The sequence below is a fragment of the Danio rerio genome, chromosome 3 (assembly GCF_052040795.2).
Source record: "Danio rerio strain M-AB ecotype USA chromosome 3, GRCz13ab, whole genome shotgun sequence".
Lineage (NCBI taxonomy): Eukaryota > Metazoa > Chordata > Actinopteri > Cypriniformes > Danionidae > Danio > Danio rerio.
This window is the reverse complement of record NC_141023.1, coordinates 67,739,320-67,883,498: the sequence shown is the minus strand read 5'-3', so window position 1 is coordinate 67,883,498 and position 144,179 is coordinate 67,739,320. Positions and strand designations below refer to the sequence as shown.

Genomic DNA, 144,179 nt, shown 5'->3' with positions numbered 1-144,179 from the left:
CTTAATGGAAAAAATTTATTATAAAATGTATCTCGGAACAATCAATCAATGCAACAAACAAATGTCTAGGGATATTGAAGATAAAGAACTTTACATAAGATTTACACAAGATACTTTACATAATACAAGTAATGCAAAACATAACCATAAGATTAAAAAGTTAATGAGATGGCAGGTCTTTACATGAGGATTCCTGAGTAGCCACAGCATCCTGGGGTAGCACAGCAACTCTTATTGATATCATTGATGAGTAATGCAGGCATCCAATCAGGATCTACCACATACTCCAATCTCGCGCTCCTGAAAATGTCCCTCCATATCTTTTCATCAATGTTGTTTACAATATCTATTATTCGGTCCGTTTCTGGGACAAAATTAGCTACATTATTGGTAAAGTTTTAAATAATAGTGAAATCTTCAAGAAAAAGATGGACCCCCTTCTGGTTTAATACAAGCTCTCCACAGAAGAATGCTGGAGCTCAGACAGAGTGACCATTGGGTTACTAATCACCTCCCTGACTAAAGTCCTTTTCCCCAATCACTCAGCTTAGATGGCCGGACAGTGCTAGAAAAAGTCCTGGTGGTTAAACATCTTCCACTTACGGATGATGGAGGCTGCTGTGCTTATTGGAATTTTCAGAGCAGCAGTAATGTTTCTGTAACCTTCCCCAGCCCTGTGCCTCCAGACAATCGTCTTGGAGGTCTACAGACAATTCCTTTGTCTTCATGCTTGGTTTGTGCTTTGACATGCACTGTCAACCCTGGGCCCTCATATAGACAGGTGTATACCTTTTCAGATCATGTCCAATCAACTGAATTGATCATAGGTGAATATTCATACTGTAACATTCATATTAATGCATATTTATGCAGCAAAATACTAATAACCTTAAACGGTTTTAAACTAATACCATTCATCGATAAAAATGCATACTTTCGGTTAACGGTTAAATGGTCAATATGAGCATCTCTAATTGACCCGACACTGATTATGTCTATGGTTTCTCTCCAGTGTGGATCCTCATGTGTTTATTAAGGTTCGATAATTGTATGAAACTCTTCCCACACTGAGTGCAGGTGAATGGTTTCTCTCCAGTGTGGATCTTCATGTGTTTATTAAGGTGTGATGACTGGCTGAAACTCCTCCCACATTGAGTGCAGGTGAATGGTTTCTCTCCAGTGTGGGTCTTCATGTGTTGATTAAGGTTTGACAACTGTATGAAACTCTTCCCACACTGAGTGCATGTGAACTGTTTCTCTCCAGTGTGGATCATCACGTGTTGATTATATGATGATGATTGGCAGAAACTCTTCCCACACTGAGTGCATGTGTATGGTTTCTCTCCGGTGTGGATCTTTATGTGTTGAGTAAGGTCTGATGATTGTATGAAACTCTTCCCACACTGAGTGCATGTGAATGGTTTCTCTCCAGTGTGGATTTTCATGTGTCTATAAAGGGATGTTGATTGGCTGAAACTCTTGCCACAATGAGTGCATGTGAATGGTTTCTCTCCAGTGTGGATCCTCATGTGATTCTTAAGGCTGCTATTTCTTCTTAAACTCCTTCCACACTGGGTGCAGGTAAAACAATTCTTGTCTCTTTTCAAAATATCATCAGTCTGTAAATGATTTTCCTCAATTTTGACATGGTGTTCCTCCTCTTTAATCTCCTCATACTCTTCTATTAGGTCTGAAATAAAAAGTTGAGTTTTTAGTAAGTCGTAGAAACTCATCAAAAGCTGAAGTGAAGACACTGGAAACACCGGCTACACAAACTGTAATGTTGGTGCCCATCATGTTTCGTTCGATTAAATCTGAGTTCACATTTGTAAGGGGCCTATTTTTAATATAGAATATAGCAAATGCGTCAGAATAAAGCACTGAATATTTTTTAACAGAAATGACAGAGCTGAAATGTGCACCAATAAATCTGCAATATTAGTTTAATCTTAGTGAATGCAGGCCCTTTTGCGATGGTGTACACAATGTTAAACTTAACATTTAGCTGGCACTTGCACAGCTGACAACTTTGTGATGATTAAATAAAGGATTAAAACCTCTCACACTTAACATGTTTAGATTCAGTGGCAAATACGGTTACCTGAACACCTTATTTTTATATTATTTAATTTATTAAACTTTCACAATCTTTTCCTTTAGGTGGTTTCCAAAATAAAATCTGTCAGGGTTGTTTTCATTCTCTTGTAGCAGTGAACATTTAGCAGTGAAAACAGGTCGCATGCCAACATTTCTAAACACTCGCACAAATGCCCCAAAATGTATTTTGAAGTCACATAGAAAAAAAATTCAGACCAAAGACCAAAATGGCTGCAATTTCGAGCCCTGTGTTCGAGCATAAGGATGTGCTTCAGTGCGCATGGCACACACAAGGCTAGAAGTCGATTATAGAGTTTGTGATCATTTCATTTGATCTCTGACTGCACGTCTTGGAGACTTGTGTAAAGAAAAAGACAAAGCTGTCAACTGATCACCACCTGGCAGTGAGCTGGATCTACTGGCAGAGGAAAGGACCGGACAGACCTGGCAGGCTCAAATGCATCATCAGGATCTTCTATGTGTGAACTACATATCAGAAGCATTTTTAACTCTCACTTTCACCAGTTCCCGGCAGCACTCCACAAACCCAGTGGTGGACACTGTAAGGGATACCATTAAGCTGAAGGAGGAGTCTTACCAGGCTTGGCTAGCTTGTAGGACTCCCGGGGCAGCTGATGGGTACCGACAGCCCAAGGATGCTTTACGGGTGGTTGCATAAAACTCAGACCTGGGAGGAGTTTGGGAAGACCATGGAAGAGGTCTAATTGTCATCCTCAATGAGAATCTGGCAAAACCATCTGGTGCCTAAGGATTTAGAAGCGGTTCCACACCTCAAGTTACTGAGGTAGTTTGAAAGCTCTGCAGGGGCAAAACAGCAGGGATGGATAAGGTCCATCCTGCGTAGCTCAAGTCTCTGGATGTTGTCGGGCCGTCTTGGCTAACATGCTTCTATATCGAGTAAGGGGACTGAACCTCTACAGTGGGCAACTTTGGTGGTGGTTCTCATTTTTAAGGAGGAGGACCAGAGTGTGTTCAAACTGGATTTGATTTCTGAAAGGATTCTACAGGATTTAAACTCCACTAATTGCAGATGATGCTGTCCTCTTGGATTCATGGGACATTGGGCGTGTACTGGGATGGGTTGTTGCTAAGTGTGAGGTGGCAGGGATAAGCCCATGGCCATGGTGGCTGACTGGAAAAAGGTGGCTTGCCATCTCCAGTTTGAGGAACAGTCCTTAAGCCAGATGGAGTTCTAGTACTTTGGGGTTTTGTTCATGAGTCAGAAAAAGATGGACTATAAGATTGAAAGGCAGATTGGTGGTTGATGTATTGGTCTGTTGTGGTGAAGAAGATGAGCCGAAAGGGGATGTTTTTAATTTACCGGTCTGTCCAAGATCCTACTGTTACCTATTGTCATGAGCGAACAGACAAGATCTGCAATACAAATGGCCAAAATGTTTCCTTCACAGCATGGCAAGGCACATCTCAGAGATAGTGTGAGGAACTCTGTCACCTGGGAGGAGCACAGAGTAAAGCTGCAGCCTGTCTCAGATGTTCATGGACTCCTACCTAGGGAGGTGTTCTAATTAAACAAGACAGTGAGAGTCCCCTTTATATAAATGATGAGTGCAAATCGTATATAATTCCGTTTGAAATATCCATTGAACAACAACAACATCAGAAAAGGCAGAATAAATTAACCAATAAGCTGACACTTATCTAAACATGAGATGTTAAGATGGTAATTATAAACTCTTTTTACCAACGAGCAAATGCAGGGATGTCCAGACTCGGTCCTGGAGGGCTGATGTCCTGCAAAGTTTAGATTCAACCCCAATCAGACACACCTGAACAAGCGGATCAAGCTCTTACTAGGCTTTCTAGAAACATCCTTGCAGGTGTGTCCAAGCAAGTTCGAGGTAAAATCTGCAGGACACCGGCCCTCCAGGACCGAGTCTGGACACCCCTGAGCTAATGGAAACATTTTACAAATAGTGTTTTAATATTGTAAAACTTAATACCTCCCACTCTGCTAAAATAAGAAAAAAAAATCATCAAGTTTGTATTAGATTAAAAAAGGAATTGTAGTAATCTAAAAAGACACTTGACCTTGAGAGTAAAGAAGCTTTATTTAAAAAAAGAAACTAATTCACAAGACAAGGCTTTCCAAACTTGGGGTTTTGGTATACAGCAAACTAAATTGAAGAACAAACTAAAGTGACTGAAATTATGTTATTTTTGAGTTCATTTAAGCAGTTAGAAACAGCTTTCCAAAATTTTGGGGGAATTGGTTTTGGCTCCTAAACACCATTGAGCTACCATTGGCCCGTGGCAATTACACAATCAGTGGGTGTCTCCTGGGGCTCCGCCTTCTTTGAGGTGTGGTGTCTTCCCAGTGATTTGTTTCTCATTCAGGAAGTCAGACAGAGAACATCATTCAAAACAGCAACACTAGCCACATGAACACACTGGAGAGTGGAGCAGCAGAGCTGTACAGATGTATCCGCACCTGTGCGATTACTCGCAGAGATTTTAAAGACTCGGAGGGGGAGTACCGTAAAGGTGCTGTTTGCCAGATGTTTGTTTTGTTTTCTCTCTCTCATCATCATGTTTCTTAAGCTGCACTGAACGAGTGAAACTGTGTAGACGTTGATCATGTCTGCGGTTTCCTTACAGTGAGAATCCTCTCATGTGTTTTAGGGTTCCTGATAGACAAAATTTCAGTGTGAACACTTGTATGGTTTCTCCCCAGTGTAAATAATTTAATGTGTTTTCAAATGTATTAACCGAATAAACCTTGTCACATTCTGAAAACTTGCAAGGTTTCTCTCCAGTGTGAATCCTCTGGTGCCGTTTCAATTCTCCAGCTGTAATAAATCTCTTCTCACACTCAAGACGCATAGACTCCCACACCAGTGTGGCTCTTCATGTGTTGATTAAGGGTTGATGATTGGCTGAAACTCTTCCCACACTGAGAGCATGTGTACGGTTTTTCTCCAGTGTGGATCCTCATGTGTTTATTAAGGTTTGATGAGCAGCTGAAACTCTTCCCACACTGTGTACATATTAATGGTTTCTCTCCAGTGTGAATAATCATGTGTTTATTAAGGTCTGATGATTGGTTGAAACTCTTCCCACACTGAGTGCATGTGAATGGTTTCTCTCCAGTGTGGGTCTTCATGTGTAGATTAAGGTGTGCTGACTGGCTGAAACTCTTTCCACACTGAGTGCATATGAATGGTTTCTCTCCAGTGTGGGTCTTTAGGTGTCTATAAAGGGATGGTGATTGGCTGAAACTCATCCCGCACTGGGTGCATGTAAATGATTTCTCTCCAGTGTGGATCATCATGTGTAGTTTAAGGGATGACGAGTGGCTGAAACTCTTCCCACACTGAGTGCATGTGAATGGTTTCTCTCCAGTGTGGATCCTCATGTGCTGATTAAGGTTTGATGATTGGCTGAATCTCTTCCCGCACTGAGTGCATGCGTGTGGTTTCTCTCCAGTGTGGATTTTTTTGTGTTTATTAAGGGCTGATATTTGGTTGAAACTCGTCCCACACAGAGTGCATGTGAATGGTTTCTCTCCAGAGTGGATCCTCATGTGTACATTAAGTGACGATGATTGGCTAAAGCTCTTTCCACACTGAGTGCAAGTGAATGGTTTCTCTCCAGTGTGGATTTTATTGTGTTTATTAAGGGCTGATAATTGGCTGAAACTCTTCCCACATTGAGCACATGTGTAGGGTTTCTCTCCAGTGTGGCTCCTCATGTGTAGAGTAAGGGCTGATGATTGGCTGAAACTCTTCTCACACTGGGTGCAAGTGTATAGATTCTCTCCAGTGTGGATCTTCGCGTGTCTATTAAGGGATGATGATTGTCTGAAACTCTTCCCACACTGAGTGCAGGTGAAACAATTCTTGTCTCTCCTTTTCAAAATACCATCAGCCTGTAAATGAGTTTTGTCCTCAATTTTGACATGGTGTTCCTCCTCTTTAGTCGCCTCATTCTCTTCAATTAGGTCTGGAAAAAAAATCTGTTTTTATTAAGTCTTAAAAACTCTAAAAGGTACTGCAACATTGATTACTCAAACTGTTATACTGATGCACATTAATGTAAAATAAATCAGATCATATTTAGTTTAGTCCGTTACACATATACACATTCAAGCAGATTCTTACATGACTTTACTAAAAGTTATTCTGGTCCTATTGAGGAGACACAGGTTTAAAAACTATAAATGGCCTTTTTTTATTCATTTATATTCATAATTACAACAAAATGTTTTTCTAAAATTTGTAAAGCAGACAGGGAATACTTTCTCATTCTGTGCCTGACTGGCAAACACATGATAAAGTTCTAGGGTAACAGCAAAACAAACAGCTGAATGTCTGTGAATATTTGCCTCACAGACATGATACATACCTGTACAACATCTGGGATGTTCACATTTTCCCCTTCTGTGCTGTTGGGTCGTTTTCATCCATTCTGGGGTGATTTTGAGGGTTAAGGCTGATTTATACTTCGGCGTTGTGCACGCGTATGTTCCGGCGCAGCCTACGAAGGGATGCATAGCCCTTGCCATAGCCATCGGTGACAATGACGCACACCTCTCATAAAAATTTAACTACACGTCGCAACAAAGCTCTGTGATTGGTCAGCTTGGTAGTGCTGAAAAATGGGGGCGGAGTTGAAAGCCGCGCTAAACAGCTCTCCGTCCACACTATCCACTTGTTAAGTGTGACGTCAATATCCAATCACTTTGCTCTAAAGTTAGGGGCCGCTAAACCATTCCACACTTTAACATGGCGAGCGGGGGCGAAGTGAGGCAACAGTACAAGGATGCGCCGGCGTCTTTCAAATCTGCGGTGTGCGGACATTTCGGTTTTGCCGTTGAGTATAATGCCAAAGAAAGAAAAACGGTGAACAAAAAAATAACTGTGCAAGCATCGTTTTACATGTGTGTAACAATGACCACACATCTGCAGCGCCATCACCCAGCAATATCACTGTCTGAAGGCAGGAGAGCAGAGAAGCTAATAAAGTCCTACAAAAATCAACAATTACTCGCTGAATTCTTCTAGTAAACATACCCAACTGGTTCCGAGACACAGATAAAAATAACCAGTGAGTGGGGTGTTCATTACTGCTAAAAATTCACAGCTGTTTTCGGTGATTGGAGATGTGGGCTTTTGTCATCTTATAAAAGCACTCAATCCGAGTTACAGACTACAGTCTCACACTTTTTTTCAGCACCAAGATAATTCAGGTTTATTTATGTTTACTAAAGCACAAATATGTTTATTTGAAATGGTCAATTTATCTTTATTAACTTCACATGCGTGTTTATTTTCTAAATGTAGGATTTAATGTGTTCCCCAGTTTGTACATGGGCGACCAGCAGCTGTGAGATTTCAGAGTTAATTTTTTTATACAATACACTAGGAACTACTCTACTTTTCTTGGCTTTTAAGTCAAAGGAGTATTGCAATAAATTGTTTTTATTTTTTTCTCCTTAACCTCTTACTGTTCTTATTGGCCAAATATAGAACGACAAAATAAATAAATAAATAAAACATGTGTCAAGCCACGAGAACCGAACCAAAAACTGTTAAAAAAAAAATCAAGGTATGTATTGAACAGTAGGCTAACTGTACTGTTGCATATATATACACACACACACACACATGCCTAATATCTGATGGCAGATATGCCAAAGATATTCAGTGTTAAATTATTGGTGTCTGTGATGCAGCAGGTAAATAGACCTGTGTACACTAAGGTTTTATATAAAATTCACTGTAATGCGTTAAGACTAAAAACGGGTCATAAACAAATATTTTCTTAATTCAAACGAGAAGCGCAGGGGTGGCCAACCCTGTTCCTGGAGAGCCACCTTCCTGCAGATTTCAATTGCAACCCATATCAAACACACCTGCCTGTAATCATCATGTGGTGTTCAGGTCCTAATTAATTGGTTCCGGTGTGTGTGATATGGGTAGCAACTGAAATCTGCAGGAAGGTGGCTCTCCAGGAACAGGGTTGGCCACCCCTGGAGTAGGACCCAGAAACAGTATTCCTTACATCACCAAACGTGATGACCTAACAAGTGGATACAGCTCGATGAAGCGTGTTTACAAGTGTGAAGTTGCGTGAAGGAGCTCTAGATTGAAACGGTTGTTTTGTGTTCACTATATGATTAAAGTTGTTGCACGTCTGCCGAGTTTGAGCCACTTGTACATTAAGGGTTTAGAAAAAACAAAACACTAGAAACAAAAAAAAACTCAACATAGAAGAACATAAACACCTCACTGCCAGCTAGCGTTTCAGAAGCGTGATTGCAGAGCAACACAAATAGCGCACAGAAATATAAATGCGCGACTACACGCATTACATGCGCCGTGGATCACGCTGATCACTCAACGCAGAAGTATAAACCAGCCTTTCATTTGGCCACAAATTTCTCTCTGTTTCAGCAAACAGACTGATTTTTGGAAACATCTTATTTTGACATATTTTGGGAAAATGCTTTGGAATAAAAACAAACTCAATGCACTCCCAACTTGACTCCCTTTATGTTATATTCATGGCATATTCATTTATTGCGATATATTCCATGCACACCTTCTTCAAGAAGACGTTATGGTAATGTTAGATGTGCAAACTAGCATTAACCAGGCGGAGGAGGCTAACGGTAGTGCAGCACAGACTGGATTCATCAGGTTATCTTAATAGGAGTAAGACAGACAGAAAAAAAACCCTAAAGAGGAGAGAGACTGGACAAAAGAGGTATAGTGTGTGTGATTTTGGATACTTTCAGCTTTATGATCATGTTGACCTATGCTGTTTGCCTACTTTTCAACACGAGGACAATAGAGAAGATACAGGGAGAGGAGGAGGGAGACAGTATGAAAACATTAATAAGTCATAAGTGTGTGTATTATGGACTCAGATCACATTACATCACACTTAATGTAAATCAGCATATTGTTTAAAGGGAATGAATAAACAGGGTAATTTAAAAACCATTATGATGAATTAGTTTTAAAAAAGCTCTATATACACATATTTGCTATCTGCTTTTAAGCCTGATTTCTGTGATGTTTGAATGCCCATATTTTTCACAAACACAACACATACATGCTGCTTAGATATTATTGTAGCACAGTTTATGATTAATACAGTGTAATCAGACTTTAGCCCCAATATATTATATTTTTATAAATGTATTTATAAGAAACAGAAAACAGCAGAGGTGTCAGGGAGTGCCGACACTTCTCCTCAGAGCACAGAGGGTTAAATGTTTAACAAACCTCCTTTCACTGAGCATTTGATCAGAACATGGGAATAAAAGACAACTGAGCTTCAGTCCCTATAGTTGACCTTGTGAACAGAAAGTGTGTTTATTTCTCTCTGTCTTTATAGAAAATCATTTGTTTCTGTACAATAAATCAGATCAACTGTTCAAAGCTTTTCCTCATGACTGTTCTTCAGGCTGATTAATGAAGAATCAGGAATAAACACCAACCTATTTGTTGTTCAGTGTCTTCATGTTTAATTCTGCAGGGTTCTGGATCACTCATGTTCTCGCTGTCCTTCAATAAACTCTTCACTGGAGCCTGATGGGAATATCACAGTGTTTACAGCTGAACTGGAGGAGGAGGAGCTTCACTGGAGGAGGAGATAATTATTATAATTAATATTCTGTTCGCTTATATTTATATTTTAATGCCAAATCAGCAGCACTGGCTATATTCATGACGACACTTGTATTAAATATTCAATATATAATTGATGATCATAACTGTTTCTGAAACATCATTAATTGGTTAAAAACACACAAATAACAGCAACACTGATAAAGTCTTATAAGCTCTTTCAGTCTGATCAATGATCAATATTGTACAATTCCTCCAGAAAACACATTTTTAAACATTTGCCTTCAAATATTTCCTGAATAAAAACATTCTCTAATATCATTTACAAATATACACTCTATTAAAATATGTTTCACCATCAAAATATTCTCACACAAGTTACACATAGGTTTCTCTTCCCTGTTCAGTAAATATGTGTGTAAGTGTTGAGTGGCCGATTCTACATCTCATGTGTGCAGCGTGATCATGTCTCTGATTGCCTACAGTTATCTCTCAATACTGTAATACATTCATTATTAAGTGTTTTATACTATTATACTAATCCCACATTCTGTTTCACTGCTAAATAAAAGCATTTGCAATAAAGTTAAACATTTATAAAACAAAAACTATTTAAAAATGCTGTTAAAACAAAATAACCCATTTAATGTTCTCTATAATGTTGCCGTTTTTATTTCTATTTTGGAAACTTTATTATAAATCTATTGTTTGTATGAATGTTTTGTAGACTATGAAATAAAGATTGATTATATTAATTGTTATGGATTTATTTCTCTTTAAAGTTTACACAAGCAGATATTCAGTTAAAAAGATCAATAATCAATATTAAACAGTATTTAAACACTCTTAGGTCTACTTCTCATATGCAGAATAGTCAATATGTAAATAACCCAGCATCAAATGTAGTAAACCCAGATCTCCTCAGCTGCTACAGGCCTCTCCAGTCTTACATTTCTACGCTGTAACAGATGTGTTTGTTGGGAAGTTGTTTACAACACACCTCTGAAACAAGCACTTAGTGAAGGAATGAGATGGAGACACAAATGAAAGGTGGCCAGATAACCCGTGAGTAACGCATTACAGAAGTGTTTACAGCCTAGCATCGAGCTAAAAACAACAGACTATATTAGCATTGAGCACATATGTTAAAGCAGTTCAACCCGCAAGATAATTGCAGCAAATCTGCGAACGCTACAAAGGTCAGATATAATACACTTACTTTGAATAGACGCACAACACCCAAACAGAAGTGGAGTTAAAGCAATTCAACAGCAAACAGCAAACAGCAAAGCTCTGCACTCTCCGCCTCACACTGAGCGCCGTGGGCGGGGTGTTTGCCTGCACGCTGATCAGAGAAAGCTGATTGGCTGCCTGTATATCAATCAGTCTCTCGGCAACACAGGGGCTGTTTCTCAATATCAAGTACGCAAAGTATTGGACTTGCGTCCTTGGAAGTTCAGACTTGCCTAATTCAGACTTGGAAGAATAAACTCCCGAGGACGCAAGGACACAAGACGGGTACTTCTTCAAATGAAACAGCACGGCAGTACTTTATAACGTCACTTACCTCACCATGCATGGATTCATAATTTTTACTGTACGTAATGTTACATTAACAATAAAATGATTTAATTATATCAAGCACGACCCCATAATTAATATAATATTAATATTATAAATCTACATTTTTTATTTAAGAAAATGCACACATAAATTCATATAAATGTGAAGTAAAATGAGTTACTATACACAGACACGTGTCTTTGATTATCAGATTTAATCAACTACAATAATAATTATACAAGTATATTCAATAAGAAATAAAGAAATACACGATAAGAAATAAAGATTACGTCAAACAATTTGGTAAACAAAGACAAACAGCGTACAACACGGTAACAAAATAAAGACAATTATAACAGGTAACAAAATAACACTGCCAAAATAATACACCTGAGGACAAGTAATAGATTTATAAGACCAAAAACTGCCCGTTAGATGTTCACAAGATTTATTAAATATCACGTTATGACTACAATAGAGTGATGAGATCTAGTGGTACATCCGAGATGGACTGGCCGAAGTAAAGCTCGGCGGGGGAGCTGATGACGGAGCTCGTAGGCTGAGAAACATCATCAAAGACGCGCTATCTTTGTAAATAAACTGTCGATTCGAGTTTAAAAAAACTACATTCTCGCCCGAAAAACTGTTAAAACTTTACTTAGTGACACAGTAAAGGAGTATTTTTAAAACTGTGAATTTTCTCCTCCACCATTAGCGTTTGCTGGTTTAGCTCCAATGTAATCTGGCATACTGAGCTTCGCAAGTTCGCACACGTCACTTCTTGATGCATCCTTGGCCAAAGGGGCAGAGCAAGTACACATCCGGGAATTTCATCTGTACTTGGCTAGATGTGAACTTTGAATTGGAACAGTACTTTGGCGAAGGTTGATGATGTTTCATGAGGACACAAGAACGCAAGTACAGACAAGAACGCATATTGAGAAACAGCCAGGGAAACATTTGCGTTCAGAAGATTGATTCTCCTTCTTCAGTCTCTTCAGAGGAATATAACATTGTTTCTGTGCAATCCCTGATTGTATAATACCGTCAGTCAAGTCTGGCCATAAAGTTTTTTACATTATTTTATATTTGACTGCACAAATGTTCTCAGTACATGTCAAACAGAGACATTCACTCAATTATTAATGGATCTCAGATTTCTTTACCAGTTTTAAGAATAATATATTCACATGGTGGCGCAGTGGGTTATGGAAGCCCGTTCCTGCCACTGAATAAAAAAAATAAAATAAAGTCAACAGTACGAAGATGGCTTTAACACCAAGCGGAGTCCTCAGCCGTCAGATGTCACTTTACAGCAAATTGCGCAAATCCCGTCACGTCTGTGGTTTTGAGGCTGTTTACGCAGGTCACGTCATTCGTTTTATGTTGATTGGATTCAAATCTGATCATTTAAGACTAGTCAGGGACGCATTCCCGATGAAACTGTACGGGTGTAATTATTTGTCTTTAAACAAAAATTAATTTAAATAAAATGAATTATGACCATGTGACGCAGTGGCACAGTAGGTAGTGCTGTTGCCTCACAGCAAGAAGGTCGCTGGTTCGAGTCTCGGCTGGGTGAGTTGATGTTTAGGGTTAGGGTTATTTTCTGAGTTTGCTCACTTCTGCTCCATTCAGTGTCTGTCCGCAGCAAATAGAAAACAATGTAATGATGTGACGTGCCGCAGAGGTGCCGTTGATCAGATGTTTATGAAACTGTTCTTCTCTCAGATGTCATCATTGTGTTTATTAGTACATGCAACACAGCACATTTACAACCCCACACACTGCAGTGTCGGCGTGTTGGAAAACAGTATACCATGTTTATGATGCAGATCCAGGACAGAGGTGATCAGTATCTGCGCTGGTTTCACCATCAACTTGTCTCTGTCAAACTGTGGCAAGCTATATGCTTTTCACTCGTTACATTTAGCTTTTTTGGCAAAATGTGTCTGCAGGCAAGTGTGGTTGCACCTGTTGATGCAAAAGTAAAATAATAATTTTTTACAGTTTTAACTGATATCATTAATCGGTTAAATTGCATCCTTTTGGTTAACGATTACACGTTCAATATGAGCATCCCTAGTAGACACTGATCATGTCTATGGTTTCTCTACAACACAGTTGTCAGACTCAGTTCCTGGAGGGCCGCAGCTCTGCACAGTTTAGTTCCAACCCTAATTAAACACACCTGATCAAACTAATTGAGTCCTTCAGGCTTGTTTGAAACCTACAGGTAAGTGTGTTGGAGCAGGGTTGAAACTAAACAGTGCAGGGCTGCGGCGGTTCACACCGCGGCTCTACAATGTGAATCCTCTCATGTGTTTTCGGGCTTTGTAAATCTCTGAATTTCTTATCACAGTGTGAACACGTGTACGGTTTCTCTCCAGTGTGAATCCTCTGGTGCCGTTTCAATTCTCTAGATGTCATAAAAATGTTCTCACAGTCAAAGCACATATACTCTCACACCAGTGTGGATCCTCATGTGTAGACTAAGGGATGATGATTTGCTGAAACTCCTCCCACACTGAGTGCATGTGAATGATATCTCTCCAGTGTGGATCATCATGTGTTTATGAAGATGTGACGAGTGGCTGAAACTCTTCCCACACTGAGTGCACGCGAATGGTTTCTCTCCAGTGTGGATCTGCATGTGTTGATAAAGGTTTGACGATTGACTGAAACTCTTCCCACACTGAGTGCATGTGTACGGTTTCTCTCCAGTGTGGATCATCGTGTGAATCTGAAGACTGTTTTTGCTTCCCAAACGCTTCCCACACTGAGTGCATGTGAACGGTTTCTCTCCAGTGTGGATCATCATGTGTTTATTTAGGTGTGATGACTGGCAGAAACTTTTCTCACACTGAGTGCACATGTATGGTTTCTCTCCAGTGTGGATCATCATGTGTTGATTAAGGTGTGATAATTGGCAAAATCTCTTCCCACACTGAGTGCAGGTGAACGGTTTCTCTCCGGTGTGGATCATCATGTGGATCTTAAGACTGCTTTTGCCTCCCAAACTCTTTCCACACTGAGTGCAGATGAAACGATTCTTGTCTTTCCTTTTCAAAATACCATCAGTCTCTGAATGAGTTTTCTCAAATTGGACATGATGTTCCTCCTCTTTACTCTCCTCTTCCTCTTCAGTTAAGTCTGAAATAAAAAAAAAAGTTGAGTTTTTAGTAAGTCATAGAAACTCATCAAAAGCTGAAGTAAAAAGACACTGGAAACACCGGCAACAACTTTCAAGTTTACACTTAATACTAACAACAGGTTTGGCGTGCTGTCCCGTAAGAGAACCCTGAGCTTGGAGATACTTGAGCTGGTCATTTAGCATAGAAGGGTGTCCGAAATCAGGTAGGAGCTTAACCCCTGGTAAAGGAGGGAAAAGCGTGGTTTATACTTCTGCGTCAGGTGACCGGCGTAACCCACGGCGCAGGCAAAGCGCATGGCTGTGCATTTATACTTCTGCTGCTGTCTCTGTTGGTCTGCATTAACACTTCCGAAACGCTAGTTGGCAGTGAGGTGTAAATGTTCCTCTGTGTCGAGTTTCTTCTCTGCTTTTTTGCTTTTCCTGAACACTTCAGGGATGTACAAGTGGCTCAAACTCGCTCATTTTGAGGCAGGAACCGGCGGACGTGCAACAACTTTAACTATGAGGTAAACACAAAACAAAACTTTCCATCCGGAGCTCCTTCACGGGACTCCACACTTGTAAACAATTGCTCGCGCCATTCGCGCGGCTTTCGGTCCCGCCCAGACTCGCCAGCACTACCAAGCTGACCAATCACAGAGCTTACGCTACGCGTCGTTGCGACGTGTAGTTACATTTTTTGAGAGGTGCACGTCAGTGACGGCGACGGCCACGGCGAAGGGCTATGCGTCAGCGCCGTAGCATACACCGGCGTTTGACGCAAGAAGTATAAATCAGCCTAAAGGGGGAGATGAGGTAGATGGAGGATTCTTTAAAAACGAAGATAAAGGAGGTCAGACAAAATAGGCTATTTATTGTAGGCCTGAATTCATCTGATTGATTTATAGATGATTGTTAATGTGAGACCAGCCGCGATCAACCATAACGCATAATCCACTCAAAATTACTTTATAAAATCTTCACTTCAAGAGTTCACACTTAGCTACTGCTTGATACTATTTGCAGGTTTGGCATGCTGTCCTGGGAGAGAAACCTGAGCTCTGAGATACTTGAGCCCAGGGCTCTCACCTGGTCATTTAGTATGGAGGGTTGTCTGTCAGAAATTAAGTAGGTCTCGAGAGCTTCACTGCTTGGCCCCTAATAATTTGCAATTTCCTCTCCATAACTGCCTCCTTTGTAGTGAAGGGGTTTAAGTGTCTGAGTGATTCTAAGAACTATGTTTTCAGGCGCTAGATACCCCTGGCAGGGTCTCCAAATACAAAAGTTAAAAGGTCCTAGGACCATGATGTCATCCATTACAACACAGCCAGGGCCTCACCTTAGAGTCAAGCCTGGGGTTGGGACTTGCATGCGAGTGCCTGGTAACTGGGTTTTATCCCATGGAAGCCAGCCTGAAGTAGTGACATAGGAGTGTCCTCTTGTAGGCTCACTGCCATAAGGAGCCAGTGCAACGCGTAACAGGTGGTGGTATAAAGGTCGAGACTACGACAACCTGATCAAACACAGAAACTGGCTCTTGGGACATGGAATATCACCTCACTGGGGGGTAATGAGCCCGAGCTTGAATGGGAGGTTGAACGATACTGAGGAGAGTCAAGCTTAATTCCACACCCAGTTTAGACTATGGAACACAACTTCCTACTCTGGAGTTGCACATGGTGAGAGTGGGCTGGTGTGGGCTTGCTAATAGCACTCAAACTTAGCTGCTGTGTGCTGGAGTTAGCCCCCGGGGAACAAGAGGGTTACCTTCCTGGACAATTGGGTTAGGGATAAGTCACTCACTGTAAATTTCCTGCCTGTGTAGGTACTGACAGTGATACCTGGGAAGAACAGCCTACCTAATCTAAATTGATTGGTACTCTTTGCTTGTTAGCTTGACTATAACAAACACCATGTTTAAGCATAAGGGTGTCCATCAATGACTAAGACCGTTGAATAAAGAAAATGGCCGAGCTGCTAGCTGATCACCACCTGGCAGTGAGTTGTATCCATTTGATTCCAAATAAGGAATGTTATTAAGCTGAAGGAGCCCTACCAGGTTTGGTTTGCTTGTAGGACTCCTGAGGCAGCTGATAGGTACTGACAGCTCAAGCAAGCGGTAGCCTGACGGGTTGTGGAAGCAATAAACTTGTACCTGGGAAAAGTTCAGGGAGACCATGAAAGAAGACTACCTGTCAGCTGCAAAGAGATTCTGGCAAAGCATCCAGCACCCCAGGATGTGAAAGCAGTTCCCCACCAACACGATTCACAGCAGAAGTGGGGAGTTGTTGACCTTGACTGGGCATGTATGTCAGACAGTGGATGGAATACTTTGAGAATCTGCTAAAACCCACAATAATTCTGACTTATTCCCAGTGGATGTTGGACTCCAGTAGGGCTGCCTTCTGTCACCAGTTCTGATCATTATATTTATGGACAGAATTTCAAGGTGCAGCCTAGGACCAGAGGGGGTCTGGTTCAGCAACCACATAATTCCATCTCTGCTTTTTGCAGATGATATTGTCCTTTTGGTTTCATGGGACATGGACCTTTGGCACGCACTGGCAAGTTTAGTGCCCAGTGTGACGTGGCAGGGATGAGAATCAGCATCTTCAAGACAGAGGGCATGGTGCTCAACTGGAAAAAGGTGGCTTGTCGTTTTCAGCTTGGAGGAGAGTACTTAACCCAAGTGGAGTTCAAGTATCTGCGGTTTTGTTCATAAGTGAGGGAAGGACTGAATGTGAGATTGAAAGGCAGATCAGTGCAACAGCAGTAATGCAGATGATGTATCAGTATATTGTGGTGAAGAAGGAGCTGAGCTGAAAGGCAAAGCTCTGAATTCACAGGTTAACCTACGTTCGTGCTATCACCTATGGTCAAGAGCTTTAAGTCATAACAGAAAGGACAAGATGTTGAATACAAATATCCAAAAATTGTTTCTTTCAAAGCATGGCAGGGTGCACCCTCAGAAATAGGTTGAGGAACTAGTCACGTGTGAGGAACTCACAGTACAACTGCTGCTGTCTCAGGTATCTCCTGGACTCCTACATAGGAAGGTGTTCTGGGCTTGTCCCACCGGGTAAAGACCTCAGTGAAGACCCGGGACAGGATAGACTTGTGTCTCTACTTGAGACACTGGGAACCTGGTGAAGAAGTTTCTAGGAAGAGGAAAGTCTGGGGTTCCCTGCTGAGACTGAGAGTTTCTTGCGAGTCTCCTCAAGGAGTTTCGACTGGAAGTACATCAACACACTGAAAACAATAAAAAACAAATGTCTAAACAACGTTTAGTTCTCACTGACTTTAAGGCAGTCCTTTGAGGTGATTAATTAAACAAGACAATGATGATCCTTTTTATATAATGATTAGTGCAAATCATAAATTGATGTCTGAAATATTCATTGGACAACGTCAACATACGAAAAGGCCAAAGCAATAGACCAATTAGCTTTATTAGAATAGTTGGTGCCTTAACTCTCTCTGCAGAAGTCATAAAATATTTATCAAGTTTGTATTCTCAAAAAAGTAAATGTAGACTACGAAGAATCTTGAACTTAAAAGTAAAGAAACTTTATTAATAAAAGAAGCAAAAACACAAGACAAATGAATCGGCTTCCCACACTTAAAGCCTTGGTATACTGCAAACCAAATTGAAGAATAAACAGATTACATAATTTTGAACAAACTCCGGCTGAAATAATGTTCTTATTAAGTTCATTTAAGCAGTTGGAAACAACCCCCAATACCCTGGAAAGTAGAGCAGCAGAGCTGTACAGATATATCCGCACCTGTGCGATCACTCGCTGAGATATTTTAAAGACTCGGAGGGGGGCACACACCAAACCAGAAGCCCACCTCATCACACCACATCTTTTCTATGAGTTTGCACACATCTACACCATTTAGTGTCTGTCCACAGCTAATAGAAAACCATGTAAAGTTGTGATGTGCCGCAGTGGTGCTGCTTACAAGATGTTTGAATTACTTTCTCTCTCAGCCGCCATCATTGTTTTTAGCAGTACATGAAAGAAGCTTAACACATTTACAACCCCACAAACTGCAGTACAGGAGTACCAGTGTTGGAAAACAGTATACCATCACTATATGTCTGTAGGCACGTGTGGTTACACATGTTAACACCCCGCAAGTTTACAGTTAAATATGAGCCTCCCTAGTAGAAACTGATTGTTTCTCACCAGTGTGAATCCTCTGGTGCCGTTTCACATCTCTAGCTGTAATAAAAGTCTTCTTACACTCAAGGCACTAGATTAGGGTGTGATGATTGGCTGAAACTCTTCCCACTCTGAGTGCATGTGTATGGTTTCTCTGCAGTGTGAATCCTCCCATGTCTTTTCAGGTTTCACTCCAGAATCCTCTGGTGCTGTTTCAAGTGTCCAGCTGTCATAAAAGTATTCTTAAACTCAAAGCACATATACTCTCGTATACCGGTGTGGATCTTCAGGTGTTTTAGGTTTGATGAGTGGCTGAAACTCTTCTCACATTGAGTGCATGTGTATGGTTGCTCTCCAGTTTGAATCATTTCATGTGTGTTCAGATTTATGAACTGATTAAACCTCGTCAAAGTGCCCTTACAAAAAAAATACTACCGTTCTTTTTAAAGAATATTGCAGTTTTCCAGAAGTTAACTAAAAAACTGCAGTTATTTTTTGTAAGGGCCCTCTCCGTTTATTTAATGCAGGGATGTCCAAACTCGGTCCTGGAGTGCCGGTGTCCTAGAGAGTTTAGCTCCAACCCTAATCAAACAGACCTGAACCAGCTAATTAAGCTCTTACTAGATATACTAGAACAGGGATGGGCAAGCTTGATCCTCGAGGGCCGGTGTCCCTGCAGAGTTTTGTTCCAACACTAGTTAAACACACCTGAAAAAACTAATTAGTGTCTTTAAGATTACTAGAACTCTATAGGAGGTCTGTTTGAATAGGGTTGGAGCTAAACTGTGCAGGACACCGGCCCTCCAGGACCGAGATTGCCCACCCCTGTACTAGAAACTTCCTGGCAGGTGTGTTGAAGCTAAACTCAGCTGGACACCGGCCCTACAGGACCGAGTTTGGACACCCCTGATTTAATGTTACTTCAGTTGTAATGCAGACTTTACTTCAGGGGTCACCAATCCTGGTCCTGGAGGGCCGGTGTCCCTGCAGGGTTTAGCTCCAACTTGCCTCAACACACCTGCCTGGATGTTTCAAGTATACCAAGTAAGACCTTCAGTAGCTTGTTCAGGTGTGTTTGATCAGGGTTGGAGCTAAAATCTGCAGGTAACCGGCCCTCCAGGAACAAGTTTGGTGACCCCTGCTTTACTTAATTGCGTTATAGTTGCTGTTGTACTGTTCAGTTCCCTGCAGTTATTCTTTCATAATTCATTTTTGCAAATGAACTAGAAACTACTAGAACTATAAACTAGACTAAAAAATTACTTGAATCCAAAAAAACATCCTTGGAAAAAAAGAACAAAATATTCTTGAAAGATGTTGAAGAACAAACTCCTTGTAACACAAGAGCAAGACAGTTCTAACCACACCCTCGGCATATCAGTCTTTCCTGCACTTGTGCTGCTGTAGTGTGAGTTTACCGCAACTTATACTGCTGTTGTACTACATTGTACTGTGTTTGAACTGTGTTTATACTTCATTGTATTGCAATTTTGCAACTGTACTTTATTTTACTGCAGTTATACTACTATATACTGCTGTTTTACATCAGTTTACCGCAGTTCTTTTTTTTTTTGTACGGATGTGAACACTTGTACGGTTTCTCTCCAGTGTGAATCCTCTGGTGCCGTTTTAAGTCTCCAGCTGTGATAAAACTCTTATCACACTCAAGGCACATATACTCTCGTATACCAGTGTGACTCTTCATGTGTAGATTAAAGGATGACGAGTGGTTGAAAGTGTTCCCACACTGAGTGCATGTGAATGGTTTCTCTCCAGTGTGGATCCTTATGTGTTGATTAAGGTGTGCCGATTGGATGAAACTCCTCCCACATTGAGTGCACGTGTATGGTTTCTCTCCAGTGTGGATTTTCAGGTGTCTATAAAGGGATGGTCTTCGGCTGAAGTTCTTCCCACAATGAGTGCATGTGTATGGTTTCTCTCCAGTGTGGATCCTCATGTGAACCTTAAGATTGCTTAGTCTTGCCAAACTCCTTCCACACTGAGTGCAGGTGAAACGGTTCTTGTCTGTACTTTTCAAAATATCATCAGTCTGTAAATAATTTTCCTCATTGTTGACGTGATGTTCCTCCTTTTTAATCTGCTCATACTCTTCAATTAGGTCTGAAATAAAAAGGTTGAGTTTTTAGTAAGTCATAGAAACTCATCAAAAGCTGAAGTGAAGACACTGGAAACACCGACTACACAAACTATTGTTGGTGCCCATTAATGTAATATAAATCTATCAAGTTTAGTTTTGATTTAATCTGAGTTCACGTTTGTAAAGGGCCTATTTTTATTTGTATATATTCATAAGTGCAACAATGTTATGGTTTTGTTAAATTAATAAAGCATATAGGGAATACGTGTTCATCTTGTGCCTGACCGGCATATGCGTCAGAATAAAGAGCTGAATCTCCATAAATATTTAGTTAACAGAAATGACAGACCTGACATCTGCACCTTTAAATCAGCCAACTCTTTTTGAAAACAAATGTTCTCTGGTTTAGTAATCCACATGAAATGAACAATGCAGAACTCTACAGTCTGAGCTCATTATCCGCTAATATGTTCATGTCTCATGCATTTAAACACAAATCACATGACACCCATGTGAACTCACGAACACATATCTGCTGTGGGTTCATCAATAGAGAGAAGTTTAATTTTTATCTTCAGGAATATGATGAAATTAGGACCCATATAACCTCAGAAGACCACCATGACTGAATTCCGATTTGTTCAGAGGATGATGTGTCACACGAGTTGTACATTTCAGAACCCAGCCAGGGGTCCATTCTTCGTACGTGGATTACTCAGTTAGCTGGATATTGACGATTTGACACGATCCAGGATCGTTTCGTTCTTCAAAGCTGATCCAAAAGTTGTTGTCATAGCAACAGTTCTGGTAGATCAAACCTGATCGGGAGCAGTTCAATTCATATAAACAGGATTAGATCGGCTCAGTCTATGCAAAGAAAATACTGATAATATTAAAAATACAATATTAAACTGATACCATTAATCTGTTAAAAATGCATCCTTTTGGTTAACGGTTAAACGGTCAACATGAGCATCCCTGTCTATCACTGATCATGTCTATGGTCTCTCTCCAGTGGGGATCCTCATGTGAATCTCAAGGCTGCTTTTTCATCTCAAACTCAGGAAAAACAAATCTTGTCTCTCCTTTTGAAAATACCATCAGTCTGTAAATGAGTTTTGTCCTCAACTTTGACATGATGTTCCTCCTCTGTAATCTCCTCATACTCTTTAATCAGGTCTAAAATAAAAAAGTGCAGTCACTTCAGCTTTTGATGAGTTTCTATGAAAGACACTGGAAACACCGACTACACAAACTGTAATGTTGGTGCACATTAATGTAAAATAAATCAGATCATGTTTAGTTTGGATTTAATCTGAGTTCACATTTGTAAAGGGCCTAATTTTATTTTTATACATTCATGATTGCAACAAAATTATGTTTTTGTAAAATAAAATAAAAAACTGATAGGAAATGCTTAATCATTCTGCGCCTGACAGGCAAATGCACCAGAATAAAGAGCTGAATCTCCACGAATGTACTCTGAAAACTGGACTGACACGGTTTCAATTTACCAGAACTTTTATGTAAAGCTGCTTTGACAGAATATACAGTGTAAAAGCGCTAAAAAATGATTGAATTGAATATTTAGTTAACAGAAACGAGAGACCTGACTTGTGCACCTTTAAATGAGCCAACAGAAAACAAATGTTCTCTGGTTTAGTGATCCACATGACATAAGCAGTGCAGAACTCTACAGTCTGAGCTCATTATTAGGGGTGTCAAGATTTCGATTTTTAATCGAAATTTATGCTCAATTTCGATTATCGAATCAAAAAATAGAATCGTCGATGCTGCCACGCCCCCATGTCACGTTAGCTTGGCTTGCCAAGCGGGAAAAAACAGGCTTGTTGAAGTGCTTGTTAAACTGCAGACGCAGGAGACCCGTCGACAGAGCTTAAACCCTCTCCTCTTTCAATGAAGTTGCCGGTGTGGAAGCATTTTGGATTTCCAGTGAGTTATGTTGACAACGTTCGTGTTGTCGACAAAAAAAAACACGCAAGCTCTGCTATGTACGTATTACGTACGGTTCGTCCGATAGACAACACCGGCATCGCGATCCTCCGCCTGCAAATCCGCTGGGGAAAAGTACACACTCAGGCCCTGTTTACACTGTCTTTGTTTTTAAATGACATTTTAGAACGACAACGATTTGACATCCACAGTGGCGTGTAGCATTTCTGAGCAGCCCTCCTTCCTCTCTACCTCTGAAAATGCACATCACGTGACCACACAGACACAGACGCACTCACAGCCATGCGCTCGAGACAGCAGGTCCAGGCAGTCAGAGGACTGCTTCAATCTTTCACTCACTTGTACTTAGTCATTTTAGCGAACACCTCAGATACTGTTGGCTGGTTCCTGTTGGTTGTGCGTCTTTTTTACCGACGCCATTATAACGACACAGATCACTGCCTATTCACGAGTCCCGCAGAAACAGTGATTGACAGGTGGTAATTATGTGTGTATCTTGCCTTTATTCATTTACTGTATGATTTGTTTATGGGTAAAACAAAGATCATGCAGGTCAGGTAGTTTAAACGGTAGACTACAAATAATTAATTGGTCATTAATTATTCATAATCAAAAATCGAATCGTGCCTTTAGAATCGAAAATGTAATGGAATCGAGGATTTGGAGGATCATGACACCCTTACTCATTATCCACTAATGACTTCCAGCATTCAAACTCAAATCACACAGCGACACCCACATGAACTCATGAATGCCCACAAACACATACATCGGCTGCGAGTTCAACTGATGAGACACCTTCACTGTCTTCCCCACACCTGGGAGAGTTACGGTGGGGAGAATAGTAGCACACAAACTGATGCCAAGAGTGTAACAGATCACCATCTCTTATTATACAAGCCGTGTATACCTGAAATTAGCAGATCTGCACGGATGTAAACGCACTGGTAGAACTATGGTCCCGTCCACTAAAGACGAATTTACAAAAACCCTGATCTTTCTCTATTTCTAAATGCACCCGCATTCGGAAATGTCCCTGATGTAGTGACCAGCAGTATGGATGATATCTTCCTTAACACACTAAATACTGTGGCACCCATCAAAAAAGGCAAGAGAGAATAAAACTAAACCCTTTACACCCCACCTCTATTGGCTCACAGAGAGTCTTCCAGCTCACTATTTTACCATCTTCTAGTACTTGGAGCGTTTCCTTTCAATTGCCTCTTCCATCCGCTCTTCCCAAGGCACTGTAAGCATAATCAACTGTGTTGTTGACTCAGAAATTATAATTTTGTCTGGTCGGAGTGATGTTAATTATGTGCTGTGGGAACTGTAACTGCTTCCCCAGGTCAACTTGCAACTGCCAGTCAGGCCTTGTTCTTGGCAGTTTGGCAAGGTTCCTCCCCAGCTTTCACAAAGTCAACCCTTCTTTTCAGCAGAGGTGTCAGGGAGTGCCGACACTTCTCCTCAGAGCCCAGAGGGTTAAACGTTTAACAAACCTCCTTTTACAGAGCATTTGATCAGAACATGGGAATAAAAGACAACTGAGCTTCAGTCCCTATTGTTGACCTCGTGAACAGAAAGTGTGTTTATTTCTCTCTGTCTTTATAGAAAATCATTTGTTTCTGTACAGTAAATCAGATCAACTGTTCAAAGCTTTTCCTCATGATTGTTCTTCAGGCTGATTAATGAAGAATCAGGAATAAACACCAACCTATTTGTTGTTCAGTGTCTTCATGTTTAATTCTGCAGGGTTCTGGATCACTCATGTTCTCGCTGTCCTTCAATAAACTCTTCACTGGAGCCTGATGGGAATATCACAGTGTTTACAGCTGAACTGGAGGAGGAGGAGCTTCACTGGAGGAGGAGGAGCTTCACTGGTGGAGGAGGAGCTTCACTGGAGGAGGAGATAATTATTGTAATTAACATTCTGTTCACTTATATTTATATTTTAATGTCATATCAGCAGCACTGGCTATATTCATGACAACACTTGTATTAAATATTCAATATATAATTGATGATCATAACTGTTTCTGAAACATCATTAATTGGTTAAAAACACACAAATAACAGCAACACTGATAAAGTCTTATAAGCTCTTTCAGTCTGATCAATGATCAATATTGTACAATTCCTCCAGAAAACACATTTTTAAACATTTGCCTTCAAATATTTCCTGAATAAAAACATTCTCTAATATCATTTACAAATATACACTCTATTAAAATATGTTTCACCATCAAAATATTCTCACACAAGTTACACATAGGTTTCTCTTCCACTACTATTATAGTTTTACACTATTACACTAATCCCAAATTCTGTTTTACTGTAAAAGCCTTTGCGACTCTTCAAAGGTGTACAGAAGCATATTTGAAGTTAAAAGATCAATGTTAAACGAGCACTTAGTGAAGGAATGAGATGGAGACACAAATGAAAGGTGGCCAGATACAGGGTTTCTGCAGGTTTCACCAAGTTAAATTTAAGATGTTTAAAGACAATTATTAATTAAATTTTAAAGGGCTAAAGACTAATAAATTTCTCAAATGGCCCAGATGGAAAAGATTTTTATTTGCCCTTTCTAAAAATATATATATATATAATAATAAAAAATTTCAATATTTTAGATTTTATTTCTAAGCTAAATATTTAAATATTGTGTAAAAACAAGCAAGCTCTACTTGTGTCCATACACTTTTTTCCGAACATAAACTTTCTTTAAAATAAAACTGAACAAATGATATAAAAGGTTAAAAAACTATAATAAACTAAATATTTGCACAACAATCTGTCCAGGTCGGTGTCTTCAGCAGTAAATACATGGAGAACTTTTACACAAATGTTACTGTAAGGAAAATAATTAAACCATTATGATAAATAGAGTTAAAATGACCTTTTTAATAAAAAGTGTAAAGTTTTATTGAGATGATTGTTGGTGATTGTTTGGGTTTTGGCCAGATTTGGTAGCAATACATGAACAAAGGAAAATTAAGACCTGTTTAATTAAATATTTAACACCTACAACACAATATTTCACTACATTTAAGACTTTTTAAAGCCAAAATTTTGGATTTTGAGATGTAAGACATGGTAAGACCCTGCAGAAACCCTGCAGATAACCCGTGAGTAACGCATTACAGAAGTGTTTACAGCCTAGCATCGAGCTAAAAACAAGAGACTATATTAGCATTGAGCACATATGTTAAAGCAGTTCAACCCGCAAGATAATTGCAGCAAATCTGCGAACGCTACAAAGGTCAGATATAATACACTTACTTTGAATAGACGCACAACACCCGAAACAGAAGTGGAGTTAAAGCAATTCAACAGCAAACAGCAAAGCTCTGCACTCTCCGCCTCAGCTGCGTCGTGGGCGGGGTATTTGCCTGCACGCTGATCAGAGAAAGCCGATTGGCTGGTTGTAGGCGCTCTGTGAAAGCCGATTGGCTGCCTGTAGGCGCTCAAGGAAAGCCAGCACGCCACACAATAAATCAAACAGATAAGGTGAGCTTGATTTCATCTAAATAATAACTGTCTGAATGATTTTGAGCTTTTAAAACATCACTGTTTCTGTTAACGTGCAGCTTCAAAAATGGAGGATTAAACAACCCTTTCTAAAGGGAGCAGCGAGTGCTACTGTGCGTCCTTCTGGAGTGTTCACAACATTTTATTAATTTACTAAACAGATTAAAGATCCTATAAAAGATTTCAGGTTGAGTTTTATTAGGTTTGATACATTTCAAAGGCAAAAAACCCTGCAAAAAAACAACAACAGTAAACATAAATTAGACAAAATTCTCTTTCTGGATTTCTCATCTGCTTGTATTTCTTCCAGCATATTAGCTGCTACACTTGCAAATGCACATTTATTAGACAACAAAATGATGATGGACGAGTGGCACAATTCATTTTGCAATATAATATGCAAAATGGCAAAGCAATATGTTATATGACAATGTATTTCTGTATTTCAATTAGCATTTTCCAGGACATATGTGCAATGTTTGGTGGAGAATGAAAATGTTTCAGTGTGCGCCCTCAGTCATATCCGCGTCGAGGTTGGCAGAATAGAGAGGGTTGTGGGCAGCGAGACCGTCCTTTGCCTAGAGCGGCAGTTCAGCTTGCTCCGGCCCTGACTCCACTGTGTTATAAATGTGATTGGTTTTATTGCAAGGAGTTATGGTTTAAAAGGTAATACTGCATTGGTTTGATTTGAAGTAATGGTTTATTTTTAAATATTATGAATTACGAGATTACCCATGGCAACTAATGTAATATAGTTTGGTATATTTACCTTTGGCCCACGACTCTAAATAATATTTGGTTTTTGGCCCTTCATACTTAAAAGTTTGGGCACCACTGCTCTCCAGTGTGAATCCTCTCATGTCTTTTCAGGGCTTGTAAGTCTCTGAATTTCTTTTCACAGTGTGAACACTTGTACGGCTTCTCTCCAGTGTGAATCATCATATGTAGTTTAAGGCTTGATGATTGGCTGAAACTCGTCCCACACGGAGTGCATATGAACGGTTTCTCTCCAGTGTGGGTCCTCATGTGTTTAATAAGGTTTGATGAGCAGCTGAAACTCATCCCACACTGAGTGCATGTGAATGGTTTCTCTCCAGTGTGGGTCCTCATGTGTTCATTAAAGTGTGATATCCGGCAGAAACTCTTGCCACATTGAGTGCATGTGTATGGTCTCTCTCCAGCGTGGATCTTCATGTGTTCATTAAGGTTTGATAAGCGGCTGAAACTCCTCTCGCACTGAGGGCATGTGTATGGTTTCTCTCCAGTGTGAATCATCATGTGTTGATTAAGGTCTGATGATTGCCTAAAACTCATCCCACACTCAGTGCATGTGTACGGTTTCTCTCCAGTGTGGATCCTCATGTGAATCTTAAGGCTGCTTTTTCTTCCGAAACTCTTTCCACACTGAGTGCATATTAAACGATTCTTGTCTCTCTTTTTCAAAATATCATCAGTCTGTAAATGCTTTTCCTCAATGTTGACGTGATGTTCCTCCTCTTTAATCTCCTCATACTCTTCAATTAGGTCTGAAATAAAAAAAGTTACATTTTTAGTAAGTCATAGAAACTCATCTGTAATTTGGAAGCACATTAATGCAAAGTAAATCGGATCATGTTTAGTTTTGATTTAATAATAATGGAGTTTTAATATTAATAAAAGCTATCTCACAATCAAAGCATATATACTCTCTTGCACCTGTGTGGATCTTCATGTGTTGTTTAAGGTTTGATGATTGGCTGAAACTCTTCCCACATTGAGTGCATGTGTATGGTTTCTCTCCAGTGTGGATCATCATGTGTTGATTAAAGTGTTCTAATTTGTAGAAACTCTTCCCACACTGAGTGCATATGAAGAGTTTCTCTCCCGTGTGGATCCTCATGTGTAGTTTGAGGTTTGATGATTGGCTGAAACTCTTCCCACACTGAGCGCACGTGAATAGTTTCTCTCCAATGTGGCTCATCATGTGTCGTTTAAGGTTTGATGATCGGCGGAAGTTCTTCCCACACTGAGTGCATGTGTGTGGTTTCTCTCCAGTGTGGATCATCATGTGAATCTTAAGATTGCTTTGTCTTGCCAAACTCTTCCCACACTGAGTGCAGGTGAAATGATTCTTGTCTCCACTTTTCAAAATATCATCAGTCTGTAAATGATTTTCCTCAATTCTGACATGATGTTCCTCCTCTTTCATCTCCTCATTCTCTTTAATTAGGTCTGAAATAAAAAAGCAAGTCATCAAAAGCTGAAGACACTGGAAACATTGGCTACACAAACTTGATGCACATTAATGTAAAATAAATCAGATCATATTTAGTTTGGATTTAATCTGAGTTCACATTTGAAAAGGGCCTGTTTTTGTTAGGTGTGTGCGGTTAATGAGATTGAATCTGAATCATGGTTTGAACATGCACAATCTCTAAATCGTCTACAGCACTATTTTCCTGTGCGCTACAGTCCCGACTGATACTTCTCCCGCGGAGTGCTATTTGAACCAATCACAACGCAGTGCTTTTAAACAGAACACGAGAACAGGAGACGGAGCTTAATGAAGAATAGCCTGCATGAACAGACTCCTTTGTCGTTGCTACTCGGCTATTAAAACGTTTCTCAGAGAATGACAAATTGACAAAACATTGCTGCAGCTCTGATACAGGTTTTATTTATGGAGATAATTTAAAAGCACTGGGTGTTTGGAGTTCCTGTGTTTGTCTGAGGTAGTCTACTGAAATGTGTGTATTCCAATTAAAGTATGAAGCTGAATCGGTCAGTTCTTGTTACGTGACTCATGGTGCGACATTCTGAGAAGTTTAGATGTTTTCAATTGGGTGCTCCTGGAATATGCAAGCGCGTCCTTCCCAATATGCACACAAGCCTCCATTGGAACTAACTTGTGAGCACAAAAGACATGTCAATAAACTATTTCACAGCAACATCACAAAGAGGTCTATGATTATGTATGGCAAAAAATAAATAAATCTGTGCTACACGCAACTACTTCTGATATATACTCAAGCAGAACATCGGAGACTTGAGTTTGACAGAACGCCACACACGCACACAGTAGTATTTGCAGTGTTGGGCAAGCTACTTGAAAAATGTAGTGAGCTTAGCTATTAGCTACTCAAAATGTAGCTTAACTTCACAAGTATTTTTTTGAGCACAACATCAGAATTGACGTTTTTGCATCTTGAAGTACTTCAGAAATAACTTCTCTTCCTCCGTCATCTTACCATTACTCAAATTTCTAGTGTTAGCGACGTCACCAACCAGAGCTAGAGGTAAAAGTAATGCACCAAAAACTTTGTCGTCGACTACCGCAAAATAGGAAGAAGGAATCGTCATTCTTACCATCATATGGATTTACTTTCATCGGCTGGACACTAGCCTCACAGCTCTGTGAATGTCGTCGTCACTGATCCGCGATTGGTAAATGTAGCTTGTGTGGACTCTACTGCGCTACCTATCGAATAAAATAGCTTCGCTACTGAAAAGCTACTGCGACACTACCGCCACGCTATTGAGATATGTTAAGCCAGCTGCCCGATGTTTGAGCCGCACGGCACCTCTGAGTCTGAAATCCTGATGCCATGAGCCAGATCAAGCCGCTCCTCCTCTAGTCATCCTCGCTCTTGCTCCCAAGACAAAAACAACGAGTGGACATGACTGCAGCACGGTGACGCATTAAATACGACCGAGCAGACACTTAAAACTAATTGAACACATAATGTGTTTTATTTCTGTATTAGTGATCGCAAACGAATCCTTTATTTCAACCGGATCTTCTAAGTGAACTGGTTGAACTAATTCAACAAATCAAACTGGATCATATGAAACGATTCGCGTCTCCAGTAAGCACTCTTACCCACAAACTACTTATTAACATGCTTGATCCCCCCTGACTCGAAATAAACCAATATACACAGAGTTATTCAGTTATTAGAACAGTACACCAAGATCAGATTTGAGAACTCTTAACAGTGCGCATGCGTGATTCAGTGAACCCAACACAAACAGTCCATGACTGCCTGAAGCAAACTTGAACTGCAGTACAGGTAAACCGAGGATTTAAATGCGAGGATCTGGCCAAACGTGAGTTTATTTCATAACAGGAAGTCGTAATAAAGTTTAAATAAGTGAATCATGCTTCAATAGGGTTGCAAAACGTAATTGCAAGAAACTTTTCAGATCATGATGATGTTTAACCAACTAAAATTGCAGACTTTGTTGATATGTTAAGTCCAAACTTGGGAGGATTGTCAGGAAAATTCTGGTTCACGTTAAAGATCTAAACTTTCCATCCCTACTGTGTATCTATCCTCAGAAGCAGCCGATACTGTACTTTAAGCTGCTGTCTTGTGGGTTGTTGTATTTTAATTTGAGGATGAGTTAATGGTAGAAGGTAATGTTCTTGTGTCAAAAAAAAATGTCTATATATAAATAATAAATATTAATATATAATAATATATATAAATATTAATTTTATTCAATAATGTAATTAAAACATGTAATTAATGCGAAACAATCTAAATATAGTCTTTAAAATAGTCATAATCATAGGCCATTTGGGCATCGTACGGCTTCTAATGTGAAACATCGCAATGAAAAATGGCATCATTGTCGTATGATTATTTACGACGTATGATTATTTATGAATAATAAATTAATTCATAACGCAGTGCTTCCCACAAATAGACTTTACTTGGTATATTAACAGCTGCCCAAGTATATTTGGTGGTGACGCATAAATAATAATGTTATTATCATTCGTTTACACTTTCTTTTTTTTGTATCTGCCCAATCAAGCCAAACATTCGCAATTGATTAACCAGAGGAGCTGTTCGGAGATGCTAGATACAACTCCAGTGTGGATGTGGATTGTTTTCATTTTAAAATGCCATATTAAAACTATAATAAGCAAGTTTGGTTTATGTATGTTAAATAATGTTCATGTGACACGAGAGAGCAGAATCACTATTACTGTTAATATGCTGGTGTCTAAATGTTCCTGTGACTTTTAAAGAAAGTGTGTTTATTTCTCTCTTTCTTTATAGAAAATCATTTGTTTCTGTACAATAAATCAGATCAACTGTTCAAAGCTTTTCCTCATGATTGTTCTTCAGGCTGATTAATGAAGAATCAGGAATAAACACCAACCTATTTGTTGTTCAGTGTCTTCATGTTTAATTCTGCAGGGTTCTGGATCACTCATGTTCTCGCTGTCCTTCAATAAACTCTTCACTGGAGCCTGATGGGAATATCACAGTTTTTACAGAATGAAGGAATGAGATGGAGACACAAATGAAAGGTGGCCAGATAACCCGTGAGTAACGCATTACAGAAGTGTTTACAGCCTAGCATCGAGCTAAAAACAAGAGACTATATTAGCATTGAGCACATATGTTAAAGCAGTTCAACCCGCAAGATAATTGCAGCAAATCTGCGAACGCTACAAAGGTCAGATATAATACACTTACTTTGAATAGACGCACAACACCCGAAACAGAAGTGGAGTTAAAGCAATTCAACAGCAAACAGCAAAGCTCTGCACTCTCCGCCTCACACTGAGCGCCGTGGGCGGGGTTTTTGCCTGCACGCTGATCAGCGAAAGCAGATTGGCTGCTTGTAGGCGCTCTGTGAAAGCCGATTGGCTGCTTATATGTCAATCAGTCTCTCGACAAAAGAGAGAATCAGTTGTGGTCAGAAGATTAAATACTTATTTCATGATTTTGTTAATTACAAAACAGAAGCTTTACATAAAAATAAAATATATTTTAACATTCTTATTTATTAACAAAAATAGATAAGTGAATATTTACAAACCAGAAACCCCTTTTACACTTACCTGTGCATTATTCAGACACTAGATGGCAGCAAACAGTCAAAAAACTAAGAAAACCAGAGTAAACACAAAACTGCTTTAAAATAATCTCATTTATTAAGGACTAAACATCCAAACCTGCCATAGCCACACGTGAACAAGTAAATGCCCTCTAAATCTAATACCTGGTTGTGCCACCATTAGCAGCAACTGGAAGTAATCAGGCTAGTGTTTCACATCTCTGTGGAGGAATTGTGGACCAGATTTAATTGAACTATATTAGAAGGTTCGAGCATTAATGGACTTTTTGAGGTTATTCCACAACATCTCAATCAGTCTGGACTTTGACTATCCCAGATGTAACAGGATGCATACAAACATGCCAAGTTGGGATGTTCCTTAAGAAGAATAAAGACTGACACAGTGGATTAAGTACCAAGTAACCAATTTCTTTCTCACACACCATTTGTGCTTGTTCAAGTGCTCATTATCTGGTATACCTTTCCAGAGGTTGCTGGTTCTGTATTATTCCTGACAACAAGTCACCCACTGCATGAGTGTTGTCTTCATTTGTTGGTCCACCACCAGTAATATATCACTGTCTTCTTACCTCTGCATTCTGACTTTTAAAGCCAGTTTTAGGTTCCTCCACAGAGTCTGTAAGGCAAATATCTTTCATTATAAATTGTGATAAAAATATAAATGCAATGATAATAATAAAGAAATCTCACCTGAAATTATTGTATTGTTCTCCTTTTCTTTTGTTCACTAGCAGTAGTGTGGGGTTTGCGTTCAATAACTGGATAGTTTGTCAAATTGTCTGCCATTGCTTTGTGTCAAGATTTAAGCCAAGGGTGTTCAAAGTCGGTTCTGGAGGGCTGCTGTCCTGCAGATTTTAGCTTCAACTTGCCTCAACACACCTGCAAGGATGCGTTTAGAAAGCCTAGTAAGAGCTTGATTTGCTAGCCCAGGAGTGTCTGATTGGGTTGGGACTAAACTCTGCAGGACACCGGCCCTCCAGGAGCGAGTTTGGACACCAAACAGTGTTTTGTACACCATTTCAGGTTTTAATGAACACCATCAGACCTGCAGCATAAGCCTACCTACATTACTCCAGGGCTCTGGGGGTTTCCTCCAGAGACTGGGAGTTGGTCTCCTTATGGAAGTGGGGTTCTGTTGGAAGTACATCAACATAATTCTAACCTTTGGTTCTCGCTGATTTTAAGGTGGTCATTTGATGTTATTAATTAAACAAGACAGTGCTGGTTGCTTATATATGAATGAGTGCACATATAACATGCTGTCTGAATTATCCAATAGACAATAACAACATAAGAAAGGGCAGCAGCAACTGACCAATTACCTCTGATCTATCTAAACATGCGAGAGAGTTTAGGATGTACATCTTTTTACCAACAAGTTAATGGAATCAGATTTTACAAATAGTGTTTTAATATTGTTGATTTAACTCTCTCTGCTGAAATCAGAAATATTCATCAAGCTTGTATTCTACTCAAAGTAAATGTAGTAAACTAGAAAGAGTCTTGAACTTGAAAGTAAGGAAACTTTATCAATAAAAGCAGCAAATACACAAGACAAATTAATAGGATTTCCAAACTTAAGGCGTTGGTATACTGCAAAGCAAACTCTGGCTGAAATAACGTTCTTCTTGAGTTCATTTAAGCAGTTGGAAACAGCTTGGTTTTGGCTCCTAAACACCTTTGAGCTACCATTGTCAATTATGCAACCAGTGGGTGTCTCCTGGTGCTCTGCCTTCATTGATGTGCGGTTTTCCATTGATTTGCTTCTCATTCAGGGGGTCAGACAGCAACACTAGCCACATGAACACACTGGAGAGTGGAGCAGCAGAGCTGTACAGATATATCCGCACCTGATACAATTTTAAAGACTCGGATGGAGGCACACACCAAATCCAGAAGCCCACCTCGAAACGCCACATCTTTTCTATGAGTTTGCACACATCTGCACCACTCAGTGTCTGTCCACAGCTAATAGAAAACCATGTGAAGAGGAGAGGTGCTGTTTGCAGGATGTTTATGAAACTGTTCTTCTCTCAGCCGCCATCATTGTGTTTAGCTGTGCATGTGAGCAGCGCAACACATTTACAACCCCACCCACTGCAGTGCAGAGTGTTGGAAAACAGTATACCGTCACTCAGCCTTTTCAAACATTATTCAGACATGAAGCATCCTCTTACATGAGAAAGTGTTTGCTGTATTTACGTCATGTGTGCAGCTTTATATCCGATTGTTCCTGTACGCTGTGCTGAATGACAGAACCTCTGTAGACACTGATCACGCCTCAGGTTTCTCTCCAGTGTGAATGTTCTGGTGCAGTTTCAATTCTCCAGCTGTAGTAAAAGTGTCCTCGCACTCCAAGCACATGAACTCTTTCACACCACCGTGGATCTTCATGTGTAGATTAAAGTGCGATGATTGCCTGAAACCCTTCCCACACTGAGTGCACATGAACGGTCTCTCTCCAGTGTGGATCATCATGTGTTGATTAAGGTTTGAGGACTGTATGAAACCCTTCCCACAATGAGTACAAGTGAACGGTTTCTCTCCAGTGTGGATCATCATGTGTTGATTAAGGTTTGATAAGTGGGTGAAACTCTTCCCACATTGGGTGCATATGAACGGTCTCTCTCCGGTGTGGATCCTCATGTGTAGTTTGAGGTTTGATGATTGGCTGAAACTCTTCTCACACTGAGTGCACATGAATAGTTTCTCTCCAATGTGGCTCATCATGTGTCGTTTAAGGTTTGATGATCGGCGGAAGTTCTTCCCACACTGAGTGCATGTGTGTGGTTTCTCTCCAGTGTGGATCATCATGTGAATCTTAAGATTGCTTTGTCTTGCCAAACTCTTCCCACACTGTGTGCAGGTGAAATGATTCTTGTCTCCACTTTTCAAAATATCATCAGTCTGTAAATGATTTTCCTCAATTCTGACATGATGTTCCTCCTCTTTCATCTCCTCATTCTCTTTAATTAGGTCTGCAATAAAAAAGCAAGTCATCAAAAGCTGAAGTAAAGACACTGGAAACATTGGCTACACAAACTTGATGCACATTAATGTAAAATAAATCAGATCATATTTAGTTTGGATTTAATCTGAGTTCACATTTGAAAAGGGCCTGTTTTTGTTAGGTGTGTGCGGTTAGTGAGATTGAATCTGAATCACGGTTTGAACATGCACAATCTCTAAATCGTCTACAGCACTATTTTCCTGTGCGCTACAGTCCCGACTGATACTTCTCCCGCGGAGTGCTATTTGAACCAATCACAACGCAGTGCTTTTAAACAGAACACGAGAACAGGAGACGGAGCTTAATGACGAATAGCCTGCATGAACAGACTCCTTTGTTGTTGCTACTCGGCTATTAAAACGTTTCTCAGAGGATGACAAATTAACAAAACATTGCTGCAGCTCTGATACAGGTTTTATTTATAGAAATAATTTAAAAGCACTGGAGGTTTGGAGGTCCTGTGTTTGTCTGAGGTAGTCTACCGAAATGTGTGTATTCCAATTAAAGTATGAAGCTGAATCGGTCAGTTCTTGTTACGTGACTCATGGTGCGACATTCTGAGAAGTTTAGATGTTTTCAATTGGGTGCTCCTGGAATATGCAAGCGCGTCCTTCCCAATATGCACACAAGCCTCCATTGGAACTAACTTGTGCGCACAAAAGACATGTCAACAAACTATTTCACAGCAACATCACAAAGAGGTCTATGATTATGTATGACAGAAAAAAAACTGTGCTACACGCAACTGCTTCTGATATGTGCTCAAGCAGAACATCGGAGACTTACCCGACTTCGTCAAAATGCCACACGCACACAGTAGTATTTGCAGTGTTGGGAAAGCTACTTGAAAAATGTAGTGAGCTTAGCTATTTTTTTTTTTGAGCACAACATCAGAATTTACGTTTTTGCATCTTAACGTACTTCAGAAATAACTCCTCTCCCTCAGTCATCTTTCCATCAAGCAAATTTCTTGTGTTAGCGACGTCACCAACCAGAGCGAGAGGTGGAAGTAATGCACCAAAAACTTTGTCGTCGACCACCATTAAACAGGAAGAAGGAATCGTCATTCTCACCATCATATGGATTTACTTTCATCGGCTGGACACTAGCCTCACAGCTCTGTGAATGTCGTCGTCACTGATCCATGATTGGTAAATGTAGCTTGTGTGGACTCTACTGCGCTACCTATCGAATAAAATAGCTTCGCTACTGAAAAGCTACTGCGACACTACCGCCACGCTATTGAGATATGTTAAGCCAGCTGCCCGATGTTTGAGCCGCACGGCACCTCTGAGTCTGTAATCCTGATGCCATGAGCCAGATCAAGCCGCTCCTCCTCCAGTCATCCTCTCTCTTGCTCCCAAGACAAAAACAACGAGTGGACATGACTGCAGCACGGTGACGCATTAAATACGACCGAGCAGACACTTAAAACTAATTGAACACATAATGTGTTTTATTTCTGTATTAGTGATCGCAAACGAATCCTTTATTTCAACCGGATCTTCTAAGTGAACCGGTTGAACTAATTCAACAAATCAAACTGGATCATTTGAAACGATTCGCGTCTCCAGTAAGCACTCTTACCCACAAACTACTTATTAACATGCTTGATCCCCCCTGACTCGAAATAAACCAATATACACAGAGTTATTCAGTTATTAGAACAGTACACCAAGATCAGATTTGAGAACTCTTAACAGTGCGCATGCGTGATTCAGTGAACCCAACACAAACAGTCCATGACTGCCTGAAGCAAACTTGAACTGCAGTACGGGTAAACAGAGGATTTAAATGCGAGGATCTGGCCAAACGTGAGTTTATTTCATAACAGGAAGTCGTAATAAAGTTTAAATAAGTGAATCATGCTTCAATAGGGTTGCAAAACGTAATTGCAAGAAACCTTTCAGATCATGATGATGTTTAACCAACTAAAATTGCAGACTTTGTTGATATGTTAAGTCCAAACTTGGGAGGATTGTCAGGAAAATTCTGGTTCACGTTAAAGATCTAAACTTTCCATCCCTACTGTGTATCTATCCTCAGAAGCAGCCGATACTGTACTTTAAGCTGCTGTCTTGTGGGTTGTTGCATTTTAATTTGAGGATGAGTTAATGGTAGAAGGTAATGTTCTTGTGTCAAAAAAAAATGTCTATATATAAATAATAAATATTAATATATAATAATATATATAAATATTAATTTTATTCAATAATGTTATTAAAACATGTAATTAATGCGAAACAATCTAAATATAGTCTTTAAAATAGTCATAATCATAGGCCATTTGGGCATCGTACGGCTTCTAATGTGAAACATCGCAATGAAAAATGGCATCATTGTCGTATGATTATTTACGACGTATGATTATTTATGAATAATAAATTAATTCATAACGCAGTGCTTCCCACAAATAGACTTTACTTGGTATATTAACAGCTGCCCAAGTATATTTGGTGGTGACGCATAAATTATAATGTTATTATCATTCGTTTACACTTTTTTTTTGTATCTGCCCAATCAAGCCAAACATTCGCAATCGATTAACCAGAGGAGCTGTTCGGAGATGCTAGATAAAACTCCAGTGTGGATGTGGATTGTTTTCATTTTAAAATGCCATATTAAAACTATAATACGCAAGTTTGGTTTATGTTTGTTAAATAATGTTCATGTGACACGAGAGAGCAGAATCACTATTACTGTTAATATGCTGGTGTCTAAATGTTCCTGTGACTTTTAAAGAAGGTGTGTTTATTTCTCTCTGTCTTTATAGAAAATCATTTGTTTCTGTACAATAAATCAGATCAACTGTTCAAAGCTTTTCCTCATGATTGTTCTTCAGGCTGATTAATGAAGAATCAGGAATAAACACCAACCTATTTGTTGTTCAGTGTCTTCATGTTTAATTCTGCAGGGTTCTGGATCACTCATGTTCTCGCTGTCCTTCAATAAACTCTTCACTGGAGCCTGATGGGAATATCACAGTGTTTACAGAATGAAGGAATGAGATGGAGACACAAATGAAAGGTGGCCAGATAACCCGTGAGTAACGCATTACAGAAGTGTTTACAGCCTAGCATCGAGCTAAAAACAAGAGACTATATTAGCATTGAGCACATATGTTAAAGCAGTTCAACCCGCAAGATAATTGCAGCAAATCTGCGAACGCTACAAAGGTCAGATATAATACACTTACTTTGAATAGACGCACAACACCCGAAACAGAAGAGGAGTTAAAGCAATTCAACAGCAAACAGCAAAGCTCTGCACTCTCCGCCTCACCACTGAGCGCCGTGGGCGGGGTGTTTGCCTGCACGCTGATCAGCGAAAGCAGATTGGCTGCTTGTAGGCGCTCTGTGAAAGCCGATTGGCTGCTTATATGTCAATCAGTCTCTCTACAAAAGAGAGAATCAGTTGTGGTCAGAAGATTAAATACCTATTTCATGACTTTGTTAATTACAAAACAGAAGCTTTACAAAAAAATAAAATATATTTTAACATTCTTATTTATTAACAAAAATAGATAAATGAATATTTACAAACCAGAAACCCCTTTTACACTTACCTGTGCATTATTCAGACACTAGATGGCAGCAAACAGTCAAAAAACTAAGAAAACCAGAGTAAACACAAAACAGTTTTAAAATAATCTCATTTATTAAGGACTAAACATCCAAACCTGCATTAGCCACACGTGAACAAGTAAATGCCCTCTAAATCTAATACCTGGTTGTGCCACCATTAGCAGCAACTGGAAGTAATCAGGCTAGTGTTTCACATCTCTGTGGAGGAATTGTGGACCAGTTTTAATTAAACTATATTAGAAGGTTTGAGCATTAATGGACTTTTTGAGGTTATTCCACAACATCTCAATCAGTCTGGACTTTGACTATCCCAGATGTAACAGGATGCATACAAACATGCCAAGTTGGGATGTTCCTTAAGAAGAATAAAGACTGACAGGGGATTAAGTACCAAGTTACCAATTTCTTTCTCACACACCATTTGAGCTTGTTCAAGTGCTCATTATCTGGTATACCTTTCCAGAGGTTGCTGGTTCTGTATTATTCCTGACAACAAGTCACCCACTGCATGAGTGTTGTCTTCATTTGTTGGTCCAACACCAGTAATATATCACTGTCTTCTTACCTCAGCATTCTGACTTTTTAAAGCCAGTTTTAGGTTCTTCCAGAGTCTGTAAGGCAAATATCTTTCATTATAAATTGTGATAAAAATATAAATGCAATGATAATAATAAAGAAATCTCACCTGAAATTATTGTATTGTTCTCCTTTTCTTTTGTTCACTAGCAGTAGTGTGGGGTTTGAGTTCAATAACTGGATAGTTTGTCAAATTGTCTGCCATTGCTTTGTGTCAAGATTTAAGCCAAGGGTGTTCAAAGTCGGTCCTGGAGGGCCGGTGTCCTGCTGACTTTAGCTCCAACTTGCTTCAACACACCTGCCTGGGAGTTTCTAGTATACCTAGTAAGAGCTTGATTAGCTTCAGGGCTCGAAATTAACCTTTTTGCTTGGTAGCACCGGTGCTCCTAACTTTAAAAATGTAGGCGCATCAGCCAAAATTTAGTCGCACCCACCAATTATGAGCACCGTTACTACAAGTTTTATACAAACATATTTATTGTATTTGAAATCAACACTAATCAAACAAGCAAAAAAAAAAAAAATCATATATAACGTTATATGCAAGCGTGAGGAAAATATGTCTCAACAAAATCCCGTTATCACAAGAAAATCGATTTTTATAACATAACTGAGTGACCAAAGCATACACGGAGCGCTCACCGGCCCTGCACACACTGCTTGAATTAACGTGTTAACGGTATAACTAGTAAGATGTGTCATTATTTGTAACTGTAGATGCCATGGTTTCTAAAACAAAATCTGTCAAGTGTTATGTTATCTTCATTCTCATCTTCAGCGCTTTACAATTTTTCGCAATAGCAGCTCTCTCTGTCATCCGAAGCCAGAAGGCGCTGAGTGATTGACAGCTGATATTAACCAATCATTCGCGTTCAGTGCTAGAGCAGTGGTGGGCCAATAAGAAGAGCGTGAAGGCGGGGCAAGCATTACGGACTTGGCTTTTGTTTACTGCAGCAAGTTGACATGAGAACTGTTTTAAACCATTCCGGAGCGCTGCGTTTCCCGTTTTTAAGTGCAGACAAAGAGCTTAGAGATGCATTCTGCGTGAATGTCTCCCGAATCCGCGCATGTGCTGAACATTTTGCAGTAAAAACTGGTCGCACACTACAATTTTAAGCACTCGCAGAAATGCTCCCAAATATTCTTCAAGGTCGCAGAGATAAAATTTCTGGCGCATATGCCACCAAAATGGTCGCAATTTCGAGCCCTGAGCTTGTTCAGATGTGTTTGATCAGGGTTGGAGCTAAACTCTCCAGGACACCGGCCCTCCAGGACTGAGTGTGGACACCCATGGTTTACACCAGGGCTGTCCAAACTCTGTCCTGGAGGGCTGGTGTCTTGCAGATTTTAGCTTCAACTTGCCTCAACACACCTGCAAGGATGCGTTTAGAAAGCCTAGTAAGAGCTTGATTTGCTAGCCCAGGAGTGTCTGATTGGGTTGGGACTAAACTCTGCAGGACACCGGCCCTCCAGGAGCGAGTTTGGACACCAAACAGGGTTTTGTACACCATTTCAGGTTTTAATGAACACCATCAGACCTGCAGCATAAGCCTATCTACATTACTCCAGGACTCTGGGGGTTCCTCCAGAGACTGGGAGTTGGTCTCCTTATGGAAGTGGGTTTCTGTTGGAAGTACATCAACATAATTCTAACCTTTGGTTCTCGCTGATTTTAAGGTGGTCATTTGATGTGATCAATTATACAAGACAGTGCTGGTTGCTTATATATGAATGAGTGCACATATAAAATGCTGTCTGAATTATCCAATAGACAATAACAACATAAGAAACGGCAGCAGCAACTGACCAATTACCTCTGATCTATCTAAACATGCGAGAGAGTTTAGGATGTACATCTTTTTACCAACAAGTTAATGGAAACAGATTTTACAAATAGTGTTTTAATATTGTTGATTTAACTCTCTCTGCTGAAATCAGAAATATTCATCAAGCTTGTTTTCTACTCAAAGTAAATGTAGTAAACTAGAAAGAGTCTTGAACTTGAAAGTAAGGAAACTTTATCAATAAAAGAAGCAAATACACAAGACAAATTAATAGGATTTCCAAACTTAAGGCGTTGGTATACTGCAAACCAAACTCTGGCTGAAATAACGTTCTTCTTGAGTTCATTTAAGCAGTTGGAAACAGCTTGGTTTTGGCACCTAAACACCTTTGAGCTACCATTGTCAATTATGCAACCAGTGGGTGTCTCCTGGTGCTCTGCCTTCATTGATGTGCGGTTTTCCATTGATTTGCTTCTCATTCAGGGGGTCAGACAGCAACACGAGCCACATGAACACACTGGAGAGTGGAGCAGCAGAGCTGTACAGATATATCCGCACCTGATACGATTTTAAAGACTCGGATGGAGGCACACACCAAATCCAGAAGCCCACCTCGTCACGCCACATCTTTTCTATGAGTTTGCACACATCTGCACCACTCAGTGTCTGTCCACAGCTAATAGAAAACCATGTGAAGAGGAGAGGTGCTGTTTGCAGGATGTTTATGAAACTGTTCTTCTCTCATCATTGTGTTTAGCTGTGCATGTGAGCAGCACAACACATTTACAACCCCACCCACTGCAGTGTAGTGTTGGAAAACAGTATACCGTCACTCAGCCTTTTCAAACATTATTCAGACATGAAGCATCCTCTTACATGAGAGAGTGTTTGCTGTATTTACGTCATGTGTGCAGCTTTATGTCCACTTGTTCCTGTAAGCTGTGCTGAATGACAGAACCTCTGTATAGACACTGATCACGCCTCAGGTTTCTCTCCAGTGTGAATGCTCTGGTGCAGTTTCAATTCTCCAGCTGTAGTAAAAGTGTCCTCGCACTCCAAGCACATGAACTCTTTCACACCACCGTGGATCTTCATGTGTAGATTAAAGTGCGATGATTGCCTGAAACCCTTCCCACACTGAGTGCACATGAACGGTCTCTCTCCAGTGTGGATCATCATGTGTTGATTAAGGTTTGAGGACTGTATGAAACCCTTCCCACAATGAGTACAAGTGAACGGTTTCTCTCCAGTGTGGATCATCATGTGTTGATTAAGGTTTGATAAGTGGGTGAAACTCTTCCCACACTGAGTGCATATGAACGGTCTCTCTCCCGTGTGGATCCTCATGTGTAGTTTGAGGTTTGATGATTGGCTGAAACTCTTCCCACACTGAGCGCACGTGAATAGTTTCTCTCCAATGTGGCTCATCATGTGTCGTTTAAGGTTTGATGATCGGCGGAAGTTCTTCCCACACTGAGTGCATGTGTGTGGTTTCTCTCCAGTGTGGATCATCATGTGAATCTTAAGATTGCTTTGTCTTGCCAAACTCTTCCCACACTGAGTGCAGGTGAAATGATTCTTGTCTCCACTTTTCAAAATATCATCAGTCTGTAAATGATTTTCCTCAATTCTGACATGATGTTCCTCCTCTTTCATCTCCTCATTCTCTTTAATTAGGTCTGAAATAAAAAAGTCACCAAAAGCTGAAGACACTGGAAACATTGGCTACACAAACTTGATGCACATTAATGTAAAATAAATCAGATCATATTTAGTTTGGATTTAATCTGAGTTCACATTTGAAAAGGGCCTGTTTTTGTTAGGTGTGTGCGGTTAATGAGATTGAATCTGAATCATGGTTTGAACATGCACAATCTCTAAATCGTCTACAGCACTATTTTCCTGTGCGCTACAGTCCCGACTGATACTTCTCCCGCGGAGTGCTATTTGAACCAATCACAACGCAGTGCTTTTAAACAGAACACGAGAACAGGAGACGGAGCTTAATGACGAATAGCCTGCATGAACAGACTCCTTTGTCGTTGCTACTCGGCTATTAAAACGTTTCTCAGAGAATGACAAATTAACAAAACATTGCTGCAGCTCTGATACAGGTTTTATTTATGGAGATAATTTAAAAGCACTGGGTGTTTGGAGGTCCTGTGTTTGTCTGAGGTAGTCTACTGAAATGTGTGTATTCCAATTAAAGTATGAAGCTGAATCGGTCAGTTCTTGTTACGTGACTCATGGTGCGACATTCTGAGAAGTTTAGATGTTTTCAATTGGGCGCTCCTGGAATATGCAAGCGCGTCCTTCCCAATATGCACACAAGCCTCCATTGGAACTAACTAGTGCGCACAAAAGACATGTCAACAAACTATTTCACAGCAACATCACAAAGAGGTCTATGATTATGTATGGCAAAAAATAAATAAATCTGTGCTACACGCAACTACTTCTGATATATGCTCAAGCAGAACATCGGAGACTTGAGTTTGACAGAACGCCACACACGCACACAGTAGTATTTGCAGTGTTGGGCAAGCTACTTGAAAAATGTAGTGAGCTTAGCTATTAGCTACTCAAAATGTAGCTTAACTTCACAAGTATTTTTTTGAGCACAACATCAGAATTGACGTTTTTGCATCTTGACGTACTTCAGAAATAACTTCTCTTCCTCAGTCATCTTACCATTACTCAAATTTCTACTGTTAGCGACGTCACCAACCAGAGCTAGAGGTAAAAGTAATGCACCAAAAACTGTCGTCGACCAACGCAAAATAGGAAGAAGGAATCGTCATTCTTACCATCATATGGATTTACTTTCATCGGCTGGACACTAGCCTCACAGCTCTGTGAATGTCGTCGTCACTGATACGCGATTGGTAGATGTAGCTTGTGTGGACTCTACTGCGCTACCTATCGAATAAAATAGCTTCGCTACTGAAAAGCTACTGTGACACTACCGCCACGCTATTGAGATATGTTAAACTAGCTGCCCGATGTTTGAGCCGCACGGCACCTCTGAGTTTGTAATCCTGATGCCATGAGCCAGATCAAGTCGCTCCTCCTCCAGTCATCCTCGCTCTTGCTCCCAAGACAAAAACAACGAGTGGACATGACTGCAGCACGGTGACGCATTAAATACGACCGAGCAGATACTTAAAACTTATTAATTGAACACATAATGTGTTTTATTTCTGTATTAGTGATCGCAAACGAATCCTTTATTTCAACTGGATCTTCTAGGTGAACCGGTTGAACTAATTCAACAAATCAAACTGGATCATTTAAAATAGTAAGCACTCTTACCCACAAACTACTTATTAACATGCTTGATCCCCCCTGACTCAAATAAACCAATATACACAGAGTTATTCAGTTATTAGAACAGTACACCAAGATCAGATTTGAGAACTCTTAACAGTGCGCATGCGTGATTCAGTCAATCAAACACAAACAGTAAATGACAGACTGAAGCAAACTTGAACTGCAGTACGGAGAAAACCGAGGATTTAAATGCGAGGATCTGGCCAAAAGTGAGTTTATTTCATAACAGGAAGTCGTAATAAAGTTTAAATAAGTGAATCATGCTTCAATAGGGTTGCAAAACGTAATTGCAAGAAACTTTTCAGATCATGATGATGTTTAACTGACTGAAATTGCCGACTTTGTTGATATGTTAAGTCCAAACTTGGGAGGATTGTCAGGAAAATTCTGGTTCACGTTAAAGATCCAAACTTCCCATCCCTACTGTGTATCTATCCTCAGAAGCAGCCGATACTGTACTTTAAGCTGCTATCTTGAGGGTTGTTGTGCTTTAATTTGAGGATGAGTTAATGGTAGAAGGTAATGTTCTTGTGTCAAAAAACATGTCCAGATATAAATAATAAATATATAAATATTAATATATAATAATATATATAAATATTAATTTTATTCAATAATGTAATTAAAACATGTAATTAATGCGAAACAATCTAAATATAGTCTTTAAAATAGTCATGGTCATAGTCATAGGCCATTTTGGCATCGTACGGCTTCTAATGTGAAACATCTTGATGGACAATGGCATCATCGTCGCAGGCGGCAGTGATCATTTATGAATAATAAATTAATTCATAACGCAGTGCTTCCCACACATCAACTTTACTTGGTATATCAACAGCCGCCCATAAAATTTGTTGGTGAAGCATGAATAATAATGTTATTAGCATTCGTTTACATTTTTTTTTTTTTTGTATCTGCCCAATCAAGCCAAACATTCACAATCGATTAACCAGAGGAGCTGTTCGGAGATGCTAGATAAAACTCCAGAATGGATGTGGATCGTTTTCATTTTAAAATGCCATATTAAAACTAAGCTGTATTAGTGTAAACAGGGCCTGGGTGTGTATTTTTCATAAGCGGATTGCTGCAGTGATGGGAGCGGATCGAAGGATCACGTTGCCGGCTCAGCATTGTGACGTCTATCGGCGATGGCATTGTCTTTAGACCCAACCCTAAGCCCTACACCAGGGGTCACCAATCTTGTTCCTGGAGGGCCGGTGTCCCTGCAGGGTGTAGCTCCAACTTGCCTCAACACACCTGCCTGTGTTACTAGTATACCTAGTAAGAGCTTGATTAGCTTGTTCAGGTGTGTTTGATTAGGGTTGGAGCTAAACTCTGCAGGAACAAGTTTGGTGATCCCTGCCCTACACCAAACTAATTATTTCGGTCTAAAATCAGGCATTTCAGTTTCATTGTCCAACCCCTGTGTGTTTATTGTGTGCTAAACAATAGCAATGTAGTTTCATAAAATATAATTGGCAAGTTTAGTTTATGTTTGTTAAATAATGTTCATGTGACACGAGAGAGCAGAATCACTATTACTGTTAATATGCTGGTGTCTAAATGTTCCTGTGACTTTTAAAGAAAGTGTGTTTATTTCTCTCTGTCTTTATAGAAAATCATTTGTTTCTGTACAGTAAATCAGATCAACTGTTCAAAGCTTTTCCTCATGATTGTTCTTCAGGCTGATTAATGAAGAATCAGGAATAAACACCAACCTATTTGTTGTTCAGTGTCTTCATGTTTAATTCTGCAGGGTTCTGGATCACTCATGTTCTCGCTGTCCTTCAATAAACTCTTCACTGGAGCCTGATGGGAATATCACAGTGTTTACAGAATGAAGGAATGAGATGGAGACACAAATGAAAGGTGGCCAGATAACCCGTGAGTAACGCATTACAGAAGTGTTTACAGCCTAGCATCGAGCTAAAAACAAGAGACTATATTAGCATTGAGCACATATGTTAAAGCAGTTCAACCCGCAAGATAATTGCAGCAAATCTGCGAACGCTACAAAGGTCAGATATAATACACTTACTTTGAATAGACGCACAACACCCGAAACAGAAGTGGAGTTAAAGCAATTCAACAGCAAACAGCAAAGCTCTGCACTCTCCGCCTCACATTGAGCGCCGTGGGCGGGGTGTTTGCCTGCACGCTGATCAGCGAAAGCAGATTGGCTGCTTGTAGGCGCTCTGTGAAAGCCGATTGGCTGCTTATATGTCAATCAGTCTCTCGACAAAAGAGAGAATCAGTTGTGGTCAGAAGATTAAATACTCATTTCATGATTTTGTTAATTACAAAACAGAAGCTTTACATAAAAATAAAATATATTTTAACATTCTTATTTATTAACAAAAATAGATAAATGAATATTTACAAACCAGAAGCCCTTTTTACACTTACCTCTGCATTATTCAGACACTAGATGGCAGCAAACAGTCAAAAAACTAAGAAAACCAGAGTAAACACAAAACAGCTTTAAAATAATCTGATTTATTAAGGACTAAACATCCAAACCTGCCATAGCCACACGTGAACATGTAAATGCCCTCTAAATCTAATACCTGGTTGTGCCACCATTAGCAGCAACTGGAAGTAATCAGGCTAGTGTTTCACATCTCTGTGGAGGAATTGTGGACCAGTTTTAATTAAACTATATTAGAAGGTTTGAGCATTAATGGACTTTTTGAGGTTATTCCACAACATCTCAATCAGTCTGGACTTTGACTATCCCAGATGTAACAGGATGCATACAAACATGCCAAGTTGGGATGTTCCTTAAGAAGAATAAAGACTGACACAGTGGATTAAGTACCAAGTAACCAATTTCTTTCTCACACACCATTTGTGCTTGTTCAAGTGCTCATTATCTGGTATACCTTTCCAGAGGTTGCTGGTTCTGTATTATTCCTGACAACAAGTCACCCACTGCATGAGTGTTGTCTTCATTTGTTGGTCCAACACCAGTAATATATCACTGTCTTCTTACCTCTGCATTCTGACTTTTTAAAGCCAGTTTTAGGTTCCTCCACAGAGTCTGTAAGGCAAATATCTTTCATTATAAATTGTGATAAAAATATAAATGCAATGATAATAATAAAGAAATCTCACCTGAAATTATTGTATTGTTCTCCTTTTCTTTTGTTCACTAGCAGTAGTGTGGGGTTTGCGTTCAATAACTGGATAGTTTGTCAAATTGTCTGCCATTGCTTTGTGTCAAGATTTAAGCCAAGGGTGTTCAAAGTCGGTCCTGGAGGGCCGGTGTCCTGCTGACTTTAAATCCAACTTGCTTCAACACACCTGCCTGGGAGTTTCTAGTATACCTAGTAAGAGCTTGATTAGCTTGTTCAGATGTGTTTAATCAGGGTTGGAGCTAAACTCTCCAGGACACCGGCCCTCCAGGACTGAGTGTGGACACCCATGGTTTACACCAGGGCTGTCCAAACTCGGTCCTGGAGGGCTGCTGTCCTGCAGATTTTAGCTTCAACTTGCCTCAACACACCTGCAAGGATGCGTTTAGAAAGCCTAGTAAGAGCTTGATTTGCTAGCCCAGGAGTGTCTGATTGGGTTGGGACTAAACTCTGCAGGACACCGGCCCTCCAGGAGCGAGTTTGGACACCAAACAGTGCTTTGTACACCATTTCAGGTTTTAATGAACACCATCAGACCTGCAGCATAAGCCTATCTACATTACTCCAGGGCTCTGGGGGTTTCCTCCAGAGACTGGGAGTTGGTCTCCTTATGGAAGTGGGTTTCTGTTGGAAGTACATCAACATAATTCTAACCTTTGGTTCTCGCTGATTTTAAGGTGGTCATTTGATGTTATTAATTAAACAAGACAGTGCTGGTTGCTTATATATGAATGAGTGCACATATAACATGCTGTCTGAATTATCCAATAGACAATAACAACATAAGAAAGGGCAGCAGCAACTGACCAATTACCTCTGATCTATCTAAACATGCGAGAGAGTTTAGGATGTACATCTTTTTACCAACAAGTTAATGGAAACAGATTTTACAAATAGTGTTTTAATATTGTTGATTTAACTCTCTCTGCTGAAATCAGAAATATTCATCAAGCTTGTTTTCTACTCAAAGTAAATGTAGTAAACTAGAAAGAGTCTTGAACTTGAAAGTAAGGAAACTTTATCAATAAAAGCAGCAAATACACAAGACAAATTAATAGGATTTCCAAACTTAAGGCGTTGGTATACTGCAAAGCAAACTCTGGCTGAAATAACGTTCTTCTTGAGTTCATTTAAGCAGTTGGAAACAGCTTGGTTTTGGCACCTAAACACCTTTGAGCTACCATTGTCAATTATGCAACCAGTGGGTGTCTCCTGGTGCTCTGCCTTCATTGATGTGCGGTTTTCCATTGATTTGCTTCTCATTCAGGGGGTCAGACAGCAACACTAGCCACATGAACACACTGGAGAGTGGAGCAGCAGAGCTGTACAGATATATCCGCACCTGATACGATTTTAAAGACTCGGATGGAGGCAAACACCAAATCCAGAAGCCCACCTCGTCACGCCACATCTTTTCTAGGAGTTTGCACACATCTGCACCACTCAGTGTCTGTCCACAGCTAATAGAAAACCATGTGAAGAGGAGAGGTGCTGTTTGCAGGATGTTTATGAAACTGTTCTTCTCTCAGCCGCCATCATTGTGTTTAGCTGTGCATGTGAGCAGCACAACACATTTACATCCCCACCCACTGCAGTGTAGAGTGTTGGAAAACAGTATACCGTCACTCAGCCTTTTCAAACATTATTCAGACATGAAGCATCCTCTTACATGAGAGAGTGTTTGCTGTATTTACGTCATGTGTGCAGCTTTATGTCCACTTGTTCCTGTAAGCTGTGCTGAATGACAGAACCTCTGTATAGACACTGATCACGCCTCAGGTTTCTCTCCAGTGTGAATGCTCTGGTGCAGTTTCAATTCTCCAGCTGTAGTAAAAGTGTCCTCGCACTCCAAGCACATGAACTCTTTCACACCACCGTGGATCTTCATGTGTAGATTAAAGTGCGATGATTGCCTGAAACCCTTCCCACACTGAGTGCACATGAACGGTCTCTCTCCAGTGTGGATCATCATGTGTTGATTAAGGTTTGAGGACTGTATGAAACCCTTCCCACAATGAGTACAAGTGAATGGTTTCTCTCCAGTGTGGATCCTCATGTGTTGATTAAGGTTTGATAAGTGGGTGAAACTCTTCCCACATTGGGTGCATATGAACGGTCTCTCTCCCGTGTGGATCATCATGTGTATGTTAAGGTTCGATGAGCTGCTGAAACTCTTCTTACACTGAGTGCATGTGAATGGTTTCTCTCCAGTGTGGATCCTCATGTGTTGATTAAGATGTGCTAGTCGGCTGAAACGCTTCCCACACTGGGTGCATGTGAACGGTTTCTCTCCAGTGTGGATCCTCATGTGAATCAGAAGATTGGCTTTTCCTTCACAACACTGTCCACACTGAGTGCAGATGAAACAATTCTTGTTTTTCTTTTTCTTTATCTTATTACCATCAGTCTGTAAATTACTTTTGTCCTCAACTTTGACATGATGTTCCTCCTCTTTAACCTTATTCTCTTCAATTAGGTCTGAAAAAAAAACATTAGGTTTCAATAAGTCAAAAAAAGGTACTAAAACATTGGCTACACACACTGTAATATTGATGCACATTAATGTAAAATAAATCAGATCATATTTAGTTTAGTCCGTTACACGTATACACATTTAAGCAGATTCTTACATGAAGATCAAATTTTTGCTCATATTAAGGAGACACAGGTTTGAAAGCTGTAACTGGCCTGCCTTCATTTGAATATATTCATAATTACAACAAAAACAATTTTTTAAAATGTGTAAAGCAGACAGGGATTACTTTCTTTGACTGACAAATGTGTCAGAAAAAACTGCTGAATCTCTGTGAATATTTACCAAAGACATGAGACACATCTACATAAAGCCTGAAATGCGCACCTTTAATATGGAGCAAAATCAATGCCAAAAGTTTTGCAATAAAAAGCTCAACCTGAAAGAAATAATACATTGATTGAATTAACTAGTGCTTGCATTTTAATGACTTAATCTGCCATGGTTTGTATTTTTAGCTCCTGAAATTGAACACAGCTGTTTAAGCGGTGAATATTTTAACTAAAAATATCTAACACACATTTTCATGATTAAAAATTAGGCATGAGACGATAACCGGTTTTAAGGTATACCGTGGTTTTGAAAAGTCAAGGTTTTAAAGCAGTTCAAATTTTCTGTTTTACCTTTCCTAAGGTATTTGTAAGTTTTGTTTTACGTGTTTTTATGACTATTTTATTGAGTTGAGTATTGAACAGTGCAGTGGTTTACTTTATATCCGGAAAAAAACAAAAAAGATATCCAAAGGTGCCTTTCCAAGTAAAAAGACATCTGTGTTTTTGAAACTATTTAAGACAGCAGATGTCATCTAATGTTTGCTGACATTTATGGTTTAAAAATATTTTATTTTTTAACCCAGAAATTTAAAAATAATATATTTTAGAGCAGTAAACACAATACCATAATATCGTGAAAACAAGATATTTTTACCCAAGGTTATCAGGAATCTTATACCGGCCCGTACCCATTAAAAATTCAATAATTCACATTCAACTTCCTGACTGCACTACCAAAATATTCTGTTCAGCTTAAAAATACGACATATAATAGTCAAAAGGCAATTTTCAGTTTATTTTATCCACCTCCATGAATTCAGCGGTTCTAATTCAGCTGGTAAAATCCGACATTACATCCACGAGCTGCAGGAAAAGCAAGAGATTGAAAATCTCAGACTGCTTTTTCACTAGCAGGGAGAGATGGACCAAATAAGACTTTTAAACCAGTAAATAGGCGAGAAAACAGATCATAACGGTACAAGAGTAGCATTTATTTCTACCATCAATGTCTTGGATAGGAATGCTCCTTTCGGTTCATTTTGACAACTGACGCTCGTTAACCGGGCAACTGGTCCAATTAATAATAGATTATTATTTCGTTTTTAAAATAGTTGACACGTCACATTCCTCAGCCTACCGAGGAAAGTCTATGCCGGGGTACTGGAGAAGAGGATCCGGCCAACGGTTGAACCTAGGACCCAGGAGGAACAATGCGGTTTTTGTCCAGGCCGTGGTACAGTGGAGCAGCTCTATACCCTCACCAGGGTGCTCGAGGGTTCATGGGCGTATGCTCAACCAGTTCACAGGTGTTTGTGGACTTGGAGAAGGCATACGACTGTGTTCCTCGTGGCATTTTGTGGAGTGTGGTCTGGAAGTATGGGGTCAGAGGCGCTCTGTTAAGGGCTGTCTCATCCCTGTATGAACTGAGTAGGAGTCTGGTTCGCATTGCCGGCAGTAAGTCAGACTTGTTTCCAGTGCATGTTGGGCTTCAGCAGGGCTGCCCTTGTCACCAATTCTGTTCATAATTTTTATAAACCCTATAGACGTAAACTGTTAATATTACTATCATTGACTGTTATATAGAATATAAACTACATAAGAAAGAGAAACGGAGGAAAGGTAATAATATAATAATAAAAAAATACAGTAAATAAACACAATGCCAGAGGTAACGACAATTAAGAGCAAAGATATTGCTGATATTGCTTTATTAATTCTAAGGGAAAGCAATATTGAACCGATTTAAATATTTCTGCATAATGTGTCACCTGACTGCGCTGCCCCTGATCAGGAATAGACACCAACCTATTTGTTGTTCAGTGTCTTCATGTTTAATTCTGCAGGGTTCTGGATCACTCATGTTCTCGCTGTCCTTCAATAAACTCTTCACTGGAGCCTGATGGGAATATCACAGTGTTAACAGCTTCACTGGAGGAGGAGGAGCTTCACTGGAGGAGGAGGAGCTTTGCTGGAGGAGGAGGAGCTTTACTGGAGGAGGAGACAATTATTCTAATTACAAGTTGTTCGCTTATATTTATATTTTAATGGCATATCAGCAGCACTGGCTATATTCATGACAACACTTGTATTAAATATTCAATATATAATTGATGATCATAACTGTTTCTGAAACATCATTAATTGGTTAAAAACACACAAATAACAGCAACACTGATAAAGTCTTATAAACTCTTTCAGTCTGATCAATGATCAATATTGTAAAATTCCTCCAGAAAACACATTTTTAAACATTTGCCTTCAAATATTTCCTGAATAAAAACATTCTCTAATATCATTTACAAATATACACTCTATTAAAATATGTTTCACCATCAAAATATTCTCACACAAGTTACACATAGGTTTCTCTTCCCTGTTCAGTAAATATGTGTGTAAGTGTTGAGTGGCCGATTCTACATCTCATGTGTGCAGCGTGATCATGTCTCTGATTGCCTACAGTTATCTCTCAATACTGTTATACATTCATTATTAAGTGTTTTATACTATTATACTAATTCAATAAATATTTACCCTTCGGTAAGGTTATTATAAATCTTTGTTATGTATGAATGTTTTGTATGGAATAAAGATTGATTATATTAATTGTTATGGATTTATTTCTCTTCAAAGTTTACACAAGCATATATTAAGCTAAAAAGATCAATAATCAATATTAAACAGTATTTAAACACTCTTAGGTCTACTTCTCATATGCAGAATAGTCAATATGTAAATAACCCAGCATCAAATGTAGTAAACCCAGATCTCCTCAGCTGCTACAGGCCTCTCCAGTCTTACATTTCTACGCTGTAACAGATGTGTTTGTTGGGAAGTTGTTTACAACACACCTCTGAAACAAGCACTTAGTGAAGGAATGAGATGGAGACACAAATGAAAGGTGGCCAGATAACCCGTGAGTAACGCATTACAGAAGTGTTTACAGCCTAGCATCGAGCTAAAAACAAGAGACTATATTAGCATTGAGCACATATGTTAAAGCAGTTCAACCCGCAAGATAATTGCAGCAAATCTGCGAACGCTACAAAGGTCAGATATAATACACTTACTTTGAATAGACGCACAACACCCGAAACAGAAGTGGAGTTAAAGCAATTCAACAGCAAACAGCAAAGCTCTGCACTCTCCGCCTCACACTGAGCGCCGTGGGCGGAACGCCAGACGCTGATCAGAGAAAGCTGATTGGCTGCCTATATGCCCTCAGCGAAAGCAGATTGGCTGCTTGTAGGCATCCAGTGAAAGCCGATTGGCTGCCTGTATGTCAATCAGTCTCCCGACAAAAGAGGAAAACATTTATGGTCTGAAGATTAAAGGTGCAGTAGGTGATTGTGTTCTGAAACATGCTGGTTGAGTCTCTTCACAGTCCACTAATAATGATTAAAGTAAATGATCTGAATGTGTTTATTTTTGTTTATGTATTCTGGGTGAGGCAGAAAACTAAAAAATGCTCTTCCAATTAAATATTGTTGGGCCGATAATGTCCACGATTCCCAAGTAGCTCAAATATTCTGTCAGCAAATGTAGATATGTAAATGTGCACATCTCTGTTCATCTGCAAAACTCTTTACACTCATGAATCAATAGTGGAGTGAGTTCTGCACGCTGGAGGAAGGAGGACAGTATGGATGAAGTGTTTCTGTCAGGCAGGTCATGTTCTGTGTTAAAACCATTGTAGTCAGGCAGAGCTGATGTACACTGGGTTGTTCTGAATGGGTTATCTGCACAGAAGTGTTGATCAGCCACTGAAATCTCCCACTGTAAGATTGATGTGACTATTTTCAGCTTCATAAGGTTCTTTTACAGCAGATAATGTACGTTTATATTCAGTGTAACAACAGAACATTCATATATGAACAATGACAGCCTGTGACGCTCCCTATATTGTTCACCGCTACTCTCAATATTCCCCCTGAAATAGCATGTCAGTATGGCTTTAGTAATAAGCGTAATTCCTGCACGTCGCCGGCCAAACACTAAACATACAGTAGTGGCTTTAGGACAAAGCTTTTGCTAGATATTATAGTGTTTTTCATTCAGAACTGTAGTTTATAAAGTACTTTAGAGTTTTCTAAGTAGAGAAGGACATGATCTAGTGGGTTGTCTGCTGTCATCTTTAAGATGCGCGCTCTTGTTTCAGGAGGCGTGGCTTTGGACGGCAGGGGAGGGACCGTGTTTCAGAGATATCATCTAACTGGTTAGCATTTTGGCAGGTCACCTACTGCACCTTTAATTACTTCTTTTATGGTTTTGTTAATTGCAAAACAGAAGATTTACTTAAAAAGAAAATCTATTTTAACTACATTTTAAATACATGAATGTAAATTTACAACCCAGCAGTGTTAAGTTACTTAAAAAAAAAAAAAACTACTGGAAAACTGTAATCTGATTACATTCTTAATGACTTCATAGTAAAGTAATTAGTAATCTGATCACTTTTCACATGAAGTTACTTTAAAACATAAAATATACATATACAAAACAAAATAACCTGCAGCTCAATCAGTAATTTAATAATATTTAAAATTTGGCTATTTATAATCCATAATAATAACTCCTGTACAGCATTCCCACAACATTCTGACACTCGGTGACACTGAATACCCTGTTAGTAATGTCTAGTGTCTGGGAATGAGCTGTTTACAGTGTCTGCTATAATGTTAATGTTGTTTTCTTGTGTTTACATGATGAGTATGGCCACAGGGTAAATGTACAGTACAGTTACGAGCTTATTGCCACATTAGAATCCTTATGATAACATAATATATGCCTTCAGTGATTTCCTGAAGATAAACGCAAAACAGTAACGCAACTGGAATTACTACCGTCTGATCTCATATGAAGCAAGAGATCACGATGACATATGACGGACATATGACATGGAAAGTTCTTTAGAGATAGACATTAACTGCATTTCACAGCAATATTTTTGTCGTCACGCTTAATGAAATCAATGTAATGTCTGTAATTCTACTTGAACTCTGTTAACCAGAAACCCTTTTTACACTTACCTGTGCATTATTTAGACACTAGATGGCAGCAAACAGTCAAAAAACACAAAGAAAACCAGAGTAAACACAAAACAGTTTTAAAATAATCTCATTTATTAAGGACGAAACATCCAAACCTGCCTTGGCCACACGTGAAAGAGTAAATGCGCTCTAAATCTAATATCTGATTGTGCTACCTTTTGGCAAGTTATCCGACTAGTGTTTCACATCTCTGTGGAGGAATTGTGGACCACTCATCTCTGCAGAATGGTTTTAATTAAGCCGTGTCAGAGCATTAATGAAGTTTGAGGTTATTCCACAGCCTCTCGATCAGTTTTAGGTCTGGACTGACTTTATCCCAGATGTAACAGGATGCACACCTTCCAAAAGGTTCCAATTTACCTGCTTTCTTACCTGCTTGAGTGATCCTTTAGGGGGTAGTTTTCAGGGGCTAGATCCCCCTTGTAGGATCTCCCAAGGCAAAAGGTCTTAGGTGACAGGTCAGACTAAATGCAGGGTCAAATACCCCCTATAAAATTAGGGATCATGATGTTAGCCAATACAGCACAGTTAAGGCCTCACCATGGAGCCAGGCCAGGGGTTTGGACTTGTATGCGAGCATATGGTGGCCATGTTTATTCCACAAAACCCAGCCAGACTCAACCTGAAGAAGTGACATGGGACTATCTTCCTGCAGGCCCACTGCCGTAAGGAGCCAGTGCAATGTGTAATAGGTGGTGGTCAAATAGCAAGGACCATGACAACCTGCTCATCAGACATATAACTGGCTCTTGGGACATGGAATGTCACCTCACTTGGAAGGGATAAATGTCTGAGCTTGTGCGGGAGGTTGAACAGTATCAACTAAAGATAGTCAGGATAGTCTCCTGCACACACATTTTGGGCTCTGAAACCGAACTTCTTAAGAAAGGATGAAATTCCTTCTAGTCTGGAATTGCCCACAGTGAGAGGCAGTGGGCTGGTGTGAGCTTGCTTATGGGGTGGAACTGTCCCAGCTGAACGAGAAGGTCACTTGCCTGTACATTTGGGTTGCGGAATGGTCTCCCTGATCTGAATCCGAATGGTGTTCTTTTGTACTTTTGTGCTAGTCAGTTTGTCCATAACAAACACCATGTTTGTGCATAAGAGTGTCCATCGGTGCACATGGCACACACAAGGCCAGAGCTCAATTATAGTCCTTGTGATTGTTTCATCTGATCTCTGATTGTATATCTTGGACACTCGTGTAGAAAAAGGACAGAGCGGACAACTGATCACCACCTAGTGGGGAGTTGGATGGTGGTGAGTCATAGACCATGGAGGACTACTACTGGTCACTGAGGTAGTTTGAAAGCTCTGCAGGGGCAAAACAGCGGGGGTCAGTAAGATGCACCCTGTGTAGCTCAAGTCTCTGGATCTTATGGGGCTGTCTTGTCTAACATGCTTCTACGTTAAGTTAGGGGACAGCACCTCTAGACTGGGCAACTGGGGTAGTGGTTCCTATTCTAAAAAAAGGGGAACCAGAGGGTGTATTTCTCCCTGGAAAATCTATGCTGGAGAGGAGAAGCCAGCCTATGATTGAACCACTGATCCAGGAGAAACAATGCCAATTTCATTCAGGCTGTGTAACACAGAACCAGCTCTATACCCACACTAGGGTGGTTGTGGGATCATGGGAGTATGCCCAACCTGCCCACAGTTTGTGGACTTGGGGAAGGCATTCAACTGTGTCTTTTGAGATTCTCTACAGCAGTGGTCACCAAACTTGTTCCTGGAGGGCTGGTGTCCTGCAGATTTTAGCTCCAACCCTAATCAAACACACCTGAACAAGCTAATCAAGGTCTTACTAGGTATACTTGAAACATCCAGGCAGGTGTGTGGAGGTATGTTGGAGCTAAATCCTGCAGGGACACCGGCCCTCCAGGACCAGGATTGGTGACCCCTGCTCTACAGGGTGCTTTAGGAGTATAGGGTTGGAGGCACTCTGTTGAGGGCTGGCAGGTCCCTGTATGAACAGAGCAAGAGTTTGGTTCACATTGCCAGCAATAAGTCAGACTTTTACCCGGATCGTGTAGGACTGGGACAGGCTTCTGTCAGTTCCGTTCATTATTTTTATGGACAGAATTTCTAGTCTCCTGCGCTGAAAGTGGTCTGGATCAATGACCACAGAATTTCATCTCTGCTATTTGCAGATGATGTTGTCCTTTTGGATTTATGGGGCATGGACAAGGTGGCGTGCAATCTCCAGTATTGAAGAGAGTCCTTAACCCTGATGTAGTACCTTGGGGTTGTGTTCATGAGTAAGGGAAAGACAGTTTTATCAATTTACCAGTCAGTCTAAAATCCTACTTTCACTTATGGTCACGAGCAAAAGGACAAGATCTTGAATACAGATTTGTTTCCTTCACAGCATGGGAGGGTGCAGCCTCAGAGATAAGGTGAGGAACTAGTAGTAATGCTGCTGCTCCTGTCTCAGATGCCTCCTGCACCCCTACCTAGAGAGGTGTACTGGGCTTGTCCCACCAGATGGAGGCATCAGGGAAGACCCAAGACAGACTGGAGGGACTATGTTTCTCAGCTTGAGGGAAAGGAGTTGGAGGAAGTTTCTAGTGAGATGGAGGTCTGGGGTTCCCTGCTCTGTAGACACTGATCATGCCTAAGGTTTTTCTCCAGTGTGAATCCGCTCATGTGGTTTCAGGGTTTTTGACAGACTAAATCTTTTCACATTGTGAACACTTGTAAGGTTTCTTTCCAGTGTGAATCATCTGGTGCAGTTTCAATTCTCCAGCTGTAGTAAAAGTCTTCTCATACTCAAAGCACATAAACTCTCTCACACCAGTGTGGATCTTCATGTGATTGCATGTGATCTGAGTGCATGTGAATGATTTTCTCCAGTGTAGATCTTCATGTGTTCAGGTTTGATGAGCTGCTGGACATCTTCTGAGTGCATGTGAATGGTCTCTCTCCAGTGTGGCTCATCATGTGTCTATTAAGGTGAGATATTTGGCTGAAACTTTTCCCACATTGAGTGCATGTGAATGGTTTCTCTCCAGTGTGGATCCTCAAGTGTCCATTAAGGTGTGACAATTGGCTGAAACTCTTCTCACACTGAGTGCATGTGAACGGTCTCTCTCCAGTGTGGATCCTCATGTGTACATTAAGGTTTGATGAGCTGCTGAAACTCCTCCCACACTGAGTGCATGTGTATGGTTTCTCTCCAGTGTGGCTCAGCATGTGTTTATTAAGGTGTGGTAATTGGATGAAACTCCTCCCACACTGAGTGCATGTGAACGGTTTCTCTCCAGTGTGGATCCTCATGTGTAGATTAAGGTGTGCTGATTGGCTGAAACTCTTCCCACACTGAGTGCACGTGAATGGTTTCTCTCCAGTGTGGGTCTTCATGTGATCATTAAGGTCTGATGATTGGCTGAAACTCTTCCCACACTGAGTGCATGTGAATGGTTTCTCTCCAGTGTGGATCTTCATGTGTCTATTAACGTGATATAACTGGCTGAAACTCTTCCCACACTCCGTGCAGATGAAACTATTTTTCTTTTTCTTAATATCATCAGTCTGTAAATGATTTTTGTCCTCAACTTTGACATGATGTTCCTCCTCTTTAATCTCCGTATTCTCTTCAATTTGGTCTGAAATAAAACAAACATTTGTTTGTATAATGTCTAAAAGGCTGAAGTCAAAAAACACAAACACTGGCTACACAAACTGTAATATTGATGAGGAGGTTGGAAACATCTGACTTCAAGAGACTTTATCGTAGGTATTGGCATGTCTGATGTGGGTGAAATGTAGCTCGGGGGCCACTTTGTCAAAAAGTGCAGAGGTGGCGCTGTCGAGTCATTTTGCCACACTCACTTCCAAAACTTATAATAAACATAAATGTTTGACCCTTCTGGCGCATGTGCAAAGTTTTGTGAGTTTGAGCATGTTTAGACCCTCAAAAATGACGATTCATTCTAGAGAAGAAGAAATGGAGCAATTCCAATAGGGCCTACGCACCATAGGTGCTCAACCTCTAACAATATTAATAATAATATTACCAGGGCTTGAAATTGTGATCGTTTTGGTTACATATGCACACGAAATTTTATCTCTGTGACCTCAAGAAATTTATTTATAAACTAATTTCGAGAAGATCACATGCTTATGATTGCTTGCGGCCGGTCCCGCATTATTCAACTTATGATTGACCAATCAGACGATTCCTAAGCCACAATAAATACCCTAAGTTCCATACCACAATACATTCTTCAATACGTTCTTCTGCTTATTAAGCTTATGAAGTCAGCCTATGGTTGAACCACTGATCCAGGAGAAACAATGCCGGTTTCATTCAGGCTGTGTAACACAGAACCAGCTCTATACCCACACTAGGGTGGTTGTGGGATCATGGGAGTATGCCCAACCTGCTCACAGTTTGTGGACTTGGGGAAGGCATTCAACTGTGTCTTTTGAGATTCTCTACGGGGTGCTCTGGGAGTATAGGGTTGGAGGCACTCTGTTGAGGGCTGTCAGGTCCCTGTATGAACAGAGCAAGAGTTTGGTTCACATTGCCAGCAATAAGTCAGACTTCTACCCAGTGTGTGTAGGACTCTGTCAGCCTTCTGTCAGTTCTGTTCATTATTTTTATGGACAGAATTTCTAGACTCAGTCTAGGGCTGGAGGTTGTCTGGTTCAGGGACTACAGAACTTCATATTTGCTATTTGCAGATGATGTTGTCCTTTTGGATAAATGCGACACGGACAAGGTGGCTTGCCATCTCCCAATATTGAAGAGAGTCCTTAACCCTGATGGAGTTCTAGTACTTTGGGTGTCTGGAGTTCCTGCTGAGACTTTCAGTTGGAGGTGCATCAACATACTGAAATAAGAAAAAGTCTCAGTAACTTTTGGTTCTCTCTAAATTTAAGCCAGTACTTTGAGGTGATCAATTAAACAAGACTATGCCAGTCGCTTTTATATGAATGAGTGCAAATCATATAACATGCTGTATGAAATCTCATTTGAACAACGACAACATAAGAAAAGGCTGAAGTAATAGTACAATTAGCTGATTTATCTTAACATGATATAGGTTGTGTTCATTTTAAACTCTTTTTACTAATGAGCTAATGGAAACAGATTTTACAAATAGTGTTTTAATATTGTTGACTTAACTCTCTCTGCTGAAATCATGAAATATTCATCAAGCTTGTATTCTACTCAAAGTAAATGTAGAAAACAAGAAAGAACCTTGAACTTAAAAGTAAAGAAACTTTATTAATAAAAGAAGCAAATACACAAGACAAATTAATAGGCATTCCAAACTTAAGGCCCTGGTATACTGCAAACCAAATTGAAGAACACATAAAAATAATGTAATTTTGAACAAACTCCTGCTGAAATTATGTTCTTATCGAGTTCATTCAAGCAACTGGAAACAGCTTGCCAATATTTTTGGGAGAACTGGTTTAGGCTCTTAAACACCTTTGAGCTACTATTGGCCTGTGGCGATTACGCATTCAGTGGGCGTCTCCTGGAGCTCCGCCTTCTTTGAGGTGCGGTTTCTTCCCATTGTTGTTTCTCATTCAGGGGTCAGACAGAGATCACCCAGAACAACAACACATGACCACACTGGAGAGGGAAGCAGCAGAGCTGTAGAGATGTATCACGCAGGATTCAGCAGGTAAATTTTTTACAACCTCGAAATGTGCTGTTTTACTAGTACTTGTGTGTATTTACATGTCTAAGACATAAAATAAGCATTGGGTGGTTAAAACACTGCATAATTGTGATAATATGACACATCTTTCCCTAGCTCAGCGCCAGCCAACACACCAAAGCTCAGTTTGACATTTTCACGTTACGCTTGTCAAGCTGGATAAGTAAACAGCAGCACCAGGGACATCACGCTCCTCACTTCAAAACAGAACAAAAGCAGGATTCTGTAGTGATTTACCCTGCTGTTGCTCCCTTCCTCCACATCAAGACTCCATCATGTTTGCGTTTCAGCTGCTGGATCATTGCAGTGGTGCTCGCGTCATCACGTTTGCGTATTTGGCCGTTAACACAATTTTATTGTTTATTTAGTGTGAAATGCTCCCACACCTTGGATGACTACAGTCACACAGATTTCTCTACCTTCACCATGCATCTTTCCTCTAACGTTCCCTCTGCTCCTTGTGCTCATAATTGGTGGGTGCGACTAAATTTTGGCTGATGCGCCTACATTTTTAAAGTTAGGAGCACTGTTGCTAACAAGCTAAAAGGTTAATTTCGAGCCCTGACAGTGGATCTTCACGTGTTTATTAAGGTTTGATGAGCTGCTGAAACTCTTCCCACACTGAGTGCATGTGAACGGTCTCTCTCCAGTGTGGATCATCATGTGTTCATTAAGGTGTGATGATTGGCTGAAACTCTTCCCACACTGAGTGCATGAGAATGGTTTCTCTCCAGTGTGGGTCCTCATGTGTTTATTAAGGTTTAATGAGCTGCTGAAACTCCTCCCACAATGAGTGCATGTGTATGGTTTCTCCCCAGTGTGGACCCTCATGTGTTGATTTAGGTTTTGAAATCGGCTGAAACTCTTCCCACACTGAGTGCACGTGAATGGTTTCTCTCCAGTGTGGATCTTCACGTGTTTATCAAGGTTTGATGAGCTGATAAAACTCTTCCCACACTGAGTGCATGTGAATGGTTTCTCTCCAGTGTGGATCTTCATGTGTTCATTAAGGTGAGATAATTGGCTGAAACTCTTCTCACACTGAGTGCATGTGAATGGTCTGTCTCCAGTGTGGATCCTCATGTGTACATTAAGGTTTGATGAGCTGCTGAAACTCCTCCCACACTGAGTGCATGTGTATGGTTTCTCCCCAGTGTGGATCCTCATGTGTTGATTTAGGTTTTGTAGTTGGCTGAAACTCTTCCCACACTGAATGCATGTAAATGGTTTCTCTCCAATGTGGATCTTCATGTGTAGATTAAGGTATTGTAATCGACTTAAACTCTTCCCACACTGAGTGCATGTGAATGGTTTCTCTCCAGTGTGGATCTTCATGTGTCTATTAAGCAGATATAACTGGCTGAAACTCTTCTCACACTCTGTGCAGATGAAACTATTTTTGTTTTTCTTTCTCTTAATATCATCAGTCTGTAAATGATTTTTGTCCTCAACTTTGACATGATGTTCCTCCTCTTTAATCTCTTTATTCTCTTCAATTTGGTCTGAAATAAAACAAACATTTGTTTTTATAATGTCTAAAAAGCTGAAGTCAAAAGAAGAAGAAATGGAGCAATTCCAATAGGGCCTACGCACCATAGGTGCTCCACCCCTAACAATATTAATAATAATAATAGTAATATTAACAGGGCTCGAAACTGTGAGGGTTTTGGTCACATATGCACCCGAAATTGTATCTGTTCACTTGAGGTCACAGTTTATTTATAAACTAATTTCTCATAATTGAGAATTAATGCTCATAATTGCTTGCGCCCGGTTCCGCATTATTCAATTTATTATTCAAGTTCCATAATCACAGCCAATTTCATTTTGAAGACCGCTTTGCTCCGTATCGGCCAGCTAATGCTACCACAACAACTACTTCAAAATACATCTCCAATTATAACTCTAACAACATCAAAACCTTCAACCAAAAACTGCCCAATACACCATTTCAGTAGATCACTCTAACCTAAAGCTGACACTCTGCACCGGTTATATCTCAGCTCCTGCAAACCCTCTCTTCGTACCATCTTTATAGCACTTTCCATTCAGCAGCCGGTTATTGTTTTGATCTTTATTGCCTTTAGGGGGGTTCTTCAACTCGTTCTTTTGCTGTCCCAAGCTTATTAAGACATCTTGAGGAATTCTCGAGATCTACCTGAGCTCAAACACGCAATTAGATCCTGGTGGGTACAACGTGACGCCTTTGAGTTTTCAGCATCAATTCATGAAAAGTCTTTCTTCGAAAACTGTTTTTACCCGTTACAGCGTTCACAGAGATACGCCACGTTGTGTTGCTGTAATTAAAGCAAGTGGAAGAAGAATTGTTTGAAGACACGGGTCATCAGTGTTATTTATAAATGTGCCATAACGATGGTTTTGTTTTCATTTCCCCGCTATGAGAGAGCAGCTGGCATGTGGTCATGTGTGGATTATAGAGGTCTGCAAACACACGACAACAATACGTTTGTAGGGAACAAGTTTTACCCGAGAGCTTTTCATATACGGAAATGGTAAAATCCGAATTTGCTGCTCGTCTCCTTTTAATAAGAACACGGCTCCAGTTGATGTTGATTGTTCTGTCTCTACAGATTTGTTAAGTGTGTGATCAGGGTTATTTGTTTGATTATTCAGACGGTAAAGTTGGTCCGTATCGTCAGCAGTACTCTTTCAGTTTATAAAGACAGACCTTCGTCATAATGATTTCGTTACTAAGTACTAACATACTAAGTATGTTAATATCACTACAATATTATGGACTGAAAGATCTGTAAATGCTGCTCTTCAAGTGTAAATATGTAGACACTTTAACCCTCAGGGGTCGAAGATAGAGTTTACGCGTTTTGAGGCGTCTTGTCCTAATAATGCCAAAACTAACTTACATTAAACTTTCAGTTTTGGTCATACAGATACGATCAACACATCAATCAAATCTGTAAGACAACTAGGGTTGGGCGATGTCGACCAATTTGGCATCGTACGATGTCTAATGTGAAACATCGCGATGGACGATGGCATCGTCATCATAGGCAGAGGTGAATTAATTATTTATGAATAATGAATTAATTCATAATGAATTCGTTACTTGTAGCCTACCGTTTCAACTAGCTGTCGCAATTACACTGTTGTTGAATTACAGAAGTAATTCTGTATACCACAGTTGTGTGATTTATAATTTAAATGAGCTGCATGTGTGTTTTTAGTTACACATTTACATGTATCTACTGTGCACAATCATTGAGCATCTTCAGATATCTCCGATATGTCTTTCACTCCATGTAAAAAAATCCTACACTTTTTCTTTTGTTTTGATTAGATTTTTCTAAACTTGTTTAACTAAATATTAAATAAGGAGATGAAAGCGAATAGACAATAAGTATGGGAAGTAAGGAAATAGTTTCAGAGTGCTGTGATGAAATGCTGGTTAAGCATATAAGGCTGCATTTACTCAAGTGACTCAAGTGTCTATTTGACAAGGCTTCTGTGTTCGTTATTGCTGTAAATTGTGGAGAAATGATGGATAAAAGGTTTCTGATAAACCGCTGTGACAGCTGCAGGCGCTGTGTGACGTGCTGCACGATTTGTCTGGGGAGTCAGATTTCGATACAACACCAGCACTGCATGGCTGCGTCCGAAACCGCCTACTACTCAGTAGGTACTGCATTTGAATTTAAACGTACTACTCGGCCGTTAGGACAGTACGTTCTATACAGTATGAATGTGAAAAGTATCAATGGAATCCGGACGTACTACATCCGCCATTTTGACAGACACGTGATCAACCTGCATCAGTTGGGTTGCTTCCCTTCCATTCACGAATTCTCTCGCGGGGCATTATGGGATAGCGCAGCTTGCATGGGATGCGCACTCCAGAATCTCACCGGAAGTCATCCGGGTACTTATCGCATACTGATTTCGAATTCTATGAATTCGGACACACTACTCGGCTCGCATACTGTAAAGTATGGAAGTATGCGGTTTCGGACGCAGCACATGCTCCTTCATGTCGCGTCAGTAATGGGTCGTTCTTGATCGATTCCTTCATTTTTAACAAATCTATTGTCTTCATACTTTTAAATGCAGCGAGTGCATGTTGAAAACAAACATTGTTTGATAAAGTAATCAGTATGAAACCAATTTTTCAGTCTGAACTCATTAGTGTTAATGTGGCCAGGCCCACGAGGCTTTATTATTACAAAGTGAGACGTGCGCGGAATCTCCACAAGCACATGAGAGATACACATGAGAGACATACCTGCATAAAGCTTGGAACGTGCACTTTATAACTAATTTTAAAAACAAAAGTTGTAACGTTTTGACAGAACTTAAACCCAAAAGTTTCGGGGCTGTTGAAAAAAAAATATTTGGGGCTGAAGCCCCAGAAGCCCAACAATCTCCCCCTCCCCTGCTACACCCCTGATCAGACATAAACACCAACCTATTTGTTGTTCAGTGTCTTCATGTTTAATTCTGCAGGGTTCTGGATCACTCATGTTCTCGCTGTCCTTCAATAAACTCTTCACTGGAGCCTGATGGGAATATCACAGTGTTTACAGCTGAACTGGAGGAGGAGGAGCTTCACTGGAGGAGGAGCTTCACTGGAGGAGGAGATAATTATTATAATTAATATTCTGTTCGCTTATATTTATATTTTAATGTCATATCAGCAGCACTGGCTATATTCATGACAACACTTGTATTAAATATTCAATATATAATTGATGATCATAACTGTTTCTGAAACATCATTAATTGGTTAAAAACACACAAATAACAGCAACACTGATAAAGTCTTATAAGCTCTTTCAGTCTGATCAATGATCAATATTGTACAATTCCTCCAGAAAACACATTTTTAAACATTTGCCTTCAAATATTTCCTGAATAAAAACATTCTCTAATATCATTTACAAATATACACTCTATTAAAATATGTTTCACCATCAAAATATTCTCACACAAGTTACACATAGGTTTCTCTTCCCTGTTCAGTAAATATGTGTGTAAGTGTTGAGTGGCCGATTCTACATCTCATGTGTGCAGCGTGATCATGTCTCTGATTGCCTACAGTTATCTCTCAATACTGTAATACATTCATTATTAAGTGTTTTATACTATTATACTAATCCCACATTCTGTTTCACTGCTAAATCAGACTTTGGCGTTTCTTCAGAGGTTTACACAAGCATAATTTAAGTTCAAAAGATCAACATTAAACGAGCACTTAGTGAATAAATAAGACACAAATTAAAGGTTCCCAGATACAGGGTTTCTGTTAAATTTAAGATGTTCTAAGACCATTATGAATGAAATTTTAAACTCATAAAGGGCTAAAGGCTAATGAATTGTTCGAATGGCCCAGATGGAAAAAAATTTTATTTGCCCTTTCCAAAAAAAGTATTATAATTTAATAATACAATAATACATTAATAATAAAAGTTTTATATTTTATTTCTTAACTAAATATTTAAATATTGTGTAAAAACAAGCAAGCTCTACTTGTGTCCATACACTTTTTCCGAACATAAACCTTCTTTAAAATAAAACTGAACAAATGTTTTAGAAGTTAAAAAAAAACTATAATAAACTAAATATTTGCACAACAATCTGTCCAGGTCGGTGTCTTCAGCAGTAAATACATGGAGAACTTTTACACAAATGTTACTGTAAGGAAAATAATTAAACCATTATGATAAATAGATTTTAAAATGACCTTTTTAATAAAAAGTGTAAAGTTTTATTGAGATGATTGTTGGTGATTGTTTGGGTTTTGGCCAGATTTGGTAGCAATACATGAACAAAGGAAAATTAAGACCTGTTTAAAAAAAAGATTTAAGACCTACAACACAATATTTCACTACATTTAAGACTTTTTAAAACTTAAAATTTAGATTTTTAGATTTAAAACATGTTAAGACCCTGCAGAAACCCTGCAGATAACCCGTGAGTAACGCATTACAGAAGTGTTTACAGCCTAGCATCGAGCTAAAAACAAGAGACTATATTAGCATTGAGCACATATGTTAAAGCAGTTCAACCCGCAAGATAATTGCAGTAAATCTGCGAACGCTACAAAGGTCAGATATAATACACTTACTTTGAATAGACGCACAACACCCGAAACAGAAGTGGAGTTAAAGCAATTCAACAGCAAACAGCAAAGCTCTGCACTCTCCGCCTCACACTGAGCGCCGTGGGCGGGTTGATTTGCCTGCACGCTGATCAAAGAAAGCCGATTGGCTGCCTGTAGGCGTTTAGCGAAAGCCGATTGGCTGCCTGTAGACCCTCAGTGAAAGCCGATTGGCTGCCTCTAAATGCTCAGTGAAAGCTGATTGGCTGCTTGTTGTCTGCCGACAACAGAGGGAAATTAGTGGTCAGATTTACTTCTTTTATGGTTTTGTTAATTGCAGAACAGAGCCTGTACATAATATATATATATATATATATATATATGTACAGCAGAGAGGTCATGTTTTGATCCTCAATTGGTCACACACAGTCATGTGATGCGATTTCAGAGTTCACCAAGCTTGAACTTTGCAACGCGGCGACCTGCGAAACTTGCGCTTCCAGTCTGATGCATCCGTGTGCGTATGAATGGAAGACTGAATTGTCTATATTCCATATAAAGCATGAAGCTGACCGGTCAGTTCTTGTCATGTGACTCGTGGTTTTCAACTGATGTGCCTGGAAACTATTTAGTCAAATTAAGCTGCGGTCACACTGGACTTTTCTCCCCATAGTCTTCCATTCATACGCACGCGGATGCATCAGACTGGAAACGCAAGTTTGTTCAAGCTTGGTGAACTCTGAAATCACATCACATGACTGTGTGTGACCAATTGAGGATCAAAACATGACCTCTCTGCCAGAAATTTAAAATATGGTCCGATCGCTCACTTTTTCAATGTCTAATCATCTCGTTTAACTCTTTTTCGCAGTGCCGTGCAACAAAATTTCCCAATCACCACACTTACACAATATCCAGGAGAATAATAACATACGCTGCCATGTCATCGCTGCAATCAAATCTCCGTCTTCTTTTGCAGTAATCCACGTCTTTACTGGCGTTTCGGTGGGACGAACAACAGTAACGTGAACATCGAGATGCGCAGCAGTGGCGAATGTTTGTTGATAGTAAGTTTGTCCACAGAACAGGAGAAATACAACCCTGCGACAAAACTAGACGGTTATTATTGTTATTGTGGAGCACCATTTACCCCTTACAAAAATAAATGAAGAAATAATAACAGTGTAGACGATGCGTCCACGCTTCCGTATGCTCTCATCTGTTACTTCATGAAGTCTGGAAGAAATCCGCATGGGGGAAATAAACTAGCAGTTAATGATAAAGAGGTTTTTGGAGCACATAGTAAAGCATAATGTGTCCAACTCTTACAAACGCTTCATTAATGATTGCGCTGGTGTATAATAACTGAAGCCTACTGAATAATTTGTTTATTACTTCAGTCGTGTTGTACCACAGCAACAATAAAAAAAGAACAGGGAAGTTTCTCGCTAGGCGGTTAATAGGAGGTTCTGGGTGTATGCTAAGGTGTTGCTAAGTGGTTGCTAGGGTGTTATGAATGGTTGCTAAGGTGTTACTAGGCGGTAACTAGGGTGTTCTGGATAGTTGCTAGGCGGTTGATAAGGCATAGCTAGGTGGTTGCTCGGGTTTTCTGAGTGGTTGCTAAGGTGTTGCAAGGCGGCTGCTAAGATGTTCTAGGTCGTTGCTAGGCGGTTGCTAAGGTGTTCTAGGAGGTGACTAAGATGTTACTTGGTGGTTGCTAGGGTGTTCTGAGTGGTCACTAAAGTGTTGCTAAGTGGTTGCTAAGGCATTACTAAGGTGTTCTGAGTGATTGGTAAAGTGTTGCTAGGCCGTTGCTAAGGGGTTCTAGGTTGTTGCTAAGGTTTTGCAGAGGGTGTTCTAAATGGTTGCTAAGGTGTTGCTAAGTGGGGGCTAGAGGCATTGCTAGGGTGTTCTAAGTGGTTGCTAAGGTGTTGCTAGGCGCCTGCTAAGATGTTCTAGGTCGATGCTAATGTGTTGTTAGGCGTTTGCTGAGGTGTTCTAGGTTGTTGCTAGGGTGTTCTGAGTGGTTGCTAAGGCATTGATTGGCGGATGCTAAGCTCTGTTGCGCGGCTGAAATATGAACTGCATCCTGAATCGTGGCTGGGCGGCGCCGGTGTGTGTAAAGAAACTTGTTTATAATTCTAAAATCCATGGCGTATTTGTATAAAAAACAGATAAATAAAAAAATTGCGATTTCTTGTTTTAATATGAAATTAAATCGTTGTCAAAACGTAAATTCGAATTAATTGAAAAAAATAAAAAAAAAATCACAGCATCTCGATCAGTTTCAGGTCTGGATTTTGACTTTATGCCAGATGTAACGGGATGCACACCTTCCAAAAGGTTCCAATTTACCTGCTTTCTTGATTAAGCAGGTCTGGCGACAATCAGGTCTGGATGTGGCAAATGAAATTTTACTCGACTTTCAAAATGACGTGGTTCTTTCATGATTTAACAGGACGCAATTGACTAACACAAGGTGAGGTAGCAGAATAAGAGTGTGCTTGCACATAAGATTTCTGCGCTGAATGTAATTTCTCTGATGTTGGCAATGGAATGCCGACGGTGCAGCCGTCTGTTTTATACTCGGCACAAAGCACGCTCAGTGTTTTTAAAAGCTTTGACAGTGAAAGCGCTCACAGTTAAGCATTACTAGAACAGCGCTAACATTTCTGCAACGCAAAAAAATGCTTCGGTGGACACATGCCCTGAAGCAGACAGGTTTATCAGCAGCTGTTGTAGAAGACTGAAGGCCTTTATTCTGCAAAACAATGACCTGGATATACCTTATACAGATTATTACATGGCTACCTGCCACAAAACATTAAACACTAAACACCGCTCTAAACACAGTGTAATATCTTTACTTAAAGGCAAAGCTAACAGAAACCAACATTTCTGAATGGAGCGCATGCTAACCTACATATTATTCAGACACAAGATGGAGCCACAGTTAAAACAGCAGCTTGACAGATGTGAATGTGTTATATTGATGTGATCAGTGACTGTTAGTTTCTGTGGTTGTTATCTGGGATTATTACACGGCTGTCTGGAATACTTGATTCTGATTGGTCAGTCGCCTGGCAGGAATGGCCTCCCTGAATGGTGTTCTGCTGGACTTTTGTGCTAGTTTGTCTATAGGATCCACCCTTTGTAGCTCAAGTCTCTGGATCTTATAGGGCTTTCCTGTCTAACATGCTTCTACATTGATTTAGGGGACAGTACCTCTAGACTGGGCAATTGGGGTGGTGGTTCCAATTCTAAAGAAGGGGGACCAAGGGGTGTGTTCCCTCCTGGAAAAGTCTATGCCGGGGTACTGGAGAGGAGAAGCCAGCATATGGTTGAACCATAGAACCTGGAAAATCAATGCCGATTTCATTCAGGCTGTGTAACACAGAACCAGGTCTACACCCACACTAGGGTGGTTGTGGGATCATGGGAGCATGCCCATGCACAGTTTGTGGAGTGCTTTAACCCTGATGGATGTTCTAGTACCTTGGAAGTCTGGGATTCCCTGTTGAGACTGCGAGTTTGTACAATTAGCTGATTTATCTTAACATGATATAGGTTGTGTTCATTTTAAACTCTTTTTACTAATGAGCTAATGGAAACAGATTTTACAAATAGTGTTTTAATATTGTTGACTGACTCTCTCTGCTGAAATCATGATATATTCATCAAGTTTGTATTCTACTTAAAGTAAATGTAGTACACTAGAAAGAATCTTGAACTTAAAAAGTTAAGAAACTTTATTAATAAAAGAAGCAAATACACAAGACAAATTAATAGGATTTACAAACGTAAGGCCCTGGTATACTGCAAACCAAATTAAAGAACAAATTAAAATAATGTAATTTTGAACAAATGTTATAGTTACTTTCACTACGTGTATCTGACTTGAATTATACACATGGGCAAAATATATTTGAGTGGACTGTAAGACTTCCATAGATTTTCTTGTGTGTTTTACAACCTCTAAATGTGCTGTTTTACTAGTACTTGTGTGTATTTACATGTCTAAGACATAAAATAAGCATTGGGTGGTTAAAACACTGCATAATTGTGATAATATGACACATCTTTCCCTAGCTCAGCGCCAGCTAACACACCAAAGCTCAGTTTGACATTTTCACGTTACGCTTGTCAAGCTGGATAAGTAAACAGCAGCACCAGGGACATCACACTCCTCACTTCAAAACAGAACAAAAGCAGGATTCTGTAGTGATTTACCCTGCTGTTGCTCCCTTCCTCCTCATCAAGACTCCAACATGTTTGCGTTTCAGCTGCGGGATCATTGCAGTGGTGCTTGGCTCGTCACGTTTTCGTATTTGGCCGTTAACAGAATTCTTTTTGTTTATTTAGTATGAAATTCTTCGACACCTTGGATGACTACAGTCACACAGATTCCTCTGCCTTCGCCATGCATCTTTCCTCTAACGTTACCTCTGCTCCTTTTTTTGCTCCGTCCTGTCTATGAGGCGCCAGACTCTGCTGTGCTCGAGAGAGGGAGAGTGCGTTCACTCCGCTCCGCGCTCAACTAAAGTTTATTTAATAATAAATCGTCTCCACATCGCGCGACATGACGAATCGATTAGGAAACTCATTGCCAACGCTTTTAGTAATTGATTTTAATCAATTCAATGTTGCAGCCCTGGTGCTGTTTGCCAGATGTTTATGAACCTTATCTCACACCAGTGTGGATCATCATGTGTCGATTAAGGTGTGATGATTGGCTGAAACTCTTCCCACACCGAGTGCACGTGAACGGCCTCTCTCCAGTGTGGATCCTCATGTGCACAATAAGGTTTGATGAGTTCCTGTAACTCTTCCCACACTGAGTGCAAGTGAATGGTTTCTCTCCAGTGTGGATCCTCATGTGATCATTAAGGTCTGATGAGTTGCTGAAACTCCTCCCACACCAAGTGCAAGTGAATGGTTTCTCTCCAGTGTGGATCCTCTTGTGTACAATAAGGTTTGATGAGTTGCTGAAACTCCTCCCACACCAAGTGCATGTGAATGGTTTCTCTCCAGTGTGGCTCCTCATGTGTCTATAAAGCGATGATGATTGGTTGAAAGTCTTCCCACACTGAGTGCATGTGTATGGTCTCTCTCCAGTGTGGATCCTCATGTGCACAATAAGGTTTGATGAGTTCCTGTAACTCTTCCCACACTGAGTGCAAGTGAATGGTTTCTCTCCAGTGTGGATCCTCTTGTGTACAATAAGGTTTGATGAGTTGCTGTAACTCTTCCCACACCAGGTGCAAGTGAATGGTTTCTCTCCAGTGTGGATCCTCATGTGATCATTAAGGTCTGATGAGTTGCTGAAACTCCTCCCACACCGAGTGCACATGAACGGCCTCTCTCCAGTGTGGCTCCTCATGTGTCTATAAAGCGATGATGATTGGTTGAAAGTCTTCCCACACTGAGTGCATGTGTATGGTCTCTCTCCAGTGTGGATCCTCATGTGTTTATTAAGGTGTGGTGATTGGCTGAAACTCCTTCCACACTGAGTGCATGTGAACAGTTTCTCTCCAGTGTGGATCCTCATGTGAATTTTAAGATTGGCTTTTTCTTCACAACTCTTTCCACACTGAATGAAATGATTTTTCTTTTTCTTTCTCTTAATATCATCAGTCTGTAAATGATTTTTGTCCTCAACTTTGACATGATGTTCCTCCTCTTTAATCTCCATATTCTCTTCAATTTGGTCTGAAATAAAACAAACATTTGCTTTTATAATGTCTAAAAAGCTGTAATAAAAAAACACAAACACTGGCTACACAAACTGTAATATTGATGAGGAGGTTGGAAACATCTGACTTCAAGAGACTTTATCGTAGGTATTGGCATGTCTGATGTGCGTGAAATGTAGCTCGGGGGCCACTTCGTCAAAAAGTGCAGAGGTGGCGCTGTCGAGTCATTTCACACCCATTTCCAAAACATATAATAAACATAAATGTTTGATGCCTCTGGCGCATGTGCAAAGTTTCGTGAGTTTTCAAGCATGTTTAAAAATCCCAATTCATTCTAGAGAAGAAGAATAAATGGAGCAATTCCAATACGATCAACAGTGCTCGACCCATAATAATAACAGGGCTCCAAATTGTGACCGGTTTGGTCACATGCACCTGAAATTTTATCTAGGAGACCTCAAAATATATTTGGGATCATTTGTGCATAAAATCGTTTTCACTACAAATGTTCACCACACTTAGAATGCATCTGAAACGCAACAACAACAAAACTATTTAAATAATCAAAGTATAGCCTATCCCAATCTTGACATAGCCTAGCTGCGTTTAAACTGCGTTTAATGATACAAACGCGCAAGCACTTCATTGAATAGCTCCATCTCAATTAACTCCATCCACAGGGGTTAAAGTAAGAACAAATCCTGGGCCTGAACTTGTTTGTTTGGTGGGGGTTGAGGGATGGAGAGAAACTGCACAGAAGGACTTACTGCAATTATTGACGATAATAACAAGAGTAAAGGAACAAGAGTGTAAAGTGCTTAAAAACAGACTGAGATAGACTCTCTTCAACGATTATGCTTTGCACCATTTATTTAAAAGTATTATGAAAAGTGTTTTCTTCTAAACAATATCAGAAGATAAGAAGTGAAATCAAGGCCAATATCACTTATTTTTTCTTGTCTTCTAGGTTGTAAGCAGTCCTGCGAACTCTCTTTCTAAAGGGTCACGAAACACTAAAACACATGTGTTGAGCTGTTGACAGTCGTATATGTGTCCCACACTGCTATAAACACTATTAGGACACCTATATTTCACTAAAAAGTGTAAATTGGTTGTTTTAGCGTTATTTCAAGCAAATTCGTACTTCCGGTTTGAAACGAATTTTTGAAGCTGCATCACGGTCATGACATAATAGCGTGTATTCCAGCGTGCAGACTGGACGTCTGTGCCAGAGTGCGTCTTATTACGTCTTACAGTGTGCTGCATTAATGCATGAGTAAAGCTTGGTTCAAACCAATCAGCGCACTCTATTGTGCAACTTCATTAATATTCATTACTGTCACAGTGTTTAGACGACAGAGACGCCACGTTGTGTTGGCAAAACAAGCGTGAAGTGTTGCTTTTATAGTTTGCTGCACTGAAGTTTTGTTTTCATTTTCTCTCTGTGAGAGCTCAGCTGGAGTCACGTGTGGATTAACAGTGTACGCGACGCTCGACAACAATAACTTACGTGTCTAAGGAGGATTATTGTTTACCTGAGAGCTGTTCTCACCTGCAAACACTGAGATCCGGATTCGCTGCTCGTCTCCTCTTAATAAAGACGCGGCTCTAGTTGCTGGTGATTGTCCTGTCTCTACAGATTTGGTAAGTGAGTGACCAGTGCTCTTTGTTTATTCAGTTTGTTCGTATCGAACTAAGTTATCTATTGCACGGAGTGTAAACATGTTAGCACCACAACCAAACTTTAACCTCGTGTAGGGTTTTTACCGCATTTTGTGACCGGAATAACACACGCGGCTTTCTGACGCTACCTGCCGTGTGCATCTAAGTTTCTGGGAAATGCGGAGGTTTTTTTCTCTCATTCGCCGTGCGGTATCAAACATTGCATGAAAAATACACGCATAGAGCAGCTCCTCCAATCAAATATCACGTTTGTCGCGAGGAACATGAATGAATTCCCTGAATGAAAGAGCCAAACTGCCGTTAAAGTCCAACATTTAATAATTTGGCAAATAATTCGACTACAGATGTCTATGTAGGTTAAACACCATCACTTTCTCCTGTATGTGTGTGTGTGAATTTTGACTCTGAAACTCGCGCGTGCCCAAATAGACACTCCCACACCCTCCCACTTTTCTTCCTCCGACACTCCCCCTAAACAGAGCTGGACACGCCCACTTTTCTGACTTTTTCCAAAGTAGAGATGTGAAAACACCCTGCTGAAACGAGGGGCTTTCATGGCCCTTTAAGACATTTGCAGCAGAAGATGGAGCTGGTGCAGTGGAGGAGGCTGAGGGTCTGCTGTTTGTCCAATCAGGTTCTTTTCTTCAGTCAAATGAAAATACAAGGCTACTTCAAACTGAACGCTCCACAGGAAGCATGCATTTAATTAATGCTCTGCTGTTATTGTTATATCACAAACCTCTGTCAACATTTGTAATAAAAGTCATTAGATTAAAGATTATGGCTTATGTTTATGACTTATTTCCTCCGTCTCACTCGCGGTTCGTGTGCGCGTGCTGCATGTGATGAAAGACGATGGCTCATGTGTTGACTTTTTGCATAACAATTGTGTTGTTTACATGTGATATTGCATTAATTTGCATACATGTTTAATAAGCTGTAAAGCCTCAATTTGGTGTGGAGTTATCATTAAGCAAGAATTAAGAAAATCTTTGGATTTGTTTGATTGGTAGATTACGTAGGCTATTTTACAAACTGATGTTCTACAAGAACTATTAATAACTGTGATTTTACAAATGGAGAAAGGTTGGTTTGTTGTCCACTAAATCATCAGTAGCCTGTTTGTTGAGTTTATGATGCGGCTCCATGCAGCACAGAGGAGATCAGCATCAGCGCTGGATTATGTCAACTCATCTGTCAAACTGTGAGCAGAAATATTCTTCTTTGACAAAATACGTCTGTAGACATGCATGTGTTAGTGTCCCGCGAGTTTACAAATATGTGTTGCACATTTAGGGGCTAATCACAATGAACACACTTTTCTGTTTGAAAAACGCGAGGTGCACCGCACTGCCTTTATGTTGACCAGAACAGATGAAGCACTAAACTTAAACCCAAAAGTTTCGGGGCTGAAGCCCCAGAAGCCCAACAACCCCCCTGATCAGGAATAAACACCAACCTATTTGTTGTTCAGTGTCTTCATGTTTAATTCTGCAGGGTTCTGGATCACTCATGTTCTCGCTGTCCTTCAATAAACTCTTCACTGGAGCCTGATGGGAATATCACAGTGTTTACAGCTGAACTGGAGGAGGAGGAGCTTCACTGGAGGAGGAGATAATTATTGTAATTAATATTCTGTTCGCTTATATTTATATTTTAATGGCATATCAGCAGCACTGGCTATATTCATGACAACACTTGTATTAAATATTCAATATATAATTGATGATCATAACTGTTTCTGAAACATCATTAATTGGTTAAAAACACACAAATAACAGCAACACTGATAAAGTCTTATAAGCTCTTTCAGTCTGATCAATGATCAATATTGTAAAATTCCAGAAAACACATTTTTAAACATTTGCCTTCAAATATTTCCTGAATAAAAACATTCTCTAATATCATTTACAAATATACACTCTATTAAAATATGTTTCACCATCAAAATATTCTCACACAAGTTACACATAGGTTTCTCTTCCCTGTTCAGTAAATATGTGTGTAAGTGTTGAGTGGCCGATTCTACATCTCATGTGTGCAGCGTGATCATGTCTCTGATTGCCTACAGTTATCTCTCAATACTGTAATACATTCATTATTAAGTGTTTTATACTATTATACTAATCCCACATTCTGTTTAAAAATAGAGCATTTATTTGCAATAAAGTTAAAGGTTTTACATTTATAAAAGTTATAAAATATTCCCCCTTTGGTACTGTTATTATAAATCTTTGTTATGTATGAATTTTTTGTATGGAATACCGATTAATTATATTAATTGTTATGGATTTATTTCTCTTCAAAGTTTACACAAGCAGATATTAAGGTAAAAAGATCAATAATCAATATTAAACAGTATTTAAACACTCTTAGGTCTACTTCTCATATGCAGAATAGTCAATATGTAAATAACCCAGCATCAAATGTAGTAAACCCAGATCTCCTCAGCTGCTACAGGCCTCTCCAGTCTTACATTTCTACGCTGTAACAGATGTGTTTGTTGGGAAGTTGTTTACAACACACCTCTGAAACAAGCACTTAGTGAAGGAATGAGATGGAGACACAAATGAAAGGTGGCCAGATAACCCGTGAGTAACGCATTACAGAAGTGTTTACAGCCTAGCATCGAGCTAAAAACAAGAGACTATATTAGCATTGAGCACATATGTTAAAGCAGTTCAACCCGCAAGATAATTGCAGCAAATCTGCGAACGCTACAAAGGTCAGATATAATACACTTACTTTGAATAGACGCACAACACCCGAAACAGAAGTGGAGTTAAAGCAATTCAACAGCAAACAGCAAAGCTCTGCACTCTCCGCCTCACACTGAGCGCCGTGGGCGGGGTGTTTGCCTGCACGCTGATCAGAGAAAGCTGATTGGCTGTTTGAGGGCGTCCAGCGAAAGCTGATTGGCTGGCTGTTGATGAAGTCTCTTCTCATAACTGCTCTCCACTAAATCACAAACTTGCTCAATCTTTGTGTTTTTATTTAACAATGCTTGAACTGTAACAAAGGCATTAACACTTTTTAGACTGAAATAACAATAAATTTACATATATTCACAATCTTTCCATCCTCATTAATAATAATACAAACATATATAAATAAATAAAATAACAAAAAACTAACAAAATATATCACAAATTCTTCTTTAAACAACACTAGTCTTGGGGGAATTTTGAATAATTTAAATTTATGAATATAACATTTTAATAATACCAACAAATTATTCATTATACGAGATATCTTTTTATTCTTAACCTCCTGGGGCCAGAGTGTCTACATACGTGGACAGCACATTTGCGTCTGTTTAAAATACTCTGAATGTTTTATATTTTAATACAGACAAACAGTGTAATCCTGCAACTGTTCTGCAGCATATGAAATGTCCCAAACACGATTTAAACTCTCCAAAATGGGGGAAAAATAGTTTTTACTCTCTGATAGTCAAAACAAGTAAAAACAAAATTCTATGATAAATATGCATTAAACATTTTCCAAACTTTAGGCCCTGGTACTCTGCAAACTAACTGTCCCGGAGCTCCGCCATCTTAGATGTGTAGCTTCTTCCCAGTGATGGTTCTCATTCAGTTCATGTTCCGCGTTTCCACTGTCAGGTCAGCGTGAGCCAGGGCTTTTATCGGGCCGGGCCATGCCAATAGCCCGGAAAAATGAGCAGTGGGGCTGAAATCATGTCGCTTTTCCACTGTCAGGCTAGCGCGTCATGCAAACCCCAACCCCAAAACATTCCCCGAATCAAACGTCACACAACCCGTCCAGTTCAGCAGGAATCAGGCAGGTAAAGCACACCATCGCATCATCACGAGAGCATTAAAATGAAGACAACCCAAACAAACAGATGGCCCGTTACAGTACAGAAAATGTCTATAGGCACAGGCCTGTGTGTTTTCATTCATTATATTTATTTACTCACCGATCGACTGTTCGCATCGTGCATCGAGAGGTCTTGCCGGAGGGATGACCCAGAGAACCATCCATAATATAACACCACAGAAATGTTCCGCTAATACAGGGGTCACCAAACTTGTTCCTGGATGTCCAGTGTCCTGCAGATTTTAGCTCCAACCCTAATCAAACACACCTGAACAAGCTAATCAAGGTGTTACTAGGTATACTTGAAACACCCAGGCAGGTGTGTTGAGGCAAGTTGGAGCTAAACCCTGCAGGGACACCGGCCCTCCAGGACCGAGATTGGTGACCCCTGGCCTAATAACTCGCTGTAAAATGTATTTTATAACAGCCTCGTTTTGATAAACACCGTCAAACATTCAGCCAAATGCTCCGGAGAGACCTAAAGCATTGTTTTTTCCCTAGGCTATATGACACTTAGTAGGTAATTCCCCTTTATTTAAGAGAATAATTTAGGGATGCTGCATATTATTCAGTTATCTTAAGAAAAGGAAGGTGTTTCAGAACATAAGAGCAAGTAACAAACTGGTGTAATGGTGACACGTAATCTTTACCAGACTCGGGCACACTCCGCCTCTCCTTTCACTCCGACCTGAAGCCCCCAGCTGGCTCTCTTTGGCAATCCAAAAAAGGCCAGATGCTAATCCCGAGGTAGCCCCGCTTTGGCCCGATCAGGCCCCGGAAGTGACAGTGGAAACGAGACTGGCCCTGGCATGCTCGCTTCAGGTACAATATTGGAAATGTGGCTATTGGCCAGGCTTTTTTGGCCCGCTGAATGCCTTGAGCCAAAGCGGGCCAGCTGGGGTGGGGTGAAAGCAAGGGCAGAGTTTGTCTAAGTCAGGTAGAGAATATCTGGGTCCATTTCACTAGTTTTGCAATTGCATACAAGCCATGCATAGAGTAAAAGTCATATAGCTACTGTTCAGATGAAGATACTGCATAAACCACCACACCATTTTTGCTTAGGATCTTTCTAATGTTTACAGTTTACAGCCGCATGTCCACGACATCAACACCCTTAACATTATTCTGTTAAGTAAAGGAGAATTAGGCTACCTATTAATTGTCATAGCTTAGGGGGGGGGATCTTGAGATGTTTTAGGGCTCCCTGGCGCATTTGGGTTGAATAATATTAATAACTCCTTACATTTATACAGCACTTTTCTAGACACTCAAAGCGCTTTACACAATGGGGGATCCACATTCACCTGGATGACGTGACGGCAGCCATGTTGCGCCAGACCGCGCACTACACACCAGCTGATTGGTGGAAAGGAGACAGAGTGAGGAAGCCAATTGGGGATGGTTAGGATGCCAGGGTTTAACCCCATACTCTTTTTCAAAGGACATCCAGGGATTTTACGACCACAGAAAGTTAGGACCTTGGTTTAACGTCTCATCCGAAAGACGGCGCTCACTGAGCAGTACAGAGTCCTCTTCACTATTCTGGGGCATTAGGACTCACATAGACCGCAGGTTGAGCGCCCCCTGCTGGCCTCACTAACATCACTTCCGGCAGCAACCTACCTTTCCCATGTGGTCTCCCATCCAGGTACTGACCAGGCACAACCCTGCTTAGCTTTAGTGGGCGACCATGTGAGGGTTGCAGAGAGCTAGCTGCCGGCAGCGAGTGTTTGGTGTTAGGCTCTAGAATACTTTGCCACAGAGTTATAGGCGGAAAAGTCCTGTGGTTTTAGATTATGGGTGACGCCTTCAGTTAGACGAATACAATTAATGAAAATACATGTAATTTACTGTCGTACAGTGTAAATTATTTGATCGCTTCGTGATGATGCAGTGGTGCAACTTATCAGTGTGATTCTGATTTGACTTACGTCTTGCTGCTGGACTGGGCGGGTTGTGTGATGTTGGATTCAGGGGGTGGTCTGGCAGCAGGGTTCTATTGCCCTTACTGTGGAAATGTGACCATTTCAACATCACTGCTCGACCTCCTGGGCCATTGACTAAGCCTCGCAGGATGAACGCCCTGGCCCGACAGTGGATAAGCAGAGTGCACGTGGCTTATTTGTCCCCAGTGTGGATCGTCATGTGTTTATTAAGGGTTGATGGGTGGCTGAAATTCTTCCCACACTGAGTGCATCCGAATGGTTTCTCTCCAGTGTGGGTGATCATGTGTAGTTTGAGGGATGATGATTGGACGAAACGCTTCTCACACTGAGTGCATGGGAACGGTCTCTCTCCAGTGTGGGTCATCATGTGCAGTTTAAGGGATGACGATTGGTTGAAACTCTTCTCACACAGAGTGCATGAGTACGGTCTCTCTCCAGTGTGGATCAGCATGTGTTTATTAAGGGTTGTTGAGTGGCTGAAACTCTTCCCACACCGATGGCAAGTGAATGGTTTCTCTCCGGTGTGGCTCCTCATGTGTAGATTAAGGGTTGATTGGTGGCTGAAACTCCTCCCACACTGAGTGCATGTGAGTGGTTTCTCTCCAGTGTGGATCAGCATGTGGGTATTGAGGTGTGATGTTTGGCTGAAACTCTTCCCACACTGAGTGCATGTGAATGGTTTCTCTCCGGTGTGGATCCTCATGTGTTGATTAAGGTGTTGTAATCGGCTGAATCTCGTCCCACACTGAGTGCATGTGAACGGTTTCTCTCCAGTGTGGACCCTCATGTGACACTTTAGATTGTTTGATCTTCCAAAGCCTTTTCCACACTGAGTGCAGGTGAAACGATTCTTGTCTCTCTTTTTCAAATCACCATCAGACTGTAAATGATCATTTTCCTCAATTTTGATATGGCGTTCCTCCTCTTTAATCTCCTCATACTCTTCAATTAGGTCTGAAATAAAGTTTAAGGCTTTATTAAGTCATAGAAAATCAAAAGCGGAAGTGAAAGACACTGGACACATTGGCAATGATGCACATTGATGTAAAATAAACCCTGTTTAGTTAAAGCTCTAGACTGCAGCGAACTGTGGTGAAAGCCATCATCTATAAATGGCAAAAACATGGAACAGTGGAGAACATTCCCATGAGTGGCTGATCAAAATTACCCCGAGACTAATTCAAGAGGTCACAAAAGTTCCACAATAACACTTGCCTGACTTAAGGTGAGTGTTCATGACCCCATTCTAAAGCCTGGTGTATACTTCTGCGTCGAGTGATCGCTCACCTCTAGCCATCTTTTTGCTTTACTGCCTTCTCTTCTGAAACTGCCGCTCATGGAAATTGAAAACAAATGGTAAAAACACTGTTAAGAATCAGGAATAAACACCAACCTATTTGTTGTTCAGTGTCTTCATGTTTAATTCTGCAGGGTTCTGGATCACTCATGTTCTCGCTGTCCTTCAATAAACTCTTCACTGGAGCCTGATGGGAATATCACAGTGTTTACAGCTGAACTGGAGGAGGAGGAGCTTCACTGGAGGAGGAGGAGCTTCACTGGAGGAGGAGGAGGAGCTTCACTGGAGGAGGAGGAGCTTCACAGGAGGAGAAGGGGCAGATCTGTCAAAATTAAAATTACTTTAGTTACTTTTTTCTTCTCATTAACATATCTGGTTCACTTTATTTATGTATTATATTTTAATGGCATATCAGCAGCACTGGCTATATTCATGACAACACTTGTATTAAATATTCAATATATAATTGACGATCATAACTGTTTCTGAAACATCATTAATTGGTTAATTATACTAATTCAATAAATATTTCCCCTTCGGTAACGTTATTATAAATCTATTGTTTGTATGAATGTTTTGTATGGAATAAAGATTGATTATATTAATTGTTATGGATGTATTTCTCTTCAAAGTTTACACAAGCAGATATTAAGTTGAAAAGATCAATAATCAATATTAAACAGTATTTAAACACTCTTAGGTCTACTTCTCATATGCAGAATAGTCAATATGTAAATAACCCAGCATCAAATGTAGTAAACCCAGATCTCCTCAGCTGCTACAGGCCTCTCCAGTCTTACATTTCTACGCTGTAACAGATGTGTTTGTTGGGAAGTTGTTTACAACACACCTCTGAAACAAGCACTTAGTGAAGGAATGAGATGGAGACAAATGAAAGGTGGCCAGATAACCCGTGAGTAACGCATTACAGAAGTGTTTACAGCCTAGCATCGAGCTAAAAACAAGAGACTATATTAGCATTGAGCACATATGTTAAAGCAGTTCAACCCGCAAGATAATTGCAGCAAATCTGCGAACGCTACAAAGGTCAGATATAATACACTTACTTTGAATAGACGCACAACACCCGAAACAGAAGTGGAGTTAAAGCAATTCAACAGCAAACAGCAAAGCTCTGCACTCTCCGCCTCAGACTTCTTCCTGGTTTGATGGCGGGTGGTAAACCAGCTTAAGGTGCAGTTCCGCCACCTACTGTGTTGTAGTGTGAGACCTAAATGAGCGCAAGGATAACTCTACATTATTTATTTAAATATATATATATATATATATATATATATATATATATATATATATATATATATATATATATATATATATATATAACTTTCAACTAAATCTCCTAACTTTCTAACTATCTGGTTTCTCTTTCTTCTATAAGCTTCACACTTGATTAACACATGCTCCGCTGTTTCTGTTCTTCTGCAACGACTGCAGCTAGTGGCAGTGCTAGCTTAAATAGCATCCTGGGTGAACCACCCCATATCCACCCCACACACCCAACTTTAGGCGAAATATGGACAAAACCAGAAATGGGATGATTAAAAATATATTTATATTGATTATAAATAAAGTTATTAATATTTTTATACAATTATTATTCTAAACAAATGACAGCAAACAATCCTAAATGTAGCTGGAAAACAATGGAAAGACACAACTGGAGTGATACGCTAATGTAACCCTGCCAGTCCTACTGCATCCAACTAAGACCACTTAAGAAAAATTTAGCATGAATATTAATTATGATCATTATACAGAATACAATAAAATACATTTATAGAATTATCAGTTCATCTCAGACCCAAGTCAAGGCCAATAACAAGGCCCGGATTGGCTAATCGGGAGAATTCCCGGTGGACCAGTCCATTTTTTCGGCCGCCAGGGTCGGTGTTTTTAGCTGCTTGCACTCTCAGCAGTCGCACTTTGTTTATTTATTCGACTATAGCCTCATTCTTTTTATTCATTTATTAATTTAATTTATTAATTTTTATTCATAATTTTATATCTTGCAGCCCCGTGAGCACAATGCAGCCTGCAGGTCATTCGACCCCAAACAGCGGCACCTTGGAGAAAATAAGAATTAGAATAAATAATATTAATGAATATTACACCTGCTCAATAAAACTTAGATGATTCACTACATTAATAAATCTGACATTAACTTGATCAGAAATCCAAAAAGGGGAGAATAAACAGTGACAGTGCAATACTTAATTTTTTATTTCAGACTCCAGTGGTCCAGTGGTCAGCACGTTGCGTTACAACGCCACCACCCGTGTTCAAACCTCACCAGAATATATATTTTTTCTTTTTGTGTGTTAAGACATATAATACTGTTCGGGTTACTTATGTAGGTGTAAATATTTCATTTTTATTTTGTGTGTGTCCACCGTTACAAAGGACTGGATATCAATAAAGAATTTAGCACAGAATATACATTCAGATATTGCAGGAAAGGACACTGTGATGATTTAAAGAATAGTGTTGGAGATTTAGCTGCCCTTTAATCTTCTCATGTTTATAAAAAACATTTGAAGTTCTTATGCTGGTTCACACCAGACACAGAACGCATGGATAAATTGCGCATAAATAGCCACGTGAACATTTGAGTTTACTCGCTTCATGTGCGCATCAAATTCACTTCAGAACAGACGCGGATTCGCGTGATGGGCAGGGCTTCTGTCTGCCCAGTGACTCTAGCTTCATAGCTAAATGGCTAACATGGATTTTATGAAGAAGAGAACAGTGTTTATGTGCTTTAAGAAGGCTGAAAAACAGCGTCGATACGTTAAGTGCCGTGTCTGAGTCCACTACATCCTTCCAGAGGTGCATCCAGCTCTGTGAGCTCATAAACTCCTCCAGAAACTGAACCTGGATGATGGAGGCTTTCAGCGGTGCTTCTGACTGAGCCAAGTCCAGTTTGATGAACTGTTATGGGATAGTACCTCTAGACTGGGTAGCTGGGATGGTTCCCACTAATAAGAAGGGGGACCAGAGGCGGTGTTTCAACTACAAGGGGAAAAAATACAAATAAATTCCCACTCCTCAGCTTCCTTGGAAATGTCTATGCCAGAGTATTGGAGAGGAGAATCCAGCTAATGGTTAAACCTTAGATCCAGGAAAAACAATGCAGACTTTATCCAGTCTGTGGAAAACTGGACCAGCTCTATACCCACACTAGGGTGCTTGAGGGTTTGTGGGAGTATGATCAACCCGTCCACATGTGTTTTGTGAAGTTGGAGATGGGATTCTGTATGGGGTGCTCTGGGAGTATTGGGTTGGAGGCACTTTGTTGAGGGCTGTCCGGTCCCTGTATGAACAGAGCAGGAGTTTGGGTCACATTGCCAGCAATATGTCAGACTTGTACCCGGTGCATGTTGGACGCCGGCGAGACTCTTTCTCAGTAGTTCTGTTCATCATCATCTGTTTTTCATCTTTGCTATTTGCAGATAATCTTGTCCTTTAGGATTCATGGGACATGGACCTTCAGCATGCACTGGGATGGTTTGCTGCAGAGTATGGCAAAGGAGGCAGGAATAACAGGCAGCACCTCTAAGTCCGAGGCCATGGTGCTTGACTAGAAGAGGTGGCTTGCCATCTCCAGTTTTTGGAAGGATGGAAGATGAAATTGAAAGGCAGATTGGTGGAGCAGCAGCAGGAGCTGAGGGGAAAACCAATGTTCTCAATTTACTGGTCAGTCTAAGATCCTACTCTGACCTATGGTCATAAACTTTGGGTCATGAGTGAAAGGCCAAGATCTCGAATACAAACGGGCAAAGTTTGTTTCTTTCGCAGCATGGCAGGATGTACCCGAAGTTACAAGGGTAACTCACCTGGGAGGAACTCAGTAGTAGAGCAGCAGCTTCTGTCTAGGAGATGCCTCCTAGACTACTACCTAGGTAGGTGTTCTGGGCTTGTCCCTCAGGGAGGAGGCCCCAGGGAAGACCCAGAAGAGGCTGGAGGCACTATGTCTCTCTGCTCAATAGGAAGGCTCTGGGAACTCCACAGAGTTGGAGAAAGTTTCTTGGGAGAGGGAAGTCTACTGTTCCCTGCTAAGACTGCTGCCCCTGTGATCCGGCCCCAGATAAGCAGCAAACAATTTTTCTGGCATTCACAATTTTACTGTTTTTTTAATAACTAAATGCAACCTGTGAACATGAGGAAGTGTTAGGATCTAAAGTCTGTTTGAAATTGAAATTTACATTGAACATTTCTATTTTTCAGGTGAACAATTCTTCTGTGCAAGTCAATCTACTACAAGACCTGACAGTGTGAACTGGGCATAAAGAAGCAAACACAGGACAGAAGAATAGGCTGTCCACAGCAAATGTTAAACGCTGTAAAGGTGAGACGTGCCGCAGTGGTGCTGTTTGCAGGATGTTTATGAAACTGTTCTTCTCTCACCTGCCATCATTGTGTTTAGCGGTACACGCGAGCAGTGTGACTCCTCTGGTGCCGTTTCAATTCTCTAGCTGTAATAAAAGTCTTCTCACACTCAAAGCACATATGCTCTCGTATTCCAGTGTGGATCTTCATGTGTTGATTAAGGTTGGACAATTGGCTAAAGCTCTTCCCACAGTGAGTACACGTGAATGGTTTCTCTCCAGTGTGGGTCAGCATGTGTAGATTGAGGTTTGATGATTGGCTAAAGCTCTTCCCGCATTGAGTGCATGTGTATGGTTTCTCTCCAGTGTGGATCTTCATGTGTAGATTAAGGTTTGATGATTGGCTGAAACTCTTCCCACACTGGGTGCAGGTGAATGGTTTCTCTCCAGTGTGGATCAGCATGTGTTTACTAAGATTTGATGATTGGCCAAAACTCTTCCCACACTGAGTGCATGTGTATGGTCTGTCTCCAGTGTGAATCATCATGTGTTTATTAAGGGATGATGATTGGCTGAAACTCTTGCCACACTGAGTGCAGGTGAATGGTTTCTCTCCAGTGTGGATCCTCATGTGAATCTTAAGATTGGCCTTTCCTTCACAACACTGTCCACACTGAGTGCAGGTAAAACAATTCTTATTTTTCTTTTTCAAAATACCATCAGTCTGTAAATGATTGTCCTCAATCTTGACATGATGTTCCTCCTCTTTAATCTCCTCATACTCTTCAATGAGGTCTGAAATAAAAAAAAAAAAGTTTAGTTTTTAGTAAGTCATAGAAACTCTCATCTAGAGCTGAAGTGAAAAGACACTGAAAACACTGGCTACACAAACTGCCAATTGACGCCCATATATGTAAAAAAAAATTGTACATGTAGTTTGGTCTTATCATATTAACCCTCTGGGGTCCATTATTTGTATGCACATTTAAGCGGCTTCTCACGTGAATGACCCGAAGTCATTTTTGTTATCAAAAAACAATGTCTGTATAATTAACACAGAATTTCAAAACTGCGCAATGCGTTACCTTTGGTACATTTAAATAACATTTAAATTTGCTTGATTATCTAAAACATTAGGTTAACTATGTTGTCGGGGGCTAATGCCCCTGGTAGGGTCTCCCAAGGCAAAGAGGTTTTAGGTTAGGGTTAGGGTCAGACTAAGTCCGGTTCAAAAACCCCTCATAAGTACAACAACATCAAGGACCGTAACGTCGCCTGGTATGGCGCAGCTGGGGCTCCGCTCTGGAGCCAGGCATGGGGTTGGAGCTCGCATGAGAGCGCGTGATGGCCGGGTTTTACCCCATGAAACCGGGGCTAAGTCCGGCCCAAAGGAGCGACGTGGGACCATCCTCCTGCAGGCCCCACAGGGAAGCCGTAAGGAGATGGTGCATTGTGGAAGAGGTGGTAGTTGATATTTGAGACCACGACAACCTATTCAGCACAGAAACTGGCTCTTGGGACATGGAATGTCACCTCACTGGAAAGGAAGGAGCCTGAGCTTTTGCAAAAGGTGGAACGGTACAGACTAGAGATAGTTGGGCTCACCTACACGCACAGCTTGGGCTCTCGAACTCAATTTCTTGAGAAGTCCTGGACTTTCTTCTATTCTGGAGTTGCTCACAGTGAGAGGCGGGGGTTGGTGTGGGCTTGCTTATAGTTCCCCAACCTTACCACCATGTGCTGGGAGTTAGGAGTTGTTGGGGGTGTTGGGAGTTTTCCCCGGTGAACGTGAAGGTTGTCTCCCTGCGCCTTCGGGTCAGGTATAGGTCTCTTATTGTGGTTTGTGCCTACGGGCCAAACACCAGTGCAGAGTACCCGGCCTTCTTGGAGTCCTTGGGAGGGGTGCTAGAAGGTGCCCAGACTGAAGACTCTGTTGTTCTACTGGGGGACTTCAATGCCCACGTGGGTAATGACAGTGATACCCGGAGAGGCGTGATTGGGAGAAACGGCCACCCTGATCTGAACCTGAGTGGTGTTTTGTTATTGGACTTCTGTGCTAATCATAGTTTTTCCATTACAAACACCATGTACAAGTATAAGGGTGTCCATCAGTACACGTAGCACCAGGACACCCAAGGGCGAAGGTCAACGAATGACTTTGTGGTGGCATCATCTAATCTCCGACCTTATGTCTTGGACACTCTGGTAAAGAGAGGGGCAGAGCTGTCAACTGATCACCACCTGGTGGTGAGTTGGGTACAATGGCAAGGGGGAAAGCTGGACAGAACTGTCATGCCCAAGCGTATTGTGAGGGTTGCGGTATTGTGAACCTCAAGTCAGAGGGATTTTCAACTCTCACCTTGGGAAGAGCTTTGAACAGATCCCCAAGGAGGCGGGAGACATGGAGACATAGTGATCCATGTTCTCTGACAACAGTGTTAACGCAGCCATGAGGATCTGTGGCCGGTAGGTCTGTGGTGCCTGTCGGGGCGGCAATCCATGAACCCGGTAGAGGACACCGGAAGTAAGGGATGCCGTCAGGCTGAAGAAGAAATCCTACAGGGCTTGGTTGGCTTGCAGGACTCCAGAGGCAGATCATGGGTACCGACAGGCCAAGTGTGCTGCTGTCGGTACGGTTGTCGAAGCAAAAAATAAAAATAAAAATAGGCTACAGGCCTGGGAAGAGTTTGGGGAGACCATGAAGGAAGACTATCAGTCGGCCCCAAAGATATTCTGGCAAACCATCCGGCGCAAGAAATAATAAAGCAGTAAGTGGTAAACACTTCCTAACCCAACTGTATCTTTAAATTTACTTTAAAAACAGATATTATAATACCATTTACTGTATCTTTGTCGAATAAATGCTGTGATCTCGGTGAGCAGAGAAGACTAGCAAACTATTAAATCTGTTGATAATGTGCTGAACAATAAGAAATACTTTCTACACCCACATGTGTTTGCATCTATCTATCTGGTTTCCCCCACAGTCCAAACACATGCGCTATAGGGGGATTGGGTAAGCTTGTCCGTAGTGTATGTGTGTGAATGAGAGTGTATGGGTGTTCCCCAGTTCTGGGTTGCAGATGGAAGAGCATCCACTATGTAAAACATATGTTGAATAAGTTGGTGGTTCATTCCACTGTGGTGACCCCTGATTAATAAAGGGACTAAGTTGAAAAGAAAATGAATGAATGAATGGTGGGGCCAAATTTTGGCAGTTTAAGTAAAAACCTTTACCACTGGCCTGACAAAATCCTTAGCGCTGAAATCTGCATTTTAGTTTTTGTGACTTTTAAATGTAAAAAAAACATGCATATCCGTATTATTTTCAAAAGTAACACATACATACGTGCTGCATGCCCATCATTGTAGCACAGTTTGTGCTGAATACAGTGTCATCAAAATTTACAACAAAATACAAAAAGATGTTTAAGAATCAGGAATAAACACCAACCTATTTGTTGTTCAGTGTCTTCATGTTTAATTCTGCAGGGTTCTGGATCACTCATGTTCTCGCTGTCCTTCAATAAACTCTTCACTGGAGCCTGATGGGAATATCACAGTGTTTACAGCTGAACTGGAGGAGGAGGAGCTTCACTGGAGGAGGAGGAGGAGCTTCACTGGAGGAGGAGGAGCTTCACTGGAGGAGGAGGAGGAGCAAATCTGTCATAATTAAAAATACTTAAGTTATTTTCTTGTTCTAATTAACATATCCGGTTCACTTAAATTATGTATTATATTTCAGCAGCACTGGCTATATTCATGATGACACTTGTATTAAATATTCAATATATAATTGATGATCATAACTGTTTCTGAAACATCATTAATTGGTTAAAAACACACAAATAACAGCAACACTGATAAAGTCTTATAAGCTCTTTCAGTCTGATCAATGATCAATATTGTAAAATTCCTCCAGAAAACACATTTTTAAACATTTGCCTTCAAATATTTCCTGAATAAAAACATTCTCTAATATCATTTACAAATATACACTCTATTAAAATATGTTTCACCATCAAAATATTCTCACACAAGTTACACATAGGTTTCTCTTCCCTGTTCAGTAAATATGTGTGTAAGTGTTGAGTGGCCGATTCTACATCTCATGTGTGCAGCGTGATCATGTCTCTGATTGCCTACAGTTATCTCTCAATACTGTAATACATTCATTATTAAGTGTTTTATACTATTATACTAATCCCACATTCTGTTTAAAAATAGAGCATTTATTTGCAATAAAGTTAAAGGTTTTTCATTTATAAAAGTTATAAAATATTTCCCCTTCGGTAACGTTATTATAAATCTTTATGTATGAATGTTTTGTATGGAATAAAGATTGATTATATTAATTGTTATGGATTTATTTCTCTTCAAAGTTTACACAAGCAGATATTAAGTTGAAAAGATCAATAATCAATATTAAACAGTATTTAAACACTCTTAGGTCTACTTCTCATATGCAGAATAGTCAATATGTAAATAACCCAGCATCAAATGTAGTAAACCCAGATCTCCTCAGCTGCTACAGGCCTCTCCAGTCTTACATTTCTACGCTGTAACAGATGTGTTTGTTGGGAAGTTGTTTACAACACACCTCTGAAACAAGCACTTAGTGAAGGAATGAGATGGAGACACAAATGAAAGGTGGCCAGATAACCCGTGAGTAACGCATTACAGAAGTGTTTACAGCCTAGCATCGAGCTAAAAACAAGAGACTATATTAGCATTGAGCACATATGTTAAAGCAGTTCAACCCGCAAGATAATTGCAGCAAATCTGCGAACGCTACAAAGGTCAGATATAATACACTTACTTTGAATAGACGCACAACACCCGAAACAGAAGTGGAGTTAAAGCAATTCAACAGCAAACAGCAAACAGCAAAGCTCTGCACTCTCCGCCTCACACTGAGCGCCGTGGGCGGGACGCCGGACGCTGATCAGAGAAAGCTGATTGGCTGCCTGTATGTCAGTCTCTCGACAAAAGGGGAAACCTTTGTGGTCAGAAGATTATTTGTCTTTTTCAAAATAATATACCGAAGTTTTAGTGGAATACAGTCATTTGCTTAGAGAGTGTACTTATTATAAAGTGTTTTGGGCCCAATTGTCTTACAAAATGCTTATATCCAAAACGTGTGTGTATTTTCTTGCTTAATCTTGAAAATTAGATGCTTCTTGCTATACATGTATTAATTTTTTTGTTTTGCTTTTTTTAAGAAATACCTTAATTTTGACAATATTTTCTGCTTGTCAAGAAAATGCTTTCTGAAAACATGTTTGCATGTTATGCTAGACTTAAAGGGGGTTGTTCACACAAAAATTCATTCATTTCTTTATTTTATTGTAGGCTTATTCCCTTCATTAATTTGAGGTCGCCACAGCGGAATGAACCGCCAACTCATTCATTCATTCATTTTCTTTTCAGCTTAGTCCCTTTATTAATCTGGGGTTGCCACAATGGTATGAACTGCCAACTTATCCACCATATGTTTTACGCAGCAGATGCCTATCCAGCTGCAACCCAGCACTGGGAATCCTCAACCATCAATTGTTTTTTTTTATTCTGTTGAACACAAAAAAAGGGTTTTATTTTCTAAAACCATGACACATGTAATCGGGTACCTCCAATTATATGCCTTTGGAAACAGGTGAGATGTTAAGGCAAGGGGGTCCTAAAAGAGCATGAGAGAGTTCAACACACGATGCGTGACAGGAGATCAACCCAAACACACTTTATTGAATGTGAACGCTCTGAACATCACTGCAGTATGGGGAAACGGGGAATGCTCCAGCAGAGTGGCTCTGAAAATAAATATGATTGATGACAGGAGTAATGTCCTCATTTGCCGTATTTGTGCTTCCTCATGTAGGATGCGATGGATGAGGCGATCTCCGAGGACTTCTTGTTCTGTCCGTAATACTCCAGAAACTGGCCGTCGGGTCCCACCAGGTACATGATGATGGTGTGATCCACCTGCAGGAAAACACACCGCAAGAGGACAGGCTCAGGGGACTAGTGGACTACTTTATATTAAACAAATTAGCTATTAGCATGAATAAGCGTGTTGTTAACATGTTTAACGATATGCTAGCTGGAATTAGCCTGATTTCTGGTGTGTTTTTAGCATGATCAGCACACTGCTAGCGTGAGTGAATATACTGATAACATGTTGCGAACAGGAGTTGTTGTAATGGTTACAGCCATTTTACTGACAGACACTTACGGTGTTTGGCCAATCACGGTGCACTGGAATCACAGCACATTGTGTCGGCCAATCATACCTCACCTGATTGACCAATCACAGCACACTGGGTCGGCCGATCACTGAGAAATAGATCAGCCAATCCAAGTGAACTGGACTGGCCAATCACAGCGAACCTGGTCTGCCAATCACAACACTCTGAGTCGGCCCATCACAGCACACTGCAATGGCCAATAAAAGTGCACTGGGTCAGCCAATCACAGCACACTGAGTCAGCCAATCACAGCAAACTGAGTCAGCCAATCACAGCACACTGCAATGGCCAATAAAAGTGCACTGGGTCAGCCAATCACAGCACACTGAGTCAGCCAATCACAGCAAACTGAGTTGGCCAATCACAGCGCACTCGCTTGGCTGATCATAGTGAACTAGATCAGCCAATCACAGAGAATGGGAGTGGCCAATCACAGCAACTAGGTCAGCCAATCACATCAAACTGAGTCGGCCAATCAAAGCGCACTGGGTCGGCCAATCACAGAGAACTGGAGTGGCCAATCACAGCACACTGGGTCAAGCCAACCACAGCAAACTGAGTCGGCCAATCACAGCGCACTGGGTCGGCCAATCACAGAGAACTGGAGTGGCCAATCACAGCAAAATGAGTTAGCCAATCACATCGCACTGGGTCAGCTGATCACAGTGAACTACATCGGCTAAATCACAGTGAACTTGAGTGACCAATCACAGCACCCTGGGTCGGCCAATCACAGCACAATGGGTCAGCCAATCACAGCAAAATGAGTTAGCCAATCACAGCGCACTGGGTCGGCTGATCACAATGAACTACACCGGCCAATCATAGTGAACTTGAGTAGCCAATCACAGTAAACTGAGTCGACCAATCACAGCGCACTGGGTCGGCCAATCACAGAGAACTGGAGTGGCCAATCACAGCAAACTGAGTCGGCCAATCACAACACACTGGGTCAGCCAATCACAGCAAAATGAGTTAGCCAATCACAGCGCACTGGGTCGGCTGATCACAGTGAACTACATCGGCTAACCACAGTGAACTTGAGTGACCAATCACAGCACCCTGGGTCGGCCAATCGCAGCACAATGGGTCAGCCAATCACAGCAAAATGAGTTAGCCAATCACAGTGCACTGGGTCGGCTGATCACAATGAACTACATCGGCCAATCATAGTGAACTTGAGTAGCCAATCGCAGTAAACTGAGTCGACCAATCACAGCGCACTGGATTGGCCAATAACAGTGAACTAGGGTGGCCAATCACAGCGCACTGGGTCGGCCAATAACAGTGAACTAGGGTGGCCAATCACAGCGCACTGGGTTGGCTGATAACAGTGAATTGGAGTGGCCAATCACAGCGCATTGGGTCAGCCAATCACACCAAACTGAGTTGGCCAATCCCAGTGCACTGGGTCGGCCAATCACATCGCTATGGGTCAGCCAATCACAGCACACTATGCCGGCCAATCACATCGCTCTGGGTCACAGCGATCACAGTGAACTAGATCCGAAATTCACAGGGTCGGCCAATCACAGCAAACTGAGTCAGCCAATCACAGCACACTGGGTCGGCCAATCACAGCGAACTTTAGACAGTAAAATGTAGACAGTAAACACTCACGATGTAGTCGTTGTCTTCGTCTTTAGGGCCCTGGCTGTAGTAAACTCTGTAGGCTCGGGACACCTGCTCAATCTGGGCCGTCGTGCCGGTCAGACCGATGAGCTTGGGGGAGAAATCTGCACGTGGAACACAAACACGATGAGGAAATCACACGTCTCAATCATACCAAACTCACAGCACATGCAGAGGAACACAGACGACCCTGCTCACCTTTAACATAAGCTGCCAGCGCTTCAGGGGTGTCTCTCTCCGGGTCAATGCTGATCAGGAGCGGAGTCACGTCTGGGAGAGTGTCAATGTTGTCTGCACATAAACAGCAGGGTCTTATGTTTAGCGAGGCTGCCGTAAGAACCGTGCAAATCAACCCTGAGCGTGAGTTTATAAACATGCTAATACATTACCGATCTCATCGACGGCCTCGATCATTTTCTCCAGCTCATCAGGGCAGATGTCTGGACAGTGCGTGAAGCCGAAGTAGATCAGCAGCCAGCGGCCGAGGAAATCCTCACTCCGGCTGGGTTTATTATTGTGGTCGAGGAGTGAAAACGGGCCTCCGAGAGCTGGCTTCCCTATCGACTTTGTTCTTTCTTTCTCAAACACTACAACAGCGGAAGCACATCAGTGACGGCGTCATCAGTCAGTGTGGAGATGTACACTACATAAGCAGGCAAGATCAGCGGGTGCGTCCCTAATCACTTACTTAGGCACTATCCTACGCCATTTTGTAGAATAAATAGAGCAAGTAGTGCATTCACATTGAAATATTAAAAAGGGGAGGTGCTTATGGTGAAGGGGAGGGGCTATTGGTGAAAGGGAGGGGCTAATGATGAAGGGGTGGGGCTATTATTGATGAAGGGGAGAAGCTGTTGATGAAAGGGAGGAGCAACTGGGAAAAGGAAGGGGCTGATTAGGAAAGGGAGGAGCTGATGGTGAAGGGGAGGGGCTATTGGTAAAAGGGAGGAGCTAATGATGAAGGGGTGGAGCTATTATTGATGAAGGGGACAAGCTGTTGATGAGAGGGAAAAGCAACTGTGGAAAGGAAGGGGTTGATTATGAAAGGGAGGAGCTGATAGTGGAAGGAAGGGGCTATTGGTAAAAGGGAGGGGCTAATGATGAAGGGGTGGAGCTATTATAGATAAAGGGGAGAAGCTGTTGATGAAAGGGAGGAGCAACTGGGGAAATAAAGGGGCTGATTATGAAAGGGAGGAGCTGATGGTGAAGGGGAGGGGCTATTGCTAAAAGGGAGGGGCTAATTATGAAGGGGTGGAGCTATTATAGATGAAGGGGAGAAGCTGTTAATGAAAGGGAGGAGCAACTGGGGAAAGGAAGGGGCTGATGGTGAAGGGGAGGGACTATAATTGATGAAGGGGAGGAGTTTTCTGTTGAAAAGGAGGAGCTACTGATGAAGGGGATGGGCTATTACAGATAGAGTAGGAGCTGATGATGAAGGGGAGGAGCTATTGATGAATGGGAGGAGCTATTATTGATGAAGGGGAGAAGCTGTTGATGAGAGGGAGGAGCAACTGGGGAAAGGAAGGGGTTGATTATGAAAGGGAGGAGCTGATAGTGGAAGGGAGGGGCTATTGTTAAAAGGGAGGGGCTAACGATGAAGGGGTGGAGCTATTATAGATGAAGGGGAGAAGCTGTTGATGAGAGGGAGGAGCAACTGGGGAAAGAAAGGGGCTGATTATGAAAGAGAGGAGCTGATAGTGAAGGGGAGGGGCTATTGGTAAAAGGGAGGGGCTAATGATGAAGGGGTGGAGCTATTATAGATAAAGGGGAGAAGCTGTTGATAAAAGGGAGGAGCAACTGGGGAAATAAAGGGGCTGATTATGAAAGGGAGGAGCTGATGGTGAAGGGGAGGGGCTAATGATGAAGGGGTGGAGCTATTATAGATGAAGGGGAGAAGCTGTTGATGAAAGGGAGGAGCAACTAGGGAAAGAAAGGGGCTGATGATGAAGGGGAGGGACTATAATTGATGAAGGGGAGGAGTTTTCTGTTGAAGAGGAGGAGCTACTGATGAAGGGGATGGGCTATTACAGATAGAGTAGGAGCTGATGATGAAGGAGAGGAGCTATTGATGAAGGGGAGGGGCTATTGATGAATGGGAGGAGCTATTATTGATGAAGGGGAGAAGCTGTTGATGAAAGGGAGGAGCAACTGGGAAAAGGAAGGGGCTGATTATGAAAGGGAGGAGCTGATAGTGAAAAGGAGGGGCTATTGGTGGAAAAGAGGAGCTAATGATGAAGGGGAGGGGATATTAATGAAAGGGAGGAGCTGCTGATTAAGAGGAGAAGCTAATAGTGAAGGGGAGGAGCTGATGAGGAAAGGGGTGGGGCTATTATTGATGAAGCGGAGGGGCAGATTATGAAAGGGAGGGGCTATTGATGAAGAGAAGAAGCTGTTAAAGGAGAAGCTGACGATGAAGGAAAGAGGCTGCTGATTAAGAGGAGGTTCTAATTATAAAAGGGAGGGGCTACTGATGAGGGGGAGGGGTAATTATTGGTAAAGGGGAGGAGCTGCAGATGAAGGAGAGGACCTGATTATGGAAAGCAGGAGCTGATTATAAAGGAAAGGAGAAACTGATGAAGGGGAGGAGCTAAAAATGATGAAGGTGAGGAGCTTCTGGTTAGTAGGAGGAGCTGCTGATGAAAGGGAGGAGCAACTGGGAAAAGGAAGGGGCTGATTATGAAAGGGAGGAGCTGATAGTGAAGGGGAGGGGTTATTGATGAAGGGGAGGAGCTGCTGGTAAAGCGGAGGAGCTACTGTTGAAGGGGAGGGGCTATTATTGATCAAGGGGAGAAGCTGATAGTGATGGGTAGGCTCTGCTGGTGAAGAGGAGGAGCTTATGATAAAGAGGAGGGGCTGCTCATGAAGGGGCTAATATTAATGAAGGGGAGTAGTTGATGTTAAAGGGAGGGGCTATTGATTAAGAGGAGAAGCTGCTGAAAAAGGGGAGGGGCTGATGGTGAAGGGGAGGAGCTCCTAATGAAGTATTACTTGATTTAATTTGGATGTTCAGATGCATGAACCCTCATGCTTACATTCCTCTTTTTCCCTCTTGAAGTATTTCATTGCTAGAAGCAGGCCTCCTCCCAGCGCAAACGTGACAGCGAGAGATTTCCATGTCACTGGCTGTGGAAAACACACATTATTACCATTTTTAAGCTTGAAATTATTAGTAAACCACTAACCTGCACATTACACTACACACCTCTCTTATTCTTAGCCTTGCCCCTGCTAATGTTAGTTCACTACAAGCCCCGCCCCCTACTCAATATTCAGTTGGAAGCTCATCAACATAATGAAATGAAAGTCTCAGCAACTTCTAGTCCATGCAGACTTAAAAATATTAATGTATATCAACAATATGTTGAATAAAGGAGCTGTGGTGAAGCTTACTCCAGTCTTCCGGCTGCTGGGTTTGTCTCCGCTGGATGATGGAGGTGGAGGAAGAGTGGAAAGTGTTCGCATGTGCAGAACAGACACACATGGAGCCGTCCGACACCGCCATAACTGAAGAAGAAGAGGAAGAAGGTCATATATAAAATTGAAGTTAGATTTATTCACCCGGCTGCAGATTTTTTTCCTTCTTCAAGTATTTCCCAAATGATGTTGAACAGAATTTCTCTCAGTGTTTCCTCTAATGTTTGTTCTTCTGGAGAAAGTCTGATGTGTTTTATTTGTGCTAGAATAACAGCAGTGTTTAATAGTGTTAAAGTCATGTTAAGCTCAATATTATTCACCCCTTCAGCAATATTAGTGTTGGATTGTCTCCAGAACAAACCACTGTTATACAATGACTTGCCTAATTACCCTAACTTTACCCTGATTACCCTAGTGAAGCCTTTACATGTGACTGTAAGCTGAACACTAGTGTCTTGAAGAAGATCTAGTCTAATATTATGTGCTGTCATCATGATGAAGAGAACATAAATCAGTTCTTGGAGAGGATTAATTAAATGTATTATGATTAGAAATGTGCTGTGCATTTATTAATGTAGTATTGTGTTTGTATATACACAGACTAAACATTTAAAATTAAGTAACTTCAATGAAAAATCACATTATCAAACATAAAAATAATGAATGTTTTCCTCCTCATTTAGCTCAACAGATGATTATTCTGACCTGTACTGAAGTATTCAAATACATATTTGATTATATCGTAAATTAATATAAACTTCATACTGACGAATGTGTAAAAGCTATAGTGGTTTAACAAATAGGGGCAGAAAAAAACTAATTGCAATAAATATTTTGGGTATTTTGTTTTCACATTACCCCAAATATAACTATGTCTGGCATATATCTATAATTATTAGTATTTAGTACCTTGAATAACATCTTTGTGGGTGTAAATCCATCAATAAATGAGAAAAATGCATAGCAGCCATCATTTGTTAATGATTAAACACAATTATTTATATCAATCACAAAACTGCAAGTCATAACACTTGTATTATTATTGTTACATTAATACATTTTATGTTTCACAAACATATTTAAAAAAACAAACATAATTATTACATAAAACAACATAATTTTTTTATATAAATACATAAATAATAGCGGATGTCGTCTGGAAATGAATCGCAGTAATTATTATTCTATAGCTGTGCTGTATTATTGTTATTGTAATAAGTGAATGACCTGTATAACACTTTAATTATTAAAAATAATACATTTTAATACAGTAAAGCACTAAATGTACAGTATAGCAGTCAAATATAGCACTTTTCCTACATAACATCCAACTCAAAGTGCTTTACGAGCATAAACAATTATTAAAAACAACATCATTTCTATATAAACATTATTGCTATATTATTGATAACTTCCTTTTCATTTTTGACGCAAATACATTAATAATAGCGGATGTCGTCTGGAAATAATTTGCAGTAATTAGTACTATACATATAAACCCTTAGATGTGCTGTATAATTGTTATTATAAATATTGTAATAAGTGAATGACCTGTATAACACTTTAATTATTGTTAATAATGTATTTCAGTACAGTATAGCACTAAAAGTACAGTATAGCAGTCAAATATAGCACTTTTCCTACATAACATCCAACCTAAAGTGCTTCACAGGCATAAATAAATATTAAAAACAACATTATTATTAAATAAATCAACATCATTACTATATAAAGCATTATATAATGACATTAATTACATATAATAACCCCCTTTTAGTTTTTTGACACAAATACATAAACAATGGCGGATGTCATCTGGAAATAAATCGCAGTAATTATTCCTCCATCACATATAAATCAATAAATGTGCTGCAGTATTATGATTATTATTATTAATTATTACTGTAGTTAGTAAATGACCTACCGATGTGTTGCTGTGTGAGCGCACTGCACATGCGCGCGCAGCTCTTCCCTCCGCACTGCGCAGACTCAAAACACCATTACATGTTTTACTGCCACACACTATCCTGAACATCTGACATCTTACACTGTTTAAACCCAAAACTGCTGCTAAACTCATGGTGCTAACAGTCAGCACATCAGCTACGCGGAAGTGACCATCTGAGCCCCGCATACAAACCACTGACCCGGCATCAGCTGTTATGATTATACAACCGCGGATATTAACGGTCACGCTGACACGAACTGATCTGAGGTCTGCTTGAGGATGATGTGAAACTGAGAGCGGAAGTGACGTAGAGATAGCTGACTTCTTCGCGTGCAGTGTATGATATTGAATGTTGTTGATATCTAGCGCCAGCATCAGTGTTGTTATATGGGAAATCCAGGTTTAACATGGCTGAAGGAGAAGTTAACATTCAGCTGAAGAGCGTTTGTCCTCATCTAGAGCTAGTGTTGGTCAGAAAACAGATTCAGCACAAGCACTAATCATCTTATGCAGATGTACCAGCTAATATTCATTCATTCATTCATTCATCCATCCATCCATCAATTCATTCATTCATTCATTCATTCATTCATTCATTCATTCATTCATTCATTCATTTGCTCAAAAAATAAATAATTCATTTAATATTTCATTCATTTATTCATTCAATTATTCAATAATTCATTCATTCAATTATTTATTCATTCATTCATTCATTTAATAATTCATTAACTCATTCAATAATTCATTCATTCATTCGTTCAATAATTTATTGATTTATTCATTCATGTATTCATTTATTCATTTGTGTACTTATTCATTCATTCAATACTTCATTCATCTGTTCAGTAATTCATTATTTTAATAATCCATTCTGTAATTGATTCATTCAATAATTCATTCAATCATTTGTTCAGTAATTCATGGCATTAATTCATTCATTTAATAATAAATTCAGTAATTTATTTACTCAATAGTTCATGCATTCAGTCATTCAATGATTTTTTTTTTCATGTATTCATTCATTAAAAAATTCATTTATTCATTCATTTTAATAATTCATAAATTAATTAACTAATTCATTATTTCATCCAACAATTCATGCATTCATTTATTTGTGTATTCATTCATTCATTCATTCATTGAATAATTCATTAGTCCATTTGTTAATTCATTCATTTAACAATTCATTCAGTAATTCATTAATTCATTCAATATTTCATTCATTTATTTGTTCACTAATTCATGCATTCATTCATTTATTTAATAATAAATTTACTAATTCCTTCATTCAATAGTTTATGCATTCATTCATTTATTCAATACTTCATTCATTTATTCTTTTATTAATAAATTCAATAAGTCATGCATTAATTTTTATTATTCATTAATCCATTCAATAATTCATTCATTCGTTCATCCAATTCAACTTCAATTCTTTATTCATTCATTTAATAATTCATTAATTTTTATAATTAATTAAATTAATTCATTCATTAATTTGTTGATTCATTCATTCATTCATTCTTCCAATAATTCATGCATTCATTCAACCAATAATTAATTAATTTATTCATTCCTTTAATAATTTCTTCATTTTTATTATTCATTAACTCATTCAAAAATTCATTCATTCATTCATTCATTCATTCATTCATTCATGCATTCAATCAATCATTCATTCATTCATTCATTCATTCATTCATTCATTCAATAATTTATTTATTCATTCGTTCATCCATTAGTTTATTGATTTATTTATTTACTAATTCATTCAGTAATTCATTCATTTCATAGTTCATGCATTCTTTCATTCAATAATTCATTCATTCAATCGATCATTCATTCGTTCGTTCGTTTAATATTTCATGTATTTATTCATTTAATAATTGATTTAGTAATTCATTTATGTTTAATAATTCGTGCAAAAAAATTAATTCATTCATTAATTTGTTTTTTTTACTGTTTATATAACAGAATTGTTGATACTAGTGCACTGTTGTAATTATTGTTATCACTACTGTTACTATTAGTAGTATTTACTACTACTACACTACTACTAATTATAATTAACTGCTCTTTGATGCTGTTCGCGTGTCTGCCGCTAGGCGTCACTGGGGTACTCGCGTGAACATTTTGACGTCATATCTGTGCGACAACATCCATGAACACATGCACCATGCGTGTATCACCAAGGGCTGCAAAAATAATAAACACATAAACTTTTAACAATAACAGCAACATTTACAATATCGACGAGGAGTTTAAAACAGCGCGGGCTGCCATGGCTGGGAAAACGCTGCTCTTCAAGTCAAAGTAAGCGCCGTTTCCGTCTGTTGTAAGATAATTCTGGCTAGCTCAGATCAATGCTAACTCTATATTTTGACAACCGGTTTGACTTCTAATCATCTGTGTGTTAGTTATGCGGTCTCCAGCAGAATCGAGCCTTTCTATAAGGGAGGTAAAGTGCAGGTGAGATCGCCAATAATAACCATAATAATATAATATTAGCACTGCGTTAATGAATGAGTGGCGGTCATCAATCCTGCCTGCTCTTGTCTCTCCGTCAGGTCAGTGCAGACGAGCAGCACATCTTCTGCACTTATGGACCAAAGATCAACATCCTGCAGATCAGCACAGGGAAGATCATACACAGCATTGAACAGGTCAGTGTGTGTGTGTGTGTGTGTGTGTGTGTGTGTGTGTGTGTGTGTGTGTGTTATTAGAACAGTGTCCGTCAGTCAGTTTAACAGTGAACATGCCTGAATACACACTAAACAGTACTGTTACTACTCAGGATTTCATCTTGTTTCTTGTCTAAAAACTCTTTAATCCAGAAGCATTTTCTGGACCAGGATACAATATAGACTTGTTTTCAGCAATAATAAGTCAAAACGAAGTGGGTTTTACCTGAAAACAAGCAGAATAATCTGCCAATGTGGAGAATATTGATCATAATCACATTTTAAAGTAAAAACATGATTATTCAGCTTGTTTAAGGAGAAACTCTCTTCATTTTGACTTTTTTTTTTTTAAAACAACACTTTATTTGTTGCTTGTCTAGAAAATGCTTCTTGATTTAGGAGTTTGTAGATATCTGGACTATAAACTCAACGACAGAAACTAATAAACAGACGTTTTTTTGTCAGTTTACATGCATAATCATTCATTCATTCATGAACAAATATACTAATAATATGTGTTGTGCTGCTGTGAGGTTAAAATTGAGTTTTAATCTTAACTGTGGACTGAAATGTGAATATAATCATGCTCATTTAATGTATTTATTTACTTATTTTTGTGTCACGGGGGAGTGAACCAGTTATAATCAGGGCTGCACCATATTGGAGAAATCTGACATTGAGATCTTTTGATTTGCTGCGATATGAATACAGTTACACAACATATCCTATATAGCTGTATTTGGAAAGATTTCATTAATATTGGGATTATTCCTAACTGTTATTTGGAAGATAGAAGATAAATATTTTACACATTGTTCAGGTTTATATAATTGTATATAAATAAATGCGTATGAGTGTGTGTGGATGTTTCCCAGAGATGGGTTGCGGCTGGAAGGGCATCCGCTGCATAAAAACTTGCTGGATAAGTTGGTGGTTCATTCCGCTGTGGCGACCCCAAATTAATAAAGGGACTAAGCCGACAAAAAAATGAATGAATGAATGAATAAATACGGCTATATAGATCTCTCTATATATACATGCATATTTATCTATATATGTATGTGTGTGTGTGTGTGTGTGTGTGTGTGTGTGTGTGTGTGTATATATATATATATATATATATATATATATATATATATATATATATATATATATATATATATATATATGATTTTAAAATAAGTGCATGTATGAACTGCATCAAAACAAACATATTCCATTAATATTTTAGCAGTTAACCTATTTTTTTATATTTTAAATGTTCAACCACAGATATTTGCCACTGCCAGGACTTAACCTAAATTGTAATAGAAGTTAAGCTATGCCAGACAGCATAAAATTATTGTTGCCATTAATTAATGCGTAAAGCAATAATAACACGTTTATTTGCCCATCATTAATATGTATATATATATATATATATGATCTGTTTTCTGTAGTTATACAAATTTGATATAGACACAAACAGCTTTACAAGGTAAAAGTGTCTTTATTCATTGTGCAAAGAACTACAAAAACACACAAACAAACTGTTCATTTAAAATCTATCAGATCTCTGCACTTCACCTGAGTTAAAGGGATAATTCACCCACAGATGAAACCTGAGGGCGTATTCACACTATGCCATCTTTACCGTGCCCAGGCCCGTTTCCCGGATCATTTGAGAAGTGTGAGTGCGCTGAATCAGGCTCAAGCACGCTTCACTTGGCCGGCCCTGGCCCGGTTGGAAGAGGTGTGCCTGAGCGCGGTTCACTCTGGCTTGGGCTTTGGCCCAAAACTGAAAGCGAGACGTGACTTTTAAGGGACTGTTTCATATGGATTTATTAATCATTCTTACTGTTCAGTGAACGCAAACTGCTGTAGTTTATTAAAGATGCAAACCCCTCACTGCACGACAGCTGCACCTTCAGCAGACCTCCTCATTCCTGCAGCACGAGAGCTTTATGATTGTTTATGAGCGCCAAAAGTGGCGGATCTGTTCGGCGAAATATCTGACCGCGTGTCACCGCATCCCTAAGGACTGTTTGGCGAAATATTTGACTGCATATCAAACGACTGACACGGTATAACTAGAGAAATCTCCACTGTGCTGCTGAGAGCGCTTCTCACTGAACAGCGCAGCAGCGATGACGTAAGCGTGCTGAAGCCCGTTTGTGGTGTGAGCGTGGGCCGTTGGGGGAGACGGGAGGGGGACAAGCGTGCTTTGGCCTGGTTTGAGGCAACTGTACATAGTGTGAGTACGGCCTGACTCACTATTTACTCCCTTTCTGTCCTAATAACCACCGTCTTACCTTCTGTTTGAACAGGAGGATCAGGAGGACATCACAGCGTTCGCTCTCAGCCCTGATGATGAGGTGAGACCATCCAGCATCAGACTAGCTGTTATTATCAGCCCATCAGCTGATCGTTCTGCGTGTCTTAAGGAGAAACTCTCTTCATTTTGACTCATTACTTCTGAACACACAATATTTTCTGCTCGTCTGGAAAATGCTTCTTTATTTAAGAGTTTTCAGATATTTAGACTAGAAACAGGACAAGAGCAGTGTTATGAGCAGTGTGCCGCATGGCTGAGTGTGCTCCTCTCTCCGTGCTCCTCCTCAGATGTTAGTGAGCGCCAGCAGGGCTCTGCTCCTCAGGCAGTGGGACTGGAAGCAGCAGCAGTGTCGTCGCTCCTGGAGGGCCGTTCACAGTGTGCCCGTGGCCAGCATGAGCTTCGACTGCACCTCCACACTGCTGGCTACAGGTGAAGGCTGGATTATATTCTGCAGGGTTTGTTCCTGGAGGGCCGGTGTCCTGCAGAGTTTAGCTCCAACCCTAATCAGACACACCTGAACAAGCTGATCAAGCTCTTACTAGGTATACTAGAAACACCCAGGCAGGTGTGTTGAGGCAAGCTGGAGATAAACCCTGCAGGACACCGGAGCTCCAGGACTGAGATTGGTGACCTCTGCTGTAAAGGGTTCCTAACTTGATCAATTCTTCCACTGTGTTTTGCACTGTAAACATGTCCTGTGTTGTATGTGGATGAGTTCTGCACTTGAGTACAGCTTTTTCTGACTCGGTTGTTGTTGTTGTTTGTGTTTGCAGGCGGCTGTGACGGCACCATCAAACTGTGGGACGTGATCAAGCAGTACTGCACACACAACCTCAAAGGCTCCTCTGGCGTCGTGCAGTAAGTGCAGCAGAAGCCCTGAAACAGACTGCTCTGAGATCAGCCTTACACCTTAAAGGGGCCGTTCACCCCAAAAATGAACACTCTCTCAGCATTTACTCACGTTTTACCTGTTATACACCTTTAGTGTTCCTGTTAAACGATAAAGAAGATATTTTGAAGAATGTTGGAAGCCTGTAACCATTGACCTCCATAGTATTTGTTTTTCCTACTCTGTGTGTGTGAACATTAATGTGTGTGTGTGTGTGTGTGTCCTGCAGTTTGGTGGAGTTTCACCCAGACATCAGCCGGCTGCAGCTCTTCTCCTCGTCCTCAGACTGTGCGATCCGCATCTGGGACCTGCGCTCCAGCCGCTGTGTGTGTGTGCTGGAGAGCCACTACAGCCCCGTCACTGCGCTCGCGTTCTCCCCGGACGGACACACACTCGTCAGGTGCGCTTTTAAACATCACGCGTCAATGCCGGATCTCGCATGTTCCCTCATGATCAGTCAGTCCATCAGGTTTATTAGTTTCATTTTAACAGCCTGACGGTGCACATTACAGTCACAATCAGAGAAGAAGAGTTATTAGTGTGCATAACCTAGTGTTTACACTGCTGCTGTTATGCCTTTCTGTGTTTGTAAAGCTCTGTGTAATTTCAAAGATCAAAGAGCAGGTAAATCTACTGATTGTTTTGATATATCTGACCAATCAGAGCAGAGTAGACCATCACATGGTCTATTAGAGTTGAGCCGCCCGACCAGTCGTAGTTGAGCTGAGTAGTGCCATCTGACCAATCATAAGAGAGTAGAATCACATGGCTAATCAAGAGTCGAGTCGCCTGTCCAGTCAGAGCTGAATCGCCCGACCAATCAGAGCACAGTAATGTCATCTGACCAATCAGAAGAAAGTATAATCACGTGGCCAATCAAGAGTGGTCACATAACTAATCAGAGTTGCCTGACCAATCAGAGCAAAGTCGTGTCGTCTGACCAATCAAAGCAATGCAGAGTTGCCTGACCAATCAGAGCAGTGCAGAGTTGCCTGACCAATCAGAGCAAAGCAGAGTTGGCTGACCAATCTGAGCCGATTTGCCCGACCAATCAGAGCAGAGTAATGTCATCTGACCTATCAGAAGAGAGTAGAATCACATGGTCAATCAAGAGTAGAGTCACATAACCTATCAGAGTTGCCTGACCAATCAGAGCAAAGCAGTCGCCTGACCAATCAGAGCAGAGTCTTGTGACCAATCAGAGGAAAGTAGAACAGTAGAATCAAGTGGCCAAAGAGAGTTGAGTAGTCTGACCAATCAGAGGAAAGTAGAATCAAGTGGCCAATCAAGAGTAGAGTCGCATGACCAGTTAGAGTCCCCTGACCAATCAGGGGAGAGTAGAATCACATGACCAATCAGAGCAGAGTAGTGCCATCTGACCAATCAGAAGAAAGTATAATCACGTGGCCAATCAGGAGTAGTCACATGACTAATCAGAGTTGCCTGACCAATCAGAGCAAAGCCGTGTCATCTGACTAATCAGAGCAGAGTGGCCTATCCAGTCAGAGCAGAGTCGCCAGACCAATCTGAGCCGATTCGCCTGACCAATCAGAGCAGAGTAATGTCATCTGACCAATCAGAAGAGAGTAGAATCACGTGGTCAATCAAGAGTAGAGTCGCATGACCAATCAGAGCAGAGTGGCCTGACCAATCAGAGCAAAGCAGAGTGGCCTGACCAATCAGAGCAAAGCAGAGTCGTCTGGCCAATCAGAGGAAAGTAGAATCAAGTGGCCAATCAAGAGTAGAGTCGCATGACCAATCAGAGTCGCCTGACCAATCAGGGGAGAGTAGAATCACATGACCGATCTGAGCAGAGGTGAGTCGTCTGACCAATCAGAGCAGAGCAGGTATTTGCGAAGACCAGATCCTTGAGCCTTGAGTATGAGCAAACATTAACACACACACACACACACACACTCTCTCTCTCTGTCTCCTTCAGCTCTGGCAGAGATAAGATCTGTTCTGTGTGGGACCTGCAGGAGCAGAAGGTGAAGAGGACCATCCCGGTCTATGAGGTCAGCCTGACAATAATCAGTGTACTGTGGTAATACTGTGGTGTGTGTGTGTGTGCTGTACTGAGTGTTGTGTGTGTGTGTTCAGGCTGTGGAAGGTGTGGTTCTCCTGTCGGGCTCCGCTGATTACTCAGAGATGGGAGTGAAGAGTGACGCGTTACACCTGGTCACGGCTGGCAGTAAAGGTAAACACAGGTTCACATCACAGCACTGCTCCATCTGTAGAGCTTTTGCATAGAACGCTAAATTACCCATGATGAGTGTGAACTGCTGTTGATCAGCGCCACCTGCTGGACTGACTGATAGGAAACAAGCCTGACTTTCACCCTCTTCATCAGACGGCATCTCTAAAATAAACATCTTCCCATTCCAGAATATAGAACCAACCGGCCACTTTATTAGGTACACCTGTCCAACTGCTCCTTGACGCACATGTCTAATCAGCCAAGCTCAGGGCAGCAGCTCACTGCATTTAGGCGTGTAGACATAGTCAAGACGATCTGCTGCAGTTTAAAGCGAGCATCAGAATAGGGATGACAGGGGATTTAAGAGACTTTGACCATGGCATGGTTGTTGCTGCCAGACGGGCTGCTCTGAGTATTTCAGAAACTGCTGATCTACTGGGATTTTCATGCACAACCATCTCTAGGCTTTACAGAGAATGCTCCGACAAAGAGGAAATATCCAGGGAGCGGCAGTTCTGTGAGCACAAATGCCTTGTTGATGAGGCCAGAGGTCAGAGGAGAATGGCCAGACTGGTTCCAGCAACAGTAACTCAAATAAGCACTCGCTACAACCGAGCTCTGCAGAAGAGCATCTCTGAACACACAACACGTCCAACCTTGAGGCGGATCGGCTACAGCAGCAGAAGAGCACACCGGGTGCCGCTCCTGTCAGCTAAGAACAGGAAACTGAGGCTACAATTCACACAGACTCACCAAAACTGGACAATAGAAGATTGGAGAAACGTTGCTGCTCTGAGTCTCCATTTCTGCTGACACATTCGGATGCTCGGCTCACAATTTGGCCTCAACAACATGAAAGCATGGATCATCCTGCCTTGTATCAGCGGTTCAGGCTGGTGGTGGTGGTGTAATGGTGTGGGGCAGATTTTCTTTGGGTCCATTAGTACCAATTGAGCATCAACGCCACAGCCTACCTGAGTATTGCTGCTGACCATGTCCATCCCTTTATGAGCACAGTGTCTCCATCTTCTGATGGCTACTTCCAGCAGGATAACGCAGCATGTCATAAAGCTCAATCATCTCAGACTGCTTTCTTGAACATGACGATGAGTTCACTGTACTCAAATGGCCTCCACAGTCACCAGAGCTCAATCCAATAGAGCAGCTTTGGGATGTGGTGGAACGGGAGATTGGCATCATGGATGTGCAGCCGACAAATCTGCAGCAACTGTGTGATGCTATCATGACAATATGGAGCAAAACCTCTGAGGAATATTTCCAGTAGCTCGCTGAATCTCTGACATGAAGGATTAAGGCAGTTCTGAAGGCAAAAGGGGTCCGACCCGGTATTAGTAGGTGTACCTAATAAAGTGGCCGGTGAGTGTATATATAGATGTATAACTGACGTAAACTGCTTCAACACACATCTCTCAGACTCAAAGCTGTGCATCACAAAAACCCTCATTGATGTGTGTGTGTGTGTGTGTGTGTGTGTGTGTTCCTGTTCTCCAGGTGTCCTGCGTGTGTGGGACAGCTCCTCGTCCCGCTGTGTGTTCACCCAGACTCTGCCGGATGCTTCGTCTCACACTGAAGATGAAGATGCTGAAGATGAAGAGCGCCTGGGCCTCCTGCAGCTCCTGCTGCTGCCCCGCACCGGCAGACTGATCACAGTCACTGCAGAACACAACATCCTGCTGTACCAGACGCCCACACTCACTGTACAGCAGCAGGTACACACACACACACACACACACACACACTCTGTCAATGCGTGTGCATGGATTGTTTTTACAGCCCCTAATCAGGAGCAGTTTAGGGCAGTAATCAGGTAAACTGGTGCAATAATGATGTGATGTGACACAGTTTTGAGTGTCTGTCATGCATTACGCTGCCTGCTGAAGTGTGTTTTCTTCTTCTCGTGTTCCTGCAGTTCGTGGGCTACAATGACGATGTGCTGGATGTGAAGTTTGTGGGGAAGGACGACACACACATCGCAGTGGCCACCAACAGCTCTCAGCTGAAGGTGTTTGAGCTGAGCACCAACAGCTGCCAGATCCTGCACGGACACACCGGTGAGTGAACACTAGAGGGCGGCACACACACACACACACACACACACACACACATCACTAAATCTTAAGCGTTGATAGGCAAGTCACAGTAAAAGAGTACTCAAATAATTAATTAACATCTTATTTAAATATTGATAATCGTCAAGCCTGAAACTTACACTTGAATCAGCTACTGGGAAGTTAACATGTCCGGACGGAACTGAAAGCTGTGTAGTGTAGTTTGCTCTGTGTTTAGAGGAAAAGAATTAATCAGAGAGTTTTATAAATAGTGACGCTTTCATACCTGTTGGTGTGTGTGTGTGTGTGTGTGTGTGTGTGTGTGTGTGTGTGTGTGTGTGTGTGTGTGTGTGTGTGTGAAAATACCCCATCTTATTCACTATTATAATCAGCACAGATCATTAAGCATCCCCAAACAGCACGCCGGGTTTGTGTAAACACTTTCTTTCCTCTTCAAATGCATCAGACCTTCTTATAAACACTCCGTTACAACAGAGAGAGAGAAAAAAAACGTAACTGCGTATGCTTGACCGATTGTAATTGATTGTAATGTAATATTGTGCACCCTTTGTAAAGCTGCTTTGGAAAGAATTATGAAAATCGCTATATAAATAAACATGAAGTAAGTGATCTGTCTACGTAAACAACTAGCTGGATGTCTTGTGACCGTAAAACACGAAAATGCTACTAGTTTATTGGTCAGAGTACTGCGTAGTTTTTAAGCACATATTTTGGCACCAGATCAATCTTAAAAAGAAAACATTTACAAAATAACGTTTGGAAATCAAAACACAGTTTGAAAATTCACAAATCAATTCGTAAATACACAAAACACAATTTCTAAATACACAAATCCAGATTGTAAAGTCTAAACTCCATTCTTAAATATTCAAAACACAATTTGTAAAATTTTTAAAAATACACAAAACAATTTTGTAAACTCAGTTTGTTTAAGCGCAGTTGGTAAATATACAAAAAGCCATTCGTAAATTCACAAATCCAATTAAAAACACAATTTGTAAAGATTCAAAGTACGATTCGTAAATACACAAACACAATTTGTATATTCACAAAACAATTTATAAATTTAAAACACAATTTGTAAATACACAAATCCAAATTGTTAATTCAAAACGAAATTTGTAAAAACACAATTCATAAATATTGAAAACATAATTCGTAAAGTTCACAAATTTTTTTGTGTCTTCATTAAATGTTTTGAATTCACAAAACACAGTTTGTCAATACACAAATGCAATTCGTAAATACACAAATGCAATACGTAAATACACAAAACCCAATTCGTAAATACACAAAACACAATTCGTAAATACACAAAACACAATTGGTAAATACACAAATGAAATACGTGAATACACAAAACACAATTCGTAAATACACAAATGCAATTCGTAAATACACAAAACCCAATTCGTAAATACACAAATGCAATTCGTAAATACACAAAACCCAATTCGTAAATACACAAAACACAATTGGTAAATACACAAATGCAATACGTAAATACACAAAACACAATTCGTAAATACACAAATGAAATACGTAAATACACAAAACATGATTCATAAATACACAAAACACAATTCGTAAATACACAAAACACAATTCTTAAATACACAATTCGTAAATATTCAAAACACAATTTGTAAAATACTCAAAGCACAGTTCGTGAATACACAAAACAATTAGTAAATTCACAAAACACAATTCGTAAATACATAAATGCAATTTGTAAATTCACAAGACACAATTAATAAATTCACATAGACACAGTGCGTAATTACAATTTGTAAATGCAAAACACAATTCATAAATACACAAATCCAGTTCATAAATTCAAAACACAATTCATAAATACACAAGTCATTGAAAAACACAACTGATTTTCTACTTGAATTCACAAATTGTGTTTTGAATTGATGAATTGTGTATGAATTTCACTTTGTAATTGTATTATCTTTGAGACTGATCTGCTCTATAGATGGACAGATAGAATATTGTTTTTGAATTCTATTTAATGCAATATACACATTTATAATTCTTGACGGTGAGTGTGTTGAGTGCGTGTCCTGTAAAGGGTTAATATGAAGCGTCTGCATTGTTGAAATTCTGACTGATTAAGATTATCTCATGATCTTTCCACAGATACCATCTTATCCATCGACGTCTTCCGCAAAGGCAGCATGTTTGCGACCTGTGCAAAGGTGAATTGTTGGCTTCTTCTTCTTCTTCGAGAGTTATGCAGAATATGTTTGTTCACAACCGTCTTATTAATAATAACGAAGACTCTAAAACTACTGGTCAAAACGCTTTTATTAACTCAATTAAATCACAATAAATTAAACACTAAAAATAACTAGTCACTGAAAAAATAACTAAACTAAAATAATGGTTAACAAAAATAAATAATAGTTTTATCATTTTATTTATGTTTTAAGGGGAGGGGCTACTGCATGCCCCGCCCTCTTTTTATGTGTCAGTTAAGATTACATCAAACATTTAATAAAAAATGAAGATTTCAAAGCACTTAATAAAGAGAGTAAATGACTGTATTTCAATTTTTACTGTACAATATAGAATATTAAAACAAATACAGGGTTTCCGCGGGCTCTTAAAAAGTATTCAAAGTTGATAAATCAATTTAAAGAAATTTAAGACCCTTAAAAAGTCTGCTATTTTGCAAGGTGTCATTTTTGTGTTGTATTTGACTGTACAGTGTTTAGTTGTATAATAACGTTTGCCTAAATTTAATCAGCGAATATCAGGATGGGGTGTAGTTTATGAAATCAATAATAAAATCTGCTAGATTTCTCGTCACGCTGCTTTGTTTACAGCTATAACCAGGCAAACACCGTTATTACTTTTGCTGTTAGCGCCCCCTGATGGGTTAGCATTTTTAATCAGTGTATGAATAATGTTTTAATTCATGATTAGTTTCTTATAATCAGTATTTCGTAAATACAATTCAAGTTAAAAATGTCACCATGGTTACCGGTTGAAACCTAAAGTGGCGATGATGTGGTTTTAAAAGGTATTGAATTTCACTGTCTGATACCTGTATATACGCTGAAATAGTATCTAATACAATGTGTATAGTGTGTATATATATATATATAGGGTTTATGTGATGTGGTATACGATGTGGTATATGTGGTATGTAAAAGATATATATGGTATAGGGTGTATATATACTGTATAGGCTATATATAGGGTTTGTGGTATTGGCTATAGGGTATATATAGGGGATGATTACAGTATGTAAAAGGTATATATGGTATAGAGTGTGTGTGTGTGTGTGTGTGTGTGTGTGTGTGTATATATATATATATATATATATATATATATATAATATTTATATGGTTTAAAGGCTATAGGGTTTATATACTTTATTTAGGGTGTATATGTGGCGTGCAGTATATATACAGTATATATAGGATATGTATGGTATGTGTTATAAGGTGTATATATATATGGTATAGGGTATAGAGTATATTTATGGTATCCATAGGGGATGTAGGGTATACGGTATATATAAGGTATATATGGTGTAGGATATATATATTCAATATTTAGGGTATATATGTAATAGTCTATAGGACATAGAGTGTATAAACGATATTTATAGGGTAAATATGGTATAGGTTAAAGGGTTTATATAGGGTATATATGATATTTGTTGTATATAGGGTATAAATGGTATAGGGTACACAGTATATATAGGGTAATTAGGCTATAGGGTATATGTAAACTGTGTATATAGGGTGTATATATGGTACAGGGTGTGTGTGTGTGTGTATATATATATATATATATATATATATATATATATATATATATATATATATATATATAGGGTGTATATGGTATAGGGTATATATACGGTGTATATATATATATATATATATATATATATATATATATATAAGGTATGTATATGAGAGGGTTTATGTACATGTAAAGTATAAATACCCTGAAATAGTATCTGATATAATATTTAAATATCTAATTTTCCTCGCGTGAAGTGCTGGAAATGGAAATACACTTGTGAAGTGAAATATAAGATTTTATGAAAGCTGTAATAACCCGTGTGTGTGTGTGTGTGTGTGTGTGTGTGTGTGTGTGTGTGTGTGTGTGTGTGTGTGTGTGTGTGTGTGTGTGTGTGTGTGTGTGTGTGTGTGTGTGTGTGCGTGCGTGCGTGTGTGTGTGTGTGTGTGTGTTTGCATGTGCGTGTGTGTGTTCAGGATAAGAGTGTGCGTGTGTGGAGGATGGATGTGAGCAGTGGTCGTGTCCACTGTGTGGCTCAGGGAACCGGACACTCCAATGCTGTGGGCTCCATCGCCTGCTCCAGGTCAGAAATCCCTACGAGAACACTGATAACATCTGTGCCATTCAGCCCAGTTCACACTACATGAATTAAAGAGCTCCTACTGTGCAGAAGTCCCCTTTAATGTGGGGGTGTAAACATTTACAGCTTGTGTTCAGGGCCGTGTGTGTAATCTAATGTGTCTCAGGATGAAGCAGCAGTTCGTGGTGTCGGGCAGTCAGGACTGCACAGTGAAGGTGTGGGATCTGCCCGAGACTACTGGAGCTGAAGGAGTGATGATGATGAAGGCTCGATCCACTGAGAGAGCGCACGAGAAGGTGCGTTCACACACACACACACACACACACACATAGCATTGATACTGCAGGTATGGAGCAGTGTGTTCTGGTTGTGGAGCTCAGGTGTGTGGTGTTATTGCCGTTATATAGATCATTTCTTTATTTAACTGTACGGTGGGCATAGTTTATCACCGATAGAGCAGGATATTGTGATCTGTAGTGCAGTAATAGCGTGTGTGTTACTGACTGCAGTGTGTGTGTGGTGTTGTAATCCTCCGTCTGCTCTGTGTTGCGTGTGTGTGTCCGGCTGCAGGATGTCAACAGTGTGTGCGTCTCCCCCAATGATAAGCTGCTGGCGTCGGGCTCACAGGACCGCACGGCTAAACTGTGGGCTCTGAGTGACCTGCGTCTGCTGGGGGTCTGCCGGGGCCACCGCCGCGGGGTCTGGAGCGTGCAGTTCTCCCCGGTGGATCAGATCCTGGGGTCCGCATCGGCCGACGGCAGCGTCAGGATCTGGAGCATTCAGGACTTCAGCTGCCTTAAGGTCACACACACACACACACACACACACACACACACACACTGTAGGTTAACACTGATGGTCTGCTCAGACAGATATTTATTAAAGACTGGAACCGTGTGTGTTCTGTGTGTTTTCCTGCAGACGTTTGAGGGTCACGATGCCTCCGTGCTGAAGATTATATTCGTCAGTCGGGGAACTCAGCTGGTGTCCAGGTACAGCACACGCCATCTGTGTGTATATGCCACTCTGGGTTAAATATGTGCACTACATTCACACACACACGTGCTGATGTTCAGTAATAATACACAGCTGAAGTCAGAGTTATCAGCCCCCCTGTTTATTTTTCCCCAATTTCTGTTTAATGGACAGCAGAACACACATCTGATCATAACAGTGTTCATAACTCATCTCTAATCACTGATCTATTTTCTCTTTGTCATGATGACAGCACATAATATTAGACTAGATATTCTTCAAGACACTTCTATACAGCTTAAAGTGACATGTAAAGGCTTCACTAGGGTAATCAGGGTAAAGTTAGGGGAATTAGGCAAGTCATTGTATAACAGTGGTTTGTTCTGTAGATTATCGGGAAAATATAGTTAAAGGGGCGAATAATATTGACCTTAAAATGGTGTTAAAAAAATTAAAAACTGCTTTTATTCTAGCCGAAATAAAACAAATAAGACTTTCTCCACAAGAAAAAATATTATCAGACATGCTGTGAACATTTCCTCAATCTGTTCAACATCATCTGGGGAATAATTCTGACTTTAGCTGTGTGTTTGTGTGTGTTTGTGTGTGTGTATGTGTATGTGTGTGTATGTGTGTGTGTGTGTGTGTATATATATCATATTGTTATGATTGTTTAAGTCATTTGACAATTATCCAATCATTTATAATAATAATGATAAGAATTACTTTATTACAAAATAATAATAATTGCAATATAATCAAATGTTTGTATTATATTACAACAGATAATATAATTATTTATTAGATTATTATTTCTTTATGTATATTCTGGGGTCTGTTCTTCGTATGTGGATTACTCAGTTAGCTGGATTTGGATATTGACGATTTGACAGGATCCAGGATCGTTTCGTTCTTCAAAGCTGATCCGAGAGTCGTTGTCATGGCAACAGTTCTGCTAGCTCAAACCTGATCGGGAGCAGGTTCAATTCATATAAACAGGATTAGATCGGCTCAGTTAAGCAAAGATAATAAAGTATGTTCTGAATTCTGATATTTTCTTACAGTAGTAGTTATATACACTTGGGAAAATGGTAAATATTTTTAAATATATATATATAAAGTTATAGTTATTAATAAAATAAATAAAGTTATACATAATAATAAAACTTGTCGTCTCGAAATGAAAGTACAAAGACTGCCACCTGCTGGTGTAAAGAGAAAACTTATTGATATTAAGTTTTTAGATCGCTTTAGTACAATGGAGATTTTTTTTTAAAGCAATAATACATTTATGCAGTCATAAACATGTTTTGATAGTTAATATGACGGTGATTTGATGCTTCACAAAAGTTGCAGACGCCTTTACGATATCTAAATGCTTTTGTAAACATCCAGTTATTCTTTACACCGATTAAAACACGGCTACAATAATAAAGAAAATCTTTTCTAAATGTAGAACTAAATACACTGATTTGCATTGAAATACATGATGAATACTCTTGACACATGAAAGTGTAAAGCCTGCAGCTCACAACAAATGTGGAAGGTTATTGCGTGTCATATTTAACAAGACGTTTGCTGCTAATTTGATGTAATTTTGCTCACATGGATAATTGAATATTAATCAGATGATGTCATTACGCTGCTGTGCCGTCAGCCAATCGCTGCATTGCTGATCATGATTTGGAGGATGGATAGATCTGTCCTTCACAACACACGCAGCGATCTCAGATCAGTTCATCCAGACATTCTAATCTGATTCACGAACTTGTTTGAAGAACCAAATTAGCGAGAGATCAGTTATCAAGATTAACAGATCCAGGATCTGCCAAATCATCTCAGATCATTTACCGAGGTATGAAGAACGGACCCCTGGAGTGTCTTAATCCTGTTCAGATGGTTGTATTTGCTTTGGTTCTTCATGAAATGCTTGACAGGCTTTTATAATGTCTAATTATTCTGTTCTGTTCTATGTGAGATGGATTGAAACTCGTCTGATTCATTATAGGCCTGTTGTTTATTAATGCTCCATTCACACGAGGCTTCAGCGTCAGCGCTTGACTGGGGGCGTGTCTGAAGTTTGAGCTGAAGCGATCATCATAGCAGCATCAGCCAATGAAATTCAGTCAGCAATAGGCCACTGTCAAGCTGGTTTATTTGCATACAACGATCTGATTGGCTGACGCTTCTGTCAGCGCTTGAAAAGTTGAGCTAGTCCCAACTTCTGCAGCGAGCAACACCTCTGAAGCAGCGCTGACAGATCCACAATGCAGTTCGGCAACGCCTGACGTCACCCATTCAAAGTGAATGTGAAGCGCTGACGCTGACGCCCCGTGTGAATAAATTAATTATTAATGTTCATCTTTTCACTTTATGTGTGTGTGTGTGTGTGTGTGTGTTAGTGGCTCTGACGGCCTGGTGAAGCTGTGGACCATCAAAACTAACGAGTGTGTGCGGACACTGGATGCGCATCAGGATAAGGTGTGGGCTCTGCACGGCGGCTGCAGGGACGAGCTGATGGTCACCGGCTCCGCAGACTCCACCATCACCGTCTGGAAGGTCAGTCACATGACCCGCGCCAGATTTACTCGTTAAAGTCAGGGAATGCTGTGATATGATGAGTGTGTGTGTGTGTGTGTGTGTGTGTGTGTGTGTGTGTGTGTGTGTGTGTGTGTGTGTGTGTGTGTGTGTGTGTGTGTGTGTGTGTGTGTGTGTGTGTGTGTGTGTGTGTGTGTGTGTGTGTGTGTGTGTGTGTGTGTTGGTCAGGACGTGACTGAAGTGGAGCTGGCAGAGGAACAGGCCAAACAAGAGGATCAAGTCCTCAAGTAAGTCCCTGTGTGTGCTGATGCAGAGATACACAAACACGCACACACACACACAACTATATGTGTTTATATATACCTGTGTGTTTGTTTACTTATGTGTGTGTGTGTGCATTTATAAATACAGTACATGAACATGTTTCTATATGTATGTGTGTTTATATGTATATATATATATATATATACGTGTGTGTGTGTGTGTGTGTGTGCAGGCAGCAGGAGCTCCAAAATCTCCTCCATGAGCATCAGTATGTGAAGGCTCTGGGTGTCGCCATCTCTCTGGATCAGCCACACACTGCCCTGCGGGTCATCAGAGGTATTTAAACACACACATTTGATTGCGATTGTGTAAGAGGGTGTGTGTGTGTGTGTGTGTGTTTTCCTTATCATCTTGTGCTTGATTGATTGATTCTCTGTTAAACACACTCATGTGTACACACACACACACACAGACTGGAGAACAGCTTTTGTTTTAGGAAATTCCAGCTTTTCTCTTCAGGTGAACCACACACACACACATATTTTGTCATTGTTTGCTGTGATGTAATCCAGTTATGAAATGACTTTCTCTTAAACTCGTCGTACGCCAATATTTATCTTAATTATTATTGTTAAATATCTTTAATACAAAAGAGAGAATGACATCAGAAGTTTGCAGAACAAAATAAAATCTTACACACACACACACACACACACACACACACACACACACACACACACACACACACACACACACACACACACACACACACACACACACACACACACAAATATAGACATGTCATGTTCTGTTTCTGTACTGCATCAGTTTATTCATGTAAAGCCTCATTCAGAGCATTCATTTCTCTTTTTAAAGAATATGAGCTTTACATTTTTGATTTTGACAATGAAATATGAAGCAACAGCACAGTTCTCAACATTAATAATCATATAATCTCTCTTCCCGTCATTAAATCATCATCATACACTGATTTCTGCAGGAGCATTTGACACTGGAGACCGGAGTAAATGTGTAATATTCAAACACATGATAATTAAATTATATACTAGAAATGAATGAAATGAATACAGTAAAGTGTCCAATATATTAGTGTAGGAGGTCTTACTGTGTTTATAACTCAGATAAATTAAGAAAAACAGTTATTATTAAATAAACTAAGAAGATTAGGGGGGAAATAGACATTCCTATTCCAACATTTATTCACAGGTTGATCAATCGTTATTTCAATTCACACACTTTAGTTGAAAACATTTAAATATTAAATTCCTCATCATAATTTATTCACTTGTTTATTTATATATGTTTATATATATGTGTGTGTGTGTGTGTATATAATGTTTTATTTATTTTTAATGTATTTATTCTTATTTTAGTTTAATTGATGTTCTGTTGTTTTCTCCAGAAATCCGTCAGCGGGAGGACGGGCTGCAGGAGCTGGAGAAGACGCTCCTCAAACTGCGGAAGGATCAGAAAGGTGAAGGTCACCTCCTTCAACAACCCCTGCATAGCCCCCTCCCTTTCACCAAGAGCCCCTCCCCTTTATCAATAGCACATCCCCTTCATATGTAGCCCCTCCCCTTCATCAGCGGCTCCTTTCTTTTGTAATCAGCCCCCTCCCCTTTGTCATAAGCCCCTCCCCTGTCACCAGTAGCCCCTCCCCTCCGTCATCAGTTCCTCCCTTTTATCAGTAGACACTCCTCTTCACCAGTATCTCCTCCCCTTCACTAGAAGCCCCTCCCCTTGGTCATTAGCACCCTCTCCCCCTTCATCAGTAGCCCGTCCCCTTCGTCATTAGCCCCTCCCTTTCATTAGCAGACACTCCATTTTACTAGTATCTTCTCCCCTTCACCACTAACCCCTCCCCTTGGTCATCAGCCCCTTACCTTCATCAGTAACTCCTCCCAGTCATCAGTAGCCCCTCCCCTTTGTCAGTAGCCCATCCCCTTTGTCATCAGCCCCTCCCCCTCATCCGTATTCTCTCTCTTTCATAAGTGGCTCCTCCCCTTCATCAGTAGCCCCTTCCCTTCATTCTCAGGTCCTCCCTTTCAATAACAGCCCCTCCCCTTCGTCATCAGTCCCTCTCCTTCATCAGCTCCTCCCTTTCATCATCAGCCCCTCCTCTTCATCATCAGCCCCTCCTTTTTGTCATCAGCTCATCTTTTTCGTCAGTAGCTCCTCCCTGTCATCAGTTACATCAAGCCCCTCCCCATTGTCATCAGCTCCTCCCCTTCACCTGTAGCCCCTCCCCTTGTTCTTTTACTAGTTCAGTGTGGATGCGCTGTGACAGAATGGTGTAGAATAGTGTATACGTATGTGATTCTGGATTTGTTTCTAATTGTGAGTGTGTATCTCTGTGTTTGTGTGTGTAACTCTCTGTGTGTGTGTGTGTGTGTGTGTGTGTGTGTGTGTTCAGAGTCGGTGCTGCGCTACTGTACGGTGTGGAACACAAACTCGCGCAGCTGTCTGGACGCTCAGGCTGTGCTGAAGGTGCTGCTCACACACCTGAGCCCTGAGGAGATGCTGCAGTTCCAGAGCGCGCACACACACCTGCAGGCCCTCGTCCCATACACCGGTGCGTGACACATGCACAACACACACACCTAAGCCTTGAGGAGATACTGCGGTTCCAGAGCGCACACACACACACACACACACACACCTGCATCACAACACAACAAACAGATGTCAGTCATCTGCATTAAAGTTAATCTGTGTGTGTGTGTGTGTGTGTGTGTGTGTGTGTGTGTGTGTGTGTGTGTGTGTGTGTGTGTGTTGTATTGTGTAGAGAGGCACATGCAGCGGATCAACCGGCTCCTGCAGGCCTCCATGTTTCTGGATTATATGTGGCAGAAAATGCGCATCACAGGTGCTATGGACAGGTAAACACACACACACACACACACACACACACTTTCTGATGGTGTAATCGTAGTCTCCACCTCAGACGTCACACACCAAGCACACTTTTCTAGAAACACTTCAGCAGATCTTCAGTTGTCCTTAATTAATTAATTAAAAATAAATGAATGGATAAATACATGAATATAAATAAATAATATAAAAAATGTAAAATAAATAAATGTATTAAGTCAAAAGAAATGAATGAATAAATTATTTATATAAAATAAATGAATAAATTAATTTATTAATTAAAAAAATTATAAATAAAAATAAGTATATTAATAAGTTGAATGAACTAATAAATGCATTAAATAAATATATACAATTAAAATAAATGAAAATGAATGAATTAAATGAATGAATAAATTAAAAATAAATGAATAACTAAATTATTTTTATAAAAATAAATAGATTTTAAAAATCAATAAAAATACTACATAAATATAAACAATTCAAATAAATGAATAAATAAAAAAAAATAAATTATAAAATTATAAAAAAATAAAATTAAATTAAATTAGTTGAATGAATAAATAAATTAAAAATAAATAATTAAACAAAATGACAAAAGACTAAATTGATATTTAAAATGACCCTAAAATCAACTAAACTCTCCCCAGATGATCATGGGTGAGCATTAATCACAGGGGTGATAGCGTTCCGTCACCACGCCGGATTTCAGGCGTACTGTGGCTGCGGGGGAAAAAAAATCAGGTTCACGGAAATTGATCTGTCATTTCTCTAGATTCACAGAATTCACTCACTGCTGAAAGCGGCGGATTGGTTTTTATAAAGTGCCATTTTGTGTGCTCGTGAATCATCTTTTGAGTGTAGACGCCATGTAAATAAAAGATTAATTGTGTAATTTAGAGAGCTTTATAAATTATAACGGATCTTTGTGAGATCTCTATGAACTAAGATTAGTGACGCTTTTTAGTGATAATAAGAGGAGCGTGCTTTGCACTTTCCAGGCTATAATCCATTCAGAATTTGTATGAAACTTTCCTTTTCGGCACATATACGCTGATATGTTTTGGGAATGACATCTGCATATTTACGCTGGGTTTATTCTCGAAATAACAGTGAAGCAATAGACGGGACAAAAATATATTTCCCCCTTCTCCTTAAACAACTTAGTGTTTCAGCTATGACATAGTTCAGTTTTGTATGTATCCTAATGGCAAAGTGTTTATCCTTAGTTTCGTTTTTTATTCAGCTTATTTAGAAAAACGTTTGGAGCATTTTTTATTCGTTAAAAATAAGTTTTTTTTTAACGAACAGCGCCCAGCGGAAGACCATCATTGTCTGTTTGATCAGTTTGCCTTCTCAGATCATCATGACTTGCCTAAAATAAAAGATATAAAACAGTTCAAGTATAAAACAATGGTAGCTTAAACGTTAAAGAATGTGTGCTATTAGGCGCATAGTTTGCTTATAAAAAGCTTGCAGGACATCGAGGCGCCAGAGCAATCACTTGCATATTTTCAGTGGGAGCAATTTCAAGTTATCCGTCATTTTTGCTCACAAAGTACGAGTAATACATCAAAAAACCTTACAGCGTTTTTATAAAATAAAGAAAACCTAAATTATGCGCTTTCTGTCGTCTGGTTTTTGAACAGGAGCGCTTAACAAAATGAAGCTAAATGTATATGCCTCACAGACATAAATATATTTATAGAAAGCTTTAAATTATTACTTAACGAAATAAAACAAATCGAAAACAAAAAAACTCCTTCCTGTAATCCGTAAAGATGAATTTCTCTCTAAAGGCGAGTCCAAGAGGAGATTGCCAGTCAGGATCTTTGCGACACTGACTCAGAATAAGTTTATTAATAAATAATTAAGATATGATCCTTACTCTTTCCTCGACACATTCATTGTTATTTGTTTTTGCCGGTGCTTGGGGCGAGTTTTAGCTTATTGTGTGCGCTTGAACGCGGATTCACAGTAGCAGTTTTAACATGGAGTGACACGACATCTGACGTACAGATGACACTGGCACATGCCACTGAGTGTAGTGACACTTCCGGTGGCACGTCCGGTTTTCCACTGTCATGTGTCACTCGCTAGTGGCATGTGTAGTGACCTGTGTCACTCAGAGTGTCGCGCTGCATGTCACTGCAGTGACATCGACACCCGGCGAAGCTTATGACATTAATTACCACGAGCAAAACCATATTTAATCATTACGCGACTTCTAACCTAATTTATCGCGTCGCAAGTTAGTTTATTTGCTGAGCTCCACGATGTTTTAATTTAAACGCATTTATTTTATGTATTCGTAGTCATACTTCCGTACGTAATATAGTCATTTGACAGTACATGTCAGTCAAATTTATTGTGGCATGCTTATATATGGGAGGGGTTACACTTATCTGTTGTACTGTATATTATTGCATCCTGGCAGTTCCTTTGTTCCCTACAATATGGACTTCTCTATGTTTTTAATTCAGTCATTTATTTTATTATTTAACTTATTTTAAATAATATCCTTTAAAAAGTTATAATAAAATGCATGTTGAAAACTCATAACATATATGCATGTAAGATAACAGGTGTCATTTGCCTAATGATTTTTAAATATTAAAGCAAAGAGACTTATAAGCTTAATGTGCTTATAACGTGCTTATACTGACACCTACTGGCACATGTCACAAGATCACTTACTCTGGCATGTGTCACTGACATTACTGGCATGTGTCTAAAAAGAGCCACTTGACAATAATGATGATCAGGGTTACACATAGGCTGTTAATATATTTGGGCCCAGGGGCCCACAAGTTATGTGTTAAAAGTGCGTTGCATACATAGTACCCCCACCCCTACTCACCTCAGGGGCAAGGAAAAAAAGTTCAGGCTCAGGAATTTTTTCCACTATCAGCCCTGTAATCAGATTTTTAATGGAATCGATAGTAATAATTTAATTTCCTTGTTGGTTCTGTGGAAACGGCGTGTGTGATGTGCTGTGAAATGTAATCTTCCAGGAAATGCTGAAAACAATGCAGCTCTCCTGAATTTCCTTAGAACAAATGGGTTAAACTTTGCTTTCACCTCTTAAAAATATCACTGATTAATCATCCGCAATAATCAAACGTCACAGAATTCTTCCATCGGGTTGCAGTTCTCACTTAGACGTGTGACGGATAATACTGTATTACTAACCCTGACTGTGGGGTAGAGAAAACAGTGTTATTCCAAAGCAAAAACTTAATTATTCTGCTCGTTTTTAGGAAAAACTCGCTTAATTTCTATAACACATTTTATAAATACATGAATACAATATGTAAATTAGAGCACAATTTGTAACTGCACAAATATAATTCCTAAATTAAAACGCAATTCGTAAATATACAAATACAATTAGTAATTTTTAAAGCAATTCGTAAGTTAAATCACAATTTGTGAATTAAAGCACAATTCGTAAATGCGTAAATACAGTTCGTAAATTAAAACAGTTTGTAAGTACACAAATACAATTCGTTAATTAAAACAAAATTCGTAAACTTAGACAAAATTAGTAAATTAATAGCACAATTCATAAGTGCGTAAATACAGTTTGTAAATTGCACAAACACAATTTTTAAATTGAAGCACAATTCATAAACACAAATACAATTTCTAAATTAAAACAAGACTCATAAATACACAAATACAATTCGTAAATACACAAACACAATTTGAAAATTAGAACACAATTCGTAAATTATCACTCTACTTGTGAACACAATTTGTAAATTAAAACAATTCATAAATTCACAAACACAATTCGTAAATTAAAGCACAATTTGTAATTAAGTTTCAACAATTTGTGAATAGACAAATACAATTTGTAAATTATAACAATTTATAAATTAAAACAAATCATAAATAAAAACACAATTCGTAAATACACAAAACAATTCTTAAATTAATAATACATTTGTGTACATTTCATAATTACACAAATACAATTCATAATTTTAAAGCACAATTAGTAAAAACAAAAATACAATTCCTAAATTTTTGTATTTGAGCTATTAAAAAAATATTTTGTAAATTCAAACAATTTGTAAATACACAAATACAATTCGCAATTTTAAACAATTCGTAAATAAAAGCGCAATTTTTGTAAATTAAAGCACATTTCGTAAATGCGCAGATACAGTTCGTAAATTGAAACGACTTGTAAAATACACAAACACAATTCGTAAATTAAAACCGTTCATAAATTAAAACAATTCGTACATACACAAATTTATTTGGTGTAATATATTCTATTTATAATATCATTTATTTTTATTTGTGAATTCTCGAATTGCGAATACGAATTGTGTTTTTGAAATGTACAGTTTGTGTTGTATGAGCGTGAACTGTGCTGTGCACGCGTGACTTTTATTTTGTAAATGTGTTATTTTTGACACTGATCTGACTCCATATTTTTGTAAACTCGATCAAACACAAAACTCCACGACCCAGAACGTTAGATCAGGCTCTTTCATATTTAAATAAATCACTGTCAGTCTGCTCTCATGTGTTTCTCCAGTGTGAACATGCAGGAGGATGAAGATGATGACGGTGTTCAGTCAGTCTTCATCACAGACAGACAGCCCATGCAGACCACAGAGGAAGAGGAGGAAGATGAAGAAATGCAGTGTTCAGGAGACTCAGAGCAGCGTCTGCATGAAGACGAAGCCGTCTGCACGTCTAAAACTGCTGCTGGGAAACTCACTAACACTGTAGATCAGCTTTTAGACTCTGATGAAGACGAGGAGGAGGAAGAGTTTTCCAGCAAACCCGCAGCTTCTGTCCTCCAGGAAATTGTGTCTGTGAGCTGATTGGCTGCTGCAGGTGTCAATCAATCTGGAGTCTTTTATATTCAGTGCTGTATATTGAGTGATGGAGCATTTCTGAAATACTCTGTATCTGCGAGCTGATTGGCTGCTGCTGCTGTCAATCAAACTGGTCTTTTATATTCAGTGCTGTATATTGATTATATCGCAATAATAATAACAGCAATAAAGCATTTTCCTGCTTGTGTCACCACAGCATTTGCAGGATACTGATGGATGATGTTTACTGTGGACGTTTGGTCTTTCAAATAAACATGCTACATGTTTGCGTCTCTTGGAAATAGGGAGTTCATTTGATTTGGGTTTGGAAACTGTTCAGCTGTTGGTAAAGAATCTGAGCTGATTTACCACAATCTACTTAGGATTTAAAGGGTCAGTTCACCCAAAAATCAATGTTTACGCACTATTCACTCTACTTTAGGTGATGTAAACCTTTTTAAGTGTCTTCTCTTGAACTCTAAAGAAGATATTTTGAAGAATGCTGAAAACCGGTGACCATCGACTTCCATAGAAAACAAATACTAAGTCGATGGTTACAGGTTTCCAGCATTCTTCAAAGTATCTTCTTTAGTGTTCAACAGGAGAAAGACACTCATAAAGGTTTAAATCCCTGAAGTGTGAGTGAATGTTGTTTGTTTTTGGGGTGTGCTGTCCCTTTAAGAGCAGTGTGTTGTTGTGAAGAGTGTCCTCCTGTGTTATATGGACGATGTTTGAGTTCACGCACAGCTTTTAGTGATGCCGTCATTTCTTTAATATGTAACGCCAGGATCAACAAACACAATTCGTAAATTATAACAATATTTGTGAACAGTTTGTAAATTAAAACAATTTGTAAATACACAAACACAATTCGTAAATCATAACAATTTGTGAACATACAAATACAATTCGTAAATACAAACAATTCGTAAATTAAAACACAATTTTTAAATAAAAACACATTTTGTAATTACACAAGTACAATTCGTAAAGTACAATTCGTAAATAAAAAATGCAGTTCCTAAATTGAAATGCAATTCGTAAATACACAAAACCGTTTGGAAAGTAAAACAATTTGTAAATACTAAAACACAATTCGTAAATTATAACAATTTGTGAATAGACAAATAAAATTCGTAAATACAAACAATTCGTTAATCAAAACACAATTCTTAAAACATATTTTATAATTACACAAATACAATTCGTAAATAAAAAATACAATTCCTGAATTAAAAATCTAATCGAAAACACACAAAACAGTTTGGAAAGTAAAACACAATTTGTAAGTACACAAACACAATTCGTAATTTTAAACACGATTCGTAAACGACAGCACAATTCGTTAATGTGCAAATTAATGTGCGGACATTCATTTTATATGTAACACCGAGCATAAATAAACACAATTCGTAAATTATAACATTATTTGTGAACACAATTTGTAAATTAAAACAATTCGTAAATACACAAACACAATTTGTAAATTAGAACAATTTGTGAATATACAAATAAAATTCGTAAATACAAACAATTCGTAAATTAAAACACATTTTATAATTACACAAATACAATTCGTAAAGCACAATTCATGAATAAAAATATACAATTCCTAAATTGAAATACAATTCGTAAACACATAAAACAGTTTGTAAAGTAAAACACAATTTGTAAACACAAAAATACAATTCGTTAATCATAACAGTTTGTTAATATACAAATAAAATTCATAAATACAAACAATTTGTAATTATAACACTATTTGTGAACACAATTTGTAAATTAAAACAATTTGTAAATACACAAACACAATTCGCAAATTATAACAATTTGTGAATATACAAATACAATTCGTAAATACAAACAATTCAAAAATTAAAACACATTTCATAATTACACAAATACAATTCGTAAAGCACAATTTGTAAATAAAAAAAAATACAATTCCTAAATTGAAATGCAATTCGTAAATACACAAACACAATTCATAATTTTAAACACTGTTCGTAAATGAAAGCACAATTCGTTAACGTGCAAATTACTGTGCTGACATTCCTTTAATATGTAACGCCGAGTTTCAAGGAAATCAATCCACCATGTCCACAGAACACACTCCTCTCTCTGTTCCTCGTCACTGTTTTCCTGAAACGTTGATGATCTTGTGTAAGCGGTGAGTAATGTGTGCACCAAACAGCCCCGGGTAAACACTGGACATTCCAGAGTGCCGGAAGAGTCGAACACACTGCAGAAAACACCAGCTGAACAGGAGAAATACATAAATGATATAACCGTGCACTCAGGTCTCTGGTTCGAGTCTCAGCTGGGTCAGTTGGTGTTTCTGTGTGGAGTTTGCATGTTCTCCCCATGTTGGCGTGGGTTTGCTCCGGTTTCCCCCACAGTCCAAACACATGCTCCATAGGGGAACTGATCATCTAAACTGGCCGTAGTGTATGAGTGTGTGTGTGTGTAAATGTCTCCCAGAGATGGGTTGCAGCTGGAAGGGCATCCGCTGTGTAAAACATGTGCTGGAATAGTTGGCGGTTCATTCCGCTGTGAATGAAGCTGCTGTCTAATATGTCACCCAGGTCTTGTACAGTAGAGCTAACGCTAACTCTCTGACTGCAGGCGGAGCTGTGAGATCTGCTGGGTGCAGGATTTAGGCCCAATAAGTGATCATTCTGTTTTAAAAACGATCACAATGATCTGTTTTTATTCCTGAAACACATTCACAGGGTTTATCTCTCTGTTCGCCTGCAGAACAGACGTGTGACGTGGAAAACGGCAGCGAATGGAAACACATAACTGTGCCGTTACGCAGAGCAGAGCTGGAGGCCACTGAGTTTTCTCAGTGAAGCGGATCTACAGGATGCCAGAAACAAAGCATCACGTCGTCGTGTTAACTTAACACTGCGCATTCAGCTTTAGACTGCTGATGTTCATCTTTTCACACTCTGCTTCTGCACTGATGAACTCGGTAAATACTCCCCAGTCAAATCGTCACAGATACTGACAATGGCTGTGCCTTCTGTGGAAAATCATCAGCAATCCATCCAAAAGCACTGTCCCCTGCAGGCGCAGGATGTTTACATGATGTCAGATTGATGTTGTACCCCAACGTCATGGGGATGGTGGATTTTGTTTGGAAATGAAAATCAGCCCGACGTCAACGTCCAACCTAAAATCAACCAAATATCAACATCTAATCATGGTACATGTACGTGTGTGCGCGACACCACAATGACGTCTAGCAGACGTTGGATTTTGGTCACTTTCCAACACAACCTAAAATCAACCAAATATCCACATAACTTGACGTTGTTATTGGACGTCAAAATAACGTCTTTACCCTGGATAGATGTTGAATTTTGCCCACCTGACGTCATGACCTAAATCTCAGCTAATATTCACGTCTCATGACGTGGTGTGACTGCTGGGTTGTTTGTAAAGTGTTCTCATCCTTCAGTTCTTCTTTCAGTGGAGGTTAAATGAGTCAATACTGTCTAAAATACAAGACTTTTAAGTATTTTAATACAAAGTCTCAGCCATGGGGGTCACTGAGGCTCATCAGTGTTGGACTGTGTCCTCACAGCAAGAGTGCTTTTGTAACCCTGCCGGTCCTACACCACCCCACCCCACCCCACCCAACCTGCTCTGAGCTGGTATCAAACCAGCAACCTTCTGCATGGGAGTGGGTTGCTCTAACAAGGAGGCTAAAGAACATGTCCTCGAGCATCTGTCGCTAGAGCACCTTTACGCCCTATTCACACGGGGCGTCAGCGCCAACGCTTCCTTTTCACTTTGAATGGGTGACGTCAGGCGTTGACGAACTGCATTGTGGATCTGTCAGCGCTGCTTCAGAGGTGTTGCTCTCAACTTTTCAAGCGCTGACGGAAGCGTCAGCCAATCAGATCGCTGTATGCAAATACACCAGCTAGACAGTGGCCTATTGCTGCCTGAATTTCATTGGCTGACGCTGCTATGATGATCGCTTCAGCCCCAACTTCAGACACGGCTTTAATCAAGCATTGACGCTGAAGCCCCGTGTGAATGGAGCATTAGAGGTCAGAGGAGTGACGTTTACTTGCACACTTACTAGCTGGCCTCCGTTACACTGTGAGGTGATTGTGATGCCCAGTTTATATTTATATTAATGTAAAATTGATTTAGATGATGCTTACAGCACACTTATAATGTGAGAGTATGTGATTGGTCAATTTTAGTATTAAAGTATACAGATATCTGTTTTCCATCACTTCCAAAACTTTTCAGTTTTTCCAAAAGATCTGGAAAATGTCAAAACTTCATGACTTTTCCAGGCTTTCCATGAATGTATAAACTCTGGGCTGTGTCATTTCACTATGAAGTGCCCTTGGTAGGCTGGCACATCCCATACTGAACACACTTCTGTAAGCAGGTAGTCTTCTGTTTTCAGAGATCTCGTTGTACTGTAGATGATTTCCACCGCAAATGAAGAGATCTCACGAACACTTCAAGGCTTTTGTTCATTTATTTCATATTTACATGCTGAAAATAAATACAACACAGATTAAAACCCTCGAGAGTGTACATGTACATGTGTATAAGGCACAAACAGCATCATTTCCAGAGTGGAAAAACTGAAAGAGAGACAGATCTGATCAATACTGTGCAATACAGTGATAGATCCCACAGTCCAAACACATGCGGTACAGGTGAATAGGGTGAGCTAAATTGTCTATGTGTGTGAGTGAGTGTGTATGGGTGTTTCCCAGTGATGGCTTGCAGCTGGAAGGGCATCGGCTGCATAAAACATATGCTGGATAAGTTGGCGGTTCATTTCATTGTGGCGACCCCTGATTCATAAAGGGACTAAGCCGAAAAGAAAATTAATGAGTTGTTGGTTCATTCCGCTGTGGCGACCCCAGATTCATAAAGGGACTAAGCCTAAAAGAAAATTAATGAGTTGGCGGTTCATTCCGCTGTGGCAACCCCTGATTCATAAAGGGACTAAGCCGAAAAGAAAATAAATGGTAATAGATTTAAAATGTGTTCAACACAGAGAATATTAATAATCAACATTTATTTGCTACAAGAAAACATTCATAACATTTATAACATTCAGATCCAGACATAAAAACTGAGCAGTTACAGAATAAAAGTGTTAATATCTGCCTGTATTACTGCATGTTTTAAAGTATGACGTCAGAAACCTTTGATGGAAAGTGTACATTTTTAATGAAAATCCTTTAATTCACACACAAACGCTGTTTACGCTCTCTTGAGGTGATTCTGGAGGCTTAATGTGAATAATGAATGTAACATTTACTCTTGTAACCAATCAGCTGTCTCCATTATGCTTGTCTTGTTTATTGTTGGTTGCTAGGTTACCAATACCACGTTTAGCCGCTCTAAAAACTGCCACCTACAGGAGTGACGTGATTAAAGGGCAGCTATTAATGCAGAAATCACTTCTATGAGGGGTTGAGGTCGGAAGCGTCAGCCAATCAGATTGCTGTATGCAAATACGCCAGCCCCAATTTTCGACACGCGTTGACGCTGAAGCCTTGTGTGAGTGGGGCGTTATGCTCAACATCAACTAATGCTATTTGTTCTGTTGGAAACACTGTGATTGACATTCTCCCTTTATGCCCCGCCCACTAGTGCCCATCTCATTAGCATAAAGAGCAGCCCTGAGTGAGAAGCAGCCGTCTGTCCATTAGCCATTAGAGCTGCTGAAGATAGCGTCAGCATAGACTAAGTGGATTATAGATGTTGTAATGAGGACGACTTCAGCTGCAGATCTGAGCTAGCTGTTTCTCTGCATGTTTTTGCGTGTGACGGTGGTGCAGCGGGTCAGGATCTCCTGCACGGCGGGTCTGGGCGGCACTTTCGGAGTGGACGGCATTTTATTAAGACATGGGTCTGATCTGCTAGCCGTAATCCCTCCTGCGCTCTCAGGAGTTAGAGTTTCAGCAGTCGGCGTGCGACTCCGCCGGAAACACTCCTCTGCGTCCGAGCGGTCGAGCGAATCGCTGCAGGAAAAGCTGCTGTCATCGCTGAACTCCTCGCTGTCGTCACTCTGACTGCTCTGTTTCCCGCTCTCCGCAAACTCCACCCGGATCGACGGAGGGTTTGCTCTCGCCGCGTCTGGAAGTCTTCCCAGCGAACGTGACTTCTGTTTATCCATGATGTCGGTTTCTGCAGGCTGCAGCAGCAGGTTTCCTTGAGATCTGCTGAGCTCTCGCAGTCTGGAGTTCTGCAGGGTTTGGGGATGCTGGAGTTGTGCCAGATCAAGAGTAGAGCGGGATATCTCCTTCTGAGTGGACTTCAAGAGAATCCGAGGGTTGTTGTGCGGCTGTAGGTACATGGATGGGACGTATCCCGCCTTTCGGTTGTACCTGAGAGTAGAGATATGATCATATTTTAGTAAATATGAAACACATCGTGATGAAGAGCATGCATAATATTGTAGGGCTGCAACTAACGACTATTTTAATAATCCATTAATCTGTCGATGATTTTTCCCCCGATTATATCATGTAATGTGTATTTATATAGCGCATTTATTGTGTCACTAGTATACAGCTTGACATGTGTGACATGTAAAGGCTTCACTAGGGTAATTAGGGTAAAGTTAGGGTAATTAGGCAAGTCATTGTATAACAGTGGTTTGTTCTGGAGACAATCCAACACTAATATTGCTGAAGGGGTGAATAATATTGAGCTTAACATGACTTTAACACTATTAAACACTGCTGTTATTCTAGCACAAATAAAACACATCAGACTTTCTCCAGAAGAACAGACATTAGAGGAAACACTGAGAGAAACTCAACATCATTTGGGAAATACTCGAGGAAGAATAAAGGTTTCACAAGGGGGGTGAATAATTCTGCCCTCAATTGTCTGATGAGCTTCAGTAATTCATCACACCAAGAAAATGTGCTGCTGTCAAACAAAGACGTCAGAGGAATGCCAGAGCTTATATAACATTACCAATTAACTGAGTTTCACTCTTTCCAGGTAAACAAACAAGAAGCGCCGTCTGCCAAAACAAGTTCACCAACACAAAGAGAACGCAGAACCAGAGCCAGCGTTCACCTTATCTGCACGCTAACTATGCATGTCAGGTATTTCTGCCAGCTAGATATGCAACTGGTTGGTTCAGCGGGTTCATTAGTGAGTGAGTGATCTGCAGGATTACCTCACGATCCACCAGCCGTTGTCGGACTTCTGCAGCACCTCCAGCACTGAGCCCAGCTCCACCGACAGCTCATCACTGTTCATGGCTTTATAAGCTTTGGTTGCCACATAGAAAACACCTGCAGATTGGAAACATGAAGAGATTTGCTTACAAACGACATAAACTAAGCACAGTGGGGGTCATTTGGTGTTTCTGTGTGGAGTTTGCATGTTCTCCCCGTGTTGGCGTGGGTTTCCTTTGGGTGCTCCAGGTTTCCCTTAGTCCAAACACACGCTGTATAGGGGAATTAATCAACTAAACTGGCCGTAGTGTATGAGTGTGTGTGAATGAGTGTGTATGGGTGTTTCCCAGTACTGGGTTGCGGCTGGAAGTGGCGTTGAGTAAAGCTGTTTAATACTCTCTGAGTCCACCCATTGATAGTGACAGGGAAATGATGAGCTTATATAATCTGTGGTTTGTGTAGGAATGCGTGACTGCTTTTATGCAATAACTGGTTGTATTTCCAGATGAACCACACTTACTTTCGTTATCCATCTCGTCGGGGCCGTCGTCCGCCATTTCGGCTCTTTCTAGATACGGAGCTGGAAACCAGGCCAGATGCTTGCTTTCATTCTCTACAAGCCACCAACCTGAGGAGACCAAAACAACGGGAATATCCACATTAGCAGACCCTTAGTTGGTTTTATTTTCATGTGAATAACTGCTGAAGCTTTTATCATGATTTATGGTATTATCACGATACTGACCTAAGCTGAATAACCACAACAATTAGTGTATATAATTCGTACAATTCTGAATAAAACACAATTCGTAAATTCAAAACGCTATTTTATAAACACAAATCCAATTTATAGACAAATATTCATGATTTTTACTTGTAAACTTACGAATTGTGTTTTGTGCATTAACGAATCGTGTTTGTTGTGTTTGTGTACTCACAAATTGTGTTTTGTGTATTTACAAACTGTGTTTGTGTTTTTACGAATTGTGTTTGTTTATTTACAAATTATGTTTGTGTATTTACAAATTGTGTTTGTGGATTTACGAATTGGGTTTTGTGTATTTACGAATTGTGTTTGTGTATTTACAAATTGTGTTTTGTGTATTTACAAATTGTGTTTGTGGATTTACGAATTGGGTTTGTGTATTTACAAATCGTGTTTGTGTATTTACGAATTGTGTTTGTGTATTTACGAATCGTGTTTGTGTATTTACGAATTGTGTTTGTGTATTTACGAATCGTGTTTGTGTATTTACGAATTGTGTTTGTGTATTTACGAATCGTGTTTGTGGATTTACGAATCTTGTTTGTGTATTTACTTATCATGTTTGTGTATTTACGAATTGGGTTTTGTATATTTACAAATCGTGTTTGTGTATTTACGAATCGTGATTGTGTATTTACTTATCATGTTTGTGTATTTACGAATTGGGTTTTGTATATTTACCAATCGTGTTTGTGTATTTACGAATCGTGATTGTGTATTTACAAATTGCATTTGTGTATTTACAAATTGTGTTTTGTGTATCAACGAATTGGATTTGTGCATTTACGAATTTTCTTTGCGTATTTACGAATTGTGTTTGTGTATTGCTGGCCAAGAAAATGCTTCTTTATATTCTTTATAAACAAATTTTTAGATGTTTTGACTAGAAACACGTCTAAAACTTTAAGCACTTTTTAAAGTGTTGCTAGTCTATATGGAAATTGAAATATGCCCCAATGATTTCTCTCACCTTTCTGGTCCTTGATGAGCACATCCACAGTCTCGTCCACCTCCACCTTGAAGGGTCGGTTCTTGGTGTCTTTGGTCTCGTAATTAGCGATGCAGCGGTATGTTTCCGTCACGAAGGGTTGAGTAACACCGCTGTTGGATTCAGCTTTACTGCTGCCCAGAGTAACATCTGACGGCATGATCACGATACTGCACAACAGAACACAACCTTTATTCAGAACAATCCCATCACACTCTGGACTCTATTTTAATGATCTACTTTAAAACATTGAAATTAGCACAACGTCTAAAGCGGATGGCACAGGACGGCTTAGAGCATGTCTTTTGCTATTTTAAGGAGGGACAAAACCGTCTGCAAACCAGGCGCATAGTCTAAGAGTTCTGTGTTTATTCTCTTAATAAGTTCTGGGTGTGTTTTGGGCTTAATGTGCATTAAACCAATCAGAGTCTTATCTCTCATTCCCTTTAAGAGTCAGTTGAGTATTGCTATGGCGCATTCGCTATTTTCATGACGGACTTTATAAGCAGAAAAACTGAACGCTTCACTATAATCGACTGTCAACCATTTTTTGCTGTTGCCTCATGCTTCATTTTCATATCAAATCTTCTGACCAATCAAATGCTCTCTAGTGTTTGACATGCCCCGCCCGCTTCTTCTGATTCGCTGTTCATTTGATGCACTTCAGCTTAACCTCTCGCACAGTGGTAACTAAGCGATATTGGCAGATTTTTTAAAGGGGAGGGGCTACTATATGTCCCGCCCTCATTTCATGTTTCAGTGTGAGCGTACCAGTTTTTGGCGAAGTCAGCGTTGAGGTCGTGTGCTTTGGGAAGCAGGAACTGTATGAGCTCTGAGCTGCGGCAGACCTGCGGGTCACTCTTCAGCAGTTGACCGCAGTATTCCTCCAGAGCCTTCATCCGCAGCACTGATTTACTGCCGCTCCACTTCTGCAGGCTCTTCTGCACTCGCACTTCTGCACATACAGCAAATATGCACATATAAATATTCATATAATAGCGCTCTCAAACAATTAATAGCATCCAAAAGTTAGTATTTCCATAATGCATCATGCATATATATATGCATACATATATATATATATATATATATATATATATATATATAAACACATAAATAAATAAAATACAAAATAAATATATTTACACACGCATATGTTTTCTATTAAATACTGATGCTTATATACACACATTCAAAAGTAATCAAAACTTATACATAACCACTTGACGGAGAATAAATAGTGAGTACATGTTCATTTTTGTGTGAACTGATCCTTTAATACTCAAAGAAAACAACAGAAAAAGCAACAGAAAAACTTTCTACCTTTAAATTCGGGAATAATCCGTGCTGATCGCTTAAAGGGGTTTGATGGAGGGAATTTCTTCTTGAGTTGTCTCTGCAGAAAACACACATGCAAATCTTACTATACTGAATTAAAGCCAATATTAATATTACTTCTCTACAATAAAAATAGCTCAGATAAATGCAATTGTTACTGAACTGAATTAAAGTCAATATTACAGAAGCATTATATATATTTTTTTTCTTGTTTTTTCATGATCACAACTTAATATTCTCATTACCTGAACATATTAAACTTGTTTCCTTAATAAATACATAATAATGAATAAATAATAATAAATACACAAATAAATAAAAGCAAAAAAATTAGGTCTTGATAATGAGAAAATTTTTTTTTTTGTTACATCAAGATCACAAGAAAACAAGTGAAAAAATCCCTGAATGCATGGCTTCTTTGAATATTTGAATACACTTCCCTACAGTAACACATAACTCTTATTAATTGTGATAAAATTAATTAAAGAGCACTCACATGCATTTTCTTGAAGTCTTCCAGCGATCTGTAGACGGTAATCTCATTTCCATCTGACCAGAGGACTGTGGTCATGTACAGCTGAGGAGGAGAAGAGTGTATATTAATATCCATATTTCTATAAATAAATAACATTACAATGCAATAAATAAGTTTATCATGTCTTGTTTCTGGTCCAAATATCTAAAAATTTGTAAATCAAGAAGCTTTTTCTAGACAAGCAGAAATTATAGTCTTGTTTTCAGAAATAATGAGTCAAAAAATGAGTTTTTCCTTAAAACAAGCAAATAATGTTGTTTTATCGACCCCATTGGCAGAGTATTCTCCTTGCTTTAAGGAAAAACTCACTTACTGTTTCTCTGACTAACAGAAATGAATAAATACGGTAATATTGTTTGTTTGTGCTAGTATTAAGTAACATTAACTAAAACACAACCTTAATGTACGGTATTACCATTTAAACTCTGTGCATTTAGGTAATCACTATTAAATAAGATTAACACAAACTTACACTTTAAATAAGCACATTTTAAGGTTACATGTTTTTAGAGCCATTGTGGTGTCATTTTTATTTGAATTAGTTATGAGATCAAATAAAACCTATGATTGATAAATATGTAAAATGCCTAAAATGCAATATTTGTGGCCCTGAAGCATAAACTAGGTTTATATTTTGAAAATGTATTTTTGGAAATAGCCAAAATACATTGTGTATCAGTCAAAATTATTTATTGTTTATACTCACTTATTGCTATAGTTTTTAATGTAAAAAATAAGGGAAGATCAGGTTCAAATAAAGATATTGTATATTTCTAAATGTCCTATATATCAAAATGTTCATTTCTAATAACTTTAAAGTCGATTTTTTTGATATTTAACGTTTTTTTAACGATCAGATTTTCAAATAGCCGACCGTTATTAATCGCGGCAAAATATCACATCATAACAAACCAAACATCAACGGAAAGCTTATTTATTTATTAAATCTGAATATGTTTTCAGATTTAATGTAAGACTATTTTTATACATTAGAAAAAAAGAAACTTGACTGCTTTTATGATGCAGGGTGTCACATATTTATAGCAAATTTAATGATCCTTCAAATCAACATAACCGTCAGCACAAGACAATTACATGTACACATTACATTAAATGTACAAAAGGTGAGCAAAATTAGTAAAGAAAGAAAGAAAGAAAGAAACAAAAGAAAGAAAGAAAGAAAGAAAGAAAGAAAGAAAGAATCAAATAAAAAAATAAACAATCGTGTGTCTTACTTTGGTCATTTCTTTCTGCATCACTCCTAGAAGCTGAATATTGACGGGGTGTCTTTGCTCGTCCATCTCGGGCATTTTGCAGTGTTATAATGTGTTTATATGTTGTGTTGTTGTGCTGTTGTGCTCAGCTCTTCTTCTAATGTCCGACTGTCTTGTCTTTCTCGCTATTTATGGCATTTCCAGTCGGAGGCGGGAACAGGTGCGCGCCAATTTCACAAACCGGAAAGTCCGCCGTGATGCGACTGACATTCTCCGAAAGAGCCTGACATGTCAGGGAATTCGACTCCATTGTTTCTTTGCAAATAAGGTTGCATTATGACAGACTTTTCAACGACACCTTATAGCTTATTGTGCTTTTCTCTTTGTCTACTGAGGATGTCATCATAACTTGACTCACACTAGGCCTATATATTTCTGTATTATTGTTATTTTACACCTGTTTACACCTGTTATTTAACGAGAATCACTTTTATTACTCCGAGTTTAACCATCAGAAAGTATTAATAGACATCGAAAATGTCATGAAATAAAAATAAACCTGAATATAAAATTATTTAATTTGAAAAAGCAAATAAACGCACATTTAGTGGTAAACTATACACTATTAATGTCTAGAAATAAAGTGATAATTGGTAAGCTGTAAGAAAAGTTTTGTCAGGCAGTATTGCTTATTAAAAATAAAACATTACACAAAACAAAATAAATACCTTATAAGGTATCAATCCCCTAAATCCCAGGTTTTTAATATTATCTGTGTGTATTTTAAGGGTCAGTTCCCTCAAAAATATAAATTAAATCGCCTCAAATCCCATGTTTGTGTATTAATTGTGTATTTTAGAGGGTCAGTTCACTCAAAAATGTATATTTAACACCCTAAATCCCATGTTTGTGTATTAATTGTGTGTTTTAAAAGGTCGGTTCACTCAAAAATGTATATTAAATGATCTCAAATCCCACGCTTGTGTATTAACTGAGTATTGTAGAGGGTCGGTCCACTCAAAAATGTATATTTAATCCCCTAATATCCACATTTGTGTATTAATTGTGTGTTTTAAAGGGTCGGTTCACTCAAAAATTTCAATTAAATCGCCTCAAATCCCATGTTTGTGTATTAATTGTGTATTTAAAGGCACAATTCACCCAAAAGTGTAAATTCTGTCATCATTTACTCATCCTTTACTTGTTTCAAACCTTTATGGGGTTCTTTCTCCTGTTGAAGGATAAAGAAGACATTTTGAAGAATGTTGAAGAACCTGTACCCATTGACTTCCATTGTATTTATTTTTCCTATGGAAGTAAATGGTTACCAGTTTTTCAACATTCTTCAAAGTATCTTCTTTAGGAAAGAAGCTCAGTCAGGTAAATGCCGAGTCCATACAGAGTAAATAGTAATTGTTTGTGTGAACTGTCCCTTTAAGTGTGCACTGGTGTCAGTGTTATCATGATAACATAATAATATAATACAAACATAATATTACAAATGAGTGTATGATGTGCTGATGATCACGTACAGAGGGTCGTAAAGCCCAGACGTTCCTGGAAACAGAAGCTAAATAAAGACACATTCCTGCAGGTTATTATTGGCATGGGGAAACAGCAGTGGGCGGGGCTTCCTCTCAGGTGTAAAACGGATACACCTGTGTTTATTTTAGCACATTTCCACACTGCTGGAAAAACCACCTTTACACCTCATCAGACACATTTGTGCTGTAATATATTACAATGAGGTTTATAAGTGATGGCGTTCATTGATTCGACAACACATTTGTTCAAATTATTTTATTATTTTTACATTTAATTTATTTTGTGTGTGTTTTACTCAATTTTATTTTTTGTTAAAGTGTTAAAATTTGTGAATATATATATATATATATATATATATATATATATATATATATATATATATATATATATATTTAGTTTTATTTAGTATTTTTGTGTTTTAGTAATAATATTTCATGCTAAATTTAGTTTTTGATTTTTTTACTATCTATTTTACTGATTGGTCAGATGACTCTACTCTGATTGGTTAGATGGTTATACTCTATTCTGACTGGACAGATCGCTCTCCTCTGATTGGTCAGAAGACTGCTCTGATTGGTCAGTTAACTCTACTGTGCTTTGATTGGTCAGATAACTCTCCTCTGATTGGTCAGAAGACTCTAATCTGCTTTGATTGGTCAGAAGACTGCTCTGATTGGTCAGAAGACTTTATCTGCTTTGATTAATCAGATGACTCTGCTCTGATTGGTCAGAAGACTCTAATCTGCTTTGATTGGTCAGAAGACTGCTCTGATTGGTCAGAAGACTTTATCTGCTTTGATTGGTCAGATGACTCTGCTCTGATTGGTCAGATAACTCTTATCTGATTGGTCAGAAGACTCTGTTCTGATTGGTCAGATAACTCTTATCTGATTGGTCAGAAGACTCTGTTCTGATTGGTCAGAAGACTCTAATCTGCTTTGATTGGTCAGAAGACTCTGTTCTAATTGGTCAGAAGACTCTGTTCTGATTTGTCAGATAACTGTAATCTGATTGGTGAGAAGACTCTGTTCTGCATACCTTCCAACACTCACGGTTTTCACAGGAGTCTTCAGTATTTCAGACCCAAATTCCCATGTTGTTCTGTTTCCCAGATCAAAACACCTCCTCCCCCCCTCTAGCTTTTTGGTACAGTCTGGTGCATGTTCGCCCACCGAATACAGCACGCAACCTCCATCCCAGTAACCAAACCCAAAGCGCAAACCCCCCCACCCGCTCCCCTGCTCTTCACTTCTACTGCACTCTACTCTGATTGGCCAGACACCTCTACTGTACTCTGATTGGTTGTTGTTGTTGTTAAATAACAATAGACTATTATGCATTGATTAATATAGACCATTTTAGATTATACACTATGCAAATCTGATACAAAGCAGCATATATGTGCAGCAAGAAATAGCGATTTCACTTTACTAGACTCACTTTAGGAGGAAATAACTATAACTCCAGCACTTTAATCTGTAATAACCCCCAGACGACACACAGCTACTGTACACACACCGCATTCAGGAGAATCATCTAACACCGTCTGGCTGAATGCGCTCTCCCATGTTAAAGCACTGGCTTCATTCATGTTTATTTATGATTATATATTGTGTAAATCTGCGAGTGTTAATCATGCTGTCAACAGTTTCACCTGATTTCCTCCTTTACAGCAGTGTTGGTAAATGTAAAGCGGCCTCTTCCTGCTGCGAGTCGTCCTTACTGTTAACCACGTGACGTCATGCAGGAACAATGATCCTCTGAGCTGCAGAGATCCTGCTGATGAACGAAAGCTGAAATGAGCCTAAAGCTGTCATAAAAGTGGAGCTTCTAGTTTGCTTCTTCATCCTTCAGATGTTTCTTATTTGATTATTTTTTTTTATTATTATAAATAATAATGACTGTCAGTGTTATCGTGATTTACAGAAGAGACCCGCTGAGATCAGTCAGATAATCAATGTGTCTGTCGGGGAGTTAATGCTAATCATTATTTGATGACATTTAATTAAAAGTCTCTTTCTTTTATAATATTGTTTAATGATTTATTTTTTCTCCATCAAATCCCAGTTGTTGTTTTGATTGCATCTTTTCTGGGGAGGGTTTAGGAATTAATTTGCTTAATAATTGATGGCAAAGTGGGTAGTGCTGTAGCCTTACAGTAAGAAGGTCTCTGGTTTGAGTCCCGGCTGGGTCAGTTGGTGTTTGTGTGGAGTTTGCATGTTCTCCCTGTGTTGGCGTGGGTTTGCTTCAGTTTCCCCCACAGTCCAAAACATGTGCGCTATATGGGAACTAAACTGGCCATAGTGTGTGAGTGTGAATGAGTGTGTGTGGGTGTTTCCCAGTACTGGGTTGCAGCTATAAGGGCATCCGCTGTGTAAAACATATGATGGAATAGTTGGCAGTTCATTCCGTTGTGGCGCCCTCTGATGAATAAAGGGGCTAAGCCGAAAATAAAATAAATAAATATTTCTTATAATTTTGTAAAAAAACAGTAAAATAATAATATAATTTATATATTTTAATATTAATATTTTAATTATAATCAATATAATTAATAATTTGCAAAATGTTTTTAATAAGTAAAATGAGAAATAACTACACACTAACAGTATAACACAGCAATAATGCATGATGTATTGTAACATAGTGATGATGTATTGGGCAGGTCAGAATATTAGAAGAAAAGCTGATGAAACTGCGCCACCTGCTGGTTAAAGGAGCCGCTTCATTTAAATAAATATTAAACATTTATTTAAAGTCCCTTATTAATCAGGGGTCACCACAGCGGAATGAACCGCCAACTATTCCAGCACTTGATTAACCCAGCAGATGCCCTTCCAGCTGCAACCCGGCACTGGGAAACACCCATACAGGCATTCAAACACACACTCACACATTCATTTCTTTTCGGCGTAGTCCCTTTATTTATCAGAGGTTGCCACAGCGGAATGAACCAGCAAATATTCCAGCATATGTCCTTCCAGCTGCAACCCAGTACTGGAAAACACCCATACATACATTCAAACACACATTCACTTTCTTTTTTGCTTAGTCCCTTTATTCATCAGGGGTCACCACAGCAGAATGAACCGCCAACTATTCAAGCATTTATTTGACACAGCGGATGCCCTTTCTAGCTGCAACCCATCACTGGGAAAAACCCATACAGACATTCAAACACACACTCATATGTTCATTTGCTTTTCGGCTTAGTTCTTTATACATCAGGGGTCGCCACAGCAGAATGAACCGCCAACTCATTAATTTTCTTTTCGGCTTAGTCCCTTTATTAATCAGGGGTCGCCACAGTGGAATGACCTTCCAACTTATCCAGCATAGGTTTTACGCAGTGGATGCCCTTCTTGCAGCAACCCATCACTGGGAAACACCCATACACACACACACAGACACTACAGCCAGTGTAGTAGATCAGTTCCCCTATAGTGCATGTGTTTGGACTGTGGGGGAAACCGGAGCACCCGGAGGAAACCCACGCCAACGCAGGGAGAACATGCAAACTCCACACAGAAACACCAACTGACCCAGCCGGGACTCAAACCAGAGACCTGAGTGCTGTGAGGCCACAGTGCTAACCACTGAGCCACCCATCTGGTTTCGCTTTGTGCCAACAAAAAGATGATTCATAACTCTTAATGATATTACTGAAATGATCAAAAACACACACACACACACACACACACACACACACACACACACACACACACACACACACACACACACACACACACACACACACACACACACACACACACACACACACACACACACACACACACACACACACACACAGGTTCAATAGTCTTGATTTCTGATCTTCTGAGCCCATATGAGCCGTCTGTAACTGCAGAGAATGAACTGGTGTGTGTTACGCCACAAACAGCCCTGTTTTGTACGTGTGTGTGCTAAACTCTCATTTACACACACTGACTTCAATAATCCAACAGCAGATTGTAGACACACACATCGCTCTGCTTTTATGCAAGAAGAGAAACCACACATGTGATCTGCAGAACATGGCGCTCTGATTATAAATGTGCACTGACTTCAATGTAACCTGTGATTATTGTGATGTTGGATCATATTTGTATGTACAAAACATCTTAAAGGGTCAGTTCACACTAAAATATCAACCCTAAACATCCACAAACCCTCAAATAAAGAAGCGTTTTGTAGACGAATATTAAACATAGTGTAGATTTCAGAAATAACCAGTCAAAATGAAGAGATTTCAACTAAAACAAAGCAAAATAATCTTATTTTTGCTGATTATTTTGCTTGTTTTAATGAAAAACTCACTTAAATCTGACTCATTATTACTGAAATCATCACAAAATGTAATATTTGTCTATAAAACGCTTCTTGATTTTAGAGTTTTTAGACATTTGGGCTAGAAAAGAGAGGTAAACTGAGTAAGAGCAGCGTGTTTTAATGGTGAACTGTCTCTTTAAATAAAGCCAGACATAAGCAGGTGGAAATACGACAATATCTGTGTTAATGCTATTTATTTGTGTGGTTAAACACAGACTAGTCTACTATTAAAAACAGCGGCAACACTTTAAACAATACGGTTGTGCTGATCAACAGTAATTAATGCACTCATTAACGATAACGAAGCATACATGAACACATCAGTTATTAATTAATGCACAGATGTGTCATTAACACAATGTTTCAGTACAATACAGCTCATAATTATCCCAATAAATGCTCTGTTAATGATAAATAATTCAGTATATATAATAATATAGTTTATTTATTAGAGTCCACATGAATAAACATGTTTATAGCCTCTTCATTAACATTATTCTTCATTATGCAGAGCATTTATTAGGAGAAGCATTGTAGTTTACATAATTCCATTAATAAACACGTTATTACACATAACAGATTCAGTGTTTCATTATTAGGTCGTGTTATGTTATCTATAGTTTAGTAAACGTAAGTAAATATGAACTAATTAAGCTGTTAATTTATTAAAAACTAACATTAATAATGATTAAAAAGGCGGTTCATGCCGCTGTGGCAATAAACAGACTAAGCTGAAAATAAATGAATGACAGATTAAAGGGAGAGTTCACCCCAAAATAAATATTTACTCACTATTTACTCTCCCAAACACATTACGAGTTTCCTTTTTTCTTTTAAACACTAAATGAGATATTTTGGAGAATGCTGAAAACCAGTAACCATCGACTTCCATCGTTTCAAAAACGATTCCAACATTCTTCAAAACATCTTCTTATGTGTTCAACGAAATAAAGACACTCATAAAAAGATATTTTAAAGAAAACTGAATACCAGTTACCACCATCTCCTATAGTAGGAATACTAATAGAAGTCAATGGTTACAGGTTTCCAACATTCTTCAAAACATCTTCTTTTGTGTTCAACGAAATAAAGAAACTAATAAAAAAAATTTAAAGAAAGCGGAACACCTGTAACCATTGACTTCCATTATAGAAAAAAACAAT

The 144,179-nt window shown here is 39.7% G+C and overlaps 9 protein-coding genes and 1 long non-coding RNA gene across 36 annotated transcripts in view; 2 read left to right on the top strand and 8 right to left on the bottom strand.

The window, feature by feature from the left end:
* Positions 1 to 31,738, bottom strand: part of zgc:174624 — a 31,742-nt gene extending 4 nt beyond the window's left edge. Inside the window, exons 1-4 of one of the 8 annotated variants that reach the window (XM_087241928.1) lie at positions 10,933 to 11,027; positions 9,584 to 9,674; positions 5,113 to 6,078; positions 4,169 to 5,029 (exon numbers count right to left, since the gene is read on the bottom strand). In XM_087241928.1, the coding sequence (XP_087098054.1) occupies positions 4,995 to 5,029; positions 5,113 to 6,078; positions 9,584 to 9,638 (1,056 nt within the window). In that variant the 5' untranslated portion in view covers positions 9,639 to 9,674; positions 10,933 to 11,027 and the 3' untranslated portion in view covers positions 4,169 to 4,994. 8 annotated transcript variants of the gene reach the window in all.
* On the bottom strand, positions 26,303 to 31,738 carry LOC110439310 (gastrula zinc finger protein XlCGF57.1). The gene is given in 4 exon segments (NM_001442841.1): positions 26,303 to 27,704; positions 27,874 to 28,389; positions 31,330 to 31,420; positions 31,650 to 31,738. Coding segments are annotated over 3 exon segments (1,281 nt in total). The 5' UTR covers positions 31,385 to 31,420; positions 31,650 to 31,738; the 3' UTR covers positions 26,303 to 26,994.
* Positions 31,739 to 33,543: 1,805 nt separating this feature from the next.
* On the bottom strand, positions 33,544 to 38,327 carry LOC147846161 (uncharacterized). The gene is made up of 3 exons (XM_087245455.1): positions 38,241 to 38,327; positions 37,921 to 38,011; positions 33,544 to 35,012 (listed from the first exon to the last, which is right to left on the bottom strand). The coding sequence occupies exons 2-3, from the start codon at positions 37,973 to 37,975 to the stop codon at positions 34,309 to 34,311; spliced, it is 759 nt and encodes a 252-aa protein (XP_087101581.1). The 5' UTR covers positions 37,976 to 38,011; positions 38,241 to 38,327; the 3' UTR covers positions 33,544 to 34,308.
* Positions 38,328 to 41,205: 2,878 nt separating this feature from the next.
* LOC147846160 (uncharacterized) lies at positions 41,206 to 47,116 on the bottom strand. The gene is made up of 4 exons (XM_087245432.1): positions 46,725 to 47,116; positions 46,357 to 46,513; positions 46,037 to 46,127; positions 41,206 to 42,667 (listed from the first exon to the last, which is right to left on the bottom strand). Exons 1-4 carry the CDS (start codon positions 46,730 to 46,732, stop codon positions 41,964 to 41,966), a joined length of 960 nt encoding a protein of 319 aa, XP_087101558.1. The 5' UTR covers positions 46,733 to 47,116; the 3' UTR covers positions 41,206 to 41,963.
* wu:fc31d10 lies at positions 46,797 to 82,665 on the bottom strand. Of its 7 annotated transcripts, none has more exon segments than NM_001442839.1 (3): positions 46,797 to 49,930; positions 81,606 to 81,811; positions 82,577 to 82,665. In NM_001442839.1, coding segments are annotated over 2 exon segments (765 nt in total). In that variant the 5' UTR covers positions 81,661 to 81,811; positions 82,577 to 82,665; the 3' UTR covers positions 46,797 to 49,220.
* Positions 54,533 to 60,510, top strand: LOC147846159 (uncharacterized). The gene is made up of 5 exons (XR_015481489.1): positions 54,533 to 56,605; positions 56,666 to 57,015; positions 57,217 to 57,935; positions 60,122 to 60,192; positions 60,249 to 60,510. It is a non-coding gene; the product is annotated as an uncharacterized LOC147846159 (long non-coding RNA).
* A 1,061-nt stretch (positions 82,666 to 83,726) lies between the features above and the next one.
* Positions 83,727 to 90,779, bottom strand: znf1024 (zinc finger protein 1024). 6 transcript variants are annotated; one of them, XM_087243252.1, is made up of 3 exons: positions 90,675 to 90,770; positions 89,310 to 89,518; positions 83,727 to 86,650 (listed from the first exon to the last, which is right to left on the bottom strand). In XM_087243252.1, exons 2-3 carry the CDS (start codon positions 89,362 to 89,364, stop codon positions 85,950 to 85,952), a joined length of 756 nt encoding a protein of 251 aa, XP_087099378.1. In that variant the 5' UTR covers positions 89,365 to 89,518; positions 90,675 to 90,770; the 3' UTR covers positions 83,727 to 85,949.
* A 798-nt stretch (positions 90,780 to 91,577) lies between these two features.
* On the bottom strand, positions 91,578 to 99,377 carry sco1 (synthesis of cytochrome C oxidase 1). Of its 4 annotated transcripts, none has more exons than XM_087243431.1 (8): positions 99,068 to 99,258; positions 97,120 to 97,233; positions 96,361 to 96,852; positions 94,785 to 96,034; positions 94,119 to 94,640; positions 93,928 to 94,020; positions 93,718 to 93,833; positions 91,578 to 91,834 (listed from the first exon to the last, which is right to left on the bottom strand). In XM_087243431.1, exons 5-8 carry the CDS (start codon positions 94,141 to 94,143, stop codon positions 91,700 to 91,702), a joined length of 369 nt encoding a protein of 122 aa, XP_087099557.1. In that variant the 5' UTR covers positions 94,144 to 94,640; positions 94,785 to 96,034; positions 96,361 to 96,852; positions 97,120 to 97,233; positions 99,068 to 99,258; the 3' UTR covers positions 91,578 to 91,699.
* A 123-nt stretch (positions 99,378 to 99,500) lies between these two features.
* tbl3 (transducin beta like 3) lies at positions 99,501 to 125,419 on the top strand. Of its 6 annotated transcripts, XM_087242628.1 has the most exons (24): positions 101,242 to 101,407; positions 101,512 to 101,563; positions 101,662 to 101,757; positions 104,082 to 104,129; positions 104,377 to 104,518; positions 104,863 to 104,947; positions 105,208 to 105,927; positions 105,983 to 106,168; positions 106,227 to 106,993; positions 107,079 to 107,175; positions 108,688 to 108,905; positions 109,106 to 109,247; positions 111,411 to 111,469; positions 113,507 to 113,613; positions 113,777 to 113,906; positions 114,181 to 114,411; positions 114,532 to 114,602; positions 116,988 to 117,144; positions 117,352 to 117,410; positions 117,620 to 117,723; positions 118,811 to 118,882; positions 119,822 to 119,980; positions 120,194 to 120,287; positions 124,832 to 125,419. In XM_087242628.1, exons 10-24 carry the CDS (start codon positions 107,127 to 107,129, stop codon positions 125,121 to 125,123), a joined length of 1,944 nt encoding a protein of 647 aa, XP_087098754.1. In that variant the 5' UTR covers positions 101,242 to 101,407; positions 101,512 to 101,563; positions 101,662 to 101,757; positions 104,082 to 104,129; positions 104,377 to 104,518; positions 104,863 to 104,947; positions 105,208 to 105,927; positions 105,983 to 106,168; positions 106,227 to 106,993; positions 107,079 to 107,126; the 3' UTR covers positions 125,124 to 125,419.
* Positions 125,420 to 130,159: 4,740 nt separating this feature from the next.
* noxo1a (NADPH oxidase organizer 1a) lies at positions 130,160 to 137,303 on the bottom strand. Its single transcript, NM_001077584.3, is given in 8 exon segments — positions 130,160 to 131,494; positions 132,301 to 132,418; positions 132,822 to 132,929; positions 134,038 to 134,225; positions 134,827 to 135,010; positions 135,379 to 135,451; positions 135,890 to 135,970; positions 137,164 to 137,303. Coding segments are annotated over 8 exon segments (1,410 nt in total). The 5' UTR covers positions 137,230 to 137,303; the 3' UTR covers positions 130,160 to 130,902.
* Between the last annotated feature and the right edge of the window lie 6,876 nt (positions 137,304 to 144,179).

Coding starts and splice junctions, on each gene's coding strand:
- LOC147846161 (XM_087245455.1), bottom strand. CDS start 37,975: ATGAGTGATCCAGAACCCTGCAGAATTAAACATGAAGACACTGAACAA. Junction 35,013..37,920: donor AGACACTGAACAACAAATAG/GTTGGTGTTTAT, acceptor TTTTTATTGCAG/ACCTAATTAAAGAGAATGAG.
- LOC147846160 (XM_087245432.1), bottom strand. Junction 46,128..46,356: donor GTGTTGTGCGTCTATTCAAA/GTAAGTGTATTA, acceptor TATTCCCATCAG/GCTCCAGTGAAGAGTTTATT. Junction 42,668..46,036: donor AGACACTGAACAACAAATAG/GTTGGTGTTTAT, acceptor TTTTTATTTCAG/ACCTAATTAAAGAGAATGAG.
- wu:fc31d10 (XM_087243415.1), bottom strand. CDS start 52,118: ATGAGTGATCCAGAACCCTGCAGAATTAAACATGAAGACACTGAACAA. Junction 49,931..52,063: donor AGACACTGAACAACAAATAG/GTTGGTGTCTAT, acceptor TTTTTTTTTCAG/ACCTAATTGAAGAGAATAAG.
- znf1024 (XM_087243252.1), bottom strand. CDS start 89,364: ATGAGTGATCCAGAACCCTGCAGAATTAAACATGAAGACACTGAACAA. Junction 86,651..89,309: donor AGACACTGAACAACAAATAG/GTTGGTGTTTAT, acceptor TTTTTATTTCAG/ACCTCATTGAAGAGTATGAG.
- sco1 (XM_087243431.1), bottom strand. CDS start 94,143: ATGATCGAGGCCGTCGATGAGATCG. Junction 93,834..93,927: donor GCTGGCAGCTTATGTTAAAG/GTGAGCAGGGTC, acceptor TTCCACGTGCAG/ATTTCTCCCCCAAGCTCATC. Junction 91,835..93,717: donor ACGAAGACAACGACTACATC/GTGAGTGTTTAC, acceptor GTTTTCCTGCAG/GTGGATCACACCATCATCAT.
- tbl3 (XM_087242625.1), top strand. CDS start 101,617: ATGAGTGGCGGTCATCAATCCTGCCTGCTCTTGTCTCTCCGTCAGGTC. Junction 113,907..114,180: donor CTGAGAGAGCGCACGAGAAG/GTGCGTTCACAC, acceptor GTCCGGCTGCAG/GATGTCAACAGTGTGTGCGT. Junction 120,288..124,831: donor ATCACAGGTGCTATGGACAG/GTAAACACACAC, acceptor GTGTTTCTCCAG/TGTGAACATGCAGGAGGATG.